Genomic DNA, 144,179 nt, shown 5'->3' with positions numbered 1-144,179 from the left:
ATAAATCCAAAGGCAAAGATAAACTCAAAATTAATTCTATAGTTAAGAAGGAGAAAGGAAAGATACAAGGGAACTCTGAAAGAGTCAAATGTTATGAATGCCAAGGATTTGGCCACTTTGCTCAAGAATGCCCCACTCATTTGAGGAAGAAGAAAGCCCCCACTATTACTTTGGATGATGAATCAGAATCTGATAAAGATGAAGTGACAACGAAGATCAAGGCGAAGAGGGACACAAACAATTCCTTGCTTTCATGGCGGCTTCCGAAACTGAAGGACAAATAGAGTATTCGTAGAGGCGGTTGAGAATGACACTGATGATGAATCTTCAACTAGTGATGATGAAGAGCTTCAGCAAGTTTATGAAAAATTGTATAAGGAATCTCTTAATTTATCCAAATTAAATGACAAACTCACTATGAAACTCAAAGCATGTGAAAGTGAGAATGTCAAACTAAAGGAAGAGATTTCCGAGGCTAGGAATGATGCCATCAATATATCTAATGATCGACAAGTCATTTGTGCAAAACTCTTGACTTGTGAGACAGAGAGAAATGAGCTACAACAAATCTATGCAACATATGAAGAAAAGATTGAAACTCTCGAGATGTCTCAAGGTGCTTTAAAAGAGCTAATCATCAAGAAAGAGGAAAAGCTCAAGTGTGCTATGGCAACCATTGATCTTTGGAATAAAGGATCAAAGACTTTGGACAATATCATTGGGTCTCAACAAATTTGTTCTGACAAGAGTGGCACTGGCTTTGGTGGCAAGAAAGAGCAAAAACAGAGTGCATCAACATCTCATGATATAAGAACTCAAGGGCAGGGGGAGCACAAGATTCAACGAAAGGAAAGACTTCTCAATCTTCCTAGAGTTGGTAAGGCCAAATAAAAGAAGGTACACCCTATTCACCCTGTTTTTATTTGTTATCATTGTGATATGCATAGTCATATTCACCTTTATTGTTATGAGTTGCATGGGAGAGTGTCTCATAGAGATGAAAGAAATTCTAACATCTCGTGGGGTAAGAGACACTTCATTGTTGGTAATGAGGTTAAGGGTCATATTAGACCTCTTTATTTTGATTTTCTTGAGACCAAACATGAACAGATGTTGTGTTTTCCTAGACCTAGGAAAAGGAAGCTGGAAACCATGTCAAGGTGGGTTCTCATTGAAGGGGAAGGAAACCACAATGTCAAGACACCATCCAAGAACTGCCATTCTCACAACTTTGTTCATACTAAAGCGGTTTGGGTGAAAAAACTTGACTTGTGTTAATTTGTTTTAGTTTTTGGGTTTCTGTTTTGTTTTTTTTCTTTTTGGGTCATTTAGGGTCTGTTTGATAATCATTTCGTTTTTAATTTTCAGTTTATATTTACAAAAATTTTAAAAACCTGTTATAAAAAATTGTTTGATAATTTTTTTGGTTTATAAATGGTTGTCTCAGTTTATAAATTTGAGGAAAAAACGTAAACTCAAAAAATGAGTTTACATTTTCAGTTTTCAATTAATTTTTTTTCAATTAATTTTTTTTCATTTAATTTTTTTTTCAATAATTTTTTTTATTAATTTTTTTGCAAATAATTTTTTTTCAATTATATTTTTTATTTTTTTTTCAATTATAATGTGTGTGATCTCATTGTCATAAATAATAAAAATAAATATAAATTTTTTAGGCCTGAAGAAACATATTTTTTAGTTTATGTTTTTAAATTTTTTTAAACATTTTGTTCAAACCAAACGCATTTATAATTTATGTTTTTCTACAATAAACAAAAGCCAGTTTATAAAATTTTTGTAAACATAAACCAAAAACGTAAACGTTACCAAACGCTACCTTAATGTGTGGTATCATTTAGTGTGTCCTTGTTCATTTTATGTCTTGCTTTATTTTAGAGATTTTTTTATTTTTTTTATTTTTTTAATATGGTTTTGCAAGCTTGAAATTTTTGAGAAGTCCTTGGTACATATTGGACTTGACGAGAATATCCATTACTTGCTAATATGTGTGTTCTTTATGTGGTCATTACTCATTTCGGAGTGTGTGTTCTTTGATTAGCATGTCTCATTCTGTACACACTCTTGGATTAGTAAATATCGGAGTCTTCCGCCTTAGTGATCATTTTTCTCTATGGACTTCTGGCATTGTATCTTTTGCTTTTCTAGAGGGATTGACCTATACCAGCACATCATGGGTGATGTTGTGTCTCTTAACCACCTTCCATCTTTTTGTATCTCCATGTCTTTCTCCTCTGTTCTTTGTAGTCCAGGCATGAGGAAAAGGCTACCTCAGAGTCACCAACCAGGCTATCTTTATTATATACATGCTTCTCTGGATCGGTTTCCATCCTCTTGAGCGTGTCAGCTGCCAATGAGTGTGCAGAAGAAAGAAAAAAACTGTGCAAAAGAAAGAAAAGAAAAAATGTGCAAAAGAAAGAGAAGTAAAAAATGTGAAAAAAAAGAAAGGATTCATTGATTGAGGGGGAGCCTCCTCTTTTACTCACCAAATACCCCTTGATTCCTAATGGTTTGACTTTCCGTAGTTGTGCTTAGATTCTCTTGCCAGAGGTCCAGCTATCAGGTCACTACTAGGATTTGAATCTAGTGTTTGTCGAACTCCATGAGCCACACACACTCTTTTATTATGGGATCTATGCTTTTCACATAATGCACCACTTTCTTTTATGAGGACTCTTATAGAGGCTGTGCACATTGTGTTTTCAAGTAATTGTGTTTTTTGGATAATCTTGTGTGTTTTAAGTTACAAATCTGAAATTCTTTGCTTGCTTCACCATATTATTTTTTTGTTGTTTTCTTCTTTTCATTGTTGTCGGTGTTTGTGGTTGCTTTGAGTGAGGGGGAGTTTGGTCTATCATTGCAAAGGGTTTTTTAGCATGAACTTCCATTAACTGGTTTGGTATGGGAGTTTGGCCTTAGTTGGTATGCATGTTGCTTTGCATTGCTTCTTTATTGTTTCCTTCTTGCATACTACTGCTCATTACATCATCTTGTCCTTGCTTGTGTGGTTTATGCTCTTGATTTCATTGATTGAGCTTCCTTTAACAATTCATGACAAAAAAGGGGGAGAACTTTGAGTCATAGTCAAAATGGGTTTTTGAGAGTGTTTGCATGTTTCATAGGGTTTTCATCTATTCATGCTAAATGTTCTTAAAATCATAGTCAAAATGGGTTTTTGAGCGCGTTTGCATGTTTCTTAGGGTTTTCATCTATTCATGCTACATGTTCTTAAAATCTCCAAGTCGCGTCTATTCATGTTTTCCATCTCATGCTTCAAGATAATCTAGTCATATGTCTATTGCTTTTTCATATACTCTTGTGGCACTAATAGTTGTTTTGGAGATTGTGGCACTAATAGTTATTTTGTAGATCATGACCTTGAGAAAGAAGTTTGCTTTTGTTGGCTGTAATGGGTTGGGGGTGTTTAGGATTTTATTTGTTAGGTGTGTTTTGTCACGGCATTGCCAAAAGGGGAGATTGTTAGGTTTTTATTCTTGGCAATCCTGTTTGACAAAACTCCTTTCAGTTGTACTTTTATTCTTTCTTTTATTTCAGTGAGGCTATAAGTTTTAGATGTGAATCCAACTTGAATTGTGCCTTACAGAGAAATTTCAGAAGATAATTCTTTCATGTTTGCCACTTCACTGACTATGTCGGGGATCGAGCTTCCTGATCAGCTCGCGGGGGTCCAGGGGGCAGCGCCTCTTGATGAGTTTGGGGCAGCGCCAAGGCGGGGTTGAGGGGCAGTGCCCCGAAGCAAAATGCAAAAATGCATTCGAAGTTGCTTGTCTGCTTGAGCAGACATTCCTCTGCTCGAACAGAGAATCCTTGGTTCCAGAAGTTTGATCGCCTACAAAAATACTGGGAGATGTTTTTTCCCGCTCGAGGGAAATTTCCTACGCTTGAGCGTCGATTCGCTCAAGTGGCCATTCTGGCGCTCGAGCGGAGATCGCGGAACAGATTGCTATAAATATATGTTTTAGTTAGATTTTAGGGTTACGCTTCCAGATCTTCTTCTTGGATATTAGGGTTTATATTCGGGGCTATTTTGCTAGTTTTCTTTGATGTTTGATTGAGTATTCAATTCATGGTTTAAGAAGTATACATCAAAGGATTGTTTGTTTATTCTATACAAAAGAGAGAGTTGTTCTTCAGTAAATTCTGGAGAATTCGAGCTTGAAGCTTTGGTGGATTCTGGAGTAGCTCATCGTCGTGATTCGACATCGGTGTTGTGGATTCAACGTTGGGCAAGACAATTCCGAGGTAAAGACAGGGCTGGAAGAGGCACATAGGGGTTGGTTCAATTTGGGCATGAATTCGCTAGGTAATTGAGAGTATACTTGTGTAATTCCTTTATGTCTTTTTAGTGGATTGTTTTGTGGTTTTTGCCCGTGATTTTTTTATCACAATTGGAGGTGCTCCAATTGTGGTTTTTCCACATAAAATCCTTGTGTTGATTTGTCTTTGATTGTTTGATTGAGATTTCTATTTACTAATTAAAATTGATACATAATCACAAATCAATATTTATGGGATTTTTAGATTTTTCAAACAGTTTCAAACTCGCACCTCACCTGCACACATACATGTATATATTGTCAAATTGTTAATTAATGTAGAATGAAACATGAAACGCTTTGTCCCCATAGACAAAGCCTTGTTCATATCAATTACAATAGATCTACTATGACAAAAGCTAGAAAATGTTTTGGATGACAAATGGATTCCCAGTAAACTATAGTTTGGCCATGGCAAGTGAGATTTTGTAAATCTTTTTCCTTGATATTTGGTTGATAATTATTATATTGATGAGGACTCTGATAATTAATTGTATGGACCGTCTAATATGGTTAATTGTAACCATGTCTTTTATTTTTAGTGATATGAAGTTTGAGAATGCTTCATCAATTTAATTTCATTGCTATAGCCTATGCTTTTCCTGATATGCTTTATTGCTTACATGACATTCATTTTTTCTTGCATTTCGTAAACACCAATAAAACACTTCTTTTTTATTTTTTAAAGTGAAACACCAATATTTTTGGTGTAAAATATTATAACCAGTAATACTTGTAAAATATTACTGGTTGCCTAAGATATGCATTTGAGTTTTCAAAATTTTTATTTAATATTTATTTGAGTATGCAAAAAATAATGATTAATTTGAAAAGATTACTTAATTTTGAGTTTTATATGTTTTTTTATAATTTTAAATTGGCCAATACTAATGATTATTATTATTTTTTTTGCAAATGGTTTTTGACGTACAATATAGTTTTTAGGGCGGTACAGATTAAATTTTTGGTGTGATACAGGTTTCCTTTTGGATATTAAATTTGGTTAATCCTCTATTAAATTTTTGGTATGGAATTAAATTGTTGAAGTTGGATTATACTTGGTTCATATGGAATTTGAATTACATTTAGAATTGGATGTTCAATATGAATTTTTTGGATGGTTGGAAGTGAAATGTGTGCACGTTGTCGAATGGTTGATAATATATTCAGTATTGATGGATTATATTGTTTATACAGGATACAGGTTGCACTAATAATGGATATAGGTAGTTCGGAAATTACAAAAAAATTAATATAGTATTTGGCAACTAAATATGTTGGTAGCCAAAAATGTAAACAAATGTTTTGGCAACTAATAATTTAGTAGCAACAAAGAACCAAATGGCTTTTTGTGACCAAATCGTTAGTAGCTAAAACAAATCAAAACAAATCAGAATGAGGGCAAGAAACTATTGTCGACTAAATATTTTAGTCATGAAAAACACGGCATCCTTTGGCGACTAAAATGTTTGGTGGTAAAAAATAATGAAATGAAAATTAAGAGGCTTTTGGCGACTAAAGTCTGTAGTCGGTAAAAGTAACAACGACCAAACTATTTTGTCGCTAAATGTATGTATTCTATTGGAAACTAAAACTTTAGTCTCTAATAGTTGAATTTAGTTTATGTTAGAACTTTCAACGACTAATATTTTAGTTGGCAAAAGATAACCTTTGCTGACTAATGAAAGTTTAGTAGCCAGACGTTTACTTTCGGCGACCAATAATTTAGTCGTCAAAAGATCACCTTTCCCGACTAACCAAAGTTTAGTAGCCAAACATTCACTTTCGGCGACTAATGTTTTAGTCGCCAAAAGATAACCTTTGCCGACTAACCAAAGTTTTAGTAGCCAAATGTTTCACTTTTGGCGACCAAAAATAGTTTAGTCGCTAATACTATCGCCGACAAGGTATAGGCGACGACCTTGGCGACAAAAAAATTTAGTTGCTAGTTAGTTTCGGCGACCAAAAATGGGACTTTTGGCAACCAATATTTTAGTCGCCAAAAGTGTCATTTCCTGTAGTGCTTTTTTGTTATATTCCTTTTTTCTTCTCTTGTAGATGTTCATGCCAATGGCAAAAAGCCAAAAAAGAATAATAATAATTTAAAACATATATAATGTTTTTTTACAAAATGCCATTTTAGCATGCTTCAAAAAAAAACATTTCACAAATTTCCATCCATCTGTAAATTATAAGAAAAGAGCATTTTGTTATAACAAAATTAGATAAAAAATAATGAAAAGAAAAGAAAATTGACTTTTGCTTATAAGAAAAGTGTTTTTTTTTTCAAATAAATAAAAAAGAAAACAACTTACATGACCAAAAATAGTAATGTTGTCCATAATTAGCGGTTGAAAGTCAATAGTGTCTCAACCTGAAAGGGTCTGGTTATGTAATTTGACAAAGATAACTGTAAGAAGGTAGAATGAGATTTAATAATTGCCATAAAGAAAAATTAATCACTTCAAAATTAACAACCTCCTAACATATTTTAGTCAAACATACTTTAAGAAGTTTGTCTGTACATGAATATCACAGATGGAGAAATTAAACTACTATAGGATAAAAGAAAAATTATAATTTTTTTTTGTCTTCAATATACATTAAAAAGGATAGAAGGAAAATTAAAGACTCTCATAGAAATCTTCATAATTTTTCTCTATTGGCCAAAATGTAGAACTATTGCAATACATGACTTTGTAGTTGATTCTATATAGTAATTTTGCATTGATAACGGTTAATTCTTATGGATTGTATTGCCCACTTTTCTTACTAACAACTAAGTAAATTATAAAAAAAATATAAATTGTACTACTTATGAATAAAATTTTAGCAAAACTTAATCGCAGAAATTTAATTTCTAATTTTGCATTTTAAAATGTGAAAAAAAAGAAGTAAAAAACTACAATAAAAATTTATAAAAGGGCTCATCACATTGTAATTGGATAATTACAAATGCCTTTTTCAATACACATCATAAAAAATTATACTACATAATAGCTTATTTACTCCAAGGAGTAACACTCTCATAAAAATCATAAAAAAATTATTAAAACAAAATTTTAAAATAAGTTTAAGTTTTTTCAAAAGTCTTGATAAACATCTAAAAAGTCTTTTTTTATTTTTTTGAAAAATTCCAAAAATAAAATTTAAAAAGCTAAATAAATTGGACTCTTTTTAGAGAGAGAGAAACCTAAACATTTTAAAATAGCAGTTTAATAAAAAATCAAATTAAAAACAGTTCACTAAAAGGAAAAAAAGAAAAAGAAAAAAGGGTGATTAAATAGAAAGAGTTAACTTTTTAATGTTCCATTTTTCTTTCAATCGACAAATTCCCTTCAAATCCTAAATCCAAATACAGCCTAAGAGAGATGGAGAAAAAAAAAAAAAAAGACCTATCATATTGCAAAATTAAACTGTAATAAAATCTTTGTAAAAAAAAAAAAAAAAAGAAGAAGGAATAGCTATTTAGGCCAAAAAGCTAGACCTACTTTATAGGTCCAGTGATATGCCAAGAAAAGGCCTAATTGATAATTAAACATTATCTAATTATCAACCAATCTTCTTCTTGACTTATCACTAGGTCTATAAAGTGGGTATAAAAAATGAACTTGCATATCATTATTAAAAAAAAAAAAGACATAAGTCTTCACATAATTTATCATACATTCCTACTATTTAAAAAAAAAAAAGTATTCTCTAGATATTTAACAGCTATATATATCAAGATATATAACTATACACACTATATTAGATTTCTTTCTAAACCAAACATTAAAAGCTTAACGTTTAATCTAATTATTGAAAATTCCAAGACCAAACATGAAAATTCCAGAGCATTAAAGAAATTTGAAAGTTCATTCATTAATCCAAAATATTAACCCACTACAATTCAAGAAAAAAAGCGAGGAACTAATAAAAAATTGCAAGGGAGAGACTTCCTAACCTGAGTATCTACTTTAGAAGCAAAATTAAAAAAATCTGAGACAGAAGGATAAAAAGAAAAACACAATTAGTTAGAGCATTCCTCAACACTAAAAATGTACACGGATCTATTTTCATGTTTGACGAATAAGAATATGACCATTGATGATTAATGAGAACCTTTGATTAAGACGAAATAAAAATGATTGTTGACATGAAATATAACTGTAAGAAGGTAGAATGAGATTTAATAATTGCCATAAAGAAAAATTAATTGACATAAAATTAACAATCTCATAACATATTTTAGTTAACAGCCTACTTTAAGAAGCTCGTCATTGCATGAATATCATAGATGGGAAAATTAAACTACTATAGGATAGAAGACAAATTATAATTTTTTAATGTTTTCAATATACATTAAAAAGGATAGAAGAAAAATTAAATACTCTCATAAAAATCTACATCATTTTTCTCTATTGGCCAAAATGTAGAACTATTGCAATACATGATTTTGCTGTTGATTCTATATAGTAATTTTGCATTGACAACAGTTAAATTCTTATGGATTGTATTGCCCATTTTTCCTATTAACAACTAATGAATAAAAAATATAAATTATACTACTTATGAATAAAATTTTAGCAAAACTTCAATATAGAAATTTAATTACTAATTTTGCATTTTAAAATGTGAAAAAAATAAGTAAAAACCTACAATAAAAATTTATAAAACGTTTCACCACACTGTAACTGGATCATTACAAATATATTTTGTCTTATCTATATGATTACAAATGCCTTTTTCAATACTCTCATAAAAATTATACTACATAGTAGCTTATTTACTCCCGTGAGTTATACTACACAGTAGCCTATTTAATCACAAATATCTTTCCTTAACACATTTTTTCATACTTGCCATTCAAAAGTTCTATTTATTTATTTATTTTTAATTATATGTTTTATAAGTAATGAAACGATGAAGAAAGTTAATACTTTCAATTTCCTTTTCCTTCTTTTTTCTCTCATACCAAACAACAATGCATAAGATTCAAACTTCATTTTTCTCTCTCTCTCAACAATCAACAGCCAAACTAAAGAGAGAGAGAGAGAGAGAGAGAGAGAGAGAGAGAGAGAGAGAATTCAAAAAACCAGAGATCGAAGTACTAACCAAAGCGCTGAGAAACAATTTGCAAGTAAGAACAAAACACAATTAGAAATCAAACAAAAATTTGAAAAAGAATAAAATAAAAATCACAAAAATAAAAAATTATGACAAAATATTATTTTGTCAACCCATATTTGGTGAGTAAAAATATGACCATTGATAATTAAAGAGAGTCTCCACCCATTTAACGAAGATGAAATAAAAATGATTCTTAATATGAAATCCATTTTTCCTTAACCCCCATTTGATAGAGAGAGAGAGAGAGAGAGAGAGAGAAAAGTGGGTGTTGAAACCCAATTGATTATTAAAAAAAAAACACAATACAAAATTTTATTTTGTTTAACATTTGATAATTTTTTTTAAATGTTTAACATTTTTGTTTTTGCTATTAAAGCTCATCCTCAACAGCAGCATTTAATAGATTATAGGAATTATTATTACCAAAAACAGGGTGCAAAATAAAATAGGCTTTTGATTATGCCTTTTTGATTTCTGTAAATAGTTCTCACAAACAGCCCTATAATGCAACAAAATCAAACCAAAAATAGAATGCTAATGTTTTAATCCCAAAATAGAAACCCATGTCATTAGCACCCGTTTACTCATAGAAATCTTATTCAATAATTTTCTGAAATCTTTATAGGTTTAGTTGATGAAACCCACAAATATGAACCCAAAATCGAAACTCATTTCATATAAATCCAAAATCGAAATATAAACCCATTTCAAAATACAAAACCAAAATACAATTTTATAGAAATCAAAGCCAAAATTGAAACCCATTATAATCATAGGTTAGTTGATAAAACCCTTCAATGAAATAGAAATATATAAACCCATCATATTTGCAACTAATTTCAAACGTACAAAAAGAAAATGTAAATTTTCAACCCATCATATTTTCTAAAATACATATAGAAACAGAAACCACTACAATGAAATCAAAATCCATCATATTTGTAACCCATTTCAATATTTACAGAAATAGAAACCCATTTCATAGGTTAGATGAGTGAAAGAGTAGAGAAGAATAGGAGTGTCACCTATGAAGAGTTGCTGGAGATTGTAGAACCGAAACTGAGAGAAAAATTTGAGCTAAAACCGGAGAGGAAAATGGAGAGTTGGTGGAGTATGTAAGAAGAGAGAGAGATGAATCTATCTCTTAACATGGGAAAGAGAGACAAAGTAAGTGAAAAGACACATTTTGGAGGGAAAAAGTTAAAACAAACAAATCATGTTGACCCATAGATGTTTGATAAGTATAATCTCAATCCTTCGTACATTTTGAGACATTTTCAAAAAACCTCAAGCCTTATTAGAGGAAGACACCCTTTAATGTTTCAATTTCAGTGTGGTCTGAATGTGAGACAAAATTTTTTGCTTCAAATTTTTTTTTTTTTTTTTCTGCTTCAGGAAAAAAATGGGTGAAGCCAGGGAAGAGCTAAATAAACCTAAGCCATTGTTTAGCATTCAAACTGAAGGTGGGGATGACAGGATGATAAAAAAAGAAAAGAAAAAACAAAGGTAAAAAATGAATGGAAAAACAAAAAGAAAGTGAGGAGAAAAGAGTGCCTTACCTGGTGATGGTAGAGAAGAGAGCTTTTGATTGGGCTTTGTTCTTCCTTCTTCAGAGCATTCTTCCTTATTCAAAGCTTTCTCAGAGCTTTGTTCATAGATACATATGATGTAAAGAGTGCCTTACCTGGTAAAGTGCAATGGGTTGGTGAGAGTTGATAGGTAAACAAATTTGGACTATTGAATTTTAGCCATTGATAAATCTAGACCATTGAAACTCTTTTCAATCTCAGTCACTGTTTTTAAATTAGACAAATCTAAACCATTAAGATAGTTTGTAAGAGAGATATTTTTAAAAATAAATATGAGCCATTGCTTTTTAAATTAGATAGATCTGAACTATTAATTTGAAAGACATTTTCAAATGAACCCTTCCATTGTTATATAGATTAGGATATAGAGATTTGGAGATAGAAGATCCTTAACTTAAGCCATAAGCGTATGTTGAAATGATGAATGACCACATATGATAAGACGCTCTTGAACATAGGCAGTTGGATTAAACATAGGTTGTTGGAATAGATCAATGTTGAAGTAAAACGACATTACAATCACACTCCTAAAATAGTGTACTTTCGCTTCAAGTTTAAAACATAAGTTGTTGGATGATCACAAGATCTGATCTTGTGGAGAGATCTATTGCAAAGAATCTTATGACATTAATATAATCTTGAGGAGAATGAGCCAATCGATAGTCCCAGAATCACCAACCTGATATTGATTACCAATAATATTAGAAATGTTAACTAGTGTACCAACAACCAAATCATTTAAGACACAGAATATGTATGTGAGATCTATCACTTGACATATGAATACTTAATATTGTGTCTAGTTTATATGTTTGTTCGTACATTAGTTAGATGCTTTATTAAATGAAATAGAGATTTTCATTTTATTTATAAATGGTGGTATTACATGTACCAATTAATATACGCACTAATATATTAGACTCAACTTATTATACAAATTATAAATATCTAAAACTTCTAAAATTATGCCACATCATCTGTTAGTATATTAGTTAGTACATTAATTGATACATATAGTATTATTCATTCATAAAATATAGAGGATGAAAATCTGACGGTTAATTGTATGGGTATGGACCCATTTAGTATCACTTATTAATTAGTTTTATAATTATATATATTTTTTGATTAGTAACTTTAAAGGTTTAACATAAATTATAAATATGTTTGTTGAAATGATATAGCCAAATGTATAATAGGTGAAATTATGACAGTAATTCTTGTACTTTGGTTCTTGTGTCATTTTGGTCCCTGTAATTTCAATTTACTCAATTTTGACTCAGAACTTATGATTTTGTTTCAATTTGATCCAATATTTATAACTCTTAGCAATTTTTTTTAATATTTTTTTTTATGAAAAATATGTATATAAGTAGTATGTGTTATATTTTTTAGAGAAAAATTATAAATTTACTAAACTCGGTGAATTAATTTCAACAAATTCAATTATTTTTGTTAAAAACACTAATGACATTACCAATTAGATTAAATTTGACTCGATTGGGAACCTTATCTCCACAACTCCATGCCCAAGACCAAAAACCTGAACTAATTCATAAACATGACTAGTTGCAACATTCAGATAAATATATACTAGTGGTAAATCCGTGCTATGCACGGGATTGGTTTAATAATGTGTAAATTTTTTAATAACGCATTAATTTCTAAATTTACTCATAAAATTATAATCATAATGCATAGAGATCATCTTTTCAAATTTCTTAAGTGAAGACAATATTTCAAAGCAAATATTCATAAAATATTTAAATCATCCAATTGAGTTGTTTTTCTTAAAACAATAAACTTGATTTCTAACTAATGAAATAATATATATTAACAATAAATAAGATGTTTCTCAATAAACTTAATGTCTAAAACATATATATGCTAAAAAAACTAATAATAAACTAAATGTCATAAATTAAATCTATCTATATTTGATAAATTAAAACTCAATAGATGTCGGTCATCATGTCCAAATGTTCCAAAAAGTACCTGTAAAATAAAAAAGTGTTAACATTTTTTTGTTATCATTTTTTACATACAAACAAACTTTAAAAAAAAAAAATAGATATATTACCTTATGAGGAGTGATGATTTAATTGTTCTCATTTTTGGGTTGTTGCTTCACTTCATTCTCTTCAACACAATTATTTTGTTGTTGTTGCTGCTGTTGTTCTTCCACTTTAATATTTTCATTACCAATGCGTTGCTCCACTTCATCCAATGCTTGTAAACAAATCATATCATTTTCAATTTCCTCCAACATAACTATCAATGCTCTCATGTCTGGAAAGTCCTTTTTAATTTTTTTATGAATTTCTTGAATAGGCCATGAGGTTGGAAGTGTGTTAACTATAGCATGAACTAATATTGCAATGTGGGTAGTGGGAGAGTGGGAGTGAAACTCTTTGAGATTTGTTTGGATAGGTTTTGTATTTTTTTTGTTGACAGTTTTTTATGGATAGGAGTTGTGGGTAGTGGGAGAGTGGGAGTGAAACTCTTTGAGGGAGCTTTTGTTGTTAAGAAAGTCTTTGAGAGGGAGTGAAAAGAGCTATCAACTTAAAAGAGAGGTGCCACGTATTTTATAGATTTATGAGAAATGTCAGTAAGTACCGTTATTTGTTGTAAGTACATAAAAAAATTTAAAAATCTATTATACAACATGGATCTACTCAGGAGCTAATGTAACTATTTGTAAAGAAATTATAACACAATAGTTTTGTAGTAAGCAAAGATAATGTAATCAAATTATTGTCATACATGGGGAAAAAAACACAAAGGAAAAAAAAAAGATTTATTTTGATTTATTGTTAGATTTTTTTTGAAGATTTTGAAAATTACAAAATAAACACAAAGCGATGTCTTTTTGTGGATGTGTATTTTTTTTATTAATTTATTTAATTGAGATTGGGATTTATTTAATTGATTTAAGTTATAGATATTACTAAATTTTATGTGATAGACATCTGATTCAGTGAATTGTGAGTGTTGGATATGCATGAGTATATTGTAGGAATAAAAATTATGGGTTTCTTTTTCTTTTTTTTATAAAAAAAATAACGTGATAGACATTGAATATTTTTAGTTTGTATATATGTTTTTAATTTATTTAAGTTACAGATATTTGAGCTCTTTTTTTTAAATAACGTGATAAACATTGAAAAAAATAGTTCATAAAGACAAAATAGATTAAAATAATTAATAAAGATTTTTTTTACATCTAATTCATAATCTTTTTTTTTTCTCCCTCATAACTCAAATCAACTATAAAAATTAAAAAAATTAAAAATTCAACTATCATTTCAAACATAAATTTTTTAATCAAATTAAAATAATTAAAAAATTAACTAAAATAATTTATTTCCAAAAAAAATACTGGGTGTTTTTTGACTTTTTAATATTAGGCAGAAAATTTAAGGGGTGTGGTTTTGGTAAAAGCATCCAGTTGTCCTTGCAATTTTCTCAATAAATATATATATATATATATACTATATATCCTTGTGAACTGTATATAAGAAAAAAAAGTAACAAAGTTGTTTGGATAGTTTTTTTTTTTTATTTTTTTCGTTGACAACTTGATTTGTTTGAGGTGGGAGGGTAAACAGATTTGTTTACAAAATCTCAAATGCTTGAGGAAAAAAATAAATTATTAAAACAAAAGAAAAAGAGAAATCAAGACTTGCCTTTAATGGCGGACTGTTGGGTTCACTGCTCATGAATGAAGTTGATGAAATAATGGTTTAAAAAATAGTGAATGAATAACAGCTACAACTATACAATATTCACCAATAACGAAAAGTACATGATTATATTGACATGCAAAAGAATCAAAAATTTAAAATAAACCATTGTTACCTTTTACAATGGACGAAGAAACTCTCTGTGACTAAAAGAATCTGTCACTATCCTACGTAATCCACACCTATCCTGAAACATGAAGGCTTTATAAAAATCAAAACAACAAAAACAAAGAAAAATAAGACAGAAAGAAAGTTCTGCAAAGAATGAAAAAGCAACGGTAACAAATTTTACCTTTTAAAAACAATGCAAATTATTAAAACAAAAGAAAAAGAGAAATCAAGACTTGCCTTCAATGGCGGACTGTTGGGTTCACTGCTCATGAATGAAGTTGATGAAATAATGGTTTAAGGGGATATGGATAGATGGGTGGTTTTTTTTTTTAATATATCAATCTGTTGTAGGATAGTGAGAGAGTGGGTGTTTGAGGATATGAGAGATTTGTTTGAGGTAGGAGAGTAATAGATTTGTTTGGATATTTTTATTTATTTTTTTTTTTTCCGTTGACAGCAATTCTCAACATTATCAATAGTCTCCTTCATAGCTTCTTCTTTTTTCTCATATCTATTTTCAAATAATAATAATAATAATAATAATAATAATAATAATACGGCAATTTAACTCCCGGAGTATGTGCAATCGGGATTTTGATTTTGTTTATTACATAGTTAGAGTGTACGTATATTCATTTTAATGTATAAAATTGTGCAATCGGAATTTTGATTTTGTTTATTACATAGTTAGAGTGTACGTATATTCATTTTAATGTATAAAATTGTAATATATTATTAGAATAATATATTATTAGAATTTAAAATTTATAGTTAATTTAAAATTTTTCATAACTACTTTTAAATTTAAAAACAAAAATAAAGTAATTGATTTGTTTGAGGTGGGAGAGTAATAGATTTGTTTGGATAGGTTTTGTATTTATTTTTTTTTGACAGTTTTTTATGGATAGGAGTTGTGGGTAGTGGGAGAGTGGGAGTGAAACTCTTTGAGATTTGTTTGGATAGGTTTTGTATTTTTTTTTGTTGCCAGTTTTTTATGGATAGGAGTTGTGGGTAGTGGGAGAGTGGGAGTGAAACTCTTTGAGGGAGCTTTTGTTGTTAAGAAAGTCTTTGAGAGGGAGTGAAAAGAGCTATCAACTTAAAAGAGAGGTGCCACGTATTTTATAGATTTATGAGAATTTTAGGATGACATTTTGAAGCCTTCTAAATAAAATTGTGCAATCGGAATTTTGATTTTGTTTATTACATAGTTAGAGTGTACGTATATTCATTTTAATGTATAAAATTGTAATATATTATTAGAATAATATATTATTAGAATTTAAAATTTATAGTTAATTTAAAATTTTTCATAACTACTTTTAAATTTAAAAACAAAAATAAAGTAATTGATTTGTTTGAGGTGGGAGAGTAATAGATTTGTTTGGATAGGTTTTGTATTTTTTTTTTTTGACAGTTTTTTATGGATAGGAGTTGTGGGTAGTGGGAGAGTGGGAGTGAAACTCTTTGAGATTTGTTTGGATAGGTTTTGTATTTTTTTTTGTTGCCAGTTTTTTATGGATAGGAGTTGTGGGTAGTGGGAGAGTGGGAGTGAAACTCTTTGAGGGAGCTTTTGTTGTTAAGAAAGTCTTTGAGAGGGAGTGAAAAGAGCTATCAACTTAAAAGAGAGTTGCCACGTATTTTATAGATTTATGAGAATTTTAGGATGACATTTTGAAGCCTTCTAAAACAGCACTACATTCTAATATATATATAGTATAGATATATATATATATATATGTTCATTTGTATTGTACCACAACAGTGAGAAGCAGTTCTTGCTTGGTTCCTCCTACACAACCTGGATATTACCCAATGTAAAGTTCCTCCTCCACAACCTGGATATTACTCAATGTAATGTGTTAGTCTGACTCTCAATCGAAATTCTCAAGATAAAGAATTAATTTTCTGTTTGCAACATTTTTTAAAAAAAATATTTTTTTGTCTTTCCCAAATTTTCTTAAAATTTAAGTCAATTTATTTATTTTATTTTAGGTCATCTAATTTAGAAGGATTTAAAAAATAAGCACTCTGTTTGGTTTTCATTTTTAGAATTCACTTTTTAAAAAATTTACTTTTTCATTTTTCATATTTTTTTTTTATTTTTACTGAATATTTTTAATATTTTAAGAATTTTTTTTAATTTTTAGACATACTTAACATAAATATACTTTAAAAGTATAACATTTGTGAATTTTTTTTAAAAAAAAATTCAGTAAATACAAAAAATATAAAAATATATTAAAATTTAATACATTTTTCGTATTTTTGTGTATTTATTAATTTTTTAAAATATTTTTTCACAAATATTTTATTATTTAGAAATGTCTAAATAAGGTACATTTAAAAATATAAAAAAAATTATTTAAAATTTTAAAATATTTACTAAAAATAAAAATACACAAAAAAACAAACAAATTAATTTATAAAAAATTAAATTCAAAAAATTAAAATCAAACACACTTAAAAGTATTGCAGGGCATTGATTTTCTTGGCTGGTTAAGAAAGGAATCACTTTAGTCTGCAATGTGTGTTAATCTTTATGAATAATGCTTGGGACCCCTTTTTGGGGGTCACCCCTTCACCCTCCATGTGGCGGGTGGTGATTGGAGGAACAGGAAAAAAAAGAAAAAGAAAAAGAAAATGTAACCAATGAGAGAGAGAGGGGGTCAAAGGGGGTAGGAGAAAATGGGGGATGAATCATTGTTGGATCTTTATACACTTCTTTTTTTTCATTTTTCCTTTTTTGTCCTTTTCTTTTTCTATTCCATCACTTCATATAAAAACGTGTATCATGTTTTTTTGAAGGCCTATTAACTATGGGTATGGAAACGTGTGTTGTGCTTGAAGGCCCATTAACTATTTGGTTTGGACATGTGTATACAAAAACACTAGTGGATCAGGCTCAAAATAAAGCGTGGTTTGTGATTGACTTTTTAAATAATTTTTTAAGTGTACTTTTTTATAAATTACTTTGGAATTTACATTTTTAGGTCTACTCACGGAGACAAACAGAATAAGTAAAAGTAAAAAGTAAAGAAAAAATTGAAAAAAAGTTCGCCAGCCAAAAAAAAAGAAAAAGATGAGAGAGAGCGAGAGAGGGCTAACCTTATCTATATTTCAATAGCTTCTATAAAGGCAAGGTTACCCCTCTCTCTCTCTCTCTCTCTTTCTCTCTTGAGGAATGCCCAAAATGCTTATACAAGAAAGTGTTGTCATATGGTAATCTAGACCCCATGTCATTTCAATAAACACACCTTAAATATTTCACATCAAAAACCCTCAATTTCTCCTTTATGAACTCTCCAAATTGCTCATCCCAAACCTAGGCTACCCAAAAGTGTACACTCCAACCAACCTCTCCAACAACCATGCCTCCTCATGTAACACTAGCACTGCCACAAATAGAATTGCTAATGCCCCTCCCAAGCTATGTTCTATTACTATAAACTTTGTTTTCTCATATTTCTTGTCTGTTAATATGTCTTTGAGCTTTTGTTTGATTGTATAGTATGTAAATGATGGTTGGCCCAGGCCCATATCTATCTCCTTGGGCCAGCCCGTTTTCTTCTATAGGCCCAGAGCTTTCATAAAGCCACTGTGTATCTTACCTACATTAGGAAGGCCAAACCATAAGAAGTCAACATCTTTCATTTGTGTAGCAAACAAACAGAGAAATTATATAATAATGAGAAGATACAAACTAGCAAATGGTACAATTGCATCACTGTCAAAACTAGACATCTCAACTAAGTTGGCACCTAAAGTGAGACTAATCATGTGCATCCCCAAAGCCACCGCTAAAAGTTAGAGAGGTTCCAACTCAATACACCTTAGTACAACCCAAAGGCAAACACAGATTACACATTACCACCTAAACAATCTCTAATCTGCAAGATGTTATAGAGAAAATTGTCACAACTCAAACCCGTCCCTAAAGGTTTAGCGTCTTAATCGACTAGTAATCCTAGGATTACCAAAGGCCTCTGAACAAATTAACACATGTTGAGGGGCCATGGAAGCAAATATATATTAAACATACATAGTTCATTGAGCTATGTATACAAACATGGGACACACTACGCCAAAACAGGGCATTAACGACGGTTTTTTTAACGGCGGTAACGAAAACCGCTAACGGCGGTTTCGTTACCGCCGTTAAAAAAACCGCCACTAAAAGTGTCTTTAACGACGGTAATGAAACCCACTTTTAACGGCGGTTTCGTTACCGCCGTTAATGCCCACTTTTAACGGTGGTAACAAAACTGCCGCTAATGCCCAATCATTACCGCCGTTAATGACGGCGGTCTTTGCCGGCGAAGCTCCGGCGAAACCATCTACAATAAAGTAAAAGTAATGTTTAAATATTTATTTAGGGAATATATTTCATGAAGAGTGGCTGTGGCAGAGTGGTTGGTGTTGGTGGATAAGAGGTCTTGGGTTCAAAACTTGGGGAGTGCAAGAAGAAAGAATTATTTTTTGAAAAATTTGAACCTATTTACGGCGGTAAAAAACCGCCGTTTTTGGTCGACTTTTAACGACGGTAATTTGCCTTTTTACGACGGTTTCACTTTTTCCGACACACGCATAAACGGCGGTAACGAAACCGCCGTTAATACCGCCGTTAAAGGCTTTAACGGCGGTTTTACAGCCTTTAACGGCGGTAAAAAACCGCCGCTAAAGCCCAATTTTGGCGTAGTGACATAAAGTTAAAACCTTATATACATAAACTTACATATGACGTCATGTATACATCCATCTTACATTGTCATTAAACATACAATACAAAAGAGCCGTTTACCTAACATAGACCAAAGTCTTAAACTTATAACTGATTTACAAAATTTCAACCACTTGATTCTTTTCGAAACCTTCTCGAGAGGCACAAAGGTTGGCCAACAAAACAGACTTTCCGGTAATCATCATTGAGCCTGGTCATGCATCTGGCCACCTCCATACATAAATAATAGAGTGAGCGAAAACCCAATGAATAATAACAAAGTAAAGATTTTGACGGATGATGTCCATATCAAATTCAGATTTCAAATCAAAAACATAATCATAACCATATTCGAATCATACGTGGTACATCCATTAGTATTAACATATCACGTTGGTCAAGTATATCAAGTTCCATAATGGAACCTTCAGTACCGGGTAACATATCTCATTCGTGGGCCACGGTATTATTTTTCCCGGGCGAGGGCCTGTGCTACGGTATTATTTCTCCTAGGTGAGGGCCTGGGCCACGGTATTGTTTCGCCCAGGTGAGGGCCCCATGACCATTAGCCACAATATTATTTCCCCTGGGGCGAAGGCTTCTGCTAAGGATACCACAAATACATCTCAAAGAATTAAATCATCATTCATTCATATAAAACATAAAATTTCAAAAAATAGATCGTTTCATATCGTCATAAAATAATTACAGTCAAAACATAACTTTACAGAGTTATTACTCACAGATAGCTTTGGTAGTAGAACAAATGGATCAAACCGCTTACAGCACGTGACCTACACAAACATATAATAGATACACTTATTTAAACACACACTCGGATAGTGCTTAACTTATTTCATTTCGTTCTTAGTGTGTTTCTAAGTCTTATCCTCATTATTGTGCCTCAATTATGTCTAAGAATGCCTAGGATGCAATGCAGATGCCAAAATGCACTTTGAAACACTTAGCAAAATTTGAAAAAATAGGGCACCTCGCTCAAGCGTCAATTCCTACACTCGAGCGAGCCCCTAGGTCTGCAAAAGTATTGGTTACATGAATTTTTTGCTCAATGGACGCTCGACGGTTGCTCAAGCGGAAGACTGAATAAACAGGGTCCTCGCTCGAGTGCAACTCTTGTCGCTCGAGCAATCTGCAAAATTTGCAAAACTTCTGGGAGCATGAATTTTATGCTCAAGCTTAGTCTTTTTTGCTCGAGCAGAAGCACAAAACAAAGGGTGGTCGCTCGAGTGCAACTTCGGTTGTTTGAGCGGAGATAAAGAATTTTGGAATTTTTAGATTGCTCTTCCAGCTTCAAAGCTCAAATCTAATCACACAAAACACATCCTTTTGGGCCCAAAACTTGAGAAAACAAGTCAAAACTTAGAAAACATTGAGAATTAAAGATCATTTCATTAATTCAAGGCCTAAAAGCATGCCACTTGATCAAAATCAAAATTGAAATATTGAAAACATAACATGCATGTAATGATATGAGTTCCTTGTTTTCAAAACATGTTCAAATGAGGTCCAATGGTGAGAAATGTTATGAATTCTTAAAACCATGCTAGAATTACCACATGCATGAGACAACTCTTTGAAAACAACTTCAAAAAAAAATCCATGAAATGCACATGCATGCATGAATTGATTCTCAATTCCAATTTTTAGCTTAATTCTTATGCTAATTCACTTATCTCACTTGATTTCATGTATTAGCCAACTAAATTATAAAACTAGAAGCTAAAAAAATTCTTACCTTAGAAACTTAATTGTGTTCTAGATGTCCAAATGTTTGAGTCACTAAGCTCACTACCTTGAATTCTCTACAATTCTTCTTCATCTCCTTGGATTCCAAGCTCTACACACTCTCTCTCTCTCTCTCTCTCTCTCTCTCTCTCTCTCACGTTTGAAGCACAAGAATGTTGAAATGAGAGTGTAAAGTGTATTCTAGAGATCTCACATGCCTTATATATGCTTAATTAAGGAGAATTAATTAAACTTAACTTAAGCTAATCAAATTGACACTAATTATCCTAATTAATTCGTTCTGATTAGAATTCTGATTGAACCTGCCATAAATTCCCAAAAATTCCAAATAACACATAAATCAAGTCAATCCCGTGATTGGATGTCGATAAGGCCGTCAATTCGCATTAAGAAACAGAAACACAGACAGATCTTCCAATAACAAACAGATATAAACACAATTAATGTAAAACACATGTAATTAATTCACAATTCCTTCTTAATTATTCATTAGGCATTCTTAGTCATATGTTCTAGGCTAATCACAAGTCGGGGTTGTTGCAAAATCATTAAAAGTAAACTGAAAATCCTTAGATGAAGCTTTCAGCCAAATAACTAATCTAATAATAATTGCCTCCTGTAACTCCTCCATATCTGGTTGAATATTATTAAACAAGTAATCATTCCTATGCTTCCAAATGGACCAAAGAGCAACTAAAGGAATTGTTTTCCAAATCCTACTTTTAGTTCTCATGAGGCAGTTTCCAGCCCACCAATGTAACAAACACTCGATGGAACCAGGAACAACCCATAACATTCTCCACCACTGCAATAGGCCAGTCCAAACCTTCCGAACCAGAGGTCAAGAAATGAGCACATGTACAACAGATTCTGCCTCTAATTCACAAAAAACACACATAGTGCAGTCATTCGCATCAAGAACTCCAATCCTTTGGAGGAAAATAGAAGTTTTGACTTTATGTTTCCAAGCTAGCCACCCAAAGAATTGAACTTTGGGTGGGAGATAATTAATCCACACCAGTATACTAGAACTCACACATTCACCAAAACCCAATTCACAATGCCTATAGAGAGATGTAACAAAGGACTGACCTATTTGGCATGCTAACCACCTTGGTTTATCTTTACACCCAAACATAATGTAGGGGCTACTCTTAACACTTCAGTGATCCTAGATAACTCCTCACCCTCCCACTGTAGCAAATGTCTTTTTAAACTGAGATCCCACACCTTAGAGCTTCATTTTTTATCAACAAAAACATGAGAGAACATTCTTAACAGTAGAGAGTGAATAAAGTCCAGGAAAATCCTCTTTTAGGCAAATGACACCACACCATTTATCATGCCAAAATCTCACTCTGCTCCCATTACCCACTTTAATTTGAAGATTGTTAACAAAAAATTGTAGAAGATTGTTTCTTTGCTCTGCCACTGCTAGGATGTCACACCATAACTTAGACCATCTTATGCCAAGATTCTGATTTGGAAGCCATGTTCCCTCTTCAATTTTATATTTATTGCATACCACCTTTTTCCACAGTGCTTCCTCTTCATTCGCAAATCTCCACCACCACTTCATTAATAGGCAAACATTTACCTCTCTAATTCTCCTAAATCCCAACCATCCTTGATTTATGCTCTTTGTCACCTCATTCCATTGCACTAGAAGAATCTTTCTCTTTAATTCTGTGCCTCTCCATAAGAAGGATGCTTGTAATCTATCAATTTCCTTAGCAACTCCTTCTGACATCTTGAAGAGTGATAGATAATACACAAGCAAACTAGACAACACATATTTGATTAAAGTCAGTCTGCCAGTGTCACGACCCAAACCCGCCCCTGTAGGTTTAACGCCGTAACCGGCCAGTAATCCTAGGATTACCCAAGGCCTCTTAACAGAATATGAAAAATATAAGGGGCTGCGGAAGCAATTATAAAAAATACAAGGTTCATAGAGCTGTGAAGACATACATAAGGCAAATAAGTTTTAAACTCATATAATATCAACTTCCATAAAACTTATATAACCATACATATAATGTCATGAGGGACTTAGCCCAGTATATAGATAAGCAAAACAAGGCAAAAACATCTGTAGCAAGGTTACAAAACTAAACATTTCAAAAGGGAATCTCCCCGGGAGGCATAGTGGCTGGCTGACCCAAAACTCCAGGCAGCAGCTTAGGCCTGGTCATGTGCTTGCTCACCTACATATATAATATAAATAGTGAGCAGAAGCCTAGTGATTAATAATAGAGTAAAAGGTTTAAATGAATGATATCCATAACAGAATCGAAAACCAGAGTTCATATCAGAAATAGATTTATATTCATTTTCTTGTTCAACTTCATACAGATATTAAAGTTCATGCTTCATTATACATGGTACATCCAATAGCGTTATTATGCTTGTTAGTTCCATAAGGAACCTTCGGTACCAGGAACTTGTAATATACTTGAGCCACAGTATTGTTTGTAACAACCTAGATATTTAATTATTCTTTAAAATTTATACTAATATTATTTAATCACAGTTGAAAAAATATACGATTTATTTTATATTATTATGTGTAATTGTGTAAAGTAATGTAATTATCTAGAAACTTAGGGGTCAAAGTGTAATTATAGAAAGTGGAATTGCCACCTCAAATTTGGAGAAGACATCTGGCTGCCAAATGTCTCTCACGCATAAGTTAGGCACCTATATATAGAGGTGCGACGTTGATATGAAGGAAAACAAATGAAGAGAGGAGAAGAAAACAGTGGAAGTTAAGAAGGTCCTTGATAGTGGAAAGAAAGAGTGAGGTACTACTTTTAAGGTGAGTCATATTACACCTTGAGTCACCATAATATATTTTACGTATGTTTTGAGTTACCATAATTTATTTTACGTAATCGTGTTTTAATTATGTTATTTATTTTAGGAACCCTATGTTATATAATATGGAAAACCTATGGATATAATTATTTATTAAAATGTGTTTTGAGTAATTATTTTATAAGTACTACTACGGAGGTCCCATGTCTTGGGGGACTTAAAAAACCATTGGCCCCTATTTAGCCACTTTGTGGTCCTCTATTTGTCATGGATCCATTGACCCCTGTTCTGATTGTCACTCTAGTGACCCCTGTTTTGTTTGGTTTCGTATCGTGGTTATAGTTGTTTACGTAATTTCTGTATTATCTATCAAATGATTTCCGTATTATATATTTTGTATTTTAATATCAAGCTCTGTTTAGCCCCATAATTATCCATGGTGAATTTCATGCCTTTATGCTCTTAGTATAATATTTCTCACTCTGCCATGTGCTTATAGTTGTTTACCACTTTCAGGTGACATGTCAGGGCCAGCGCGTGAGGTAGGCACAAAACACTTTGTAGACATAGTTCACCTCTGACAATTTAATTAACTAGAAGCTCCAATGATTATTTTGGTACCCTTACTTAAATATTATTTTTCTGCTCGCGTTTAGTAATTTGTTTAAGAATTGGCCGGAGGTAACTTCAGTTATTGGCCATCACGATACTTAACCCTTGGATACGGGGAGTAGGTCGTGACATTGTTACCCCCAGGCAAGGGCCATAAGACCATGACATTATTACCCCCGGACAAGGGCCTTGCTTATAAACCACGGTATTGTTACCCCCGGGCAAGGCCTTGTGCTAAGGATGCCACGAATACTTGCCAGAAATTGAACAATTATTCATTGGACAAAATACAACATTTCATAAGACAGAGCATTTCTTGTCATATCATATCATATAAGAAATTACTTAGACATAAACATAGCTTTACAAGGTTATTACTTACAGATGGCTTCACTTGCAGAACAGACAAATCAGATAACTTGTGGTGCGTGACCTATATACACATAATAGAAACACATAATGAAACACACACACTCATTGGGTACATAACTTCTTTCATCTCATTCTTAGTGTGTTTCTAGGTCTTAGCCTCTTATTGTGTCTTAATCATGGCCTAGGAATGCCTAGAATGCAATGTGAGTGTCAAAAATGCACTTTTGGAACTCTTAACAAAATTAGCTGAAAACAGGGATCCCACTCGAGCGTAATTCCCTTTGCTCAAGCAAACATGCAAATATGTGAGGGGGTGCTCGAGCGCAATTTCCTTTGCTCGAGCAGTCTGTAAACTTTGAAAAAGTACTGGTTGTGTGATTTTCACACTCGATGGACGCTCGAGCGTGAGACTCAGGACCTCGCTCGAGCACAACTCTTGTCATTCGAGCGGTCTGCAAAAACATGAAATTTCTAGGAGCTCGCATTTCACGCTCGAGTGGTCTTATGGTCACTCGAATAGAAGTGTAAGATCACAGAGTGGTCGCTCGAGCGGAAGTGCAGAGTCTAGAATTTCCAAATTGCACTCCCAAGCTCCAAACTCGAACTACACACTTCAAAACTCATCTTTTTGGGCCAAAACTCCAGAAGACTTTTAGAAACTTGCAAAATACCATAATTTGAAGATTATTTCACTAAATCAAGGCCCAAAAGCATGCTAATTAATCAAAACTCTAACTTGAAATTTATGAATATGCCATGAACATGACATGCATCAATTACTTTGAACTAAGGCTTTCCAAAACATGATCAATTAAGGTCAAATGGTAAGAAATGTGATGAATTCTCAAAACTAAGTCAAGATAAACACATGTATGTGACAATTCTTTAGAAATCAACTTAAAATGCCATGATATATGCATCCATACATGATTTGGGTTACAATTCTATAATCCTAGCTTCATTCTCATGTCATCCTAGCTTCAAAACTAATTCAATTCTATAAAGGTTGGATTTCTTACCTTAGATGCTTAACTATGCTCTCTAGAGTTAATTGATTGAAGTTCTTATCCAAATCTCCAAATTGTCAATCAATTCTTTTTTTTGAAGTCACTTCTCCCTAGTCTCTCTCTTTACACGTTTTTGGGCTCAAACAAGAGGAAATGAGAGTGCATAAGTCTATAAGAGATATTGAGGTGGCTTTAAATAGGCTTGATTAAAGAAATTAATTAATTAGCATACCACTAATCTAATGAGCATTAAATTATTCTAATTTAATTGTTTCGAACCGAATTTTAATTAAACCTACCATAAAGTTCCAAAATTTCAACTAATACGTAATTCAAGTCAATTTCGTGATCGGATGCCGATAAGGCCTTCAATTCAAAGTACAAAACAAAAACAGAGACAGAAACAGATATTCCTACAATAGATAGATAGAAACTCACATAACACATAACACATGCAATTAACTCAAGATTTCTTCTTGATTATGTATTAGGCATAATTAATCATGGCTAATCAGTTAATCACAGGTCAAAGTTGTTTCAGACTTCCCCCCTTAAAGAGTTTGGTCCTCTAAACTCAAAGTATCTTCATTTTGGAAGAACGTTGGGTCAAACGGAAACAAATCTGGATATCTTTTCATCATATCTTCTTTCGTTTCCCATGTAGCATAAGTTCCTCCATGATTTTGTCAATCAACTTTCACCAATGGAATTTCCTTGTTCTTCAATCTTTTGATCTGGCGGTTCACGATCTGAATTGGTCTTTCTTCGTACGTATAGTCATCTTTCAAAAGTACATGGGTCAACTCAATTACATGTAATCGGTCTCTCAAACGATCTTGAAGCATAGAGACATAAAAAACATTGTGCATATGTTCCATAAGTGGTGGCAAGGCTACCCGATATGTCACCGGGTTGATTTTCTCAAGGATCTCATACGGTCCGACATATCTTGGTACTAACTTGCCTTTTACTCCAAACCGCGTTTGGCCTTTCATCAGAGTTACTTTGATAAACACGTGATCCCCGACTTCATATTCTCTATCTCTTCTTCGGACATCAACATAACTCTTTTGGCGACTTTGTACAGTTTTCAATCTTTGTTGAATTAATTTCACATTTTCAGTCGTTTCTTACTCCAGTTCCAACCCTAACAAACTTCTATCACCTTTCTCGGCCTAACATATTAGAGATCGGCATTTTCTACCATACAAAGCTTCGTAAAGAGCCATACCGATACTTGAATGGTAGCTGTTATTATATACAAACTTGGCCAATGGTAAGTAGGTTTCCTAATTGCCTTGAAAGTCTAAGGCACACATTCGTAACAAGTCTTCCAATGTTTGAATGGTCCGTTCAGATTGGCTATCTGTCTGTGGATGATAAGCACTGCCTAGTCTTAATTTAGTCCCTAGAGCTTGCTGTAGACTCTGCCAAAATCTTGAAGTGAACTTAGGATCTTTATTAGATACAATAGATACTGGCACACCATGTAATCTCACAATCTCATTAACATATAAGTTAGCTTACTTATCCGCATTATATAAAGATTTGACAGGTAAGAAATGTGCGAATTTAGTCAAATGATCAACAATTACCCAGATAGAGTCCATATCTCAGGGAGAGCAAGGTAATCCCACAATGAAGTCCATCGTGACATGTTTCCATTTCCATTTCGGTATTGGAAGCGACTGTAGCGATCCGACAAGTCGTTAATGTTCAGCTTTAACTTGTTGGCAGTGCAAACATCTAGCCACAAAATCTACAATACACTTTTTCATTCCCGGCCATCAGAAATTCTGTTTCAAGTCATGATATATCTTTGTGTTTCATAGCAAATTTCGAATTGTGAGCTTCAGTCATGATGCCTTTCCTTAAGTCAAAACAATCTGGCATACAAAGACGATTCTAAAATTTCAACACATCATTTTCAAGCACAAATCCCAGTCTCAATTTTGAGTTAATTTCATCAACAATTTTCTTCCTGAATTCATCTTCATGTTGTTTTTTTTTTTAATCTCTTCAATGATTATAGGTTGAGCAGAAATGGCAACTAAGATCTTGCCTTGTCCACGTAGTACAATTTCAATTTCATTTTTTTCTAGTTCATATATTAACTTCTTCTGACCAGTTAGTAAACATGACAAATTACCCATGGATTTTCGGCTCAAGGCATCTGCAACGGTATTTGCCTTCCCCGAATGATACAAAATTTGTAAATCGTAGCCTTTGATTAATTCCAGCCATCTTCTGTGTCTCATGTTCAGTTCTTTTTTGGTGAAGAAATATTTGAGGCTTTTATGATCAGTGTACACTGCACAAGTCACACCGTATAGATAATTTTGCCAAATTTTCAAAGCAAATACCACAACTGCTAATTTAAGGTCATGGGTTGGATAGTTCTTTTCATGAGGGCAGAGTTGTCGAGAAGCATAAGCAATCACCTTTCCATTTTGCATCAACACACCCCAAACCTTTGTAGGAAGCATCACTATAAATTTGAAACCCATCAGTACCATTAGGCAAAGTCAAAATTGGCACAGTTACTAACCTGGTCTTTAACTCTTAGAAGGCAATGTCTCTTTGATCAGTCCAATCAAATAGTGTAGTTTTCTATGTCAATTGGGTGAGTGGCAAGGCAAGTTTGGAAAAATCTTTCACAAATCTGCGATAATAACTTGCAAGTCCCAGAAAACTTCAAACTTCTGATACATTTGTTGGTCTAGGCTAGTCTACAATAGCTTCAATTTTTGTGGGTCAATGGAGATACCATCCTTATTGATGACATGCCCTAAAAATGTCATATTGTCAAGCCAAAATTCACATTTGGAAAATTTTGCATATAACTTATTTTCCCTTAGGGTCTGTAAAGCAATTCTCAGATGATTTTCGTGTTCTTCCCTGCTTTTAGAATAAATCAATATATCATTTATGAACACAACAATAAGCTCATCAGGGAATTGTTTGAACACTCTATTCATTAAGTCCATGAATGTTGCAGGTGCATTTGTTACCCCAAATGACATGACTAAGAATTCATAATGTCCGTATCTAGTTTGGAAAGCGATCTTCTCAATGTCTTCTGCTTTCACCTTTAGCTGGTGATATCCGGACCTATGATCTATCTCAGAGAACACTTGTGCCTCCTGAAGTTGGTCAAATAGGTCATCTATTCAGGGTGGTGGGTACTTGTTCTTGATAGTTACTTTGTTCAACTCATGGTAGTCAATACATAGTCTCAAAGACTCGTCTTCCTTTTTGACAAATAACACAGGAGCACCCCAAGGTGAAGTGCTCAGACAAATGAATTTCTTGTCTAAGAGTTCTTGGATTTGGATTTTCAACTCTTTTAGTTCAAAAGTTGACATTCTATAAGGAGTCTTAGAAATTGGTTGTGTCTCGGGCACTATATCAATGGTGAATTCAATTTCTCTATCAATTAACCCTCCAAGTAGATCATTAGGAAATTCATGTACTACAGAGTTGTTCTCAACTGTAGAGTTATCAGAAGTCACAGTCAAAATGCAACATAATAACCCCGACATCCTTTCCTTAACAACTTTCTAGCTTTCATAAATGAAATCAAATATGGCGGAGGAACTACCCTATTTCCAGTGAAAACAAACTCAGGCATACCAGATGGTCTAAACAAGACAGATTTACTCACACAATCAATAGTGGCACAGTATTTAGTCAACCAATCCATACCCAGAATACAATCAAAATGATCAATGTTCAGGGACAACAAATCAACATACAATGTCATATCACCAATCGTAATATCACATGCCAGATAAACATAAGCACATATCATAGAACCCCCAGACGGTGTAGACATAGATAGTAAACAGTTCATAGGTTCTAATGGTCTAGTTAATTTTCGAGAAAAAGCATATAATACAAATGAATGTGTAGAACCAGAATCAATCAGCGCATAAGCATTCTAAGCATCAATCAGCGCATAAGCATGTAATACCTGACACCACTGATTCAGTATTCTGTACATTCCCAGGTACTAATGCAAAAACCTGACCTTGTTTCAAAGTTTCTCCCCTAATATTAGCTCTCACATTCGTTCTTGGTGCAAGAGTAGATCCGGCTAAACTTGCTGTAGAACGGGTAGTCGTGTCGAGTCTCATCGGGCAATCTCTAATCATGTGGCCTGTTTTGCCACATCGAAACAAGCACTAGATGCACACTGACACATGCCCCTATGTTTCCTTCCACATTCTGGACAAACTGGCATAGACCCACTGCTTTGGCTTGATTTATTTGACGATCTAGTATTTTGCTTCTTTGGAAATGACTGGCCCTTTTTGAAATTGAATCCAGCCCTCTTACCTCTCTATTTAGTTGTTGAAGTTATAGCTTGTTTCTTTGCTGCTAGTATGGCCTCTGTCATCAATGCCCTATCAAGCACTTCCACATAAGTAGGCAATTTCAAGACGCCTACTCGATCAAATACTTCTAGATCTAGTCCTCCCTCAAACTTTTATGCTTTCTTATAATCTATGTCTACCATATGAGGAGCAAATCTGGCCAACTCGGTGAACTTAGCCTCATATTCGGCTTCAAACATCTTCCCTTACTTAAGTTCTTGGAATTCATAAACTTTTCAATCTCTAAAGCATTGGGGAAAGTACTTGTTGTAGAAGATCTCATTAAATTGAGCCCAGATCATATTCCTATTACTATTTCGGATCAATAACCACCATCTCCGAGCTTCATCTTTAAGAGTGTAGGTGGCCAACAAAACCTTTTGAGTCTCAGTACAGGGGAACACTTCAAATAACTTCTCCATTTCAAGTAACCATGTCTCAGCTTTCAATGGTTCAAAACCACCCAAGAAAGTTGGCGGTTTCATCTTTATGAATTTCTGCGTTAGGTTGATGATGTCATTATTATCCAACACAACTTGGACTGGAGGAGGCGGATAAGGCATCGGTTGTTGACTTTGTTGCTATGTTATTGCTTCAGTTAAAGCGGTAATCATTTGTTCCATTCGGCTCATGCGAGCCTCTGAGGATTCACTTACATCATTATTTCTTACATTCTCTATTAGCTATAGGTAAACAAAAGAATAATAAACACAGGAAAATAGTTTTTTTCACAGTGTTTAGAACATTTATTCCCAGTTTATTCGTTTCAAGGTCACATGTTCATGTTCTGATACAGTTTTCTCATGTAGAGAAATTTATACGTATTTACATATCCAGATGGAATGCGTCTAACTCTTACTAGGACATCCTATAGCTCACATGGACTCATGTGTGCGGTATAATGCATGCTCTGATACCACTTTGTCATGACCCAAACCCACCCCTGTAGGTTTAACGTCATAACCGGCCAGTAATCTTGGGATTACCCAAGGCCTCTTAACAAAATAACAAAAATATAAGGGGCTGGGGACACAAGTATACAAAATACAAGATCCATAGAGCTGTGAAGACATACATAAGGCAAATAGGTTTTAAACTCATATAATATCAACTTCCATAAAACTTATATAACCATACATATAATGCCATAAAGGACTTAGCCCAGCGTACAGATAAGCAAAACATGGCAAAAACATCTGTAGCAAGGTTACAAAACTAAACATTTCAAAAGGGAACCTCCCCGAGAGGCATAGTGGCTGGCTGACCCAAAACTCCAGGCAGCAACTTAGGCCTAGTCATGCGCCGGCTCACCTACATATATAATATAAATAGTGAGCGGGAGTCTAGTGATTAATAACAGAGTAAAGTGTTTAAATAAATGATGTCCATAACAGAATTGGAAACCAGAGTTCATATCAAAAATAGAGTTATATTCATTTTCTTGTTCAACTTTATACATAAATTAAAGTTCATGCTTCATTATACATGGTACATCCAATAGCATTATCATGCTTGTTGGTTCCATAAGGAACCTCCGGTACTGGGAACTTGTAATATACTTGAGCCACGATATTGTTACCCTCTGACAAAAGCCATGAGACCACGGCATTATTAACCCTCGAGCAAGGGTCTTGTACTAAGGATGCCATGAATACTTGCCAGAAATTGAACAATTATTCATTGGACAGAATATAACATTTCATAAAACAGAGCATTTCTTGTCATATCATATTATATAAGAAATTACTTAGACGTAAACATAGCTTTACAAGGTTATTACTCATAGATGGTTTCACTTGCAGAACAGACAAATCAGATAACTTGTTGCGCGTGACCTATATACACATAATAGAAACACATAATGAAACGCATACACTCATTGGGTACATAACGTTTTTCGTCTCATTCTTAGTGTGTTTCTAGGTCTTAACCTCTTATTGTGTCTTAATCATGGTCTAGAAATGCCTAGGATGCAATGTGGGTGTCAAAAATGCACTTTGGAACTCTTAACAAATCTTGCTGAAAACAGGGGTCTCGCTCGAGTATAACTCCTTTTGCTCGAGCGAACATGCAAATATGTGAGGGGGCACTTGAGCGCAATTTCCTTTCCTCGTGCGGTTTGTAAACTTTGAAAAAGTACTAGTTGTGTGATTTTCACACTCGACGGTTGCTCGAGCGTGAGACTTAAGTCCTCGCTTGAGCGCAACTCTTGTGGCTCGAGCGGTCTGCAAAAACATGAAACTTTTGGGAGCTCACATTTCACGCTTGAGTGGTCTTATGGTCGCTCGAGTGGAAGTGTAAGATCACAGAGTGGTTGCTCGAGTGCATCTTCTGCTGCTCGAGTGGAAGTGCAGAATCTGGAATTTCTAGATTGCACTCCCAAGCTCTAAACTCGAACTACACACTTCAAAACTTATCTTTTTGGGCCAAAACTCCAGAAAACTTTTAGAAACTTGCAAAATACCATGATTTGAAGATTATTTCACTAAATCAAGGCCCAAAAGCATTTTAATTAATCAAAACTCCATCTTGAAATTTATGAATATGCCATGAACATAACATGTATGAATACTTTGAACTAAGGCTTTCCAAAATATGATCAATTAAGGTCAAATGGTAAGAAATGTGATGAATTCTCAAAATTAAGTTGAGATAAACACATGCATATGACAATTTTTTAGAAATCTACTCAAAATGCCATGATATATGCAGGCATGTGTGATTTGGGTTACAATTCTATAATCCTAGCTTCATTCTCATGTCATTCCACCTCTTTCACTAGAATTCTTCCAAAACTAATTCAATTACACAACTAAAGGTTGGATTTCTTACCTTAGATGCTCAACTATGCTCTCTAGAGTTAATTGATTGAAGTTCTTATCCAAGTCTCCAAATTCTCAAGCAATTCCATTGTTTGAAGTCACTTCTCCCTAGTCTCTCTCTCTTTACACGTTTTTGGGCTCAAACAAGAGGAAATGAGAGTGCAAAAGTCTATAAGAGATATTGAGGTGGCCTTAAATAAGCTTGATTAAAGAAATTAATTAATTAGCTTACCACTAATCTAATGAGCATTAAATTATTCTAATTTAATCATTCTGAACTGAATTTTAATTAAATCTACCATAAAGTTCCAAAATTTCAACTAACACGTAATTCAAGTCAATTTCACGATCGGACGCTGATAAGGCCTTCAATTCACAGTAAAAAACAAAAACAGATATTTTTACGATAGACAGATGGAAACTCATATAACACATAACACATGAAATTAAATCAGGATTTCTTTTTGATTATTTATTAGGCATAATTAATCATGGTTAATCAGTTAATCACAGGTCAGGGTTATTACAGCCAGCAAATGAGAGGAGCCTCATTTTCCACCTAGCAAGACTGAGTTTGATCTTATCAATGATAGGTTTCCAAAACTTCTTTTTGCTTGGAGAAGCACCCAATGGCAGGCCAAGGAATTTCAGTGGTAGACTCTGAGATTTACAATTAAGCAAAGTAGCAAAATCCTTGAGTAAAATTTTAGAAATTCCAATCCCACAAACCACACTCTTATGGAAATTAATCTTAAGCCCTGAGACTATTTTAAAGCACCTTAAGATTCTTTTCAGATTCATCACCTCTATCACATCAACTTCACAAAATAGTAGTGAATCATCGGCAAATTGTAAATGTGATACTACCACCCCATTGACTCCAATATGTATCGTTTTTATCAAATCTGTATCCCTTGCTCTGAGCAGTAGAATATTCAGACCTTCAGCTGGCAAATTAAACAGAAAATGTGATAATGGATCACCCTGTCTAAGCCCTTTTTGTGGACCAAACTCTTTAGTTAGTGACCCGTTCACAAGTACTGAAATTCTAGCAATTGAGATACACTCCTTCATCTGGGAAATCCATTTAGAACCAAACCCAAAATTTGATAACATGGAAAAAAAAAATTCCAATTGATGGAGTCATATGCTTTCTCAAAATCAAGTTTGAACAACAACCCCTTCTTCTTGGCTTTCTTCTACCCATTCACTATTTCATTTGCAATCAAAACCCCATCCAAGATGTTATTTCCACCTAAAAAAGCTAATTGAGTTTCACAAATTACTTCTGGAATAACTAACTTGAGTCTACTTGCAAAAACCTTAGAAAGAATCTTGTACATTGACCCAATCAAGCTTGTTGGCCTATAATCATTTAGATTGACTGCATTGACCTTCTTAGGAATAAGTGTGATAAAAGAGCTATTCATCCCATTAGCCAAACTACCCAAACTGTGGAACTCCTTCATGAAAAGAATCACCTCTTCTTTAAGCACCTTCCAATTCTTTTGAAAGCACATTAAGTTAAAACCATCTGGACCTGGTGCTTTGTTCCCATTGCACTCTTTTACTGCTGCCCATGTCTCCTCCTTCGAGAACTCTGCTTCCAACTGTTGAAAACAATCACTACTTTTGACACTCTTGAAATCACCAAGTAATACACGTCTGTTCCTCCAATCTTTTGTAAAGTGCCTTTTAAAATGTGTCCATATCTTCTGCTTCACATGCTTTGGATCCTCAACCACCACCTCTTCAACTAAAATAGAATTCAGTGCATTTCTATTCTACCTACTGCTTGCCATAACATGAAAAAATCTAGTGTTCCTGTCCTCTTTTAAGTTCCACTCCAACCTTGACTTTTGCAACCATGACCATTCCAACATTCTACTTAGCCTCCGCATTTCATTTCTTATCTCTCTTTTTAACTTCTACTCTGCTTCCACCAAGGGTCTATCTTCAGCCAATAGATCCAAAGAATGTAGCTAACTCTTAGCTTTTTTAAGTTTTTTTGAAACATTTCCAAACACTTCTTTGCTCCATTGCTTTAGTGCTAACTTCAATGCATGTAATTTTCTTTGCAATATGAAACTAGCTCTGCCATTTATTTGTGTCCCTTTCCAAGCTTTCTCCAGGAAGGAAGCAAAACTAGGGTGCAATAACCAAGCATTTGTGAACTTAAAAGGTTTGGGTCCCTAGTCCCTTTCATCCTCCAATAATACTAGAGGACAATGATCAGAAATGTTTCTAGGTAAACCCCAAAGTTTGAACTTGAATCTTTCAATCCACTTAGGACTAAGTATAAATCTATCGATTTTACTCCATTTATTTCTATCAAATGCATTACACCAGGTGAATTTCCTACCCAGTATCCGTAACTCAGTCAACTCACACCTATCTATGAAGTCATTGAAGTCTTTCATACCCTTTTCCCTTCTTGAACATCCCACTCTTTCACCCACATTTTTAATTTCATTAAAATCTCCACCTACACACCAAGGCTTAGGGAATATTGCTTTCAAGTTCAATAGAATCTCCCATAATTTACCTCTCTTCATAGTGTCATTAGGAGCATACACATTAGTAACAACACAATCAAAGGAGTTGAAAACAATACCTGAAAGTAGAATGAAACTTCTATTACTGTAACAATCTGAGAGCTGAAACACATTAGGGTCCCAAATGCAAAGCAATCCCCCTACCCCTCCCTCAGCATCAACAAACATGAACTCCATTTTGTCTCTAGGCCACAATCTTTTTACGTCCACACTTGAAATACTTGCTTCTTTTTTTTGGTTTCTTGAAATAAAGCCAAGCCAATTTTTCTATCTAATATGAGCTTCCTTATTTTTCTCATCTTCTCAGGCCTTCCAATCCATTTGATATTCCAACTTAACCACTTCATATCAACAAACTTATGCTCTTCAATATCACCCTGGAGGAACTGATTATGCTGCCTCATCAACCCCATCTCCAATCCTTTCTTTATCCAACTCCTCCATCTGAACAAGTTTTTGAAGCACTTCCTCATCTTGACCCTTGCAATCAATCCCCAAACTTTTTCCCAAAAGGAGTGTTATTTGTGCATCATGAAGTTTTCCTTTGACACAATGAGGATATGATTTACCTAAAGATGACTTCGACAAAGCAGCAACTGCAGATCTGACCACAACTCCTTTGTGGTTACTTGTACTTGATCCAGCCCCACCACGCCCTAATCACTAGCAAACCCAGAAAATCCACCTAATAACATGGAATTTCTAGCACCCACTTTTCTTTTCCCTTTATCATTTGTCTTGTCTTCATCTTGTTAGAAACAGATTCACTGATGGATACACTAATAGTATCACAATCACTAGACTTAGAGTCCAACACAATAGGCTCATCTGTCCGCCATCTATCAGCATAGAATGGCTGGATGCCTCTGGTTAGAATTTAATCTCTCTATTTATTTTATTTTTTTCATAAGAATTTGATCTCTTTGATAGGAACTATCTCTATTAAAAATTAAAATATTCCAAATAACCAGACATATAAACAAAAGAGACATTTTATTGATGGAAATTTCTTTATTACATACAAACCAATAAAAACTAATTTTACATACAATACAAGCCAATACTTTTGAAACAAACAGATTATTTTTAAATAAAGGGATACAATAATTTATTTTTATATTTATAATAGAGATAGATTGGATGGTGTGACAATCTCTCAGTCACATTTATAATGATGGTCATGAATTATGTCTTGGAAATTAGAGCAATTCTAACGTTACTCTTTATTTTATCTATCTATTAATACACACTGTTTAAAGAGTCTCTCAAAGCTCTCCAATTATAGCTAGTTTAAATTTTTTTGTTAAAATGATTAGTGTAGTAGTTAGTCCATTGAATGAGGTAAAATAAAACGAAACTAGCTATAATAGCCAGCATGCCTCTTTTAAAGAGCCTATTGGAGTTGCTCCTAGGAGGCGAGATTTCCAATCTGCTGATATTAACATAATCTTGAGGCGTATGAGCTGATAATCCTGGAAAATACAAACCCAGCAACCTTAGCGTTATCATAAGCCAGCCTTCCTTGTAGTCTCCACCGTACGCGTCGATGTGGTGGATAGCAAAACTCCTAATCAGCTCACAAATTGCGATCAAGTAACTTGGTATGAGCCACCTCAACGCAAAGTAGTTCTTATTGATTTCCTCACTTTCGACCTGTTTTTTTTTTTTCATCGGAATGCAAATTTTGCAAAGACAATCAATTAATCATCTTACTTGTTGAAAAGAGAAGGAGATAGCGAAAAAACATAGAAAACCAAAACATAATCAAACAAGTCTTTAAACGTTATGTTTAGTTGTTGTTGTTGGATTTGTGAAATTTAAGGAAAATGGAAGGAAATAATTTTTATAAAAATGAAAAAAGTAGATCCAGTGAAAAGTGTTACTTTCCTGAATGGGCTGTTCCATTGTTTGAAGTACATCCTTACTTAAATAAAGTAGAATAAAATAAATAGACATTTAAGAAAAATAACAGTTTTTTTTTTAATTATTTAGTTTACCTACAAAAAAATGGACAACTACAACGAATTAAATCCAAGATCCAATATTTGAAAAATTTTAAATTTTAGAAATAGGACACAAGAGTAGGGTAAAATCAATTAAATGAAAGATAACATTGATCAATAGACTCGGCCATCAAGGATTGAGTTTATACGTGAAGTCATGGTTAAAATTTATATTTTTCACTAATTCTTAAGATCGCCCCTAGGCTTAAGTTTGGTAGTTACATAATATATTAGCAGTTGATATACTTGATACGTCTCCAAGTTAAATAAATACAAATAAAATAAATTATTTATTATATATTGTGTACTAGTCCAGTAGGTCTTTTTCAACAAATTTATGGTCTAAGATTCAAATCTTACTTCTTCTATTTATCTAATTTATTTTTTAAATAGAAAAATAAGAGACACATGATATAAGGAGAAACAATCAAAGATTTCACCAAGTTCAGCCTTCACTTAGGCCTCGTTTGGGAACTGTCTATTTTAGCCTAAAAGTTAAAAAATTACTAAAAAAAATAAAAAAATTATAACCTATGCAAAATTAGAAACCCTTGTGAATGTGTTTTTATTATATTAAGGCTTGGCCTATCTTTCTGGATCCAATATCACAATGTAGACAGAAAATTTAATGTAGGACCTAAATCCATTTTAAGTGTGATGTAGATCACGTTTAGATGGCCATTTTAATTTGATTGGCATACCTGTGGAATAGGACATATTTTTACTCAACTCAACACTTATGTGAAGTAGCAGTGGATTATATTTTGATCACCTGTAACAAGGGGGAGGCAAGGGCGGGTATCGCCTCTTCCAATCCAAACCCATCCCCATATAATTAATGATGGGATACTTACACGCAAGTCCAAATTTATAAACTTATACTCCATTAAGTTTTAATTAAGATTTTTTAGACATTCAAATCTCATTAAATTTTTAATAGTTGAAATTATCCTTCAAATAAAAATTGTTCATCATTTAAGATTATCTATAAAGAAATATAATGATTTGACATTTATTTTGATTTTCAAAATTTTAAAATATCAACTTTAAAATTCTACTTTTTTATTTACTGTATTTTTTTGTTTTCAATGAATTATTTAATATTTTAAGCAATTTTTTTTAATTTTTAGACACACCTAACATAAATGCACTTAAAAAGTACAATATTTGTAAAAAAAAAAACTTTACCAAATTCACTAAATACCAAAAATACAAAAAAAAATGAAAATTCAGTACATTTTAAATATTTTTTGTGTATTTATTAATTTTTTAAATATTTTTTCATAAATATTTTACTATTTAGATACATCTAAGTAATGTGTATCTAAAAAAGTAAAAAAAATTACTTAAAATTTTTAAAATATTCACTAAAAACAAAAAATACGAAAAATAAAAAACTCAATTTCTAAAAAACTAAATTCAAAAATTTGAAACCAAACACACTGAATGTTTTTTTTTTTTTTGTTGAAAAAACTGAATTATTTTTTTTTGTGCAAAACTGAAAATTTTGTGTCTATAAAGGAGTATGATGATGTGCAAAACTGAAAAAAAAAATTAAAAATGAAAAACTAATAATGTTACCAGTTTTAAAACTGGAAAAAATTGATAATGTTCTCAGTTTTATTGGATAATTGAATCAAACCAAACGTTTGGTCTCATGCTTTGTTTTTGTCCATCAGTAAATGAAAAAATCATCTAGAACATTATTATACAAAATTGATAATGTTCTTAATTTTAAAAATTGAAAAAAATTGATAATATTCTCAGTTTTACTAAATAAGACTTATTGGTTCAAAAAATCTTAGATAGGACCTAAACTATCATAACATTTATAAACATGACTTTTAGATAATTAACTCATTAATAATATATAAATAAATAATATGTATGTATGTATATATATATATATATAATATAATTAGATATAAGAAATGAATACTAAAAATCTATGGTTTTGTTTAAATATAAATAAATAATAATTCTAAAAGTCTCATTCTTTTTGTATATGAAAACAAGAAAAATTATTTAGCGTGTTAAGGATTTAAATGATTCTCAATTTTTTTGGTTATTTGAAATATGGTCGGGTATCCGCAGATATCCATAGGGATGGGGATGGGATTGAAAAATTCCGACCACATTTCGATTGTTTGCATTTGTGTTTTTAAAAATAAGGGTAAATTACGTTATTAGTCCTTGTATTATGGTTTTTGTGTCATTTTGATTTTTATAATTTTAATTGACTCAATTGTAACCCTGAATTTGTAACTTTGTCTCAAATTAGTCTTATTGTTTATAATTGTTAGCATTTTCAAATAAAAAATATGCATATAAGGGACATGTATCATGCTTCTTAAGGAAAAATTATAAATTTGTTCAACTCAGTGAATTAAGTTTAACTAATTCAGTGAAAAACTTTCATTAAAAACACTAATGACTTTATCAATTGGATTAAATTGACACAAAATTTAAAATTAAGAGTCAAAATTAAGCTAATTAAAAATATAAGGACCAAAATGACACGAGGTAAAATATAAGGACTATAAGTATAATTTGCCTAAAAAATAGACAACAAATTCATTTTTAAAAATAGATTATTGATTTTTATTTATTTATTTATTTATTTTTGGTGACAAACACGATAAATTGAATAAATTAAGAGACCAACTAAATTTTTGTGTAAATGATATATACAAAAAAAAATTATAAAATAAATAATTTAAGTTATTAAAACAGAATTCGCAATAAATTATAACAACACTTTCTAATCCAAACGAGTTCAAATTATGAAAGCCAAATCCTATTTTTATTTTTTTGGTGGAAGTTTATTTTAGGTCCTACTCCACCTTAACAACTTAGGTTTCGTTTGGAATGTAAGTTGACTTTTTAATTTTTTGATATTTTAGTTATTTTAATTTGGAATTAAAATGTCTTGTTTGAAATAGATTTTTTAATTTTTTTAATTTTTGTAAGAAAAAAAATAAAATAATTATGAATTAAATATAATATTTTATTTTATTTGATTAAAATAATATATTTTGTCTTATATGAATTAACCGCAATGAACATCCTAAACAAAGTCTTAAAATGAGAGAGAGAGAAATTACCCGGCCTCGATAAAAGCAATCAAAGTAGATGTAGGTCTCCCCAAAGTGCTTATACGGGTAAATTTGAACATCAAATGGCACCCTGGTTACAACGTCATTGGAATAGACATACCTCAAATATTTCACACCGTATTTTTTTATAGTACTGTTCATGAAGTCTTTAAACTTGTCATCTCCAACCCTAGGTTGCCCAAATGTGTACACCCCTTCCATTTTTTCCAACAGCAACGTGTCCTCATGGTACCCCAACAAACCCACAAACAATATTGCCAATGCACCCCCCAAACTGTGTCCTGTCACTATAAACTTTGTCTTTCCTTCCTCGTCCTCCAATAATTGCTTTCTCAACCTCTCTCTTATCTCATAATACGCTGGATGTTGGCTTAAGTAATCTACATCGGTGATTTCCTCGGGCTTGGGCCAGCCTAAGTCCTTTTTTAGGCCCAGAGCTTTCATGAAGCCTAGGTGCGCCCTACCCTCCATTTTTTTGTGGCCTTTAATTTCGTACAATTCTGACTCTATATCTGTGATCAACGCCCCGGCATCTAACGAGTTGGTCCCTCTGAATGCCACCACGATCAGGTTCGCTTTTTTATCGTTGAACATGATTGCTTGTGTTTTCGACGTCTGGTTTTCTTCAGAAAGGAAAAAAAAAAAAAAATTATTGTTAGTATTGAAAAAACGTGTAAAAATATTTTGAAATATTTTACAAAATATATTGAAGTTATAAATATTTTAACATTTTGTAGACAACCTTTATTAAAACTGTCATTAACAAACCTTTATTAATTAGTCTAGGAACATTTTGAAAATTTAATGAACGATAACAATAAAAAGGCTATTGCATATTTTATTACCTATTATAAAATTGGTTATTTATTAAATAAAAGGCATAGCTTATCCACTTGATCTATTTCAAAATTATTGATAAATTGACTCATTACACCTTACTTCATTCAACTATGAGTAAGACTGCAAACGAGCCGAGCCGAGCTTTGCTGAGTTTGAACTCGGCTGGTTTACTTATCGAGCTCGTTTATTGAGCTCGAGCTCGACTCGATAAGGAACTGGGTTCGAACTCGGCTCGGCTCGTTAATTTTAATGAAACTCGAACTCGGCTCGGTTCGGCTCAATAAATTTTTTTTAATATTATTTATATTATTTAAATATAAATATTTAAATAAAAAATATTATTTATATTATTTAATATATAAAAAATGTATTTATATTATTATTTATATATATATTTATTATATAATTTAAATAAAGATAAACGAGCCGAGCTTAATGAGCAGAGCCTATGCGAGCTCGAGCTCAGCTCGTTTACTAAACGAGCCGAACCGAGCCAAGCTTATTCATAAACAGCTCGGTTCATTTATTAAATCTCCTCAACTTTAAAATCATCACATATTTAAAAGTTTCAAATTCATTATTAAAATCTAATTCTAATATCTATTTTATATTTTGAAGAAAATAGAGTTTCTAATGAGAGCATCATACTATTTTTCTAGAATTCTTATTTTTTAAATAATTAAAAAAAAATCTTATATTGTCTAATTTTTATTGAATCATTAAAAAAAAAAATCTTATTATACCTTCATCTATACATCCAAAAGGAAAGTTAATTAATCCATTTAAAAATTTGTATTTAAAAATTTGAAAAGAAAAGTTAACTAATTAGTTTTAAAATTTAAATTTTTGTACGACTAAGATATAGGAATTAATTTACATCTTTCATAGATTTTTCTCTTGATGTTTAATTTTTTTAAATAATTAAAAAATCTTCTATTGGCTAACTTCTATTGAATCATTAAAAAAAAAAAAATCTTATTATACCTTGATTTACACATTCCACAAAAAGAAAAAAAAGTTAATTAATCTATTTAAAAATTTAAATTTAGAAATTTGAAAATGATCATTTTTAAAATTTAAATTTTTATACCGCTAAAATAAAGGAATCAATTCACATCTTCCATATATTTTTGCTCTTAATATTTAATTTTTTAAATAATCAAAAAATCTTTTATTAGCTTACTTTTATTCCATTATAATGTGATTGATGATCCATTTTAAAAACTTGCTTCTCCCACCACCACAAGTTAATTCTAATCCATTTTCATAGAAAAGACAATTTACAATTTTGAGTAGACAATTTCTTAGGCTTTACAAAATAAGAAAAAATCAATACATTAACAAATGTAATTTACTACTGTCATATGATAAATTAAAATTATAAAACTTATAAAACAAAATGTATTTACATTTTATTGAAAATATAATTTTTTACCAATTAAATTATAATATATGCATTTTTTTTATTAAGAACTCAATTAGAACACTCAATTAATAACATCAAAATAAAAATCTTCTCTTATGTATAACTCTAATAAAAATGAATAAAATTTAATTGATTATAAATTATCTTTACATATTTTAAATAAAATTTATATTATTATTTTAAATTTAAAACTAATTTTTAATTATTTATTTATATTCGTACATAACACAAGTAATATGCTATTATTGTATTGAATTAAAAGATATATACTCCTTAAACGACTGATGAATCACTCATTTTAAATCCATAACCATAAATCCAAATATAATGTTATATAATTACAAAATTCCTAACACTATACATATATATATATATATATATGCAAATATAGAAAAAAAAAAAAAAAAAACTTTATGTATAATCTTTCTTACCCTTCCATAAACTGAGAACAAGCGGATTATCCATCTGCAAAACAAAAATAAAAAGAGAGGAAAAAAGCCATCATCATCGTCATCATCATCTAGAAATGTTTTCAATCATAATATTAGGGTTTTTTTTTTTAAAATTTTTTTGTTATTATATATATATATATATATAGTTGAAGAACAGGTTGTTGATGATTGAATTGTATATATACCTTCCAGTACTTGGTGAGTACAAATTTGACAACGTCTTTAAGCTCGTAGGACAATTTAGCAGCCATCATAGATAGTGATGCCGTATACTTCTTGTTGTCACTACTGATTCTTTTGTCTAACCGCATTCTCATGTCAACACGTCCTACTATCGTAATTTTCTTAGCTAGTCCTTCCGGCAACTCCGCTGAACACCCACCATATAACCCACAACCAAACAAATTATTTGCATATTTGTATGTAGAAAATTAATTCATAAAGAGCAAATTTCATAAATAATTGAGTGTTACAACCACTTTGTTTATACTATTTGTTGGCATCTTATATTGGTTTTTGAGCCAACAATGTTTAGGATGAATTTATAAGAGGATGCGTGCTGGAGGTGTTTTTTTTTTTATCGAAACTTAAGGTTTTATTTGGCTTATAAATTTAGAAAAAAAATTTAAAAAAGAAAAAAAAATATGTAAAATTAATTGAAATGTAAGTATATTTTAATAAATTATACAATTGATTAAATAACAACATAAACTTATACTAATCAATTGTACAATCAATTGTGATTATTCAATCTCCTTTCATTTACAATGGCTATTAATTGATTGTATAATCAATTGTGATCTTTCAACCCAATTGATTTTGTAAGCACTTATGATTTTCCTTTCACTCTTTCATGCCAATTGAATATACAATTGCTTGTGCTATAACGACAAAAATTAGGATAGTGTTATATGCTATACCAATTGACTACACAATCAATTGTATTTGAAATTTTAAAAATTATGATGTTTTGTGAATGTTGTTATGATTTTGAAAAAAAAGTAATAATCAACCTGTTGTACTAACAAAAGCTCAAAAAAAAAAAAAAAAAAAACCTGTTGTACTAACAGTTATTATCAATTAAATTAAACTGAGACAAAATTATAAATTTAAAATAAAAAATGCTCCAATTAAAATTATAAGGATCAAAATAATACAAAGACTAAAATATAAATATTATTTGTATAATTTGTCCATATAAATTTAAAAGTTCAATTTAATAATATTATAAATACTTATACTTAGGTACGTATCGCATCATATGACAAAAAATTGCATCGTGACGTTCAATGGAGCCAAAGTCTTAAAATATGACAAGTTGGCACTGCAGCGTAAACTAAAAAAATACATGACATTGACAGTATTAAAATAACATACTCTACTGGGATGATCTAAGAGATTGAATAAATTTTAAATATTATACTGCTAACGCAACTATATATATACATCATGCGAGAGCGAGAGCGGGTGTGGGTGTGGGTGTGGGTGTGTTATTAACTCTCTATTTTTATTCTTACATTTAATTAACTGAATTTTAATTATTTATTTAAGGTACCAGGTTGTGGTGGTTTTAATATACCTACAAAATAAAACAAACAAAAACGATGGAAGAGTTAAAAGCATTTAGAGAAAAAAATTGAAAGAAAAAGTGTGGGTAAATTTGAAACCTTCATTGTCGATCTCATTGAGGACTTTCATAAATTTGGAGTCTAGTTTATACATACACCCTTGCAGGTGAGAGAGGACCTTCACTATTGCTGGGATTGACACGTTTATGAGCAACCAGAAGCGGATCTTGTTCACAACATCTCTCACGCCGTAGAAGAAGAAGAAGATGAAGAAAATAATGATGAAGAACAAAAAGAAGATCAACCAATTCATTTTTTATTAATAAAAAAAAAAACACCAACTCTTCTCTCTCTGTGCTGATCTCTTTCTTTCTCGAATATAATATAATATAATAAATTAACCATGCAATGCATGACCACTTATATAGTGTTTGTATTTTGGCAAAAGATGCTTAACACTCTAACCCAAGTATCCTCGTCCGGTTTTTTTGATGCTTTTGTTGTCCTTACGATTGCTTTTGCTTTGGGAAAAAATATTTGTATTTTCACAATGATGCAAGTGTTTCTTGTGCATGGTACAAATTTTTCTTTTGTGTCATAGTCGCATCAACAAAGATTTTATTTATAATAGAATTATTTTTTTATTGTTTCACTGATTTGTAATTTTTTCTTTTGTTTTTGATTATGTTTTCAAAATCTTTTTTTTTAATATTTCAAAAAAAAAAAAAATAGTTTAGTGAAAAATGAAGAGAAAAGAGGTATTAATCCAAAAAGAAGAGAAAATAGGTAATTTTTTCATATGATTTTTTTTAGGCGAAAATATATTTTTGCTGTTTATTTTTGTTCAAAAAAAAGAGAAAATCAGACGAAAAAAAATTTATAAATAGATTTTGAAAATGAAACCGTGTTTTTTTGGATGCATGTTACCTATATGATTTATGCTAGTTCAACCAACACAAGCAAAAAATACAAAGATACCTAGTGTGTGTGGTAATGAAACAAATCTTCCTACTTTGCAAAAGTGTGAATCACATTATCGTGTTCCTATCTTGAAGTGTGAAAAAAAAACGAAAAACAATGACTTGAGAAGTCAGCAATATACAAAACCTTACTTGAGAATACCAAAAATATAGGGAATACTCAACTTTTTCTTTTTTTTTTCTTCAAGAAAACTGGCACAGGATTCTTTTGTCACAACCCTGTTTCAAAACATTACAACTATTGAATGAAATAGAGATTTTAGGGTGTGTTTGATTGGATGGATTGGATATGGGGAGATTAGAATCTATCGGACTTGAATCCTGAGACTGTGAATTTCCCGGACTATTTGGTCGGATTGGATATGTATCCTGTGTTTGTTTTTTCATGGGATTAGATGTTTTGAAAGAACTATTTTTAGTGAATCCAACGTTTGGTTGGACAGACTAGATAGGATAAATGAACAAAAGACTATTTTACCCTTTTCAATTGTTTACTAAGTAATAGCAATATTAAACATATCTTTAATATTTTAATTATTTTTAATTAAATAAATTTGTTTTTTTAAATTAAATAAATAAATAAATAAAATATCAATAAAATTTGTTTTAAATCATTACTGTATAACAAATCATTATTTTTTTTACATGCAAAACTTTACTGTGTTTGTTTATTTACACAATTAAATAAATTTATTTTTTTACACAATTAAATAAATAAATAACCACTAAATTTGATTTAATAAAATACTGTATAACCTGTATAAAAAATTTATATTATTTTTTTAATTAAAATTTTAAATAAAACACCTATTAAAATTTAAATAATGAAATTAAATAAATTATAAACAAAATTTTAAAATAAAACATCAATAAAATATCTATAAAAAATTATTTTAAAAAATTAAATAAATAAAACATCAATAAAAAGTTAAATAAATTTATTTTATTTTTAAATTGAGACATTTAAATTTTATTGAATTTTATTAAATATAATACATAATTAAATAGTAGAGGGTCAAAATGGTCATTTTCGCATCTAATCCCAACAGTGGATAGTCCCCCACATTCTATCTCACCCCCCCAGGACACAATAGTCCCCCATATGGGGGACATGGAGTTCGGCCGGACTCCATGTCCGGCGGACTAAAAAAAAATCAAACGGCGGATAAGGAACACTATTTGGATTGATATCCAAATAGTGGATAGTCCCCCCCCCAATCCCCCCAATCAAACACGCCCTTATTGCTTTGTCAAATGAATGGAATAGAGAGATGTGTCTGACTATGTTTTTAACTTGGAAAATGATATATAAACCCATTTTTTAAATTCATTTTTTTACACTCAGTGATATATCAAAAAGATGATTGGTTGATAATTAGAAAATATTTAATTACCCACAAATCATTTTCTTAACACATTATAGAGTTTGAAAAATGAGTATAATTTTTAGATTTGAACAACAATATTCTTTTAACATTATTGTTTTATTAAATGAAATAGAGATTTTCGTTCTATTTATGAAGAATAATGTTTGAGGGCCCGAAATTAGTGGCTCGAATTTGGCTCAAAACCCAAAACGACGTCGTTTTGGGTTTTGATTTTTTTTTTTTTTTTTTGTTCTTCTTCCTCAGTCTGATACGCAGTGAGGGAGGAGAGAAAGAGAAAGAGAAAGAGAAAGAGAAAGAGAAAGAGAAAGAGAGGGAGAGGGAGAGAAAGAGAGGGAGAGGCCGTCGCCGTCGTCGTCGCCGATAGCCGATCGCCGCGCCTCCGCCTTCGCCGCCTCGCTGCTCTGCTCTGATCGTCGCCGTCGCTGCTCTGATCGTCGCCTCTGCCCCTCGTCGGCTCTGCCCCGCTCGTCGCCTCCGCCGATCGTGTCGCCTCCGCCACCTCCTCCTCCATTTTTTAGGCCCCCTCCATTCCTTCCTCCCCCTCCCCCTCCTTCCCTTCTTTGTCTTCCTCCTTTCTCCTGCTGAAAAGAAAAAAAAAAATTAGGGAAATTTTTTTTGAGCCATTCGAGCCGCTGCCCATTCGGGCTTTGTAGCACCACTGATTTATGAAATAGAGAAGATGAAAATCCAATGTGTTATTGTGAGGTTGATTGAGTAAGTAGGTATGGGCCCATTTATTATCACTGATAAATTAGTTTTATAATTATAATTTTTTAAATTATTAATTTACAAGGTTTAAAATAAATTGAATATATTTTTGTCGAACGATGTAACCAAAATATGACACATAATAAGACGCTTCCAAATAATCTACTAAATTTGTTACCAAATCTCTTCCATGGATGCGAGAGACCCACATAAAAATATTACACTATCAAAACAAAATGTGCCAATTGGTAACACACACATATACATACACATATTATATATATATGTGTGTGTATGTATATGTGTGTGTGTGTGTGTGTGTAGATTATTGGAACAAACAATTTAGAATGAAATTATTAGATATTTGATGCAATACAAATGGACAGATCAGGATGTTGCAACTAGTCATCTTTACAATCCAGTTCAGGTTCTAGTTCTTGGACATATCCCAATCGAGTGGAATTGACATAATCTTGAGGAAACTGAGCAGAAAATCCAGGAATCGCAAACCCGATTAGCCTAAGCAACCTCAAAAGCCAGCCTTCTTTATAGACTGTTCCCTTTACGTATGGGATGATGAAACCCCTAATCATCTCCATCACTGCATTCAAGAACATGGGTATTGCCCACAACAGTGAGAAGTAGTTCTTGTTTGGCTCCTCCTCTACTACTTGGATATTACCCAATGTAATGTGTTAGTGTGACTCTCAATCAAAATTCTCAAGATAGAGAATTCATTTAGTCTTAGTTTTTTTGGGACAGGTTTTTCCTGGTTAAGAATCACTTTAGTCTGCAATGTGAGTTGATCCTTATACACTTTTTCCCTTATTTTTTTTTTTTTGGAAAATTACTATGTAGTCCTATGTAGGGGATCTATTTCCCTTCTAATCCCAATATATTTTCAATAGATTAATAGGTCCACAGTTTTTTAAGTTTTATACCCAGAGTTCCCGTTTTTTATTTTCGTATTTTGTAAATGACTGTATTACCCTTTGTTTGAGATGTATATATACGTGAAAAATCAAATATTTGCTCCGCTCAAAAAAGAAAATCGTATCTTCGCCTCTGCGATCTCGATTTCTCTTCGTTATGGCGATCTTATTATGCTGTGTGGTCGATCTCATTGTGCTGTGAGGTGGATCTGATTGTGCGATCTGAATTTCTGTGTACAGGCGATCTCTGCGTACGTTCTCTCTCTCTCTCTCTCTCTCTCTCTCTCTCTGTATCTGGTTTGTATCTATTGATACATACATATACATATATATATATATATATATATCTCTGTGTGTGTATGTGGTTTGTATCTGTCGATACATATATGTATGTATATATGGATAAGTAAATTTGCGTGATATCTGGTTTGTGTTTAGCAATGTTGTTTTAGTTCTTTGTTTTGTGATAAATTTTATTTGTTTGATACTTATTTATTTGATTTTTGTTTGTGATATAGTGTAATGATTTTGATTTTGTTGATTTTGTTTGTTGTATAGTGTAATGTGCTTTGAAGTTGTAGTTTGGAATTGTGAATTCTGGTGTTTTGATACTGATATGTTGTAAGTGTATAATTTTGCAGTTTGGAATTGTGAATTGTGCACTGTTGGTACTGATATGTTATAGCTATATAATTTTACAGTTTGGAATCTTTGAACAATTGTTTGTTGATTTGTGGAGAGTTGTTTCATTTTAATGTGCAAATACAGTAATTCTTGTACTGCTATTAAGATTAGTGAGGGATGTAGTTATCATGAAGTTGTTGAGAAAATATGTGCGAAGTTCAAGGAGTTGAGTGTTGGTAACTTTTGTTTGTTTTTCTCTATTCCTGGATATTCTAATTATATTGTTGAATGTGATGATGATTTGGGGAATATGCTGTCAATGGTAGGTGGTACTGGTTGTCGTGTTGTTGATGTTGTTGTGGGTGATAAGAGAATTGTAGAGGTTGATGATGATAATTCTTGTAGGATTGATTCTGTAATTTGTGAGAGTTCTTTGGTTAACGATTGTGATGATTTTAGTGGTTTGTTGCCTAGTTTTTATCTAGAACCAGAGAGAATTTTGTTGTCTGCTAATTGGAAGGGAATTATACATAGTGTTGGTCAAGAATTTGAAGGTGGAGTGCTGGCTTTCCGCATTGCGTTGGCTAAGTATGCAGTTGAGGGTGGTTTTGCAGTGAATTATTTGAAGAACGATGCAACAAGAGTAACTGCTGAATGTGTAATGAAGTCGTCTACGGGTTGTAAATGGTTTGTGCATGGAAGAGTGTTGTTGAATTCCGGTATTTTTTTTATAATGAAGTTGGATAATGTGCATACTTGTGGGGTTGTTGCTCGTAGATCTTGTAGCAAAATGGTTGGTTCTAGACTTGTGTCTGATATTGTGCAAAATGATATTAGTGATAATCCATTGACTAGTCCTATTGAAGTTAAAAAAAAGTTGAAGAAGCAATATGGTATAGATGTTTCTTTTCGGGTTGCATGATTAGGAGTTGATATGGCAAGATATGGATTGTTTGGTGATTTTGCAACTTCTTTTGACCAACTTCGACGCTACCTTAAGACAGCTATGAGAACGAATCCGGAAAGTGTGTTTGAATTAGATGTGGATGAAAGTAGTGGGTGTTTTCGGAAGTTGTTTGTGGCATTTCATGGATGTTTGTATGGCTTTCAATTTTGTCGTCCGTTGTTGTTTGTTGATATTACATTCTTGAAGGGGCGTTACAAGGGGCATTTGCTTGTAGCAACATCAAAGGATGGTAATCAAGGTATGTATTTATTTCCTGTTAGTATAGGTTTGGTTTGTCAGTGTGTTATTGTATTGTGAGTCTGTTAATTTTTGCAGTTTCATGTTATTTTGTTTGCAGGTCTGTTTCCTTTGGCTTTTGCGATTGTTGTCGCTGAAAATCAAGATAATTGGATGTGGTTCTTAAGTCAGTTGTTAAAAGTTGTTGGTTCAAGCCGAAGATTGACCTTTGTGTCGGACCGTCAACAAGGATTGCTAGATGCTCTTTCATCGGTTTTTCCCAATGCACATCATGCATATTGCTTGAATCATTTGAAGAGAAATTTGATTGACAAATTGGTGGGACTTCATACTAACTATAAGCTGAGTTTGATAAAAATATTAGTTAAATGTGCTTATGCGCCAACGGTTGCTTCTTTCCAACATTATATGGAGAAATTGAGGCGTATTGTTGGGAATGGTAGAGTTGATAGTATGTTGGATGGTTTGCAAAATGATAAGTGGGCGAATGCATTTTTTAGAGGGAAACGATATGGTGAGATGTCATCTAATGTTGCCGAGTCTTACAATAATTTGATTGGTGGGGCCCGTGAGTTGCCTATTACTTGTATGGTTGATATGATTAGGGTTCAAATCATGACTCAATTGTCGAATAAAAGAGCTGAATCTAAAATATGGCTTATGAAATTGTGTCCAGTTATGGAAAAGAAGTTGGTGGACTCTTTGAAGCTAGCTAAGTCTTGGGATGTGATTGTTGCTAGTGATACTGTACTTGAGGTTCATTCTTCTATTTTTTTTATGTTGATATTGGTAGACAGACTTGTTCTTGCCATGAATGGCAATTGAATGGTTTTCCTTGTTGTCATGTTGTGCATGCTTTGCATAGTAGTGGTAGAGATGTGTATGATTTCATTGATACCTTTTTTCGTGTAGATTGTTTTAGAGAGTCATACAAGGAATCTGTTTATCCAGTGCCTTCAAGTGAGAGATTTGACTTTGATGGTGCCGGTAGTTTGATTATCAAACCTTCTATAACGAAGAAACAGCCCGGGCGGAACAAGAAGAAGAGGATACCTTCTAAGGGTGAGAATGTGAAGCAGATCAAGTATGGGAGGTGCTTGAAATATGGAAATCACAATAAGAAGACGTGCAAGGCTGCTATTTGAGGCCACAGTCTATTCTTTTGGATTTGTATTTGAATTTGAGGAATTATGATAATAAAAAATGTGATACTTTGTATTATGGAAGTAATGAATAAAGTTGGTTGAATTATTTTTTGTTTTTTGATGTGTTCTTTTGTTATTGAAGTTGTTTTGTAACAGTCTTATTTTGTTTTTTATTTTTATGGAATGCTGAGAAGGTTGTTGAAAATTTCTTATTGAAACTGTATAATGTTGAAATGCAGTTTTACTACATGATTCATTTATTTCATATTTCATAGCGACAAAACTGTAAAATTTTGCAGTTTTAAGAATTATTAGAAACAACCTGATGAAATTGCATAATTTTGCAGTTTTAAGAATTATTAGAAACAACCTGATGAAACTGTATAATTTTGCAGTTTCAAGAATTATTAGAAACAAGCTTTACTGTATAAAAATAAATGCAACTACAAACAAGTACACAAACAGTCAGAAGAACAACCACAATAATAATAGCAAGAAGAAGAGCAACAACAACATCAATGACAATAATCATTTTCACCATAATAACCAGAAGAAGATCATTCCCAAAAGTATATAAAGTACTTGTCACATGTTAAAAAAAAAAAAAAGTACAAAGATATGTTCACTTGCATATTTGTATTATTAAGAAGTTTGTTCATTGTTTCTATGGTTTGGTATGTTTTGTCAACATTTGGTAGTGCTCGAGTTTCCAAGATGGGTTCTCATCATTGAGCAATTGACTGATGATTTCTGTTCGAAATTTGACCCACTCAGTTGGTCGAAGTGATTTCTGCACAGGTTGCCAGTTGATATATTGGTTGATAACATTGCAGACGACGATTGCATAATCATTCCTGCAAAGTTTTAGATGAAGTTAATTAGTTAGGTAAAACTGCAAAATTTAGCATATTGGAAGATTAGTTTATTGATTTTGTATCGTACGAGTGTGGGGTTTGTTGTGGGCATTCCTCAATTGATGCAATTACTGTCTCGCACTTTTGAGATGATGACATGTTTCCTTGATTGCTGAGTAATGCTTTATTCCATCTCAATTGATGTTGTTGCTACAAAGTAGTTAGTGGGTGTTTTTGTTAGTTATAGTGATGAGTTGAGATGTTTTTAAAGGAATGGAACTAAGTAGGAAATTTTATTTAACTTATAATTTCCTTTACAATTTCAAAGTGCTTGTTGTGGCAATCTTTTGCTGGTCTCAAAAAGTCATAGTGTCTCCATATCCCATCAGCATTGTCAAAGATCACAATTGCCCAATGGTTGTCGTGGTTGATTGGGAAATGGATATATCTGTTTTTCATTGCTTTTGGAAAATGGTTGTCCATCATTTTTTCTCTCAGTGCTTGATCTTGGTTTTGTGGTGGAGTCTGTAAGTTATATATATGTTTGAAATATGTTATAAAACTGTGGTAAGACATGTTAAGAAAGTAGAAAATTTTGCAGTTTGAATAATATTGAAAGGTATGTTAAGTTTTTCTTACATTGATGAGTATTGAGAAAACGTAAGATCTTCCCGCATATGAATTTCTTGCAAAGGCTAGATCATTCTTCTTAAATTCTTCAATGGTTGGTTGGAGTGCCAATTTCTTTTCTGAGAAGGCATCAATGACCTGAAACATGTTCTATATGAGAATGTGTTAGGTTTGTGAAATAGGTTATTGAATATGTATAAAATTGTGTAGTTGGAAACGTACACAATCTGCATATATCTGAAAAGTATACACAATTTTCATCTTCACTGCCAGACCAGACACAAGCACTTGATTGTGTGTTGTTGATGAGTTGAATTTGGTCTTGGTCTTTTTTGGATAGGCTATGCCAAACCTTGTTAGTTTTGCGGCATGAAATAGCGAGTGGCTTGTTTTTGATTGATTCTTCCTTGAAATCATCATCACTTTCCAATACTTGAAGTTGTGTCTTCTCTTGATTGACATCCTCTTTTGGGTTGGTTTCAGCAGTAACTACTTTCTGTTGGCCAATATCTTCTTGCATCTTTTCTTTCTGTTGTTGTTTTGCTTCATGAGCATCCTCTTTTTGCTCGGGTTCAGTAAAAGGTTCTATCTTTGCTTCGATTTCTTTTTTTTTTCTTTTCATTCTGTTTCTCTTTTCCTTCATCGGTACCCTCTGTTGGTTTGGGTACATCAGTAGCAATTTGTGTCTTGTTCCTTGCATCTTCTTTGGCTTTTGTCATTGGTTAGTGTTCAAAATCTGGGTCATGTGCTTGTTTTCTTAACTTTTGTTTGATTTTCTTGACCATTGATCTTTGTTGAGGACTACCAGTTTTTTTGGTGGACATTTCCTTCAATTGATCTTCTTTTTTACGCAATTCAGCCATGAATTTTTGTTCCATATTTTGCATTTGTGCTCTCATGGCTGATATGAGTTTGTCCTTGTCGTCCACTTTGGTTGGTGTTTGTGCTTGGACATAACCTATAAAAAAGTTAGATTGTGTTTTGGTTAGTTTAATTGGATTTTGCAGTTTGCTTTAGTAGTAGACAATAGTTTACCTTGTGCATGAAACATGTCAGATTTCTCTTGGAGTTCTTCTCATTGGTTTGTCAGTTCTTCTTCATTGACTTTTTGTTGTTGGTTTGTTTGTTATTCTTCTTGTTCTTGTTGTTGGTCTTCTTCTTCATCAGTGTCTTCTTGTTGATCACCTTTTGTTTCTTGTCTTTCTTCTGCTTCATCATTGTCTTGTTGTTCATCAGGTTCTTCTGGTTCTTCTTCTTCTTCTTCTTCTTCTTCTTCGTCAGTTTCTTCTTCATCAGCTTCTTTTTTATCAGTCACTTATTTTTTTCATCATCACTCTCTTCTTCTTGTTCATCACTTTCTGGTTCTTCTTGTGGTTTTTGCTTTCTTTTCTTTTTTTGTTGTTGTTCTTCTTGTTCTGATTTTGATTCTGATTGAGGTTCTTCTTCGAGAAAGTCCTTCTCATCATTGTCTAGAAGTCTTTTTTTTTTTGTTGCTTTTGTTTTTTTTTTTCCGCTTATTGTCCTTTTTGTGGTCATGTTCTTTGCTGAAAAGTCAGTTGATGTGCTTTGATTAATATGCAATAACTGTATTTCTTGTTTAGTTGGGGTTAAAGCACTTTGGTTAACCTGCATTGGAACAATATGGCATATATCAGTAATACTGTAAAATTGGTCAGTTTCATAAGATGAGTTATACTGTGAGTAATGTGTAGGGATGGCAATTTGAAACCGACCCGATGGGGACCCGACCCCCCCACCCCGAATGGGACGGTTTTTTCCCGAAAAAAACTCCCCACGGGCCGGGGATGGTATTAAAAAATAAACCCCCGATCATTTTCGGGCCGGGGACGGGGATAGATTTCCCAACCCCAGCCTCGCCCCGCCCCCGGCCCGAGTACACCCCGTATATATCCCCGAATATATATAGTATATGTGTTTAGGTTATTTCATTTCATTTCACTCCTCTCTTCCACTCACACTCTCTTCTCTAGGCGATGCTCTCCCTCTCTCTGCTGCGAATCTGCGATGCTCTCCCTCTCTCTACTGCGATGCTCACGGCGATGGTGCCGGCGTCGGCGTCGGTCGCTCCTCCTCTCTCCCTCACGGCGTCACTCCTCCCTCTCTTCTCTCGGCCTCTCTCCCTCTCTCTGCTGCGATGCTCACGGGTGTGTTTAAATCTGAAGATCTGGGTGTGTTTAGGTATTTGTTATTTGTTATTAAATCTGAAGATCTGAAGATCTGAAAATCTGAAGAAGAAGAAGAACAGATCTGTATATATATCTGATGAAGAAGAACAGATCTGATTGTTGCGTATATATATATATCTGTATATATATATCTATGATTAATTTTTTTTTATGATTGTTATATATATATATATATCTACGACATATTTTTTTTTGTTTTTTTTTTTTTGATCTTCTTAATGTTGCTTTTTGAGCTCACTGAGATGTTGATGTTGTTGTTTTGGCCGGGGATTTTCGGGGTCGGGGAAACCCGATCCCCGTAGGGGGTAGGAATGGGGGTCGTGGTGGGTTCCCCGTCGAGGATGGGGACGGGAACGGGGGGAAGTTCTGTCATTGGGGATCAGGCACGGGGAGGGTGATCCCCGGCCCCGTCCCGTCCCGTTGCCATTCCTAGTAATATGGGTTAAGTGTCAAAATATGTTTCTTGAAACTGAAAATTTTTACAGTTTCATAATATGAGTGATGTGAAATAGATTTGTGCGTTTAAACTGTAAACTTTTACAGTTTCATAACAGGAGTGATGTTAAATAAGTGTGTGCTTTGAAAGTGTAAACTTTTACAGTTTCATAATATGATTTGTACTGTGAATAATGTGAGTCAAGTGTTAAATATATGTTGTTTGAAACCGAAGAATTTGAAAGTTTCATAACATGATATTTACTATAATGACTGTGAAATGAGTGTTGAATAGATTTATGCTATGACAGTATAGAAGAGTTTGAATACCTTTTCAAAGTGAGCAAGGCTGATGTGTTTCCACTTGGAGTACATTTTGCCAAGGTTCCATTTTATAAACCTTGGGAAGCCTTCTTTGTTGGATGGTCGGAGGAGTTTACTGTGCTCACAGTACCAGTACTGTAAAAAAAAATTGAAATATGTTAGATAGTTAGAAATAGGTGGATGTCTGATATTTTTGTGTGAAGTAGTTGAGTAATGTGTTTACCAAGAGTAACATGACGCATACAGTGACATGTCTTGGGTTGTTGTTTGCATTTGTCATTGAATTCATCAATGTGTCTTTTATTGCCTCAACCCAATTGTACTTCTTGATGTTGTTGAGATTGTCAAATAGTTGAGGAAACTCCAACTGAGTGTATGGCCTGTTGTAGGCATGAGAAGTTTCAAGCATAAGTAAAGGGTGATGACCCTTGCAAGATCTTGACGATCATTGGTTGATTTTCCTTTTTTTGTTTGTTGAAACATTTTGGTCAAAGACTTGCCATCCAATCTCTTTACTGATTTGCATCTTCAGTTGTAAAATGGAAGCTCAAAATCCTTTGGCCTTGCATAGGATTTGGTAGTGATGTTGTCTTCTCCACAGTCGATACCAAAAATGAGCTTGGCATCACCATTTCTGAGTTTAATTTCCTTTTTGCCAAGTATAAATGCTCTTTTTCTTTTGTTGTAGAGTGTTGTCATTTCTGTTACAATGGAATTGTAGCATCTGCACCAAGAAGCCTTCAGTTGTGTTGAGGAGAGAGCATTTATAATGGGCCAAAAAGGGTTTTTTCCAGCTCTGTCTATTGAGCTTTTGTGAATTTGACCCCCTTCAATAGTTTGATTACTGTTCCGATGTTGGAATGGTAATTGAATTGTTGGACTCTCTTTGCAGGGACTGTTGTTTTTTTCCCTTTTGATGCCTTGGTTTTTGTTTTGGGAGTTGATTGGCTTTCTTAGAGCTTTCTTTTTTTGGTTAGAGGAGCTTTTTGTTTTTTTGTTAGCTTTCTTTTGTTTGTTTTTGTTGTGGTTGGAGGTGTGGTTGGTGCTTGTTGTGTGGGTGGGGTCTGTGGTGTAGTTCTTGGGCTTTTTCTTGTAGGTAGTGTGGTTGTTTTGTGGGTTTTTTGGTAGGGTCTATGGTGTTTGGTTGTTTTTGGTTGTGGTGCTTGGGTTTTTTTGTGGAGGGGGAGATGTTGGTGGCATTTCAGTGGATACAGGAGAAGGACTTTCAAAAGGGGAGATACTTAAATCCCTGATTGGATTTTTGGACATATGGGTTTGTTTTTTCTAATATCTTCCAACAGGGTATGAGTAATATAGTGACAAAACTGTATAATTTTGAAGTTTTATAAGCAGTTTAATATGAAGTTATATGTATTTGTTGGTAACAGTTACGAAACTGTATAATTTGACAGTTTGATTTGTGCCTTATAATAAGTTACCTATTTGTTTTGAGTAGTGATTAAACTGTGTAATTTTGCAGTTTCATTTGCAGTTTGAATAAATTTAGATATGTTACTGATAGAGTGATGAAATGAAACTGTATGATGTTGCAGTTTTTATAAACAGTATCAACAATAAGAACAGCCCATTGCATTTTGTAAACAGCAACAATAACAACGAGAAGATTAAGTATTCAACAATAACAATAAGAAAAGCCAATATTGAACAACAAGAATAAGAATAAGGTGTTGAATGTGTAAGAACATGGATTTATGTGTAAAAACACTGGATTAGAATGTTTTAAAATAGAGGAGTATAATGTTTTAAAACAAGGGATTATATATAAAAGAGGGTTTATACATTTTGAAGTATGTGAAATGTGTATATACGAAATATGAAAGAAGAATGTATAAATTTGAAAGAAAAATAATGAAGAATAGGTGAAGAGAGATGTTACTTTTTTTTCCCATTTCTGTGAATCGGAAGTCAGGAACTATGAAATTTCTTCAGAGTGGTGATGGTTCTTCGTGTTGTTGAGAGTCGCCGATTGGAGAATATGAACGGCTTGGTGTTGTGTTGAAGATGAACGGTTTCGTTTTGTGGTTAGGGTAGGGTTTCAAAGGGAATGGAGTCGAACGGAGGAGAGATGGAGGACTGAGAATGCGATTTCGAGCTGTGGAGATGTAATAGTGTACTGATTAGACTGAGATGGGTGATGAAGATGAACGGTTTCGTTTTGTGGTTAGGGTAGGGTTTCAGAGGGAATGGAGTCGAACGGAGGAGAGATAGAGGATTGAGAATTCGATTTCGAGCGGCAGAGATGTGATAGTGTACTGATCAGAATGAGTTGATCGTGGGTGATGGTTGCGTGCGTGTAAATTGGATGATATATTGTGGGTATTTTCATCTTATTGATAATTTGAGGACTTAATGGAGTATTAAATTTGTTTTGGGCCTAAATGGGGTATGATATGTTGGGCTTGGACCTTTGGATTAGTTCCCTTTTTTTTTTTTGGTCATTTTCTTTTTCTATTCCATCTTTTTTTGAAGGCCCATTAACTATGGGTATGGATATCCCATTAACTATTGGTTTGGATATGTGTAAATAAAAACACTAGTGGACCAAGCTCAAAATAGTAGGTGGTTTGAAATTGACTTTTTTGGTAATTTTTTTTAAGTGCACTCTAAAAAAAACTTATTTAAGAATATACATTTTCAGGTCTATACAATTAGACGAACAAAATAAGTAAAAATAAAAAATTTAAAAAAAGTCAACCCAAAAAAAAAGAAAAAGAAAAAAAAACAGAGAAAGAGAGATGACTAACCTTGCCTTTATAGCAGCTGGTAAAGTATAGACAAGGCCCAAAGTGCTTATACAAGAAAATGTTGTTGTCATATGGTAATCTAGGCACCATATCATTGCAATAAACATACCTCAAATATTTCACATCATAAACCCTCAATTTCTCCTTCATGAACTCTCCAAATTGTTCATCCCCAACCCTAGGCTGCCCAAAAGTGTACACCCCATCCAACCTCTCCAACAACCATGCCTCCTCATGTAACACTAGCACTGCCACAAACAGAATTGCTAATGCCCCTCCCAAACTATGTCCGGTCACTATAAACTTTGTTTTCTCATACTTCTTGTCCATTAATATGTCTTTGAGCTTTTGTCTAATTGTGTAGTATGCAAATGATGGTTGGCCCGGGCCCATATCTATCTTTTTGGGCCAGCCTGTTTTCTTTTGTAGACCCAGAGCTTTCATAAAGCCACCGTGTATCTTACCCACATCATGAAGGTCAAACCATGAGAAGTCGACATCTGTCCGCCATTTATCCGCATCGAATGGCTCTGTGTCTCTGAATGCGACCATAATTAGGTCAGGGTTCGAGGTTGTGTCATTGAACATCATGGCTTGTGTTGAGATTTGCTCTTCATAATCTGCAAAATAAATAAATAAAATTGGATTATAACAAGTTATTTTTCACCTATATGTACCCCAATAACTCTTTATTGACAAATATCAATTTTTAATATGTAAAAAAAATATATATATATATTGATAGCATAATGAGTAGTATGATTCAAGACAAATAAATTGTCAAAATTGAAATGTGACAAACACTTGTTGAAAAGTGGTTGTATGGTCATAATTAAGAGGGGAATCAAATTTTTTTATCTGGTAGAGGCGAATTCGTAACGGAATTATATACAAAATTTTGAATTTTTCTTACTAAGATTTTGAAAATTATAGATAAAAATATGATTTCCAAAAAATTGGTGGAGCAAGTGATCTACTACACCATGTCTATATATTATGTCGATTTGGGCTATTTATTTAGCCTTTTCATTATTTTTTTAGAATTATGCTAGAGATTCTAAATAATTTATCAATTATTTTACTAAATATTTCACATGGGTGTGAGACCCACATATGTAGATTTGTGTGAGTCTTACCCATGAAAGATGTGGGAAAGAAGTAATTATCCTACGTTTTTTGAAACATTATATTGTTTGTTACGTGCTTAATAGCATGAGATTAAAGACTGGTTTGGCATACCTCAAAAAATTTAAAAAGTTAAAAAGTTATCACTATTCACTAAAAAAAATATAAAAAATTAATTTGACACAAAATTGTTACAAACAACTCTGACATCTCTACAGACACAGAGCTAACTTTTTTGGAAAAATTGCACAGGTGGGGTGCATAAATAACACGGTGATGTTCGGTCTATGGGGGCCAATCACGGGTCCCGTTTTGATAATCTGAACCGTCAATGTGTAGAACTTGTCGAGTACTATATACATATAAAAAATCACGTTGATTGGATATCTCTAACTATATGATCAAATTGTTTTGTATAAAAAATAGATGGTGTTATAGTTAACGATTGAAAAAAAAACTAATCTGATCAGATAGCTATTGATATCCGATCAACGTGATTTTTACAAACATATAGTACTCGACGAGTTCTACACATTACACGGTTCCGATTAGTCAAATGGGACCCGTGGTGGGCTCCTACGGGCCGAACAACACGTTCAATTCAACATCTGAAAAGGAGAAAACCATCTCCTAGCTTATACGCTACCCACGCGGCCCCTTAGGACGTCCTGTCGTATTGCCTATTCTATCTTAATCTTCTCCTATATACTAATTTATACAATTTTTTAATACACAATTTTTCATAAAAAATCAAAAAGTTATCCTAAACAACTACATTTTTTTCTTTAACTTTTTAGTCTAAAAAGTCAAAAAGTATACTTATTTAGCACATCCCAAATAATTCCTTAGTACAGGTAATTAACGAGTCAAATAATTAACTTTTTAAATTCAAATTAAATTATATTTAAATTTAACTTATTTAACTATTGAGTTCAATTCGAATGAAATTTTAACAAGTTAAACATAAAATTTAAATTATGTAGTTCATTTAAAACAGAAATAAAATTTAAATTATGTAGTTCATTTAAAACAGAAAGTACGGATAGTAATTTGCAAACAACTGGAATTTCGGGGATTGAGATTTTTTGTGCTGTTTGGATGGGTATTTGATCCATGACAACTGCACAAGCATTCACCCAAAAAAAGACAACTGCACAACAACCCCCAACCAACACACACACACGCACACGCTCACACGCGCGCACACGCAAAATAAAAAAAAAAAGAAAAAAAAAAAAAGGCAGCCAGCTGCGAGTTTTTAGTTGTTATGATTTGGATATTGAAATTATTAGGCCTCGTTTGGCAAGAATTTCTTTTAGTTAAAAAATCAAAAAATTATTTAAAAAATTAAAAAATTAATAATTCATATTAAAAAGTTAAAGATTTCTTTTTCTCTTTACTTTTTATATATTTTTTCATAAAAAGTTAAAAAATCATCTCAAATATATTAATTTTTTTTACATCACATTTTAGTCAAAAAAACTAAAAAGTTACTAAAAAAGTCTGTTCCGAAACGAGACCTTACTTGTTATGATTTTGGCATTAGAATTTGATTAAAACTCTTTTATAATAAAATTTTAATGTATTAAAGATAAATATAAAAAAAAATTCTTCAAAAGTTCAACACATATTAATATTACTAAAATATTAAACTTTAAAATAATATAAATTTTGATGTAGATATTAGTTTTTAATAAAATTAGTATTTTTAAAATTCTCTCATCAAGATCTATCAAATAAAATTCATATTAACTATTGTGGTAGTCCAAAGAATATTAGCTTATTGGGGGTAACCCAAATAAGTCTTGACAATAGGCTTAGCCCAAACAAGGAAGCTCATGAGACAAATATCACACCCCCTATATATAAAAGGAGGGCATCCCAAGAAATAGAGGTATACATCATCTCTTTGCAACAGAGCACACACAATATCCTTCATTTATGCATCTTCTTTCCTTAATTCAAGTGACTAACTTTATCATCGGAGTGTTCCCAGCCAGCAATCCCAGTTTGACAGCACCGACCATGTTTATCTTTACAGATCTATAGGGATTTAACTCATTTTTCGTTGGATCTCAACAACAATCCATATGAGAGGATTATTGATCTCACAACTATGAAATTCTTCAAAAAAAAAAAATCATTATTACCGTCGAAATTGATGTAAACAGTAACAGTAACATATTACTTTGATTCACAGTAACATGTTATTATGTCAATATTTTTCAAAAAAAAAAAAGATATTTTATTTTATTCTTACTTAATTATATGTTTCCTCCTTAAGAGATTTATGAAATAAAATAAATTAGATTGTATTTTTTACTAAATAAGGGCCTAATAGAAATGTTTTGGTTAAATTTCCCTTTTGACATTGGATGTGCCGGAAACCATATTAATACGAAAGACATCTCATATCTACCCACATAATCTATCTTGTTCTAGAAAAATGATTTTTTCCCCACAAATTTGTCCCCCCGAACAGTCCGAAATTTAGAAGAGAAAGAGAAAGAGAGAGAGAAAGAGAAGAGAGGGGAAGAGAAGGAGATGGCAGCTGCGAGAGCCCTCCGCTCGTCGTCGCCTTTGCCCGATCGTCGCCCGCCGTCGCCTTGTCGCAACTTGTCGTAGCCCCGCCGTTGCCTCTGCCTCGCAGCCCCCGCCTCTGCCTCTGCCTCTGCCTCCGCCCCCTGCCTCTGCCTCCGCCCCCCAGCCCTGTCTCCACCCCGCCTCTGCCTCCAGCCCGATTTTGTTGACCCCTCCAGTCCTTCTTCTTCTTCTTTTTCTTCTTCCTCCTTCTCTTCTTCTTCTTCCTTCTTTTTCCTTCTCTTCTTCTGAAAAAAAAAAATCAAAACGACGAAACAATGTCGTTTTTGAATTCAGAGGGGGGGATTCGGGGGCCTTTCTTTCAAGCTACTAGTCACGTTTGCTTATTCTAAATTTAAATAAAGTGCAATGTGCAATATGTTTCAAGAATTTAATTTTTGGGACATTTTCTTTTAAGAGCACAGTATCATTGTTTAATTATGAGTAAAAAATACCTTATTCTTTTTCAAAATAGATACTTTTGGAAGACCAAAAAAAATAATTAAAAAAAATATACAGAATGTTATTTTTGAAAGTTGATTTAAAGTTAATTTTTTGATTTTTTTTTTAAAATATGTAAAAAAATAAAAAAATAATGTGATTAAAAATAGATTAAAAGTCAAAATTTATTTTTTAACCAAATTCCCAAATTAGGCCAGAATAGACAATGGTCCCGTTTGGTAGAGTTGTGGGAAAGTGTAACAGCTTATTATAACTATGAACATAAGCTGATTTTTGACTTATAAATTAAACTTCTCCTCCCCCACTCAAAGAATTAGTTGATTTTTGACTTCAAAAAAACTATAAACTGTATTATTAAGCTGAACCAAACACATCAAAATAACTTAAATTAAGCTAAAAACTAAAATAAACTGAAAATAAATCTTACCAAACAGGGCCAATAGCCTCACACATTCTATGGGAAATGATATCATAACAACCCTTATTCATCTTGTTACACTGTTGGTCAAGTCATAAAACATTTTAATTATGATCAAAAGTAAAAATTATTAAAAAATACTTTATAAGTTTTTAAAAATTATTTTTCACGAAAACATAAAATAATATAAAAATAATAGTGTCTTTAAAATTTTCATTAATTTTTTTTACGAAATTAGTTTTATCAAAACGAAGTCATCCCAAATCATCTACTTGAAATTTGTCATGTATATATAAATTAATCATAGAGAAAAATAAAGTTCAATAACATCTACTTGCGTATTATCAATATTATTGCTTAAGAAATTAATCAAAGTTCAATAAGGGTATAATTTTTATAAAAAAAAAAAAATTGAGAAAATGGAGTCGTTGGACACTCTATTCTCATCTACCTCAATGCCGCTCTTTGTCTCTTCAAGTCATAAATCACATAATTCTTCCAATCAATTTACGTGGCCTGCAGCAAAAATAATTTTAATAATTATATTTGGTTTCAGTTTTTTACATTTAGTCTTTTAAAAATTAATTTTTTAATTTTTAATTTTTAGTGGATATTTTAAAAATTTTAAATAAATTTTTTTTTTTAACTTTTTAGATGCACTTTACTTAAATGTATCTAAATAGTAAAATATTTATGAAAAAATATTTTAAAAAATTAATGAATACCCAAAATTCAAAAAATATACTGAATATTTATATTTTTTGTATTTAGTGAATTTTTTAAAAGATTTTTTCACAAAAATTATACGTTTTAAGTATATTTATGTTAGGTGTGTCTAAAAATTAAAAAAAAAAAGTTTAAAATATTACAAAAATTCAGTGAAACAAAATAATACAGAAAACGAAAAAATAGGACTAAGTTTGGTTGTGTTTTGAAAACGTGATTCTACAACTACATTTAAACATGATGTTTGGAACAAGTTTTGGAAACACGTTTCCAAAACTCTGCAGAGAACTCTGAGACAGGCGCGTTTTTTGGAATTTTTTTTGTGCAAATTTTGCCTAACCGATTGTCCCACCGGTTGACCGGAATAGTGATTTTTTTTTTTTTGCAATTGATATGTTAATTTTTATATATTCGAAAAAAATATTTTCTGAATTTTTTTAAAAAATTTATGTGCTTTAAAATAATTTTGAGTTGTATGTTTGGTTATAAGTTGCAAATTTTTGTATAAAATATCAAATATCACATCAACAATTCCCCACTCAATTCAAAACTCTTTTCAAAATTTTTTTCAAAACTCTTTACCAAACAAATTTTCCACATTCAAATCATAATTCCAAACCTCACAAACTCAAAATAAACTCATACTCTCAAATCATAGTTACAAAATTGTACCAAACGCAACCTAGAATTTTCTGAAAAGTAAATTCTGAAACTGAAACCAAACAAAATGAGACTATTTTGGTAAGTAGCTAAAATAATTTTAAAATAAAAAATTACTATAAAAAATCAATTATTCTCTTTATATTTTTTCACAAAAAATTTAAAAAATAATTAAAATAGTTACTTTCCAAACTAATCTTTAGTATCTATTTTTTATTATATTATATATATTATAATTTTTATCTAATGTGTTACTAGCTTATTGATAATACATATGGATAATGAAATTAATTAAAGGCATGGAAGGTGTTATCTGCGGCCTTAGGACTTACCACAAATCTCATTTAGATAATTCAAATAATTTATTCTGTGATTTTTTTTTTTTTTGTATGTATCAACTACACACCAAAAAAAAAAAAAAAACATATTTGGTAATCATAACATATTCAATTTATCGCATTAATCTCTAAAAAAAAGAATGATAACTATATTTTTAATAAATCATTCATTTTTTTTTTGTGACAAACGCTATATTTTAAAAAAAAAGTTATTATTATTGAATCGAATTATTTTTTAAAAAAAATAATATACACAAAATATTTTACAAAATAAATAATTCAGATTATCAAAAAAGAGAGAAAGAGAGGAGAAAGGCGCTCGGAGGGAGGTCGGAGCCCCCTTTTTCCTCCCAAATGGCATTTTCACTCAGTAACCCCTAGGAGAGAAAAACTTATCAAACAATATCACCTTAGAGTATCTCCAACGGTTCACCTAATATTGCACAAAATCTGAGTAAAAAAATGGTCATTTCCTCAATTTGATACTGAATGCTCCAACGGTTCACCTTCATCAAATCTCCTTCAGGACAACCGGATGGTCAATCGGCAGGTCGACCGGTTGGTCGATCGGTTAGGAGGAAATCTTTTTTTTTTTTTTTTTACTTTTTTGAACTGTTTGAACCTACCTCCGTGGGTCGACCGGTGGGTCGACCGGTAAAGCCAATTTTTATTTTTTTTTTACTTTTTTGAACTGTTTGAACCAGGCTAATTTCGCATGCACTGGTCAACCGGTTGGTCAACTGGGTGGTTGACCAAGGGGTCGATCAGGTGGTCATCCAAGTGGTCGACCCATGTGTAAAATTCTGAAGCTTTTCTGCTTCAACGGTCACACACAGTGTTTTGATGAAATATGTATTCTGTCCTCAGTTTGATGAATCGTTTGTTGAAATCTCAATTTAATATCGATTTGGTGCAACCGTTAGAGCACCAAACAGTAACTTTTTCACCAAATTTTAAATTTGATGTCAACTTTGATGAAGCGTTGGAGATGGTCTTACACACCAAAAATTTGGTGTATGATACACCGACAATTTGAATTTTTTTTATTGTTATTGTTGAAACAATAAATTACTATTCAAACTCGAGTTTTGAAGATTTATTGTAAAGAAATTAAAATATATTTTCAAAACATAAAATCATTTACAAAATCAAAAATCACTTGAATTTAGAAATTCTATTGTAATTGTACTATATGGTCAAAATCAGTGATTATTGAATAATCTTTGAATTTAGTTTGAATTTTCTGGATTAAGTTTTTTGAAAATTGAGTTTTTTGATTTTTGTATTCTTTTGTTTTTAGTGAATATTTTTTTAATTTTAAACATTTTTTTTTTACTTTTTTAGATGCACCTTAGTTAGATGTATCTAAAAAGTAAAAATTTTGTGAAAAAATATTTTAAAAAATTAATAAATACATAAAAATATAAAAAATGTACTGAATTCTTGTATTTTTTTTTGTATTTTTGGTATTTAGTGAATTTTTAAAAGATTTTTTTTATAATTTTTTTACTTTTTAGGTATATTTATGTTAGGTGTGTCTAAAAAGTAAAAAAATTACTTAAAATATTAAAAAAATTCAGTAAAAATGAAAAAACGCGGAAAATAAGAAAATAAAATTTTTTGAAAAATATTTTTTAAATAATGAAAATAAGCAAGCTGAATGTTATTCTACAATATATATATATATATATATATATATATATTTAACACAAGATAGTAATTTTTATTTTTTACTTTTTAACGGTTAATAGGTTAATTGTTAGACTATAACACAAGTCAACGTTTCTTTAGCCTCTGTTTGGCAAGTTGGTTCTTGGGCTTTTTTGGCTATTTTAGTCACAAAAGACAAAATAGGCTATTTTAGCCATAACAAACAAAATATCACATCCAACCCATAATCATTACATTCTTCTCTCACAAAAAAATTCAAAAAAGTCAAAAAGCCAAAAAGCCCTTCCCAAACCAAGCTTTTAAGCCCAGGCTAAAATAGCCAAAAAAGCCAAAAAACCAAAAAGCCAACCCACTTCCCAAACGGAGGCTTCTGTGTTTGGCAAGGGCTTTTTCAGGCTTTTTTGGCTATTTTAGCCACAAAAAATAAAATAGGCTATTTTAGCCATAACAAACAAAACATCACATCCAACCTATAATCATTACATTCTTCTCTCACAAAAAAAGTCAAAAAAGCCAAAAAGCCAAAAAGCCCTTCCCAAACCAAGCTTTTTAGCCCAGGCTAAAATAGCCAAAAAAGCCAAAAAGCCAAAAAACCAATCCACTTCCCAAACGGAGGCTTAATGACTTCAACTTTAAACCTCACTCATTTTGATAAATATATAGTGCTTTAGGAGTAGTTAATAATCTTCCTATTTGGACACATCCGTTTGGACAATTACATTGAACTATTCTACATTACTTAGGCGGTGTTTGGCGAGAAGGTTTGGGTGAGTTAGGGGTTAAAATAGTTACAAAAAATAAAATAGGCTATTTTAGTCACAAAAAAACAAAACATCAAATCTAACCCATAATCATTACAATTCTCTCTCACAAAAAAAGTCAAAAAATCATTTCCAAACCAAGCTAAAATAGTCAAAAAGTCAAAAAACCAACTCACTTCTCAAATGGAGGCTTATTACTTACACTTATTAAATTATTCATAAAAATCTTAATAAAAATTATTGAGCCTCACCATTTTAACCGATAAATGTTGATATAAATTCCAAGATTGCTATATTCATGCAAATTGCTCACGCACAATTAAAATTTTAACAGGTGAATATCTCCCACCAATCAAAGTCTCAATTATGTATTTTGGACGAAGTAAATTATGTGAATAAATTATTAATATATAAATTTATCTAATAGAATTATGTTAAAGATTTTTAATAATTTAATAAATTTTTTATTAAACTTTTCATATGAGTATAAAATTTATACTCCCTTCGTCTCAAAATATTAATTCCTTATTCCATTTTTCATTGTCCCAAAATATTAGTCCATCTTCAAAAATCAAGTATAAAAATAATATAAATTTCTTATTTTGTCATTCTTTTAAATTAATAAACAATATAAAAACTACAATTATCACATTGATATTCTCAAAAAATATACTATCAAAAGAATAATTTTGAAAAATTAAATTTTTTCAAATGCAATAATTGTACTACTAAAAAAAATTAAATTCTCTAAAAAAATTATTATTTTAAAACGGAGGGAGTACATATCTAAATTTAAGTATATAAATTCAACATCTATAGGAGAAGTTTATAAAAAATTTAATAAATTATTCTACCTAGTAAAGACCACGGTATAATTTCTAGGTTAAAAGATTCCACTGAAATCATTAGGGGTGTTGAAAGCTGGATACAGATTAATAACACCTAATGCGGAAAACAGTGGCGTCGGTCACACCCTTCTATTCGGGTGGTTATTCAATACTCTCGGAGTATGGACACGTGGTGCTCCATAATGTTTTGATTGGTGGAGAGATACAAGGACCCACGATTTATGTTGGAGATGAAGAGACAACAAGGGACTAACTAATTAGTGATTGATTTGGAGTATCAACACATGATATTCCGAAATTATTGAATAATTTCCCCTTCTATTCCCCAAAAATAAATAAATAAATAAAATCAGTCAAGAGGGCAGCCTTGCTCCGTACACATACCGGTTCATCTCTCGTCCCATCTACTCTTCCCCCCTCCTCACCGCACCAAAACGGGCAAAGCCCTCGGTTTCAGTCCAACTCCATTTTAGACTTAACAGCTGTCACAAACTTTGCCTCGAAACTATCTCATTCATGTGCATAACTGTCACGATTCCCTCTGGATTCACCACTCTCTCATTCACATGAACTCTTCTCCTCCTTCTTCAATATTAACTAGTACCAGTACAATCTTCCCTTTGATTTCTCAGATTTGACAGCGTAGCACCATCAGATCTGTTTTTTCTGTCAAGGTTCGGCATCGCCGGAACATGGACGGCGTTGGTGATGGAACGATCAAGTTGGGGACTCTCAGCACCAGACCCGATCGCCGTTTCAATTTGGACCCGCCCGAAGTCTCTGTTTTGTCTCCTGTCACTCGTCAGAAAGCCGCCGCTAAACAGTTCACCGAGAATCACTACTAGAACTACCTCCAAGGGTTACAGGATCGTAAAGAAAGGTCCAATTCACTTCTCTCTCTCTCTCTCTATATATGTATAAGTGCTTGTTGTATTGTTGATGTTTATGGAGATGTGTTTGTTTGGATTAGGCGGCGAGAAATGCAGAGGAAAGCGCAAGAAGCGAATGTGTCGAGTGAAGAAGAAGAGGAGATGATGAGGGAATTGAAACGCAAAGAGACGGAGTTGATGAGATTGCAGAGGCACAAAATGGGAATTGATGACTTTGAGCAATTGATTGCGATTGGTAAAGGTGCGTTTGCTGAGGTATGTATTTATGTACCTTTACATCATCATTGTAGTCAATGGTGAATTGCATTTTGTTGAATTGTCATCAAGTATAATGCAATGCTTAATGAAATTTAATAGTAGCCTCACTAATTATATGTTTTCTATTTTTCACCTGATTTTTGATTAGTTATGTTCTTAGTGGATGTGATGATTCAGAATTTTACCTACTCTTCATAGTCGAGGTGGCACAAGCTGTCTCGTACACCTAAGTTGTCAATATATATATATACATTCTCAAATGGCAATTTGTTAGACATGAGTTGAATTTGTTTCCCTGAACCTAACACTAGCAATGAAGTTTCTGAAATCAGAGCATTTGGTTTAATTCCTCAAAAAATGACTCGAGCATTTATTGGAATTTTTATAAGTCTTTTATTTTTCCTTAAGAAAGTATTTTTGTTAGTCCCTCGTTTTCAATATTTATCTAAGAACTCAATTTGGGGCATGTTCACCCTGTTCACATCTGAAGCTCCTTGATTTAGTTTTGGACTTTAGTATTGACTGAATCACTATCTCGTTGTTATCTCTTGATTTGAACAATGGTTTGCTTTGCTTGTGGACTTTACTTGAGTTTTTCTTTCTTTGTTGTTCTTTTTCTTGCTCTCAATTTGAACAATGATTTGCTTTCTCTCACTATTGATTAAGTGAAGGTGGTTACGGTCGCATCTTTTATAGGTGATTTGACTTATGATCCGACTAAGTAATGCAGGTTTGGCTATGCCGTGCCAAAAGTACAGGAGAGATTTTTGCAATGAAGAAATTGAAGAAATCAGATATGCTTAGCCGTGGACAGGTGACAACATGCAATTAAAGCAAAATTAACTTTTGCTAATGATGCTTTCCCTTGTAGTATTATTGAAGCCTTTTTTAGTATCTTTGTTCAGGCTTTATGTCTTCCATTATATTTTTAAAGATTGAGATTGGTTACTATAAAGAACATGACAAAATATGAGAGAGCTAGAGAGAGAGAGAAGTGCACATTTGTGTATAGTTAAAAAGGTCATAACATCTTGGTATAACTTAGGAGAGGTGAATATCCATGCTAACTGCCCAATTCACATATGCTTTCATTTTCATTTCAGCAATATAAATTATCTAGGATTTCTGCCTTTTTTTTTTTCCTTCTTTTTCCCATCCCCTGAATGTCACTTTCGAGACAACCAAATAACAATAAAATAAACTGGATATTTGTTCAAAGATATTCAAATGCATTATAGAAAGCAATTCTCGTGGTTTTTGCCCATTTCTTTGAAAGAAAAAGAAAAAATAAAATCAATAGAATTTTCAATTGTTTGTAAAAAATATTGTCTCTGAGCAATCTTGTTAATGTTTCTTTTCCTTTCTTTTCTTTTTGCTTTTTGCTTTTCGTTTTTCGTTTTGTTTTGTTTTGTTGTGTTTTTTTTTTTTTTTTTTCTTCCTCAGTTTTATCTCAATGAGTATATTGATAGAAGGATGAGTTCACATGACACTAATAGTTAATGCTTAAAAGATTATTCTGCTTCATCTTGTACCATGGCTTAGGAAGGTGTTATTCTTTATTATGTGAAAATACCCATTTCTGAGTCTGTTATTGAACTTTTGTTTATGCACTCAGAATTGAGTTATGCTGATATTTTCTGAAAGTTGATCTGAATTCTGAAGTCAACTGTGCTATTTTCATGCATCACAATTTGTAATTAAACTTTTTACTACATTTAGGTTGAGCATGTTCGATCAGAGAGGAATTTGCTAGCGGAGGTTGATAGCCGGTGCATTTGCGAAACTCTTCTATTCTTACCAAGATTCTAATTTTTTATACCTTATCATGGAGTACCTACCTGGTGGTGATATTATGACGTTACTGATGAGAGAGGATGTTCTTTCTGAAGATGTCGCACAATTTTATATAGCAGAAAGTGTTCTAGCTATTCATTCAATTCACCACCACAACTATGTGCATACTTATTGTAGTATTGCAATGGGTTTTGTTTTTTTGCATCTTTATTTTTTTTACCCAAACCATTCAAGTGAAATTCTATCTACTTTTTCCCTAAAAAGAGTGTCGAATTACTTTAGTGTCTATAAAGTTTTTTAGTTTTGCTTGATTTAGTAATTCGTGTCTTTAGAGTGCATCATTGAATGTAATTATGCAAATTTCAATTACATATTGTTATTTTTCAAACCTATTGCAAGCACCACCAAAAGTTGAAAATTTACGTATAATTCTTCACATGTTTTTTCCGCTGCTAAAAGGCAGTCTGGGTGCTGCATGATGTCCATAATGTCTTGGTAATCTTTCCTTATTTTTTTCTTTTTTTTCTTTTTAGTGAGAATTGTTTTCATTTTGTTGTGTCATCAGTTTCAAACTTGCCCATTTCTGGCACTTTAATTGGATGTTACAGAGGCTTTATGGCTCTTTGTTGACTTGTATGGTCTATAGTTTAGAGCTTATTATTTTTTCATTCATGCATTATGGACTGTACCTCTGAAGGAAGTTTCAGCTATACTTCTGGTGTAGATGTCTGTAGAAATCATGTGCGCATGTGGAAACATTTTAATATAATTTCTTTGCTTGCAGGGACATAAAACCAGATAACCTGATACTGGACAAAAATGGCCATTTAAAGCTCTCAGATTTTGGCTTGTGTAAGCCCCTAGATAATAAATATTTGACAATATTGTTGGAAGATGAAGATTTTTCAACCCAGGATACAATGAAGGGCATTCTAGCTGTGAGAGGCCTCCTTGGTTAATGCCAAAGGAACAATTACAACAGTGGAAACGCAATCGCCATGCATTGGTATTCTCTTTATTTTCTTTCTTCAGATGCTTATTTGTATCCAAGTACAAATAGCAGTGTGAAATTATATAATTTGACATTCTTTTAGGTTTTACTTGTTCTCATCTTCTCCTCCTGCTGTTGTTGTGAGTACTTGCTGTGTTCTGTGTTCTGCAGGCATATTCTACCGTTGGAACTCTCGATTATATGGCACCTGAAGTTTTTCGTAAAAAGGGATATGGAATGGAGTGTGACTGGTGGTCATTGGGGGCAATCATGTATGAGATGCTCAAAGGCTATCCACCCTTCTGTTTGGAAGATCAAAGGATGACATGTAAGAAGGTATCCTAATCCCTTGTAGTTCCTAGTGTTTGATTCTTGGAAGATAAAAGAAAATTTTTATGTTTTCAAGCAGGAAGATGAGAATGACATGAAAAAACATCTGGTGAAGCATTATCTAAATCTGCCATCAAGAAATTTTCTTGAAACTGGCTATTTTCTGGAAATGCTAAATTGACTAGTGAAACCAATTTTATTCAGAAAACTATGTAAAACCTCGATCTGAATTTCCCTTAGTTATTTTTATGCATATCCTTCATTTTGCAGGATGTATCATGTTTCTTTTTGTGTCAGATAATCAATTGGAAAGCATGCTTGAAATTTCCTGAGGAACCAAAAATATCAGATGAGGCCGAGGATCTAATCTGTCATTTGTTATGCGATGTTGAAACAAGGTTGGGAACCAATGGCGTGGAAGAAATAAAGGTAATTACCTAATGAAAAATTGGATTTTCCCCACACTCTACATGTCAGGTGAACTTGTTATTTCTGAAAATGTGAGCTAATGCTGTTCTGTTTTAACTAGGCACATCTATTGGTTCAATGGTTAAGATTTGGCCTAATAACCTTGAGGTTATTGGTTCAAGTCTTGGGACCACCACTTTGCACATTATGCCAAAGGTTTGATGTATACTCGATCTTTCCCCTCCCAAACACACAACAATGTGTTCTAATTGAGCGTGGTTTTTTTTTGTTTTTTGTGTGTGTCTAGGCACATCCATGGTTTAAATGCATTCAATGGGACATGCTATATGAAATGGAAGCAGCCTACAAACCTACTGTCAGTGGAGACTTGGACACTCAGAATTTTGAGAAGTTTCCTGAAGTAAGTACGTAGATCGTAATTGCATTAGATTTGTGGTTTCTTCTTTCCATTGTGCTGTGTTCAGTAAATCAATGCCTCACATGTTAACCCCCTAGTTGGATCATGCTTTTTTTAACACCTAGATCCCTGTTCTTGGTTTTCCCCCTTTCATTGTATCACTTCCAATTTGAGTATTGTGGTCAGTGGTAACACCCGCCCCCCAACACACACACACACACACACACAAAAAGGACAAAAACCAAACACTGTAGAAGAAAAAAAAAGAGGCAGAAGAAGAACCTCAGCCATTTCACAAGTATTATCCCTACACTTTACTATGTGAACTTGTCACAATCGCAATAATTTGCTTAAATTGCTTTCATTATTTTGTCTTGCCCCTCACCCATATCAACTATGGATTTATTACAAATTTTAAACCATGGTTTGGAAGTTTCTTATGGTTCCTGTTTATAATATAGTGGTTATTTATTTTTTTTCCTGTTTCCTCTCCCTTGAGTTTCTTAACATTTGCTGTTTGATAGGTAGGAGATCCACCTTCCATCCTACCTAGAGTGGGACCATGGCGAAAGGTAAATGAGTTTTTGATCACTTTAAATTATTGGATCAATTTGGATTGCTAACATTGAAAAAACATGTGAAAGTAGAGCATTCATAACAGCCCATCTACATGTTTTATTAAAAAAAATTTTCATTGCAACAAGTTAAATTTCCAAATAACTCATTAGAGATTATTGAGCTTGTAAGTTAACACTTTGTGCATATTAATGTTAGTTGAGCTTTATTAGCTATGTTGTGGTCTCTTAGTATTTATTTGAACAGTGTTATTGCAAGTATTTGCACAGATTGTAGTACATAAACTCAAAACTTTCCAAATATCGGTGTTTTGATGTACTTCTAAGGACGTGTGTATGTATATATATGTTTATACGTTGATAGGAGTTTCAAGAAAGAAAAATAAATTTTTTTACTCACCTTTAAAAATCTTGACCAACTAAGAAAAACTGGCTTGGTCTTCTGCATTGCGAACCAGAAACTAGACTAACAAAAGAATTACACGGTTCTGATTGAGAGTATAGAACAGGAGGATACTACGATATGTTGGTTTAAGTTATAAGGAAAGACATGGTTTTTAATCTTTTAACCAAATCAAGGATTTATGCAGCTTGCTCATAAGGCCTCGTGGAAATTCTATCTATCCCAAGTGTTTTAACTTTGTTGCATAAATTACGTTGAGATATTTAGTTGTTTAGCTCTGTTATGTTCATTGTGATAATTTATTATTCTAGTGTAAATTTGTTTCTTTTTAAGTTATTATCATATATTTTGAAGTATGTTTTGCATGTCCAATTTTGCAGATGTTGACATCAAAAGATTCTAATTTCATAGGGTATACTTTCAAGAAATCTGACATCCCACAATCAGTTAAAACTTCAGGTGAGCTGCTTAAGTAGTTGAATTGATACTATTAATGCACGTTTTAGTGTATCTAACTCTTCCATGATGAAGCTTCTTGATCTGTATCCAAAAGTGAAACTTGCAGATCCAGATTAAATGAAAAGCACTTGCAATAAGGTAATACATGCCAAAGGCCAAGGAACTGAAATTGTGCGTAGATCGGACTAGGACCTGTGTGGTCACCTCTTAATAATCTGATTCTAGCATTGAATGTTATCCCAAAATAATCTGCCCTAGTCCACTGTTTTCCTACCCTCAAAAGTTATCCCTCTGTCCGTTAGGGCACTAAACCCAACCCAATAAAGGGTTTCATTGTAGTTATTTGTTTTTTCATGAATTTGATGATTCACTGGCTAGGAACTTTCGATGGATGTTTTAGGGGATATATTCTCTTAAGAGTTCTCCTTTATAATGCTTGCGTTATTTGGGTTTAGTTGTTAGATTTGAGGATGTTTTGATGAGGAAACATTTTTTAAAAAAGTGATTAATGAAAGTTAAAAACAGTTGTGTCATGTTATATGTCCTTGTTCTTATATACAGCTGTGTTTTACTTGCAGATGATACTTTAAAAACTGCTATTCATCATCAATTATGGCCGTGCCACTATTATTTTTTTCTTTTTTGGTGGATCTAATGCTAGTTATAGAAGCATCATATGTTCAATTTATATTCACTAGTTTCTGTGCAGGTACAGACATGAGATCAAATGGGTCTTCAAAGGTGCCATCTTTAACGACCTTGTTTGGTATGTTAGAAAATTTTCTAAATACAGGTGTTTGTATATGTATCAGCAATTATTTATACTTAAAACACAAATTGCTATGATAAATATTTTAAATTACATTGATCGAGTTGCAATGCCCTATTCTTATTAGGTTCGCATTATCCTCTTTTCTTGTAACATTTGGATTTTATATATGATGGCAACCGCTTGTGTCTAAATGAAAGGCTTTGGATTAGTACAAGCGTTTTCACACCATCCATGATCCGGATTTTAAACGATAGAAACTGGTGATTGATAAGTGATGGTTTTTCTTCTTGTTACTGGCCAGATTCGCCTGGAAGAAAATGTCTTGATGGAGGGTGATGAAAAGGAGGGAACTTGATCATCAACATTCAGTTGGCTTTATACCAGAGCTAGCATTCTAAATTCTTCACAAGAGTGATCTGAAAAGTAGTAGCTATTATAGAAGACTGAACTTGGTACAGATTTCTGTAGAAAACATGAATAAAAAAAGGTCAACTTTCGAGTTGATATGATTTTGATCACATTTTTTTGTTCTTCCCACCTCAATTCTGTAATGTATAAGTGCCAATGTACAGCCAAAAGTATGTTTAGTTCATTCGAAGTATGATCTCTCTCTCTCATTTGTTGGCAACATATGTCTGGTTGAAGAACAAAAACATTCTAGTATCAAATTTCTTGTTCAAATATCTGATGTTGGCGAAAGTATTCATTCATAATTGATATTTTGTTTTGATGCAAATAAATTTTGTTGGGATAGGATTTTTGTAGTTTTATTTACATTTACCTTTTCAGTTGGTAGGTATGTAGGATCATGGTGTTTGCCATTATGATCTTTTATGGCTGTAACTTGTCTGAATTACAAAGGCTAGAGGCTGACTCTTTTAGTGATTTTTTTATTTTTTTAATTAAAATATGAGATGAAAAAAATTATTATGTTTGGATTAACTTCTAATTTTTATGAAAAAGATACGTAAAATGCACAGTAAATGAAAATAAAATTTTAACTTTTTAATATTTATTAATTTTTAAATTTTTTAATAACTTTTTGACTTTTAAGCAAAAATGTGAACTTGTTAAATAAGACCTAATGTTTCATTGCTCAAGTAGCGTTTGACAATCTATTAGTCCAGTGTCAGTTTTTCCATTTCAGACACAGTTTTATCAAGTCTATTAATGCATCTATCTAAACATTGAACTGTGCGATCCCTGAAACTCCATGAAATACAATAAGCTTGCATGCCATTACAAATATTAGAGTGAGACGCTGATAAAAAAGCAAAATCATCTGCCTTTATGCCATTAATGTAGATATTTGTGTGCTTCTTGTGAATATCATAATTAACTCTACAAAAATAGGACGAAACAGAATTGTGCTCATGTCATCATGCACATTGGCAAACAAGGAAATCTCACCTCCTTTTCTCTCTCTCTCTCTCTCTCTCTCTCTCTCTCTCAGTACCTTCTCCCCCCAGGGAGGTATTTTAAAGCATCCCTTGCATAGAACATTGCAACTGCAATGCCAACACAATTACATTTTAAGAGAAGCCATATGCTATCAAGCATCAACTCCAAGTATGAAAGGCAGCACATAAACCATATTGACTGGTACTAAAAGGAATGAGCCAAATTGTATTACTGACTGTGCTTGTTTTCCTTCCACTTAAGTCTGGTCTGAGGCTTGTGAAGCCTTCTCCATGTTGCATTTTGGCACTTCAATGCTAGCAGGCTCCTTCAAAATAGTTGCCTCTGTTGGTTTTCCTCCCAAGAAAGTTTGTTCAACCGTGAAAGCTTCGAACATGTCTTCTTCAGTCAATACCTTCTTCTAGCCTAATTCACCATCTTCATCTGTTTCATTCTCACTCTCCATTAAAGCATTTTTGAGGCCTGTTAGGCTAGCTCTCTCTTTGGCCCTTAATTCAGCATGAACCTTGGCTAATTTCTCTCTGCTGGCACTTCTCTTGATCTGAGAGGCCAATTTTGGACTTTCTTTTTCTTCTGCTTGGGCCAATGAAGAGTTCTCTCCACTTTTCTTCATATCATTTTGATACTGAGCGTACCTTCTTTGAATCTTTCTCCTCCGAGTCTTGATGGAGGTTACTTGAACCATACCTAGTCCCTCAAACTTGTTCTGCCAGACAAACCAATTTGGAACCCCAGGCACACATGAACTCAAAAGCCCTCTCAGCCATTTATAGCTTAACTTGCACCTGCAACACATCCTTCGCATGACAGCTGTCTCTAAAGAATCATCATCCAATGCTTCCTCACTAAAATCATCCTTCTGGGCTACAAAGCTCTGTCCATTTGTTGTCGAACTTCTGGTGCTATAGTTATTGGCTGGCTGATTCCAATCATTTGGGAGCTCTCTTAACCATATGTAGCATGACCTGCATCTAGGATGCATCATTTGCCCGACAGTTGTCTCCAAAGATATATCATCCAGTGCTTCCTCACTAGAATCATCTTTTTGGGTTGCAAAGCTCTGTCCATTTGCTGGCGAACTTCTGGTTTCTTTCTGGGAGGCAATCTGGTTAGCACCATATGCACTGCAATGATGCCCTCTCCTAATTACAAATCATAACAGAACTAACGAGAAGATACTCTTAAAAATTGATAATTTCTAGCTAATTTCAATGACAAGTCTGCTCACATCTTTGAAGGTTTGGGGAAAATGACAGGTGTGAATTTCTGTGCGGCACTTAGACTGCCCTCAACGTTCATTGCAAACCTGCATCCATCCCAAAAATAGTTTTGAGTGACTGAATTCAATGAAATAGAACACTTTTCACAGAACAATGAGAAGAATAGAAAAAAAAAAAAAAAGAAAAAAAAAAGCCCTTAAATATAGCAGCACCAGCACCTCATGAAAGCAATTAGCGGATGCATCTGCCAAGAGGCAATCTTGAAAAAATCTTCATCTGTGAAAGAAAATATTGCATCGGGCTTCTCATCCTCATATGGCCCCAAAACCCCAAAATCACCAATCAAATAAATAATCACAGATTAACAGCATTTGATTCAATTCTTCATTTCTCCAATATTAATTATAAGATCAAGAAAAATTCAAGATTTTTGGAAATTCTGTCATTGGGTCCATCCGAATTTAACAATCATCAATTGCTACGTATATACCCAATGAAAAAACAAATGAATTTGGGGTGGGGGGAAAAAACTAAAACCCTAACCTTTCCTGACCTCTCCTTTTTTGAGATCAACAACATAAATGTCCTCATTGAATCCAATTTTCTGTGATTGAACAAACGAAAGGGTTAGTATTAAGATCAACAAACATATAGGCCATGTTTGTTTGGGCGGACTGAATTAGCATTCCCATGACTAATAGTCCTAGGATTACGAATCCGTTGGATTATGTATCCTATCTTAACTAATAGTCAAGTTTAAAATAATTAGTCCGTACTTCAATTGTTTAACCAAATATCGGATTAATAATTTTATTGGACTATTAGTCCAATCCCAGACTCATGTCCATCCAAACAAACATGGCCATAGGGTACATACAAATATGTAAAAGATATGAGAGAGAGAGAGAGAGAGAGAGAGAGACCTTGGGAGCTATGTTGAATTGATAAACGAGGCCGATCTTCTTGGTGAGATGTTTGCCAGCGTCGGAGGAGAGGTGGAGCTTCATTTGCTCCAGTAACTCGGACTTCAGCTCAGACGACTTCGCCATTTTTGCTGCTTTTGATATCATGCACATAAACTTGATTATGATACTTTAAAATGATTTAAAAAATAAAATAAAATAAAATTGGACGGCTGATAGGGATTGATATCTAACCTAATGCCTCTATTTAAGGGGACATATTATCTTTTCTTGCTCTATGATATATATTTTTGGGTTGCAATTTTTAATTTTTATATGCAAAAATGCTTTGTATCCAATTTACACCTCCCAAAACCCAATCCCATGTGGACTAAACAATGCAATCCAGACCTAAACAGATGCTGCAAATGCTGTGAAACAAGGCCAATGGTCTGTAATGGGCCCTAGAAGGGTAATAGAGAGAAGAACAGTCTCTAAAATAGCTATTTAAATTTAAAAAAGATTGCATTACTTCAACTGCGCACCAACTTATGTAGACCTAATTCTAGGATACTTACATTGCATGTTTACTAAATCACCACTTTAATTAACATTGCATGTTTTGATTCTAAGGCCAATGGTCTCTAAAGTTTACTAATTGTAGGATACAACAGGCACATTGCATATTTGATTCCAAGGTTTACGTATCAAAGTCATATAAGACTATTACTTAAGCACAAAATTCAAAGACTATTACTTAAGCACAAAATTCAAACAAAGACTCAGATAGATGGTCCAAAAACACAAATAATTTCAGATTTTGAATGTGCAGGAAAAATAGGCAAAAATTGGCTGCATTACTAAACTAGGCGAAAAAGCAATGGAATTTGCACTCCACGAATTGTTACACAGGAAGAAAAGTCTGTGCCATAAGATTGAAAAAGAGGGCCCCATTTGATAAAACAGGGCAGTTTAACCCAAAGACAAAAATCACAGTAAAACTGACATTTGTATGTTGAATATTTCAATCATGAAAGTTATACTATTTATCTTAAAAGTCACTAGCAGGGAAAAAAAAAAAAAAATAACTTGAACAAACTTTTAACATCAAAGAATGAATAAATTTCCCCAAATTTTTATTACTATGATTTGTTTAATAGAAATATCACAGTAAAATTTTTAACTCCTACACAAACAGAGAATTAATAAACCAACTCCTACACAAACTTTTAACATCAAAATAAATTTCTCCAAAATTTTCCTAAACCCTAACTATTCTTATTTTTCCCAATTTGAACAAATTTGAAATACATACATACATATATATATATATATATATTTGAAATACATGCTGAACAAATTTAAAATCAAAAATAACCAAAACAATGAGATCGACAATGAAGGTTTCAAATTTACCCACACTTTTTCTTTCAATTTTTTTCTTTAAATGTTTTTAACTCTTCCATCGTTTTTGTTTATTTTATTTTGCAGGTATATTAAAACCACCACAACCTTGTACCTTAAATAACTAATTAAAATTAAGTTAATTAAATATAAGAAGAAAAACAGAGAGTTAATAACACACCCACACCCGCTCTCGCTCTCACTCTCACTCTCACTCTCACATGATGTATACATATAGTTGCGTTCGCAGTATAATATTTAAAATTTATTCAATCTCTTAGATCATCCCAGTAGAGTATGTTATTTTAATACTGTCAATGTCTAATATTTTTTAGTTTAGGCTGTAGTGCCAACTTGTCGCATTTTAAGACTTTGGCTCCACTGAACGTCACGATGCAATTTTTTTATCATATGATGTGAGGGCGCGAATCGATTGCGGCCACGAAACCTCTAATCCGCCATTCGTCTGCCAGATTGGCGGATTGGAAAAAATACGAATGCGCATTTGGCGGATTGGCGGATGGATACGAATCGGTTTAACGGTTTGAAATTTTACAAATTTTCAACATAAAAAAAACAATGCAATATTTGTTCATTCTTCACATCTATGAAACAACCTGGACAGTAATGATGGCATTATATTGGAATTTTTTCCCAAATGGAATATTGACAGTGTGTTTCAACCCTGTTGTTGTCCAACATAATGCCAATATAATTCCAATACTCTATGCACAATATAGGATGGCCTTGTGACATTTAGAAAAAGTGCCAATAATGCTGGACCTTACATACTTAAGTCCCCATATAATATAAAGTGCAAAAAAGTTGATGGACAATCTGTTTAGTATAAAGGGTGATGTTATTGGGCTGCAGTTAAGAATAAACAATGCAATATTGGCATTATATTGGAATTTTTTCCCAAATGGAGGTTGTCCAGAGAGTAACAGTCAGCTCAGTGTGTTTCAACCCTGTTTGTCTGTTTATTGCCCGCAAGAAAGCTCATCACTTTCAGCCCTTTTCACATCATAAATATTTCCACACTACATCAGTCAACCATAACATACATAATTCCAAGCATATCCAATAAAAGATAACAAGATAGAAAATGGCATACAGTGGAGTGGAGTGCCTCACCACCAACATACAAAAGTATGAAACCACAATCACTCTAAAAAAGTATGATACCACAATCAACCATAACATACCACAATCAACAATCAATCTATTAATCACTACCACTAGATAAAATCAATCTATTTTGTCCACAGCACTCCATGTGTATGATACCACAAATTTTACTAAATCATAAACCATGTAAACAGACCCATTTTTTATGGTTAACTAAACAAAAAAATAATTCACAGACCCATTAACTAAACAAAACAAATCAATTTTCTGGTTAACTAAACAAAAAAATAATTCATAGACCCCTTATCAGTATTTATGCAAGGCCTTATCATATTCATTTTTTATGGTTAACTAAACAAAAATAACAACAGAGATTCATTTTTTTTTTGTTGTTCACAGACCCATTAATTTTCTACTTATATTTCTAACCCAACCAAACAAAACAAATCAATTAATTTTCTGCTTATATTTCTAACCCAACCAAAAAAATAATTTTTTTTTGTTGTTCACAGACCCATTAATTCCTTTTCTTTTCACAAAGCCAAAATCCAAACGCATCTAAAGTTCCAAAACATAGCAAAAATGAGAAGGGAAAGGAGAAATCTATCCTAATATATACAGTAAAGGTTGCTGGTGTTGCTGGCACTTATATATAAATTATTAGAGCATATATATATATATATATAATATTAACTTCTGTTTAATGCAAATCGATCGATCGTCGTTCGATTAACTTCTATTTAATCGATCGATCGTCTAGAGAGAGAGAGAGAGAGAGAAAGAGACCTCACTGTAGATCGATCGTCGTTCAATGCAAATCGATCGCCGTTCAGAAGTGTAGATCGTCGGTCAGAGGTTCAGTGTGTAGATCGTCGCTCATTACTGTGTAGATCGTCGGATGTGTTGGGTTCACTGTGTAGATCGTTGGATGGTAGGGTAGAGAGAGAGAGAGAGAGAGGTCTCTGCGTGTGTGTTGTTGGGCTTGTTTGTTGGGCTTGTTTGTTGGGTCTGTCAATAAATTAGGGCAAAATCTAAAGAAAAGGGGCTGAGGCAGTGACGCGTACGGAAAAATTTGGGGGGGAAAAAAAAACAAGAGAGAGTCACGGGCGGGTCGGGTCTACTGACTAAAATACCGTCACTCGACTCGAACCCGAGAAAACTGAAAAATCAGGCCCGCACCTGCCCGTCAGGGGTCATGCATCCGTTCATTAGGTGTCGGGTCGGGCGGATTTGACGGGTCAATGATCCGTTGCACAGCCTATGTACCTAATTATAAGTATTTACAATATTATTAAATTGAACTTTTAAATTTATATGGATAAATTATACAAATAATTTTTATATTTTAGTCTTTGTATTATTTTAATCCTTATAATTTTAATTGGAGCATTTTTTATTTTAAATTTATAAATTTCTCTCAGTTTAATTTAATTGATAATAACTGTTAGTACAACACATTGATTATTACTTTTTCTTCAAAATCATAACAACATTCACAAAATATCATAATTTTAAAAATTTCAAATACAATTGATTGTGTAGTCAATTGGTATAGCATATAACACTGTCTTAATTTTTGTCGTTACAGCACAAGCAATTGTATATTCAATTGGCATGAAAGAGTGAATGGAAAATCATAAATGATTGCAAAATCGATTGGGTTGAAAGATCATAATTGATTGTACAATCAATTAATAGCCATTGTAAATGAGAGGAGAGAATAATCACAATTTATTGTACAATTGATTAGTATAAGTTTATACTTTTTTTTTTCAAATTTTTTTCTAAATTTATAAGCCAAATATAACTTTAACCTTCGATAAAAATAAAATAAAATAAAATAAAACACTTCCGGCATGCATCCTCTTATAAATTCATCCTAAACATTGTTGGCTCAAAAACCAATATAAGATGCCAACAAATAGTATAAACAAAAGTGGCTGTGACACTCAATTATTTATGAAATTTGCTCTTTATGAATTAATTTTCTACATACAAATATGCAAATAATTTGTTTGGTTGTGGGTTATATGGTGGGTGTTCAGAGGAGTTGGGGGAAGAACTAGCTAAGAAAATTACAATAGTGGGACATGTATTATTGTGTTCCTATCTTGAAGTGTGAAAAAAAACAAAAAACAATGACTTGAGAAGTCAGCAATATACAAAACCTTACTTGAGAATACAAAAAATATAGGGAATACTCAACTTTTTTTTTTTTTTTTTTTTCTTCAAGAAAACTGGCACAGGATTCTTTTGTCACAACCCTGTTTCAAAACACTACAACTATTGAATGAAATAGAGATCTTATTGCTTTGTCAAATGAATGGAATAGAGAGATGTGTCTGACTATGTTTTCAACTTGGAAAATGATATATAAATTCATTTTTTAAATTCATTTTTTTACACTCAGTGATATATCAAAAAGATGATTGGTTGATAATTAAAAAATATTTAATTACCCACAAATCATTTTCTTAACACATTATTGAGTTTGAAAAATGAGTATAATTTTTAGATTTGAACAACAATATTCTTTTAACATTATTGTTTTATTAAATGAAATAGAGATTTTCGTTCTATTTATGAAATAGAGAAGATGAAAATCCAATGTGTTATTGTGAGGTTGATTGAGTAAGTAGGTATGGGCCCATTTATTATCACTGATAAATTAGTTTTATAATTAAAATTTTTTAAATTATTAATTTACAAGGTTTAAAATAAATTGAATATATTTTTGTCAAATGATGTAACCAAAATATGACATATAATAAGACACTTCCAAATAATCTACCAAATTTGTTACCAAATCTCTCCTATGATGCGAGAGACCCACATAAAAATATTACACTATCAAAACAAAATGTGCCAATTGGTAACACACACATATACATACATATATGTATGTGTGTGTGTATGTAGATTATTGGAACAAACAATTTTGAATGAAATTATTAGATATTTGATGCAATACAAATGAATAGATCAGGATGTTGCAACTAGTCATCTTTACAATCCAGTTCAGGTTCTAGTTCTTGGACATATCCCAATCGAGTGGAATTGACATAATCTTGAGGAAAATGAGCAGAAAATCCAGGAATCGCGAACCCGATTAGCCTAAGCAACCTCAAAAGCCAGCCTTCTTTATAGACTGTTCCCTTTATGTATGGGATGATGAAACCCCTAATCATCTCCATCACTGCATTCAAGAACATAGGTATTGCCCACAACAGTGAGAAGTAGTTCTTGTTTGGTTCCTCCTCTACTACCTGGATATTACCCAATGTAATGTGTTAGTCTGACTCTCAATCAAAATTCTCGAGATAGAGAATTAATTTAGTCTGAGTTTTTTTGGGACAGGGTTTTCTTGGCTGGTTAAGAATCACTTTAGTCGGCAATGTGAGTTGATCTTTATACACTTTTTCCCTCATATTTTTTTTTTCTTTTTTGTCATTTTCTTTTTCTATTCCATCTTTTTTTGAAGGCCCATTAACTATGGGTATGGATATCCCATTAACTATTGGTTTGGATATGTGTAAATAAAAACACTAGTGGACCAGGCTCAAAATAGTAGGTGGTTTGAAATTGATTTTTTTGGTAATTTTTTTTAAGTGTACTCTAAAAAAAACCTTATTTAAGAATATACATTTTCAGGTCTATACAATTAGACGAACAAAATAAGTAAAAATAAAAAATTTAAAAAAAGTCCACCCAAAAAAAAAAAAAAAAAAACAAAGAAAGAAAGAGAGATGACTAACCTTGCCTTTATAGCAGCTGGTGAAGTATAGACAAGGCCCAAAGTGCTTATACAAGAAAATGTTGTTGTCATATGGTAATCTAGGCACCATATCATTGCAATAAACATACCTCAAATATTTCACATCATAAACCCTCAATTTCTCCTTCATGAACTCTCCAAATTGTTCATCCCCAACCCTAGGCTGCCCAAAAGTGTACACCCCATCCAACCTCTCCAACAACCATGCCTCCTCATGTAACACTAGCACTGCCACAAACAGAATTGCTAATGCCCCTCCCAAACTATGTCCGGTCACTATAAACTTTGTTTTCTCATATTTCTTGTCCATTAATATGTCTTTGAGCTTTTGTCTAATTGTGTAGTATGCAAATGATGGTTGGCCAGGGCCCATATCTATCTCTTTGGGCCAGCCTGTTTTCTTTTGTAGGCCTAGAGCTTTCATAAAGCCACCGTGTATCTTACCCACATCATGAAGGTCAAACCATGAGAAGTCAACATCTGTCCGCCATTTATCCGCATCGAATGGCTCTGTGCCTCTGAATGCGACCATAATTAGGTCAAGGTTAGAGGTTGTGTCGTTGAACATCATGGCTTGTGTTGAGATTTGCTCTTCATAATCTGCAAAATAAATAAATAAAATTGGATTATAACAAGTTATTTTTCACCTATATGTACCCCCAATAACTCTTTATTGACAAATATCAATTTTAATATGTAAATACAAAAAAAAAAATAAATTGATAGCATAATTAGGAGTGATGAGTAGTATGATTCAAGACAAATAAATTGTCAAAATTGAAATGTGACAAACACTTGTTGAAAAGTGGTTGTATGGTCATAATTAAGAGGGGAATCAAATTTTTTTATCTAGTAGAGGCGAATTCGTAATGAAATTATATACAAAATTTTGAAATTTTCTTACTAAGATTTTGAAAATTATAGATAAAAATATGATTTTCCAAAAAATTGGTGGAGCAAGTGATCTACTACACCATGTCTATATATTATGTTGGTTTGGGCTATTTATTTAGCATCTTCATAATTTTTTTTAAAGTTATGCTAGAAATTCTAAATATTTTATCAAATATTTTACTAAATTTTTCACATGGGTGTGAGACACGCACATGTAGATTGGTATAAGTCTTACTCATGTGAAAAATTTGATAAAATATTTAAGATGTATAATATATATATATACATATATATATTTTTTATTTTTATAATGTACTTATCTTTTTGATAACTGATGTTTTGGTTGTTAGTTAGCAAGATATCCAAAACATAATTTAAGTGATCTTCTTTTGAGATGAGATTTTGAAAGTCGCATCATCTATTAAATTATATATTGAAAAATTTTAATCTTTAACCCCAGATTCGGACGGTCCAGCACATGATTTTCAAAAAAACATAATCTTAATGTCCTCCCTTTTATTTTAATCAGAGATTATTTAAAAATATATAAACAAATTTTTTATATATTATAAATTCAACAATTGCCTATGTCAGAAAACTTCAATAATGACAACATTAATTCAATGAGTAGGGCTTCTCTCATGGGTTTGACGGTCCATTTACTTTATGTTGGTGACTCTTAGTCATTACAATGTGCCTCTATTTGGGAAGAGGTTTTTTGAGTTTTTTGGTTAAAATAGTTACAAAAGATAAAATAGGTTATTTTAGTCACAATAAATAAAATATCACATCTAATTTATAATCATTACACTCTTCTCTCACAAAAAAAGTTAAAAAAGTTAAAAAGTCCTTTCCAAACCAAGCTTTTTAGCCCAGGCTAAAATAGTAAAAAAAGTCAAAAAGTCAACTCACTTCTCAAACGAAGCCTATATAAAAATTTTAGAAACTAAATATTTTAACTTTTAAATGTGAAAATTTTGTTACGAAAGGCATTTAGGGATCAATTTTCATCGTCATGAGAATAATCGTTAAAAGATCGTCCTGAAAAGTAAAAAATAAAGCTTCTAAAAATAAAATTTTGAAAATGTCACTAATAAATAGACTTTTAGAAACAAAATAATTTGGTTTCAAAATAATTTATTTTTTGAAACAAAAAATTTGGTCCAAAAAATATAATAATTCATTACTAATGTCTAATTTTTGTTACTAAAAATATAATGATACTTTTCGTAATAAAATTATTTGGTCTCTAAAAAATAATTTTATTTCTAAATTTTAGTCTCTAAAACCTTAATTTTTTTGTAGTGAGTGCAATTTGGTAATTTGAATTGTTCATTTTATAGCACTTGCATAGTAAATCATCCATGAAAAAAATTAAGTTGATCAAATATTGATAGCCATATCATCGGATCACAAAGACATATACAAAAATAGATGATTCACTTTCAAAACCATACTTAATTATTATTATTATTTGTTTGCATGATTTTGTAATCCCATTATGTGAAATATTAATATTTGATCAATTTAATTTTTTTACATAAATGATTTAAGATGAACAACTTGATCGTTCAGGTGGCCCTATTGTGTACATATAATAAAAAGGAAATAAATATTTTAAAAAAATACTTGAGCTTTAGCTTTACAATAATCTGTTCGGTGACCTCTTAATTGAGAGTACAGAAATGTGATCCGCAAAGCTAGTTCAATTAGTTGACAAATATATTTAAAAAGTAAATTAAGTATTGTTGGATTTTAATCCAAGTTGTCACTTGATATATACTCGGCTGCTTCCATCAATTAATATAGAATAAATCAAAGACAAGAGATTATAAGCATCTTACCTATGCAACTAGTTCACATGAGAAGATGTAATTAATGAAAGGATGCTGTTAAAATGTTGGGCACATACATAATTTAGAATAATGCTAGGGATCATAAAAAAAATATCATGAAGATGATCATGAAAGATTCTCTACCTTTGGATTACACATGTAATAAAATACCACACACTAATCAATAAATAAAAAATCTTTATGATGCATTTTATGATATTTTTTTTTATGATCCTTAACATTACTCCATAATTTATTACACTACAAATTTAAGACAAAACTTCTTACCATTCCAGAAGTTGAAGAACCCCAAGAATTCCATCTGCCAAAAAGAAGCCAATTGTTCATCATTTTGAAGAGACGGTCACATTATTCTGTATAATTTTTTTTTATTTATATATTATTTAATTTTTTTTATTTTTAATTTAAAAAAAAAATTATTTGGCATGCTAACGTTGGCAGAATTGTACTTACACGATATCATGCTGAATACAATGCTATCGCATAGCATTTTATATATTTATTTATACTATTATTAAAGTAAAGGTCTAAATTGATTTAGTGAAACTTTTTTTTCCTCAAAAACTTATTATACATAGCGTAAGTAAATTTTGAACTCAAGACTTTAAATTTTATTAAGAACATATTTATTACTTAAATAATATATATATTATAATATTAAATTTTTTTATTGTTAATTATTTAAATTGTACATATATTACATGTGTCACCCGTTAATATTTATTATATTGTGGTGGAGTTGGTGAAAATTACCTTCCAGTGATCGGTGACTATGGTTTGGACAAAGGCTTCATTCTCATAGGACAATTTAGAAGCCATGATAGAAAGTGATGCACCATACTTGCTGCTTTCATTAGTAGTGATGCTTTTGTCTAATTCCACACGTGCGTCCAGATTTGCCAACACTGATGTGAACGTTGCCGATGACCTACCTGGCGGCTTCACCACCGATCCTACACGATAATCAAAACACAACAACCTCATCATCATCATCAACTGCTACCATCAACTAAACAAATTAATCACTACTATTTTCGTGTGTACATATGTTTTTGTTTGTAAAATTGTTAATTATTAACTCATTTAAAAGTTCTAATTGTAATGCCTCTCCTTTATAAATGAGTCAAATACATATATATGTCAGGTAGAAGAAAGAAAAGTATTCTTAGTTTCTCCACCATCAAACTGTCTCAGATTTTGAACTGTGGAACTTCAAAGAAGGTTTTGTAGTGTTTATTTGGACAAGTTTGTTTTCTACTTACATGCGTAAAACAACACAATTTCTGTAGATATTTAGCATAAGAGATATACCCATAATCACCTTATTTATTTTTGTTTAACGTATATAATATTTTCATTATTGGAGAGATGGTGAGGTTTAAAAATTTATTTTTAACTCTAGCTCTAACTATGGGCAGCCCAACCCTCTTCTAAGTAGAATTTTTAATGTGAGGTCTTTTGATTTTAAAATATTATTTTCACTAAATATTTATACATGTTTTACGTCTTTTTAATTTTTTTTTTTTTTGGGATGCAAGATTATTAACTATACTGTTATAATCAAGTTTTTTTTTTTATTTTTTTATATTTTTTTTAACATATCTTTCAAAAGACATAGTTTGACTGGGAAGAGAGAGCAATATTTAGTATTGTATTGAAAAGGGAGAGGCTTTTTTCCGGTTCAAATCGGACCGGAGAGAATTGTCGGGTCTCTATGGGTTCACCACGAAACTAGTATCAATAATTTAGACTATTTAATGTGTAGAACTCATCTAGTATTTTATTTTTATAAAAAATCACGTTGATCGGATATCGATTGTCCCTTGATCAGATTACATTTCTATCAACGGTAAATATAATTTTTTAAAAAAATTGTTAACAGAAATGTAATCTTATTAAGTGACAATCGATATCCGATCAACGTGAATTTTTTATAGAGATGAAGTATTCGATGAATTCTACATATTGTATGGTTTGAATTATCGATATGGCCTCCGTGGTCGGCCCACGGAGGCCTAACAGCGAGAGAACCCAATCCCAATCAGGGTTTTGTGATGCTCATCCATTATGGGCCCTTCTTTGATTGAAAACTGTCTTCACTTATTGTTATAATATAATTGTGAAAAAAAAAAAAGCAATTTTTATTTAGAGGTAATATAGATGAAACAAAAACATTTTAAATATAGAAAAATATAGATGAAACAAATATAAAAATATATATTTATATATAGAAAAATATTTTAAAATGTGAGCCCTCCCCATTTGGAGCCTTAGCCAATGACCTAATATATATTTATTGTACAATTTTCTCCATTTTTTATGATGACTAAAATTCTAATGTTTGGCAATTTTCTTTGAAGCCATGGGAGAGACATTATGTTGTTTCTCATAGAAGATTCATAGTTTAATGCACATTTGGGTACTACCCATACACATGAAATTAGATTAAAACAAACAAGTATGCACGCATGCTTGTTTTCATCATGCACTACTCATTCATCTGAAAACTTTAATTCCTACGGGCATATATATGGTTTCAATAATATGAAGAAAAAAAAAAAAGAAGCAAAAGCTAACCTTTGAGGAGATTTAACAGAAGCATGCAAAACCCTCCATTGCTTGACAGGAGATTTAGCCACAGCTCGAGCACATTCCCTGTCCGAGCCATGGGATTTTTGAAGTAGAGCAATAGTTTCTGGGCAAGGATGGAGATGAAAATAAGCCATCGGGGCTCAGAATCTCTCAGATGATGAGCTAGTTTGGGGGTCTCCACAAACCTTCTCAAATTTTCTATGTCAGATGAAAATAAGATGCGAACAAGATCGAGTAAGCTTGCATGTTTTGGCTTCAACAACAAATAGTCTCTACAGAAATCTGCTTCATAAGCCATGGCTTTGAAGCAATGAAATGAAGAAGATGAAGATGAAGATTAGTTTCTATGTCAACGTCTCAACAAATGTAATTTTGCACAATGGGCTTCGTTTTTCTTTGTATTTATATTAGGAAGGCATACAAAATATATATTTAATATTCTCATCTTAAATTAAAACACTCATATTCTATTTTGTTTTTGATTCTATATTAGTTTTTGTGTTTAAATGTCGCTGTTATTCTGGTTGAATTTGTTTGTTTAAATTTTCTTTATTTATTTATTTATTTTTTGGGTATGAAAATCATGTTTATAAATTATTTTTCTTCGGGGAATAGGGATGCTTAGTTAAGCCCTCAAAATAGAATTATTCAATTATGACTGGTTAATGTTTGTTGTTGGTAGGTTCAAATTGGACTTAGCAATAGGCTAATCTAAAATCCAACGTTGCTTTAAGTTGAAGACTTTGAAGTAGCTTAGAGGAGATGGTTAGAAGGGTTTCTACTTAATCCTGTGCTTCCAAGTTTCCTCTGGGATTTTAGTAGCACATTTATACATAAATAAAAATAAAATGCACTTTTTTTTTTTTTTTGATAACTCAATGTGTCCGGGTCAGCTTTCGCGCACCTTGACTAATCTCTGGAGGACCAATCCCACCGTCCACTAGCGGGGCCCATTTAAAGCCAGAGCAAAACTCTGTATGGACTGGCCCAATACAAGAATTGATAGCACCTAAGAGGTTTTGAACTTGAGACATAGAGAGGAGCAAACTCCTAAGTCCCAAACCTATACCACTAGGCCAAAAATAATGCACTTGTGTTTGGTTTTGAGTTTTCAAAAATATTTTTTGATTTTTTTTAAGTAAATGTTTTTAAAATTTTAATCAAATAATTAATTTTTTTAAATGCATCTAATCAACATATACTTAAAAAATAAAATATTTATAAAAAAATGTTTTAAAAAATTTAATAAACAGAAAAAAAATGTAATAAATTTATGTATTTTTAGTAATTATTTTTTTAAATTTTTTTTTTACAAATTTTGTAATTTTTAAATATATCTAGATTAATGCTCTATTTGTTTGGACAAAAAAAATATTTTTTAGAAAATATTTTATGTATTTTTTGGTATTTGGTATAACGAAAAATGAAAGTCAACGGAAAACATTTTTCATGATCAGCAGAAAACAAACTTGTATGAGCAGAAAATATTTTTCACTTTTAAAAGACGAAAAACGTTTTTTGAATTATAGTCTTACCAATGTCACTACACTACCACTACTACCCTCACCTTCACTACCACACCACCATCACCATTGCTATCACTGCCATTTCCGTCCCACTACCATGCCATTACCGCCCCACTACCATGCCATTACCGCCACCTTCATCTTCCTTTCACCACCACCACCACCACAAAACATAGAAAAATATTTTCTCCAGAAAATATTTTCCACCCAACAAACTTAGCATAAGTGAATTTAAAGGCTAAAAAAATTAGTTAAAATATTAAAAAAAAAATACATTGTAAAAATTCTAAAATTATTTTTAAAAATTTCAAACACTTCATTATGCCTTTCCATCGCATCCAATTTCATTTTGATTTTTATTAAAAATCTTGGTGAGATTTTTCTAGGCAGATAGAAATTACTCTCTCCTCAAACTTTAGGTGGCATGAAATGCAGTCTCCTCCCTAAGCTTCCCCATTGGAGGAAGAAATCTTGGCTACGTGGGGTTCCTTAAATGGCGCAAACTCTATTATACTGAGCAAGGATTCTCTAGAGTGATTTTTTTCTAAAGTTTCCTACAGTGCTACATTGTGTGGTTGAGATTTACTGGTAAGTCACATCAATTTTTCTGATGTGATTTATCAATAAATCTGAATCACACAATATAGCACTCTAGGAAACTTTATGAAAATTTCACTCTAGAAGATCCTTGGTGTATACTGATGATAAGATAGGGTTAAGGCTATACAAGGTTGGTTTGGGAGGTATTGACTTTTTTGTTTTTTTATTTTTTTTGGGTTAATTTAACCAATCTAAATTAGTTTTGTTTGGAATTTATTTTTAAAATTTTTTTGACTTTTGAACTTTTTTTTTATTTTTCAAAAAAAAAAAGAAAAATAATTATGATTTAAATATAATATTTTGTTATATTGACTTATTTAATTTAATTAATTAATTTATTTATATTTTTTTAGTTTCAATTAGAGGTGGGCGCGGGTCGGTTACAGTCACGGAACCTCTAATTCGCCATTCATCCGCCAGATTGATGGATTAGAGAAAATCAATCCGCATCTGTCTGCCAATCCAGCGGATGTGGATTAATTGGCGGATTGACAGATGGATGCAAATCGGTTTGACAGTTTAAAATTTTATAAATTTTCAACATAATTCAACTTGTACATTTCCTAAATAAAAAAAAATATTACAGTCAATGACTTAAAAAATATTACATTCATTGCATACTTCATCCCAAAAAAAAAAAAAAAAATTGAAATTTTAAAATATTACAATCATTGCATGCCTCATCTACATATTACAATACATATTTCATCCATATAAAGTATTACAATATATGGTCATTAAAATATAAAATAATTCAAACAACCAAACCATGAACAGAGCAGTAGTATAGATTGTATGTTTCTGTATTGTTACATCTATATCTGTTTTTGAAAACAAAAACCAATCAGCATATATCATCTTTTTTATTTATTATGTTTAGAGTTAGATTTAAAAATAAAAAAATATAGATAAATAATAAATTTATTTTTTTCAATTCAAAAAACATATTTAGGTTGAAAACTCTTTTTCAACAGAATATATTCAATAGAATATTTAAACTCTTTTCAATTGAAAATATAAATAGAATATCTAAACAAATTGAAAATACAAAGTCTTACAAATTACTAAGGGTGCTTGCGGTTTGGCAGTTTAGTTGCGGCCAAATGAATCTCAAATTCGTCATCTGTCCAAAACTAAACGAATTGAAAAAAATTAATCTGCAACCGTCCATTCATTATTACGCATCTATTCAAAATATGACAAATCAATTTGATTCGATAAATTTAAACAGATCAATATATCCGCTACTAGCTCCTATTTTCAACTCACTTGTCGGCAGCATAATCTTGTGGAGGTTGGGATGGGTTTTTACAATAGTAAAATAATAATTGGTTGAACCTATTTTCAAACATATGGGAAATGCAAGTCAACACGTCACTCATGAGCTGTCTTTGTGTTTCATGTAGATCATTAAAGTGAAGACTAAAATTCACGAATATTACGTCGGGTAAAGTTTTTTTTTGTTTTTATTTTTATTTTTATTTTTTGGTATTACATGTATCAATTAATATATTACTAATATATATTATAATATTATTATTGATCTCACTTATTAAACAAATTACAAATATTTAAAACTTCTAAAATTATATCATATCATTTGTTAATATACTTATTAATATACCAATTGGTATATATAAGTTTTTTTTTGGGGAGGTAAATCTACACCCATTCAAATATTGAAAAATTATCAAAAATAAAAAAATTTAAAAAATAAAAACCAATGGAGAAAATCCATAACACCAGCATAAAGAACCAACAAAGAAAATCAGCCCAAAACAATGGATTACAAATTGAAAAAGACTGAGCCTCAGTCCGAAGGAATGGGCCTCTTCGTAGACTTGTTTGAAGGCCCAATAACCTGACCACATCTATTGTTAAATGAAGCCCATATACTGTGGCTAAAAATAAAGCCCATTTATCGGGGCTGGATCAAGCACAAGCAGTAAGAGCATCTTTATCAAAGTAGCTAAATGTTTAGTCAAATTGTAGTTAAAAACCTACTTTTCTATTTTAGCTAACCTTATTTTTCTTGTCATGCTCCAACAAGCTCTCCATTTCTTTCTCCATTCAATTTAAATATTCCTTATTTATTATTTATTTATTTTTTCAAAAAAATTATATTTTTCAAATGAACACTTAACGGTCATATTTTTCAAATAGAAACTTTTGTAACAGTCATATTTTCAAATGGATACTTTTGCAACAACCATATTTTTTAAATAGAAACTTCTAGAATGGTCATATTTTCAAATGAATATTTTTGCAACGGTTATATTTTTGAAATAGATATTTTTGTAATGGTCATATTTTTTCAATATAAATAAGATCATTCCTCTTTAATTTTCATCCACCTCATCCATTTTTCTTTAACATTAAATCTTTATTTTCTCACTATGCGTCGCAATTCTGTATACAATATGATTCTCAATGAGTCTGACTCTGATGATGAGTAGCGTCGTGTGTTCATTAGGCGTAATACTTTACAAGGCCACCAAAGGCTTTTTCTCGATTATTTTACGGAATCACCAATATATCTCCCCAATGTATTTCGAAAAAGGTTTCGAATGAATCGTTCTCTTTTTCTCCGTATTCATTCTACACTAAAAGCTCATGTACCGTATTTTGTTAAAGCGGTGGTGAGAGGGTGATTTATGCTCCGGCGTTGGGCCGAGGTATAAACCGAACAGGTTGGGGGCCCAGCAGAGCAGTGGGCCGAGATGATCGACTGTTCACCCGGAGATGGGCTACCAGAACTTGGGCCGGGCAGAGTTTGGACTATGTGCTGCCCCGAACCGTGCAGAAGGTGCTCGGCCAGGAAGTGACCGGTCAGACCAGGATGCTCGGTCCGAGGATTGTCGAGATCAGACAGACCGAGAGGCCGGCGCTCGGAAAGGCGCGGTCAGCCGAGGTAGTTGACTGACCGGCGAGAAGACCGACCAAAGGAGGATCCCGGGCTAAGCTTTGCCGAGATGCCGCCTAGCCCGGTCCTTCATTCGGTTATCCGGTCGGGCGCTTAAGGTATGAAGCATGGTATGACCGAGGTAGGGCAGCTCGGCTGCCGAGCTCCAGCTATGCTGGCAGGCAGTTGAGAGCAGGTGATTAACGGCATGGTTTAAGCTGACAGATGGGATAGCAGAGCCACGTGTCAGGAGATGACAGGGAGTGGATATGGGGCACAGAAGGTATATAAGCCTGTCTGCGCCCCCCATACGCGACACACGAACACTCTGTAAGGAATTTCTTACACTCAAACACTCTCTCCCTCCTCTCTATTCCCTCTAAGGTGTGTGCTAATTTGACCGTCGGAGGGTGTTTCCGGCCACACACCGCCGGGTAGCTCACCGTTATTTGCTCGCAGGTGATCGGATATCGACGGAGCTCGGAAGAAAGGAATACGGGCACGCCGGAATATTTGCTCCCCGTACAGGTGGTTACAATTTTTTCTGATGAGTATTTGAGATCACCAAACAAAAATGACATTGCTAGATTGCTAACAATTGGCCAAAGTCGAGGATTCCCTGGGATGTTGGGGAGCATTGATTGTGTGCATTGGAAATGGAAGAATTGTCCAACTGCGTGGAAAGGTATGTATTCTGGTCATATTCATGAACCTATAATTATTTTAGAAGCAGTAGCATCATATGATCTTTGGATATGACATGCATTTTTTGGGTTACCGGGGTCTCATAATGACATCAACGTGCTAGAATGATCTTCTGTATTTACCAAGCTTGCTGAAGGGCGTATTCCTTCTGTCAATTACTCAATCAATGGTAATGATTATACAATGGGATACTATCTAGCAGATGGTATATACCCACAGTGGTCAACATTTGTTAAAACAATTCCATCTCTGCAAGGAAATAAGAGAAAGCATTTTGCTGCAACTCAAGAGTCGGCAAGGAAAGATGTAGAACGTGCTTTTGGAGTTCTTCAAGCACGATTTGCAATTGTACGTGGACCTGCACGTTCTTGGGAACGTAAAACACTAAAGAACATTATGAAGGCATGCATAATACTGCATAACATGATTGTTGAGGATGAGTGAGATGTTAATGAAGCAGAAGACTACGACTATGAACAAATTGAAGAAAATTCCAATGTATCTGTTTCACATGAGCATACAACTGAACTAATGGAATTCATTCGATGCCATCATTGCATTAGAGATAGAGAAACTCATTCTCAACTACAATCGGATCTCGTCAAGCACTTGTGGCAACTACATAGTGAATCATAGCAACTTGTAATTTTAAATTTCATGGTCACATGATGAAAACTCATTAGCCTTCATTGTAATTTGAAATTTTCCAAGCATTAATAACTACATAATTTTTCTCTCAGGATACTTTAGAATTTTTACAGGACTTACATATAAAAAAATTTCTCTTCTAACATTTAGCTAATACATATAGCATTAATAAATATCCTAAGTTTGTAGTTATGTAATCATGCTGCTGTTTATGTGGTTTAATGTTTGTAAATACACTTGGATGTTTGTACATCACACCCGAGTCCATGACAGACCAAAATATTAGCCAACATATCAAACAGAACAAAATAGACCAACAGACCAGACCACTAATTTTTTCTGATGTTGTGTGCTGCTCGGCTGGGGTTTTTGCTCTAGTTTTTGCTGATTTTGCTGTTGATGTGTGCTGTGCTGCTGGATTTTTTGCTGATTTTTGCTGTGTTGTATGCTGTTCTTACAGGTACTGCTGTCTGGTTGGTTGCTACTATCATAACATGATTTGGGCTGCTGTTGTGTTCTGTTTACTGGGTTTTTTTTGCTCTGTTATATTGATTATGCTGCTGCTGGTGTGGTGGTTGGTGGATCATTCTGCCTTGAGTTGCTGTTGTTGTTGTTGAATTGTTTGTTGCTGTGGTTGCTGGGATTTGACTTCAAGAATCGAAGAATTCAATTTCAAAGCAAAATCACATATGCGAGAATTGGCTGTTGCGAACATTAAGAATTATCAGTATGAAGAAGTGCTGAGTGAATTGGAATATGTAAAGCAAGAACTGAGTAAACTCAAGGTCGACATGGCTTCTGCTTTGGAAGAGAAAAATCATGCTGAAAAGGAAATTGAAGTGTTGAATTCAAGACTGACATCATATTCAAGCTCTGGAGAAGCGCTTAAAAAAGAGATCGAGGAGGTTAATGAAGAACAAGTGATGGTAGAATTGGCTCGGGTTGAGGCTGTGAAAGAGTTAGGAGTCATTCAAGCTCAAAGAAAAGAGGAAGAAATGAAAACATGTTAGAGAATGAACTAAAGATTGCTAAGGAAATAGGCAAAAGTTTTCAAAGAAATGAAAGATTAGTCATGGAAGAATTGGAGGCAACCAAGTAAGAATTGGCAACGATTTGAGAAGAGGCTTCCCAATTTGCAGCCTTCATGGATTTTATTAAAGCTGCGCTCAAGCGGCTATATGAAGAAACATATAAAATGAAGCAAGTTGAGAAAAAAGCAGATGTTGTTAATGTTCGAACTCTCAATTCGAAGCTCCTCAGGGCAAAAAGTATACTTGATGCTGTATCTGTAGCCGAAATACAAGCTCAAACAATCGCATCCAATCTATACTTCACACGAACAATTAAAAACAGAAGCAGAGGCTGCCAAAAAGGAGAGGAAACTAAAATGTGATTCTGTACTCCTGAATTAATTGTTCATTGTAAATGTTTGTGAAGTTCTTCATAAAGAACTATTGTTTTGCTCTTAAAAGGTCATATTCGTGTTTGGGTTGTTATATTCTTGTACTCACAGAAAATAGAGCTTAGTTCACATCAATGGATTGATTAGCCTCAGGGGCAATCAACTCATATAGGACAAATTTTGCCTAGTTTTAAACCTTTGACTAAGATGTCATTCCTATTTCGTAGAGTCTAACTCTTTTATATATTATACTAAAAAATTTTGAAATTAGATTTGTAAATTTTCTCCCACTCTCACAAACAAAACTGTTGGACTGATTCATCTCACTTGGATTAAGATTCTAAAGGTAAGAGTTGACATGCAATTATTTAGCAGAACATGTTTGATGGCCTAGCTACCACTTCCTTTAACCAGGGGTTAGTAACAAATCTGATTAGTTTTGAAATGTTCCATCATTGCATGATTAATTAGGAGTAGGGCTGAGCAAAAAAATGAAAAATTGCTGGTAGAAAGGTTGCAGCAGCTCAGGCATGGATTGAGGCTTTGAAAGCAATTAAAAAGGATAGAAAACAGAATTCACAAGGTTGTAATAAAAAACAGACCACTACCTAACCAAGCATTCCAGCAGAATTCACTCAACTTAATATATAGCAGCATTCACTCAACTCAATAAATAGCATCAAACTAGCATTCACTTTGTAACAAGAGCAAAGTACTAGCCTCACCAAATGGTTTGCCTCGCCAAACATTGAAGGAAGATCACAGGGCTGGACTCAACTCCCTTGCCTAAAATAACACTAAACCAAATACCTAGAGGAGCCACCACAACTGAGCAAAGCTGACCAACAAAATAGAAATATATTCCAACAAAAACTAACTATTTATCTAGACAACAAACATACACATTCTAAACATGGGTACACCAAGATACTTATAATCCATAATATAGATGCCCCTAAGTAGTCATTTATTCATTTTCATAGCAATGTAAATCAATACTTAACAAAGAAAGTGCACTGAATCATGGCATTGTTCAACAAAAACATGAAATGTTTTCATATAAAAATTATATTCCAATAAAAACTAACTATTTAGTACTCCTTTGACTTTCAAGAATTTCCATTTGACGGTGAAGATAATATTCTTGTTACATTGAAGACAAACCACTTGTATCCATCATTATAATTCTCTCATCTTGATTTAATTGTTCTGCTCGAATCTTTTCTTGTTTAATACGAAATCGCTCTTGGATTTTCTCTTTCATAATTCGAATTCTCTCTTGCTCAAGCTCTTGGTTAATACGATTCTGCTCTTGCTCTTGAAGACACGCTTTCTCAAGGATTTCCATTTTCTTGTCATTTGCTTTCTTTTTCTCTTCCATTATCTCATTTAATAGCCCTGCATAATTTGAACCAGCCGAATCTTTACTCTTTCGTTTATTCAACCGCTCTTTTTTAGCCTTCCTGCCTAGTGGCCTCTCCAAGTCTACATAAGCATCATATGAGACATCATCCTCTTCTAGATTTATCGCCTCTAGAGCAAAAGGAGAAGATGTTGCTGAAGTTTTTTTTTTTTTTTGGTTTTTTCTTCTCACATTCCTCTAACCATTTTGGTTGGTACCTCAACACATTCCAACAATGTTCAAATGGAAATTATGCTTTTTGGAATTCCTGATACATAAGTTTGGCCTTGCCAATCTGAAAAATTAAATGAATAAAGACTAATTAGCATCTTTAAACAAAATGACAATTACATCTAATTTAGATATGTACACAATATATACCTAGTCTTGCTCATTTACTCCACTTTGATGCATTAATTCAATTTGAGCAAAGAACCCACAAAACTTATTGGTTCCAAGTTGAATAGTTGACCACCGATTCATTAAAGAATTCTGATTACGTTCAGAATTAAAAGTCTTGTACTTGTGGAAATACTCCCAAACTCTATTCCAATATGTCTTGTGCTTTTGCTCATTTCCGTGTCCTGCATCCAAACTTGTATTGAGCCATGCCGATACAAAGAGATTGTCTTCTTCGGTAGTGAAGTTGCCGCCACGTTGTGATTTCTTTGTGGTGGATTCTATTTGGGGTGACAATGGAGACTCTTGCCCGGCCACTTCACCATGTTGGCTTGAACATTGACCCATTTGATTTGGAGATTTCATCATAAATTCACCTAAAAGGTTGGATTCCCCTTGTAATAGATTGGTGAAGTATGCATCTGTTGGTGTCTGAGAATCCATCCTATAAAATGATCATTCCATTGCAATGGTGAATGATGATTCAATTTCTAATGTATTCTCATTATTTTTTAATCAACCAAACATGAGAATGGACATTTTGATAAAATGATAATTCTATCTGTTTCATTCCAAACACTACCTAAGAAGTGGTGAAATTTTAAAGTTATTGTGGCCTATCATTAGCTAGATAAGACTTAAAAAATAAAAAAAAAAACAAGAAGAAGAAGAAGAAGAAGAAGTCCCAATCTACCTTATCAAGGTTACTCCTATGACAATAACATTTTAAAACTCATTATCACATTTAAGACCAAACTGTAAACAATTCAGGTATGCAGATACCTTTGAAGAATAAATGTTTGAAAATTAATGAAGTACTCTGTATCTACTTAATGACCTTGACATATAAAAGTTGATAGGAAAAGTAATTGAGTTTAATATCAAAAACTGTTGACCAACATAGACATGCTCCACCTTTGGTCATTGTTATTTTCAAAAACAATACTTTACAATAAACTATCCAAAAGCATTTTTTAGTGAAGTGTAAAATCTACCCAAAGTAATATGTATAAAGTTTAAATTCCAATCCTACACAGCAGCAGATTCATTGCGGCAATTCAACGAGCACCATGCAAGCAATTAATAAAATTCATAACTCCTTTAAATTCAAAGCAATATTGCAGAAAGTTTGAAACTGAATCCTGCATAGCAACATATTCATTGTGGTAATTCAACAAGCACCATGCAAGCAATTAAGAAAAAGTCATAACTATTGAAACTGTACATTCAATATTGAGTACAAACCCTTCAAATGTTCACTCAACATTCAAAATCTAGTTCAAACTCTTGATCCAACAATCAAATCATTGAAACATTGATTCAATATTAACTTTGATCATGTGCCCTCATATGCTCATCAATCATTTTCAGTCTAATGATCGATCATGTGCCGAATCAATGTTGAATCAATGTTCATCAATCTAGTTGAATCAATGTTAAGAGATCAATAAAAAAAAAAAAAAGAAGAAAAGAGGAGGACGAGAGAGAGAGATTGTACCGTTGCTCTGTAGTTTCCAATTTCAGTCCAATAGCCGAGTTTTTGTTGCTGGTTATTTGTAGCGAGGGATTTCGGTTTGATAGAAAATGCCGATTGCGTTGCCGAGTTTGATGGAGCAACAATTTTATGCCTTTTTTGATTTTTGGGTATAAAATAGCTAACAGACAGTTTTGAAGAGTATGATAATGATGCTCTAACGACATGTAAAGCTTTTGGACTGTACATAAGACCCAATCTTTACATCCACCGGCACCAATTGTAGTAATCACCCAAGGCCAAGACCCCAAAACGCCAATGGCAAAGAGAAGCAAAATTTAAAAAAAAATAAATAATAATAATAATAATAATAATAATTTAGAGAAGCTAACATGAATTAATATGTTTATGTATTCAGTTAAATTTACAAAGACCACAATACAGTAAAGTGTTGGAAATGGTTATAAAATTCTGGATAAAACCAGAATTTTTTCCTAAGTTCGGTCTATTTTTTAGGTGGGCCCCGAGTGTCGATTTACTCGGGTCAAAGTGGTAACGCGTTCTATGCCGCGTTGTGATTCACGTGGTATATTTGGTTGCTCAAAACCATTACCGAGTGAATGGGAAATTGAAGCCAAAGTGTGCTCCATGGAAATGGAGTTTTGGTGGAAATTCCTTAAGGTTGTAAATTGGCTTGTCCCACATTGATTTGGTGGGAAGTTTTGAAAGGGTTTATAAGGCTTAGGGTGAGATACTTGGGGTGTGCCCCAAGGGGTACCCAAGTGTTTTAGAGGGAGAGGTTATGGGCAAAATGGGCTAGACCCATTGGACCCAAAAATCACCACGCGCGCCGCCACCGTCCGGTCGGGCGGGCTAGGCTGGGCTTGGGCGCGTGGTGTGTGGTGTGGCTTCTAATCTTTTTGGGCCAAAAACATTTGAATTTAATTTTATTTTTTATTAAAATAAAATCCATAATTCAAATTAAATTGGTTTGGATTTTTTGTTCATCCAAACAGGGCCCTTCCCGTTTTCAAACAGAATTAAACTGATTTGGATTTATTGCTCATCCAAACAGAGCCCTTCCCGTTTTCAAACAGAATTAAACTGATTTGGATTTATTGCTCATCCAAACAGAGCCCTTCCCGTTTTGCTATCTGTTTGAATTCAAAACCAACAGGTATCATACCTGTTCAATTCAAAACCAAGAGCCACATACCTGTTCAATTCAAAACCAAGAGCCACCTTCACATCTATAAATAGGACCACCCTCATTTGATGTTTTCGATTCAAAAATTTCGTATTTCACTTCTGCTAATTATATTCTTCATCTTGCTGCATTTTATTTCCGAAAGAAAGAGTGTAAACACTTAGTGTGTTCGTAAGGCAAACAATTGGTAGTGCTGCTATTGTTTGCAGTAAGATCATTTTATCCTGGGAGATAGACATCCAAATTCTGAAAGCACCATGGAGAGGACGAATCTGTCTTAAGGACACAGTGTCAAACACTGGACTTGATCAGAAAATAATTCGAAGAAATTAAATCAAGTAAGTTATTTAATTTATTTTCAGTGTTGTTTTTATTTATTTAAATCAGATTTTAATTTTGTTTTTGTAACAAAATAAAATCTGTTTTTATTTATTTATTTTTATTTCGAGTTTGATTTTGTAATCAAACAAATTCTCTCCTTTTCTTTATTTATTTAAATTCTATTTGTTGTTGTGTACACAATAGAATTAAATCTTTTAAATACAGTGAAGATTGTCCAACAATCTTAAGACAGATTCCTTTTTGGGTATCTTCATTGTATTTAATTTTCTGTGTTTTCAAATTAATATTCTGGTTGGAAAAACAAATAGTGATTTATGCTATTTGACAGATAGTAGTAATATACTGTCTCTTTTCTTTGATAACAACTAGTAGTACGATACTGGTGTCATTAACAATTCAGAATATTATTTGGTATTACAGAAAATTCTTGTGATATTTTATTTTTCTAGTTTTAGTAAGAAGGAAAATAAAATTATTTTATTGTTATAATTTATTTTCTGGTTTTAGTAACTAGAAAATTAATTTGTGTTTTAATTTTTTCTGATTTTTGTAATCAGAGATTATGGCTACAACAACTGAAACTGCATCTGGCAGTGGTACTCCTATTGTTACACCTACATCGGTCCCTATTCAGAACCATGTTCATGTACCAATCAATTATGAAGAAAAACGGGAAAAATTTAACGGTACTGAGTTTAAGAGATGGCAGCAGAAGATGCTGTTCTATCTTACAACTCTTAATTTGGCCCGGTTTCTCCATGAAGAGGCTCCAGCACTTAAAGAGGGTGAAAGTGATCGGCAAGTTGTTGCCGCTGTAGATGCTTGGAAACATTCAGATTTCCTGTGCAGAAACTACATCCTAAATGGCCTTGACAATATGCTGTATAATGTATACAGTCCTCTGAAAATAACAAAAGAATTATGGGATTCTTTGGAGAAGAAATACAAGACAGAAGATGCCGGCACGAAGAAATTTGTCGTCGGTAAATTTCTGGACTTTGTTATGGTAGACTCCCAAACGGTAATATCTCAAGTTCAAAGTTTTCAAATAATTTTGCATGATATTCATTCAGAATGTATGTCTCTTAGCGAGTCATTCCAAGTCGCTGCTTTAGTGGAAAAGTTACCACCGGCTTGGAAAGATTTCAAAAATTATTTAAAACATAAACGCAAAGAGATGACTATGGATAAATTGATTGTAAGATTAAGAATTGAAGAAGATAACCGAAAGGCTGAAAAGAGGAATGGGAAAAATCCTATTGAGTCCAAGGCTAATGTGGTTGAACAAGTTCATAAACCACATAACAAAAAGAGGAAGTTTACTGGAGATGGTCCTAAACAAGGCGATAGTAGCACGAAGTTCAAAGGAAAATGCTATAACTGTGGCAAAACTGGACATCGAGCTTCTGACTGCCGCCGCCCTAAGAAGAATCATGGAAGTACAAGTAAGAAGACCACCAATCAGGCCAATGTAACAGAATTGGATTACATCTCTGACGGAGTGAATGACATCAACCTTTCTGCTGTGGTGTCTGAGGCTAACTTGGTGGGAAATCCCAAAGAGTGGTGGGTTGACACTGGAGCAACTCGTCACATATGTGCGGACAAGAAGATGTTCACTACCTACAATGAGGCTGCAAATGGTGAACAACTTTTCATGGGAAATTCTTCTACTTCTACTGTGGCTGGACAAGGGAAAGTGATCTTGAAGATGACATCAGGGAAAGAACTGACCCTCAACAACGTACTGCATGTACTTGACATCCGGAAGAATTTAGTTTCTGGGTCTTTGTTAAGTAAAAATGGTTTTAGGCTTGTATTTGAGTCTGATAAATTTGTATTAACAAAGAGTGGTATGTATGTTGGTAAGGGATACATGAGTGATGGTCTCTTTAAGTTGAATGTAATGACAGTTGTACCGAAAGTTGCTGTGAATAAGAATAACACATCTTTTGTTTATATTCTTGAGTCAAATTTATGGCATGGTAGATTAGAACATGTGAATTTTGATGCTTTGCGTAGATTAATTGGTTTAGATCATATACCAAAGTTTGAAATTACTCCTAATCATAAATGTGAAATTTGTGTAGAAGCGAAACTAACTAAGGCTCCATTTAAATTGGTTGAAAGAAAAACTGAACCTCTAGAATTAATTCACACTGATGTATGTGATTTAAAATTTATTCAAACTAGAGGTGGCAAAAAGTATTTCATAACATTTATCGATGATTGCACAAGATATTGCTATGTTTATTTACTTAGAAGTAAAGATGAAACCTTAGACATGTTTAAACTCTACAAAACAGAAGTTGAAAATCAACTTGGTAAAACCATTAAAATGGTTAGAAGTGATAGGGGTGGTGAATATGATGCACCATTAAATGAATTTTGTGCACAACATGGCATTATTCATCAAACTACAGCCCCTTATTCTCCACAGCAAAATGGAATTGCTGAAAGGAAGAATAGAACCTTAAAAGAAATGATGAATGCCATGTTACTAAGTTCAGGCTTACCACAGAACTTGTGGGGGGAAGCAATATTGTCTGCTAATTATGTTCTTAATAGAATACCCCACAAGAAAACCAACAGCACTCCTTATGAATTGTGGAAAAGTCGATCGCCTTCCTACAAATATTTAAAAGTGTGGGGGTGTTTGGCAAAAGTTGAAGTTCCTGTTCCTAAAAAGACTAAGATTGGACCAAAAATAATAGACTGTGTGTTTATTGGTTATGCTCAGAATAGTAGTGCATATCGGTTTCTGACTTATAAATCAGAAATACCTGATATAAATGTGAACACTATTATAGAGTCAAGGAATGCTGTGTTTTTTGAACATGTCTTTCCTTATAAGAAAGGACAGGAATTAAGTTCACAGAAAAGAACTTATGATTGTACACAAAGTCAAGAAACTAATGACAATCAAACACAAGAGACTAGTAATAGTCTCGACCAACAGGATTTAACTACTGATGAACCTAGGCGAAGTAAGAGAGCAAGAACATCAAAATCCTTTGGTCCAGATTTTCTGACATACTTGTTAGAAAATGAACCTCAAAGCTTTAAGGCAGCAATGACAGGTCCTGAAGCACCTTTGTGGAAAGAGGCTGTTAATAATGAAATTGAATCCATTATGCAAAATCATACTTGGGAATTGGTGGATCTTCCACCAGGTTCTAAACCTCTTGGATATAAATGGATATTCAAGAGAAAAATGAAGGCAGATGGTTCAATTGACAAGTATAAAGCAAGACTTGTTGTTAAAGGTTACAGACAAAAGGAAGGTCTGGACTATTTTGACACATATTCCCCTGTGACAAGAATAATATCCATTCGCATGCTTATTTCTATAGCAGCGTTGTTTAATTTAAAAATACATCAAATGGATGTTAAGACAGCTTTCTTAAACGGTGATCTAAATGAAGAGATCTATATGGAACAACCCGAAGGGTTTGTAGTATCAGGGCAAGAAAAGAAAGTTTGTCGACTTGTAAAATCCCTTTATGGATTAAAACAAGCACCTAAGCAATGGCATGAAAAATTTGATCATGCAATGCTTACTAATGGGTTTAAGATAAACGAATGTGACAAATGCGTCTATGTTAAAAACACTGACCAAGGATATGTCATAGTTTGTCTTTATGTGGATGACATGCTTATCATCGGAAGCAGTCAAAACATGATCAAATCAACTAAGCAGATGCTTAACAAAAGATTTGATATGAAAGATATGGGGGTCGCAGATGTTATATTAAGAATGAAAATTACTAAAACATCTGACGGATATGCTGTAACAACCCCCATACTGTTTACCGACTTATGACTGATTGATTACCGATAACCATCGATTATCGTTAAACTGAATTGATTATGACTGATAATTGAACTGATTAAAGTACTGAACTGACTGACTGAAATTGGAAACCGAATTGATTGAGTATATGTTAGTTAAATTGCATTCTATCTGTTTGACTGTATGATTATCTGTTCATGCTTATATGTTTAAACTGCTAATTGAAGGCCTTATCGGCGGCCGAATTAGAAATTGATCGGTGTTTTATGATCAACATAATTTATGTAATTTTATGGAATATTTACCTGAAAACTGATTAGGTATGATTAAATTAGATTAAAATAAGCTAATAAAAGAGTTGGACTTATTTACCATTTTGCCACATGAGTGGCCCACTACTTGAGTCATCTTTGATTCTCATTACACTTACATAACACATTTTCATCAGTCCTTGTGTTGCCTCTAACCGACCTAGAAGAGAGTTAGAGAGAGAGAGAATTGTTCTTGTTGATTTAGCTTGAGAATCTTGAAGAATTGAAGGAGTTTTTGTACATTTGAGCTTCCCTATCCTAAATACAAGACTAAAGGTAGCTCCATTGTCTTCTTGTTCATGTTTTGAGTTGATTCTTGCATGGTTTAGAGCTAAGTTGAAGTCTAGAGCCACCCTATGGCTCAAATTGCTATGTTGAAGCTTAATTGTTGCATGCATGTACATATATTGAAGTTTTGAGGTTGTAGTTCATAATACCTCACATGCATGTCCATCTTTTGGTCATACTCCCTGAGTTCATCATGTTTTGAAAAGAATTGACTCTTTAGAGCATCAAATCGAAGCTTTGAAATGGTTTGAATTCATGCATGTTTGCATGTTCATCTTGTGCTTGAAAAATGGTTTAAATTGAGTTTGAATTAAACACCCTTGGGCTTTGATTTCTTAAAATTGAGCTTTGAAACATGATATTCTATGTGTTTATAAATGTTTTTCAGAAAATGGGCCCAAGAGGATTGGTTTTGATGCTTTTGAGCTTGGTTTTGAACCTGGAGCTCGAATATGGGATTTCCAGATTTCAGTAGTCCGCTCGAGCGGGGGAAGTGCCGCTCGAGCGGGAAAATCGAGCTTCCAGCATCTTGCACTGTTTTACAGTCCGCTCAAGCGGAGGATTGGGCGCTCGAGCGGAGTCATGTCTCAAGCTCGAGCGGGCGTCGAGCGGGGATTTCACCCATCCAGTACTTTTACAGTACGCTCGAGCGGGAAAGTTTACGCTCGAGCGTGTACCTTTGTTTGCCTGTACGCTCGAGCGGGGAAACCTGCGCTCGAGCGGGACTCTGTTTCTCTGAAAATCCTGAAAATGCTTTTAAATGTGCATTTTTGCATCCTCATCTCATCCTAGGCATTCTTAGGCCTAGTTTAAGACATCTTATTGAGGATATCGTTGTAGAACACACCAAGGCAAATTAGGGATTAAGTTATGATATTTCCCAACTGTGTAGCTTAGTGTGTGTTCAACCTGTGAACTGTGTAGGGTTGGCAACTGGGGAGACACGCTCTAGCATACTGTAGCGCAGAACTCTGTGAGTAACAATTGTGTAAAGATATGTTCAACTGATATCTTTTGAATACTGAACTGAACTGTTTACTGAACTGGTATTATTTACTGAATGAATGTATGTCCTTTATTTCTGAACTGTACTGTGGCATCCTTAGTACTTACTGTTTACTGTTACTGTTACTGCGACAGAATCCTCTGTCGGTTCTCTCGTGGAACCACTACTGTTTACTGACTGATGGCCATCATTACTGTTCGGTCTGTTAAGACCTACTGTTACTGTTATGCTAATGGATGTACCACATATGACTGTTTACTGTACTGAACAACTGAAATACTGATTGAATTGAACTGTTTTCATTACTGTAAGGACATTCATTCTAAACCCCTTTACGCTTTATGTTATTCACTGGGCTTTAGCTCACTGCTCATATATATATGTAGGTGTACAGGCACCAGATCGGAGCTAGGAGCGTCAGGGTTAGACTCCAGTTTTGTCAAGCCAGCCTTTGTGCCTCACTGCGAGGTTACGAGTTGCCATGCTATGGCTTGGGGGTGTTTTGTTTGTTTTCCCCCGCCTGTCTTCCCACCTGTCTTCATACTGTCTAACTGTTCTGTATAGACTGAATGTTTACCGTACTGTTATCAAGGGATTAGGTCCCTGTACTGTGTGACTGTAAATTTTGTATAGACTGTACTGTTTGTATATATATGAATGCATGAAAAATCTTTTTGGCATACAGACTGTCACAGCTCATTGGACATTGTTTAATTACTGTATTGGCTTCCGCCAGGCCCTGTACTCTATTTTACTGTACTACTGTTAAGCAGGCCTTCGGTAATCTCGGATTACTGGCCGGTTACGGTGCTAAACCCATAGGGCCGGGTTTGGGTCGTGACATATGCATTATCTCAATCTCATTATATTGAGAAAATTCTTGATAAATTTATCAAGGATGATTTGAATTTAGCTAGAACACCTGTAGACATCAGTCTTTATTTATCAAAAAATAAAGGAGATGCAGTGTCTCAGTTAAAATACTCCCAAATCATTGGAAGCCTAATGTACCTAATGAATTGTACTCGTCCTGATATAGCTTATGCTATCAGTAAATTGAGTAGGTACACTAGTAATCCTGGAGAAGACCATTGGAAAGCGATCATTCGGGTTCTTAGATATCTAAGATTTACTCGTGATCATGGTTTGAACTTTACTCGATATCCAGCAGTACTCGAAGGTTATTGTGATGCCAATTGGATATCGGATACTAAAGATTCAAAATCCACTAGTGGATATGTCTTTACTCTAGGAGGCGCTGCTGTTTCTTGGAAGTCCACGAAACAAACTTGCATCGCACGATCCACAATGGAATCCGAGTTCATTGCTTTAGACAAAGCAGGTGAAGAAGCAGAATGGCTTCGTCACTTCTTAGAAGACATTCCAATGTGGCCAAAACATGTGCCAGCTATTTGCATTCATTGTGATAGTCAATCTGCAATAGGCAGGGCACAGAATCATATGTATAATGGTAAGTCACGACATATTCGTCGTCGACATAATACCGTAAGGCAATTGTTGTCAAACGGAATAATCTCAATAGATTATATAAAATCTACAGAGAATATTGCGGATCCGTTAACAAAAGGTTTGACAAAAGAGCTAGTGTATAGTTCATCAAAGGGGATGGGATTAAAGCCTATTACATAAGAGTCGTCATAATGGTAACCCTACTTATATGACTGGAGATCCCAAGAACTAAGTTCAAAGGGACAACTAAGTTATGTATGGCTCACCAGAAATCACCAGGGGATTAAAAATTCCCTACCCATTCCTATGGTGAGAGTGATATCTGCAACATATGTTGTATGCAGGGGTATAAGGATAAGCTTTGCTTTTAATGATTACTTATATCTTGATTAAGGCATAAAATCAAGATGAGTATAAGGAGATACTCACAATAAGAATCACCTATATGAGTGTTGAACTGGGGCCGGTTCTATGAGAATGAAAAGGCTAAATTCTCTAGAAACACTTATGAAAACCAGGCGCGTTCAAGGCCAAAATGAACACAACAGTGAGAACCACGATGTGTTAGAAGATATTTTGTGTGAAATCTATTGTCTTGGCTTACATAAATGGCTGAACAATTCAAGGCATCGCGTCCATTGGTTAGCCAGTAAGTCCGATAGGTTATCACTAGGGAAGGTTCAAAGCCGAAAACTACCTATCCTGATGCAAGATATTTTCGACTTATACTCTTTCGTTAAAGTCTGCATATTGTTGCATTTCCGTTGTCATCAAATTCCATTCATGTGGGGGATTGTTGGAAATGGTTATAAAATTCTGAATAAAACCAGAATTTTTTCCTAAGTTCGGTCTATTTTTTAGGTGGGCCCCGAGTGTCGATTTACTCTGGTCAAAGTGGTAACGCGTTCTATGCCGCGTTGTGATTCACGTGGTATATCTGGTTGCTCAAAACCATTACTGAGTGAATGGGAAATTGAAGCCAAAGTGTGCTCCATGGAAATGGAGTTTTGGTGGAAATTCCTTAAGGTTGTAAATTGGCTTGTCCCACATTGATTTAGTGGGAAGTTTTGAAAGGGTTTATAAGGCTTAGGGTGAGATACTTGGGGTGTGCCCCAAGGGGTACCCAAGTGTTTTAGAGGGAGAGGTTATGGGCAAAATGGGCTAGACCCATTGGACCCAAAAATCACCACACACGCGCGCGCGCCGCCGTCCGGGCGGGCTGGGCTGGGCCTGGGCTTGGGCGCGGGTGCGTGGTGTGTCTTCTAATCTTTTTGGGCCAAAAACATTTGAATTTAATTTTATTTTTTATTAAAATAAAATCCAGAATTCAAATTAAATTGGTTTGGATTTTTTGTTCATCCAAACAGGGCCCTTTCCGTTTTCAAAAAGAATTAAACTGATTTGGATTTATTGCTCATCCAAACAGAGCCCTTCTCGTTTTCAAACAGAATTAAACTGATTTGGATTTATTGCTCATCCAAACAGAGCCCTTCCCGTTTTGCTATTTGTTTGAATTCAAAACCAACAGGTATCATACCTGTTCAATTCAAAACCAAGAGCCACATACCTGTTCAATTCAAAACCAAGAGCCACCTTCACATCTATAAATAGGACCACCCTCATTTGATGTTTTCGATTCAGAAATTTCGTATTTCACTTCTGCTAATTATATTCTTCATCTTGCTGCATTTTATTTCCGAAAGAAAGAGTGTAAACACATAGTGTGTTCGTAAGGCAAACAATTAGTAGTGCTGTTATTGTTTGCAGTAAGATCATTTCATCTTGGGAGATAGACGCCCAAATTCTGAAAGTACCGTGGAGAGGACGAATCTGTCTTAAGGACACAGTGTCAAACACTGGACTTGATCAGAAAATAATTCGAAGAAATTAAATCAAGTAAGTTATTTAATTTATTTTCAGTGTTGTTTTTATTTATTTAAATCAGATTTTAATTTTGTTTTTGTAACAAAATAAAATCTATTTTTATTTATTTATTTTTATTTCGAGTTTGATTTTTGTAATCAAACAAATTCTCTCCTTTTCTTTATTTCTTTAAATTCTATTTGTTGTTGTGTACACAATAGAATTAAATCTTTTAAATACAGTGAAAATTGTCCAACATAAAGAGAGATTGCTTTCAAGAGAAAATATTCCCAATTTTTCCTTTATGTCTTAAACATTTCTTTCTCTAATAATTGGAAGGAGACCCACGAACTATATGTACTTTGAAACATATATCATTTAAACTACCATAACACAATTTAAATTTTGAAAAAATTAATGAAGTCATGACCCCACAGTCTCTTTTATTTCGGTCACTGATTATCTGTTTGGCATTCTCAATAAATAAATAAATTATGAGCTAAAATATTCTTGAATTGTGCTCACAAATAAAATTTTTATTTTCCTATGATACAATCTTACTTGATGCATAAAAACGGAGTAATGTAATACTAATCATATTTTTAGACCACTTTTAATGTAAATAGATGTAAGTGGTGAAGCTCATTACACCAGTAATGTATTGACACACAAAGTGGTACATTAAGATGGTCAAATTGAGAAAAATATAAATCAAATATAAATTATTATTTATTTATTTATTTAATTTTCCATTTCTCTCTGTATTCACAATCTAGAGACAATATAAAAATAATATAAAAAAGTGATTAATGTAGTATCACTATAAAAAAACAAGGTCTTCATTCACAACAGTTTTGGGAGATCAATTATTATTGATGTTACAACGTGTCACATGATGCTAGCTGAACATTATTATTGACGTTTAGTTAGTTTTATTTTCATTTTTTTTTCTAGAAGCAACAATCAGACAAGGTTTCCATGAGCATGAACATCGATTGGTATATCCTAGTGCTAACTGCGAAGAATAACATCCCACCTAGCACAAATAGACAAAGTGAAATGAAAATCTTAGCTCAAGAGATTAGATTGTGTCCTATTTATATATTTTCTCATGGAAAGAGGAACATCCAAAATCCAACTCAGCAGAGCAGACCAACTCATTTTGTTTTTGTTGTTTTGTTTTGTATTATGGATATGCTTCATATTTTTAAAACATTATTCATAAATTTATATATTAGTTATTGATTTGTTTAAAAATTAATCAATTAAAATCTAATTCTCTTGTCATGCAAAATGGCAAGATTGACGATTGGTCCAATTATATGTTGTTTTATCATCAATGACCATTAATATACTATATTTGAAGTTTTCACTATCTATGATTAGATGTTACATTATGGGTAATTTATATAAGAAAATTATTAAGATCTCTAAAATATTAATTTTAAATTTATCCTAAATAATACTAAATATTGCCTATCAATTGTTAATTTGTTTAGATATCAACCAACTAAGATTTAATCTCATGCCACGTCAGTGTAAGTAAAAAATTCAAGCAATTTAATGAATAACAACATTTCAAGGTACCCAAACAGAAGTTGCTAATAGGATGCATACATACTTTTGCCACAAATTCCATGTCTTACTTTCCTTTTTTTCTTAGGTCATCAAGATAATTCAAATTTCTCCTTTAAAATGATACCTACATTATGATTGAACTTCTTTAAATAATAAGTTGTACATAATTCTCAATTTGTCACCTTCTAATGCAATAGAGTTATGAAATGTACAACAATAATACATACTTATAAGAATATTAAAAAAAAAAAATAATTGAAAATATGTGAGTCAAGTTTATTTTAAGTATGGCCTATACCATACCTAATTTAAATCTATACTATAAATTGAAATTTTGAATATTTTTTTATTGTTTATTTTGCGTAGCAAATGGCACTCTTAAAAGGTTCTACGCCCTAAATTCATAGGACAAGGGGGTACCCCCTTCCCAATTGAAAAGAACCATCAATATGAGGATGTTGGGACCTTAGTGGGAAGTCTCACATGGGGTATCTCATAAATTTGGTTGACTACCTCTGATGGATTTTTTAAAATCTCTCTCAACCATTAGATCTTGGTTTCTATATCTCCTAGATTGGATTGGATCTGATCGGGATTTGCATGGGAGGAATAAATGGACTTTAGTGCAACATGATCCTTGAGACATAAGCACTACTCTCCTTGGATCCTGCTTTGGGAGGTAACCTACCCTTAATCTCTCTCTCTCTCAAATTGACCCATTTTGAAAAGTTTGAAGCACCACCCTACCTTTAGTTTTAATAAGTATGCAAGAGATAATGTTTATTTTCACCACTAGTAGGCACTTTCTAGGCACTTTGCAAGCCAAAATTTGGTATTTGCACTTTTATTTATTTATTTTCTTTCTTTCTTTGAAATTAAGTTTACTTTATGAAGAGCAAAAACCCAACAAAAAAAAGTTTTCATAAACAAATTTTCTTATGAAAAATCATCCTTGTTGTAAGAGTCTTTTAATAATATGTTTTACTCGTTTTTCCGTTACTTTAAATGTACACACACGTGTATATATATTATGACGAAATTTAAAAAAAAAATTATAATGAAACAATTTTTGAAATGAGATATAAAAGCATAATATATAAAATAGCATTATTTGAAATTTAAATATTGGACTTGGAATATAACTCATAAAGTGGGAGAGAAGACAAATTAATAAATAAGTCATACTACTAATTTTCCAGTAAAGTGTTAAGAGTTTTAATTAACTTGATTAACTCAGTTATCATAAATATAAAACAGTAGTATCTAGCAGTGGCAAACGAGTATGGATTTAAAATAGTCCAATCAAAACTAGTCCTATCAATAAACAAGCCAAAATAACCCGATCAATAATAAATAGGTTAGGCATGTCAAAAAAGCACTTGCAATGATCACGTGAGGTTAAGATGCTTAGACAATATACATGTTTTGATTAATTAGGCATGTCAAAAATAATGTGGCTAAGATGCTTAGACAATATTCATATTTTGATTAATTATAAGTTGTAGTGAACTCAAAAAAAAAAAAAAAAATGATACGAGTAGTGCTATATAAAACTAAAATTCATACAATTAGTTTATTTAAAATGATGTGGCAGTTTTAAATCCTTTCATTTCAAAATAAAAAATTCATCAGAAGCCTTGTATTTTAAAGAAAAATGATTTGCACCCCCAATTTTGAAGACCCCCAGTGACCCCCAGCTGATGTGGCAGCACGTGATTGGTTGAATTTTTTTTTTTTTTTTTTTTGATTTTTACTTGGTCCACAGCCTCCCACGTGGAGTGGGGGTGCTGGGGTCACCCCCAACTGGGGGTCCCCAGCACGGCTGTATTTTAAAAATCCCGTTCTAACAAATTCTATATAGCATTTATGTTTTTACATCATTTTCCTGGTGATATTCTCATTTGGCCCTATTTGGTAGGGCTTATTTTCAACTTATTTCAGCTTTTAACTTAATTTAAGCTATTTTGATGTGTTTGGTTTATCTTAACAATACAGCTTATAACTTTTTGTAAGTCAAAAATCAACTTCTTCTTTGAGTAGGGGAGGAAAAGCTTAATTTATAAATCAAAAATCAGTTTATATTTACAGTTATAAATTATAAACTGTTAGATTATAAGTTATAATCACTTTTCCACAACTTTACCAAACGATCAGTTCTGATTTCCAAGTTTGAATGTTCTGATTTCCAAGTTTGAATGTAAAGTCTATTATGTTTAATGGGTCATATGAAGTTGACTAAGCGAGTAGAATGGGCCCAGGTTTCCACTTTTTCATAGGATTAAGTAAGAAATTTGTGAAATTTGTAATTGGATTCAGTCTAATTTAATTCAGTAGATTTGAATTGGTTTTTTGAATCTGTAATTTGGTTCTGGATTGAAAAATTAAAAATTCGTAGTTCACGGATTGGTTCTAGATTGAATCCCACGGTTCCGGATTGAAACCGATTCGGACCGTATACAAATAGTCTATATTTTTATTATACACCCTCTTACATAGTATCTTCTCTTATTTTATATAAAACTTAAATCCAAACCTAAACTCACATAGTATATTCTTTTATTATTTTTGTTTGCTAGTTTTTAATGTTAATTTGTAATGGTCTAAATACTTATGGTGGAACCAGTTTTTTTTATAGTTATTTAAATTCTAGAATAGTATGTCGTTATTATGAAAAGACATATTGTTATTGTGAAACTAATATGGTGTTATGATTATATTTTTATGAAATTAAAGTGTTATATATATTTTTTTGTTATTTAATTATGTAAATCCGTGGTCCTAAACCGATTCAATCCGTATTTAAATGGGTTGGTTCGGATTGGTTCCACGATTTAAACGGATTGGGTTGGTTCTAATTTTTCAAGAACCGTAGATAGCGGATTGATCCAGATTTTATCCCAATCCAGACCATACTCACCACTACTTTTTCATATACTTGTACAGGCAGACTAGCCCACTCTCGAGGCCCATGGTACAAGTAAGAACATAAAACAGAGGTTTAGCATGGCCCAAAAAGAAAATAAGTTTAGCATAAAAATATTTAAACGAAAATGTTTTATATAAACCACATACAAATATGCTTTTGTGAGCATTTTTTTAAAAATTGAAATGTTTTTAAAAATTAAAATTAGACAAGTCGATAGGAAATAAACAAGCATTGAAACTTTGGATTTGTTAAGAGTCGTGATCCATTTTTAAAAAAAATAAAAATAAATTATTCGATATTATATGTTTATTAATTAGGTCATGACACGTAGCTGGTAATTTTAAATGATTTTTAAAAAATTTCAACAACATTAGAAAAGAAAGACTTTTTCTATGGAACACGTAGAATTTTCCAATTGTTAAATTAAGTGGCCATTTGAGAAGAAAGTAAGAAGTTGCATTTTGTAGCATCAGAAAAAAGCCAATAACAGTAACAAATGCAAACAACAACCATTTGGGAAGTGATAAAAATGTAGGTTGTGAAATTACGTGATTACCCTACATGTTAAAATTTTGAGGGCTAGGGAAAAACACTTAGCTCATTTCCTTCTTCTCGTCGTTGCTCTCATTTCCTCCTTCTTGCCGCTGCTCTCTTGTGGAACTCCCTCCAACAACTCACGACGAAACCGTTGGCTGCCAATGCTGCCTCCAGAATCCTCGTCTACGTCCTCTTCGTCGCTGGATCTGCAGTATCAGGTAAGCAAGGAACCCTCCTCTCTTGTTGTCTGGTTACAGTTATTTTGAAAACAATTTTCATGGAAAATTGGATCAAATGTTGCACATCTGCTATTGTGTAACACTTATATGCTGTAATACAACTCGATATTGGTTTCTACTTGTGAGATCCTGCCATCTTTTCTAACTTTGGTCTTCGGTGTTCTGTGAACACAGAACAACAATCCATCTCTATTCTACTATTTCCTTCTCTCACCGTTGCTATTGGGGGCTATATATCGTTTACTATATGGAATTTTTTTTTTCTCCCAAAAACAGAGGATGGCTACTTGTGTTGTAAAAATGTACACTAGTTTAAAAAGCTTGATTGTTAAAGGTTATGTAGGGTTCTTGTTTGTTTGCTGAATTTTTTTCATCATTAATCTAGTTGTTATAGGGATTTCAATGCTTTATAGCCATGGAGGTACTTATATTTATGCATCTTAGCTCTTTATCTATTATTGAGCATAAAAAATTTAGAGAAACTCAACCATTTTCAAAACTAACCTAGATTTACATTCCATTTAATTTTTAACATCTGCTTCTCACTATCATCTACTTGTAGTTTTTCAACAATGTTTTGAAGATAGATAAATTGGGACTACATTAGAAACCAAGAAACAAAACTACACATATACACTACAACAAAACTGACTTTTTACAGCACCACATAAACGGCATACAATAAATGCATGCCGTACTTTTTCACTTTTACGACTTGTTTTTTTTGCACATCATAAATACTTTTCCAACCACGGCGTGTCTATTGCGTAGGCCGTGAATGGTAATAACGATGATTTTTTTACAGCTTGCAATGCACGCCGTAAATAATAAAAGTTTCTACGACATGCATATGGCGTGCCGTTAATACATCAATTACATACGACGCACATACACCAGTCGTGAAAAGTGAATACTTTTCACGGCGTACTGTAGACACCCCATTTTTGACCGTTCTCGAGACTTGGTTGTGCTTGCAGGTACACCCAACAACTAGTTCGATTGCTCGCTGAGTACTTGACTGTCGCGGCGGAACGTCACGGTTCGAGCTTCCCGGACCCTGTATCCTTTCTGCCCTTTTTTTGGACCTTGACTAGGTCCTTTCAAAGTGACCTTCTTGGTGCACTGTCGGCCATGGCATGGCACTGTCGACCATTTCCTTGTGTTTGTCGGCCACTGATGAAGCCCTGCCGGCCATCAGTGAGCCACTGCCGGCCATTACTGATGGCCGGCACCCCCCCTGTCTCAGCTGGTTTTCCTCTAGATCTTTTGAGCCAGCTGGTTTTTTGTTTTCTGTCCTCCATACACGTGTATGGAGGGATGAAGCTCTTAAAAAAGCTTCTTGAAGAAGCTTCTTCTTGCTCTCTTCTATATAAGCAAGAGGGCTCCCTCTATATCAGAGGTTCAGCACTTTGACAAGAGAGATAGCTCTCTCTCTCTATATTTCTTGTTCTCTCTCTATATTATTGTTGTTTTAGTCCCTTTTCCTTGCACTTTTGCACTACACCTCCTAGCACAACACCTCCACCACCCATTCCATCACCTTGGAACTGATTTGCAGCGGTTGAAGACTCACTTCCTTGGTCCAGAAGTTGCTGCATTGCTGTGCTACAAGGGTAAATCCTCATTTTCCTCTTTTTTGCATTATTTTGCTCTATACCTTAGCTCTATTTGAAAGGATTTTCGAGTTTTGGCATGAACTGAAAAGTGTCTTATTTTGATCCCCTCTTGAAGTTTGATTAAGGATACTTTTCTGTTTGAGGTCATCTACCTCCTTGTATGCTCCATCTCTCTTTTAAGGCTTATTTTGCATCGTATCTTAGCCTTACTTGCAAGCATTTTCGAGCTTTATCATAAATTGAGAAAAGCCTTATTTTGAACTCCTCTTGAAGTTTGTTTAAGGTCTCTTTTCTGTTGGGGGTCATCTCCCCCCTTGTATGCTTGTTTGCATCTTGTTTTGAGCCTTGCTCCTAGGCCTTTATTTCATGCTTTGTTTGGCCTTCTAGCCACTGAAATCCAGTGGATTTTCAGTGGCTAGCATATTGTTTTGAGATCCAAAATTAGAGGGGGGTGACCTCCTCTCTCCTTGTCTTGTTTGTTGGCCTTTTTGGCCTTCCAAAGGGGCTCTATTTTGCATATATTGGATTCATGTTTCAGGCCTTATTTTGTGAGTTTTAAGGTCTACCTAAGCTCTGTCAAGAGCCCATTTTACCATATTTTGTGTCCCCCCTTGTATGCTTGTTTGCATCTTGTTTTGAGCCTTGCTCCTAGGCCTTTATTTCATGCTTTGTTTGGCCTTCTAGCCACTGAAAACCAGTGGATTTTCAGTGGCTAGCATACTGTTTTGAGAGCCAAAATTAGAGGGGGGTGACCTCCTCTCTCCTTGTCTTGTTTGTTGGCCTTTTTGGCCTTCCAAAGGGGCTCTATTTTGCATATATTGGATTCATGTTTCAGGCCTTATTTTGTGAGTTTTAAGGTCTACCTAAGCTCTGTCAAGAGCCCATTTTACCATATTTTGTGTCCCCCATGCATGTTTAGAGCAACCATCTTCAAGGCCTTTCGAAGGGACCTTTCATTGCATGTTTCATTGACTCCTTTCAGGCTCTTTTTTGGTGGGTTTTAGGACCCTCATAAGTCATTTCCAGAGTTGGTTTTGCCATGTTAAGTGTCCTTGTTGCATGTGTAGAGTAACCTCTCTTGTTGCCTTTCAAAGGAACTCATCATTCTTGCATGTGTGGACTTCATTTCAGTGGGTTTTTGGGGTTTATTTGACATGCCATGTTTCTGTTTTGGGCTGATTTGGTGACCTCCCTTGTGCTTCATATACATGTAGTGAAAACCATGCTTACTAGCCTATGTTGCATATTGTTTTAGCTCTTCATGTTAGCACTTTTTGGCCATGCTTGGAACTGATTTGGTGCATGTTTAGGACTGCCTTGGCTCTGTTTTCATGCTTCATGTCCAAGTAATGCTTGTTTTGTATGATTATAGTTCAATGCATTTGCCTAGTTTTGAGTTTCGGGGCCTATTTCATGCATTGGGTGACATATTTCCATGATTCGGGACCATTGAGCATCATATCTCAGAGCTGGAAATTGCATGTTTGTATGCCATCTTTTATTCCTTGCCATGGTTTGGTAGAGTGGCATTTGATGCCTTAGGATCGGTCCCTTGCATCGTGCATGTTTGCATGTGTCTCGGTTGTCTCTTTTCCATCATATGGCCACTGATTTGAGTGTGGCTGAGGTCCGCTCATATTGGTGTAAGCCTATCGTGCATTGTGTATGCCAGTTTAGTCCATTGCATTGCGTATGCTAGGTTGTTAGTCGCATTGTGTATGCCATATAGTTTATAGCATTGTGTATGCTAGTAGTACGTTGCGTCTCATCCTTGCATGTTTGCATGGTTAGGTCGCATTGCATTAGGATTGCATGCTAGTTGCATTTGTGCATGTCATGCATATTGCATTGTGTTTGGATTTAGGGTTAGTCCAAACACGGGAAACGAGGGACGTTTCATACTCCGAGTGATGGAACGTGTCTCAATTCTCGGTCGCCGAAGATCTTGATGATTCATGATAGAGTTCTAGGCTTTACTTGTTGTATTTGTGCATTCATTTTCATATTGATTTGCACAAGTCGGATCTTTGGCCATCATGCATCGGGATGCGTGATTGATGGTCGTGGATCCAACTATACCTCTCCCTTGATGTTTTGAGGTGATTTAGAGTGGCATAGTGCATATACACCCTTGGGAGACCCTCTCATTTCTCTATTTTGTGCTTTGTTGCAGCTTGGTGTCACAGCACACTAGTGGCCGGCAGTGCACCATTGATGGCCGGCAGGCTCTCATCCTTGGCTGGCAGTGCCCTATTGTTGGCCGACAGTGCCTCTTTCATGGCCGGCAGGCCACTGGTGAACCCTCCAGCAGTGTTTTGGTAAGTTTCAGCAACAAACACTGGAAGACACCCTGCAAACAGAGCCTCTAAAGAGCAACCGGAAGGCGTTCCGAGGCGAGGAACCAAAGCAAGCATGCATACCTTCCTTCTTCGAACAGAGCTGGAGCATCTTCATTTGTTGCTCTTCATTTGTTGTTTATTAGTTAATTTGTTAATTAATTAAAGTTGTGTAAATAATTAGTTGTAGCTAGTTATTCATTTGATTTTGTAATTAGTTAGCTTGTTAGTTAGTTAATTAGGCGGCCTGTATTATTTATTCGGACCCTCCGAGAGAGGGCCAATTGTAATAAGTGTGCGTGTGTGTGATGTATGTCTTCCAACCCCATGTCTTTCTCCCTTTTATTTACCAACTTACGATGGTTAGATTAGGGCATGTTTCAATTAGCATCCTTATGCTATGCATGTTTGCATCATTCATATGTCTTGCATGCACCAGGCTCGGCGCATCATACTAACTGCATTGTATTTCAATTTCAAGTTGAATACGTGTTAGTTGTAGCATCTCATATGCTATCTTAGAACCGCCGAGCCTATTTTAGTTGCATTCCTGCATCTGTTGCATTAACCATCTTAACATGAACTAGGATCATGCATGTGATTACTAACTAGTTTCTGTTTTGGTTCGGAGTACTCGGTAAGTGTTTATGCTTTAGCATCCTTGCATGTGTGTGAGTAACTGCCATGGTAGCATGCTTACCATGAGGCTAACTGCTTATGTGATATACCTGCCTGAATGCTTGTGGGTGAAGGTTGGATTATCTGAGTTGGAATAATGCATTGATTGTGAGTTTTAAGCCCACTTGAGAGTGGCAAATCATCTTGTTTTCTAAGCCCACCCGAGGGTGGCAAATCCACATCTTAGCCTACTTACGAGTAGCACCATCAAACTATTTTCAAATAAACAAACATGAGATGTTTTGTTCCAATTCAGGTGATCCAGTCTATACTTGTATGCTGTGCGCATCACATAGTAAATCTAGGCTAATAACTGGAATAAGAACGCATAATGTTTTCAAAACTCGATATCATGGTTAGTTGAGGCCGATCTTTGATCGGGCGAGCGGGGGTGCTCACAAAGTGACCTTCCCCAATCGTAGCCAAGTTCCCGAGCCGAGGCAACTTTGGTGATGACGGACACGTGGCCTTAGGCACGAGTCAGGGTTTCCTAAATTTCTCCCAAAATAAAATATTTAGGTGGCGACTCTGTATCTGGCAAAGCAGTCCATGTTTGGCACTTCTTTCAAAAAAATCTGTTTTCAAAAACGATTTGCCAGATTTGGACTCTTTGACGATTCATCGGTCTTGCATTGTACTCTGCGAGATTAGATACAAGACCGTGACTTTGAGTCCTGAACTGTAGTGAGCCTCAAATGAACAAAACGGGATTTCCCTCCCGGGACGTTCGGGGACGTCTACACGTACACAATGCCCGCAGTTAAAAGTATTGTACTTTTTACAATGCACAATGCATGTCGTGAATTGTATGATAAAAAAAAAAATAGCGCCAAAATAAAATTTGGGGCACCAATCACCAATAAATAAATAAATAAATAAATAAAAAATATTAGTATTTTTTTCCCCCAAAATAACTATTATGACTTCCTTTAATCAGAATAGAACATCACAATGGTTTCAATCTCTCTTTCTGATGATGATGAAGACCGAATCAATTGCTAGGGTTACCAAGATCATCTCATCTCTTCTCTTCAGTTGTATATCTAAAATCAAAGGTATCTATCGTCGTCTCATGTTTCTATTCTCTTTTTGGTTGTGTATCTGAAATCCCTAATTCATTTTCACTCCCAGCCCAGTCCTGCCCTAATCTCTTTCATTTTTCTCTCTCTTGCAACGGCCGCAATACCGTGTGCAGTACCCCATATTCGACGCACAAAAAAAAAATCAATATACACAACTATTTGGGTTCTAATGACCTCTAATCATAAAGGAACATAGAAATGGTGAAGAGAGACAGTTCGAAAAGAGACGATTCGAAGTCAACAAGAAAGGGAGAAGAGAGAGGGTTCGAAGATAGATTTTGGGCATTTTGATCAGGAAGGGTTTCAATCTCTCTTTGGAGACTTCAAACTGGTTCGGAGGTGGCAACAATCGGTACAATCTCTTCTTTTCTTTTCTTTTCTCTTCTCTTCTCTTTGCATTTCGTTGCTTTTGGTTGGTCGTCTTCGACCTGATTATGCAACCCTCCAGTCTTCGACCACTTTTCCATCACCAAAAAACAAAAACCTACTTCATCTCCATCGATTTCAAGCACACCCATTTTAAAAAAAATGTTTTCAAAATCGTCAAATCAGATATCCATCTCTTGTCCTCTTATGTTCTGCTTCTGGGCATTGAAAAGATCAATCTTTTCTTCATTTTGTTTTCAAAATTATTGAATCAACTATGAATCTCTGGTTCTGGGCATTAAAAAGATCAATGTTTTGATTTTGTTTTGTGTGATTTTGAACTCAGATTTGTGTAAATTGAGTTATTTTTTCATTGATTGAACATAAAACAACTTGCTCTCTAGAGTTTCGAGAAGTTTATCTCATTACCTGGAGATAGATTCTTATCTAGACTGATTCACGTTTATAGAACGATTCTGAAATTTGATTTCTGTAGCCCATGATTATACATAACTAGTTTAATTATAGTAAGGAAAATCATCTACAAATAGAGAGTTTTTATACCAAACTCTTGTTCAGAATGATGCGGGACTGACATTCTAAAAAAAAAAAAAAATTATAAACCACAATAATGGGCATTTTAGCTTGAAGTGAAAGGAAAACATGACACATCATTCTTTTCCCTTAGAGATAGTGTTTGGTTTACTTGATTGAAAATGGAATGAAACCATTGCATATTTGATCCCTTAATTTGTCACTGGTATCAGAGGCTTTCAAGATATCTGAAAGGATTTTTTTTTGTAAACAAATCAAACCATTACATATTTGATCCCTTGACTTGTCATTGGCATCAGAACCCAACATCTTCTATGCTTCATGTTCCAGTTTTAATATGAGAGATTATTTTATTAATTAATGCTTCTCTTAAAAAAATAAATTGAATAATAGTTTATTGCATTGTACAGTGATTAACAATTTAACAGTTTAACAATTTTAATTGCGAACCTCAATTCAAAACTTCCACCAAATGGGTTTATTGGGGTTCTCTCTCTCACAGGTCATTTGTTTATTAAACCTTATTAGTTTTTGAACTGGTTTCTCTATACTTCCAAAGGTTTATTACTTCCCTGTGTGCTTCAGTTTACGATTTCTAAAGCCTACTTATGTGTTCCAGTCATAACCACATCATTGTTGAACCTGCCTACCACCGTTCAATCAACACAACCACCAGGTAATTTGATTTCTCCCTTTCTCTATTTGTTTTTGTGTCTCCTTTGTGGAATAGCTCTCTTTCTATAAACAACTTTTCCTATCGGTTAATAGATTTTCATGTGTTCATTTAAGAATTTTTTTCTTTCTTGTGACTTCACTCCCTACTTTTTTTACAGGTATGGAGGTCATATTTTGAACAACAAAACTCTATTTCTTATGGAGTCAATTCTCATAATAAGGAGAACATTAGGGAGGTATAACTCTTTCATAATGCATTTAATAACATGGCATTGGACCACCCGTTGAAATGAAATTATTTCATTGTGTTATAGAATATATCATTTGAGTAAAGTTCATTAAAGATGGCATTTGCAATGAGCCCGTTTTGTTCTTACTTAGTAGTGAGTCACTGTGCAGTCAAATACATTGGTGCACTAACAAATGTAATTACCTCTTGAACAGTTCTAAACAAGGATTGTAGAAACTTATTTAAGATTTGTTTCTCTTTTCTTTTGTTTGAACTTTGGGTTTACTTGGTAAGGATTACTTTTGGTCATTATTTATAGGTGACTCTAGTTTGAACTTCATGTCCATAACGAAAGTCCCATAATAGCTTCATCTATGAGAAGGCAATAAAGCTCATTGTTCTGTAGTTGATTCTCTTAATTCAACCTTGGTTTATCAAATTTAGTAGCATTTGATTGGAGTTCGCATTTTACAGTTCCTGAACTTCTTACAAGCCCAAGTTAGAGAATTGAAGAAGACTGATCATGCTAATCATACCATAACAGTGCTGCCAGTTGGGATTCCCAATGTTGGCAAGTCAGCCCTAGCCAACTCCTTGCATCATATTGGACAGATTAGTGCTGCGGGTACTTCAACCTTATTAAATCCTATTATCCATTATTAATTTTCTAATTAAAAAGTTTGATTTAGAAGAACTAATTTTAAAGATTCTTTTTTTCGTAAAAAAAAAAAAGTGTATTTATGGTCATTAATTTGGTGGCATATTTTTATTTTTAAGAGAAAGGAAAGTTGAAACATGCAATAGTGAGTCCGTTGCCAGGGGAGACAAAAGATATTAGCATCTTGAAAGTGTGTAATATTTTTTTCATCTATGCCTAATTGCTAGAATTGTTTGGGTTGGGAATTATAGCTAATGCATTCCAAATTCTCTTGTTATTTCATCTTCTCTAAAAAAATGGTCATAAGAGAAGACCTTTGTTGTTATGCTGAGGTTTTTCAACATGTCTCTTTTCTTTCAGCTTCCTTTATCTGTATGTGTTTATCATGTAATAGCTAAGGTTTTTGCCTCCAGAGATTCCTAATGCTGAGGTGCGTTCAAAACTTGCTTTAACAGGTATGGTTAACAAAAAATTCTCTCTTTTATGATCTAATAGGGTGAAAAATAATGTGCTAGAGTTACTCTCTTAAGCCATACAAAATTCTCTCCCATTTGGGATTGGTTAGATAATTGAGATCTTTAGATTTTTCAGCCATTCTGCTTTGATACATGCTTTAAATTTGAAATGCAGGAGCTATTAATGACTGTTTAATTGGGGAAGCAAAACTAGCTCAATAGTTTTTGGCTATCCTCAACTTGAGTGATGAATACAAGTAATGGTCAAAATTGTTTACCACTGAGAGTGAAAAATTATCAGATGACAAAGTCGAAACTTCAGTTAACTCCGAGTTGGACAAGAGACGGAAGCAGTATGCCATAGATCACACACAGGTACAAACATTTCAGTGATCAACTTATCATGTAATATGAACAATTTATATTACTGAATAGGGAAAATAAGTAAATCTTTACAATGTTTCTTTTTTTCCCATATAAAATCATTTTTAGTAGGAAAATAGAAAAATAAAATTATCTTCTAAAATCTAAAGTTGGTAAATGAATGATATGACTCTCTTCAGTATATAAATATGGTAAAACAACTTCAACCCAATTCTTAATAAACAATAAACAAGAGATCAACTTTTTTGTGGGTATGGGAATATCTTTCTACCATCTGGAGCAATATTCCCGTCTTTGAATTATTTTATTCAATTTCAGTTTTTATGTTAGTGGGTGTAGACACCCCATTTTTGACCGACCTTAAGACTCAGACGTCACTGATTGAGCACTTGGTGATGTTGCATATCGTGCTCGTCCAGAGGTTTCAGAGTCTCGGCTGCGAGCCTCGCCTCCGGACTTCCGGACTCTTTCATGCTTTGCCTCGGTTTGCGAACCAGGCTCTATTTTCTCTGTTTTCTCTTTCCGAAGGGAGAGAAGTCTCGCAGATCATCTCACAGTGGCCGTAGGCTGCGTTTCATGGTCGTAGGCCATTTTGCCCGTTTGGAGTCCGGTTTCCAGTTTTTCGGAGCCGTTGGCCGAGTGCCTCGGTTCGAGACCGCTTAACCACCTCCGTTTGCTCCGGTTTTTGGCATGCACCTTATTTGCTCCCTTTTGAGGGACACTGGGGTCTGAGAGACCAACTTCGTGGTCGAACACCACTTCCGGTGCCTAACAGTCAGTTTTCAGGGCCTCGGGCTGCGCGTTTTGGCCCCCGAACCTCCATTTTGCATCGGTTTGAGTTCATTTTTGGCAGGGACCTCTGTTTCATTGTTAAGAAGGTCGTAGAAGGGTGGAAGGCCAGTAATTGTTCTGACAACCAGTTTTATTCCTCCATCGCCCTCCGTCGCCCGTTTTTCTCACTTGAAAGCCAATGTTGACCACCCTAAGGCCACTTTTTCCAACCCTAAACCACATATTTGTGTTGTACACACCTGGGAGGCCACCAATATCATATGGCCGGCCAGTAATTGTGTGTGACCCTTTTGACCCTCTCCTAAAAGTGGGCTTTTCTCTCTCCTGATTTACTTTCTCCAGTTTTGACCACATGGTTGTGTTGTGCACACATGGGAGGCCACCAATCTGGGGTGGCCGGCCACTAATACTTCTTGAGCCTTGTGACCCTTGGCCGGCCGACCATGGGGAGGGCCGGCCAGCCGACCACCTGCAACTTAAATACCCGGCCGGCCATGATCCCCACCTCTAGTACATTACAAATCTGTATTCTGTTTCTCCCCAGATTGTGTATTCGGGGGGCAGCACTTTTGGGGGAAAAGTTGAATTCCATTCCCCCCTTTTTTCCCCCCTCTTTTGCCTATATATCCAGGCCCCCCAGCTGTGTTTTAGAGGGTTACAAAATTTGCTTTAAGGCTCTTGCATTGTATCTCTCTCTCTCTACACTCCAACCCTCAAAACCTCTCAAATCCTACATCCATTCTACTCCATCTCCAAGCCAACCAATCCACACTTCATTCAGCAGCTTCAAGGCCATTCCCAGAGGTCAAGGGCTCCCAAACTTGGTCCAAGAGTTGTTGAAGCATTTGTCTTCAAGGGTAAGTCTTCTATCCCTCTCTTTGGTCCTATTTTTGCTCAATATATTAGCTCCTCTTGCTTGCATATTTGGGCTCCGACCCTAACTGAAAATAGTATTATTTTGAGCTCCTTTTCATGTTTGTTTAAGGGCCTCTCCTTGTTTGAGGCTTCCTTTTTACACTTGCTTCTTTACCTCTCTTGTATGCCTCTTTCTTGCATAGTATTTTAGGCCTATTTGTAAACTGTTTTGAGCTTGGTTATAAACTGTAAAGTGGCTTATTTTGAGCCCTTATTCAACATTGTTGAAGGGCTCTTCACTGTTTGAGGCTTCCTTTTGTCACTTGCCTCTTTATCCCTCTTTTGGCCTTATTGTTGCATGTTTTGTTAGTCCCTTGTGCTTGTATTTTTGGGCTCTAGTCCAAACTGAAAATAGCCTTATTTTGACCCCCTCTTCATGTTTTATCAAGAGACTTTTTCTTTTTGAGGCTCTCTTCTTGCTCTTTGTGTTTAAACCTCTTTTTAGGCCTTATATTGCATAGTATTTTAAGCTTGCATGTGCACTGTTTTGGGTTTGGTCACTAACTGTAAAATACCATATTTTGATCCCCTATTCAACTCTATTGAAGGGCCCTCCTCTATTTGAGGCCAGAAACCATCACTTGCTTCTTTGTCTGCCTTTTGACCCATTTCTTGCACAATAGTTTAGCCATACTTGTGTTTGTTTTCATGGATTGTTGTAAACTGTAAAGTGCTTCATTTTGAGCCCCTCTTCAACTTTGTTGAAGGGCTCTTGGCCATTTAGGGCCAGAAGATGCTACTTGCTTCATTATCTCTCTTACGGGGTCATTTTTGTATGCTAACTTTGCCCTATTTGTGTTCACTTTTTGGCCTTGCTTAAAACTAGAAATATGCATGTTTTGGGACTTCCTTGATTCTTTCCTTACACTTCATTTTCAAATAATGCATGCTTTGTATAGCTATAGGCCATTGCGAGTGCCTAGTTTTGCATTTCGGGTCTCATTTCATGCATCTGGTACCATATTGCCATGTTTCGGGGCTGTTTTGCATCATATTTTAGTACTGAAATTTTCATGCTTGTACGCCATATTTCATGCCCTGCCATGTCTTGTTAGAGTGGTATTTGGTGCCTTAGGATCGGTCATCGGTTTGCGTGCATGTGTGCATGCATTTCGACTGTCTCATTTTTCATCTTATGGCTTCCTATGTGAGTGCGGCTGAGGTCCACTCACGTTGGTGTAAGCCCATATTGCATTGTATATGCCATTTCATTTCATAGCATTGTGTATGCTAGGCCGTATGTTAGCGCATTGTGTATGCCATGTTATCTCGTGCATCGTGTATGCCATTTCCTAGCATTGTGCATGATAGGTTGTATCTTAGTTGCATTTCATGCATGTCATACATATTGCATCGTGTTGGGGATAGGAGTTAGCCCGAGCACGGGAAACGAGGGGCGTTTCGTACTCCGAGTGACGGAACGTGTCTCAATTCCTCGGTCGCCGACACTCCGGATTATCCATGATGGAGTCTAGGCCTTGTTGTGTCCATATGTGCATTCATTTCATATTGAATCGTGCAAATCGACTCCTCGGCCATCATGCATCGAGATGCGTGATTGGTGGCACAAGGACCGAGGACTACACTCCCTGAAGGGTAGTCATGCATACATATGTGAAAATACTTTGCCATGCCCCTTTCTTGCTCTCTGTTACAGCAAATCAAGAGTCAGCAGCCTTCCGGAGCTTGGCACGCATCCCAAGAACAATTGCAAACAGAGGCTAATTGGGGCATCGCAATGGATTTCCGCGCAAGGCAACCCGAGCATGCATCATTCATCATCCGAAGCAGATTTGAGGCAGTCCTTGGCTTGCATGCTAATTTATTGCTTTCCTAATTTAATTTGTTAATTAATTAGGGTTTTGTACATATTTGGACTGTAATTATTTGGGACTGTATATTATTTATTCGGACCCTCCGCGCGAGGGCAATGTTGTAATAAGTGTGCGTGTGTGTGATGTATGTCTTCCAACCCCACGTCTTTCTCCCTTTTATTTACCCGCTTATGATGGTTAGATTAGGACATGTTTCAATTAGCATACAGTATGATAGCATGTTTCCATTCATTCATCTGTTTTGCATGCACCGAGATGCACCGGGCTCGGCGCATCATACTAACTGCATTGTATTTTCAATTCCAAGTTGAATACATGTTAGTTGTAGCATTTCATATGCCATGTTTAGAATAGCCGAGCCTGCTATAGTTGCATTTTTGCATGTGTTGCATTAGGCATTTCCGTATTATTAGGATCATGCATGGATTTCTAATTAGCTTCTGTTTTGGCTTGGAGTACTCGGTAAGTTTTATGCTTTAGCATCCTTGCATGCGTGTGAGTGACTGCCATGAATAGCATGCTTACCATGAGGCTATATGCTTATGTGATATAACTGCCTGAATGCCTATGGGTGAAGGTTGGGTTATTTGAATTGGAACAATTCATCAAATGTGTGTTTTTTAAGCCCACTAGATAGTGGCAAAATCATGTTTTTCTAAGCCCACCCGAGGGTGGCAAATCCACGTCTTAGCCTACTTGCGGGTAGCACCATCAAACCATTTTCAAATAAACAAACATGAAATGTTTTGTTCCAATTCAGACGATCCAGTTTATACTTGCATGCTGTGCGCATCACATAGTAAATCTAGGCTAATAACCGGAATAAGAACGCATAAAGTTTTCAAAACTAGATATCATGTTTAGTAGAGGCCGATCTTTGATCGGGCGAGCGAGGGTGCTCACGAAGTGACCTTCCCCAATCGTACACAACTTCCCGAGCCGAGGCAACTTTGGTGATGACGGACACGTGGCCTTAGGCAAACGAGTCAGGATTTCCTAAATTTCCCCAAAATAAAACATTTAGGTGGCGACTCTGTATCTGGCAAAGCAGTCCATGTTTGGCACTTCTTTCAAAATCTGTTTTCTCAAAACGATTTGCCGGATTTGGACTCTTTAGTTCAGATTTAGAACCGTGACAATTTGAGAGTCTGAACTGTAGTGAACCCCAAATGAACAGAACGGGGGACTCAACCCTCCTGGGGCGTTCGGGGACGTCTACAGTGGGTTTTGTGCATTTTGCTTTGAGTTCTGTTAATGGCCATCAGTTTTTGTGGCTCTGTTCTTCTATGGCTTCATTGTTTGAAACTTTTTGAAGACTTTGAAGGTTGTGTTAAAGTTCTTTGCTTTGAATTTTTAATGGGTTTTTATTGAACTTCATCAAATTGTGTAATAGGCCATTAAGATTAAAGAGAACTATATACAATTTGATGTAGTATATGGGTTTTTCTTGAACCTCACCATATTTGTGTAAAGACACCATTGGGTATTTTTCATTTAGTGAAGGAAAAAAAAAAGGAAATCAAAGTAAAATCTTGCAATATAACCTATTATGGGTTCAATTAAAATAAGTACTATGTGATAATGGATGAGTGAGATTGTGCTTGTCTATGCTTGTTGGTATTTAATTTAGTTTGAATGAACTTGCAATGCAAGTTCTGTTTCAACCCAATACATTTTGAATGTTGCCATGTTTGCCTATGATTTGATTAAATCAAATATTTGAGTTTTTATTTTTTTTATTTTTTATTTTTATGTTTTTATCTTTGTAATTCTTTATTGCAAGAAAGCTCATAAATTGTTTTTTTGATATTGTTTTAGGTGTTGGGGAGGGAGTCTGTGCTCTCTAAGGCGGTTGAGAAGAAGCAAGACTCTGCAAATCAGGTTTGGAGCAACAAACCTGGAGCCCAAGGCTAAACCTGTGTTTTTTTTTTAATATCGTGTCATTTTGATGATTGATAGTGCTTTTGTAGAGATCTATTTGGTTCGGTTCATCTTTATGAATGATCTATTATTTTCTAAACTATAATAATCTTGCAATAGATTATATAGCCTTTATGAAGATCAACTTTCATTACCGATTTTCTTAATTAGGCAGATTTAGAATGTTTAACTCAAGCACCCTTATTTGTGAAGGTAGTTCACTCCATTTGAAAAAAATTTAAACTTAACAAAGTAGTTTCTTTCTTTCTTCTTTCTTTTTTATTTATAAACATGAAGACAAAATTATTCCTATTAACCCATTTAATAAAAGGATTCCAAATTCTACTCTGGATTAATTTAAAATAGTTGGTGAAACTGTTTGTTTCTTGATCAATTAGTCTAGGTTGTAACCTTGATTGAGATCTGTTTCTTCTGTAAATTTTTTAAAATTTGGTTTATTGGTATTGTTTTTGGGTTTTCTGTGGTTAGAATTTTTGCTAATTCTTCTTTTTTTTAGGCACTATACCTCGAAGCGATGAAGGTGAAAATCAAAACAAACTGTGTGCGTCAATTTCCGACCACACTGCCAATCAAGCACTTAGCTGGAGAACACTGGCAGAATAGATTAAGCCCAAACAACCTGTCACAGAAAGATAAGAATCCCGCGGTGGTTCGTCCACGCGGGGGTACTCCGACGATCAAGTCAGTAAAATATCTCTTAAAGATAACCAATAGTGCTTAACTCACTAGACAAAGCATAAAAGACATCCCTTAAACCAATGGGGGTGCCTCCCTTTTATAGCCAAACAATCCTTGTCCCAATAGAAGCCTAGCTCTAATGGACTTAGGATTACTGTTAATCTTGGACTCCCAGTAGGATTAGGATAAACTCTCTAAGCGTAAGCGTCTTTATTCAAACTGAAGTCTTCTCTCATTCTAGGACTCTTGTCCCTTATCCGTTTATCCCGGATTCCAGTATTCTCGTAGATAACCTCGGCCTAGCCGAGATTACCTCGGCATCATGACCAGGACACGTGGCACCTCGGCTGTCACATCGGTGACACCTCGGCCACGTGTTGTCACTCTAAAAAATTATGTCCCCATAACTGCCCCTAGGTTCTATTACCTCGGCATCTTGAGGTGATGGAACCTATATAATTCCTTCCTTTAATCATGACCCCGGTTTAACTTTAACTTGTAAATTTTTCATAAATTTCAACAAATGTTAAACATGACGTCAGTTTAATTTCAACTTGTAAATTTTTAAAATTTCAACAAGTGTTAAACATGTCATCGGTTTAACTTCTACTTGTAAATTTTTAAAATTTCAACAAGTGTCAAACATGTCATCAGTTTAACTTCAACTTGTAAATTTTTAAAATTTCAACAAGTGTTAAACATATCCTCGGTTTAACTTCAACTTGCAAATTTTTAAAATTTCAACAAGTGTTAAACATGTCATCGGTTTAACTTCAACTTGTAAATTTTTAAAATTTCAACAAGTGTTAAACATGTCCTTAGTTTAACTTCAACTTGTAAATTTTCCTTAAAATTTCAACAAGTGTTAAACATGACCTCGGTTTAACTTCAACTTGTAAATTGTTAAAATTTCAACAAGTGTTAAACATGACATCGGTTTAACTTCAACTTATAAATTTTTAAAATTTCAACAAGTGTTAAACCAACCTTAGCTTGTAAATTCCAACTCCCAAGCATCATTCTCTAGCCCTCTTTGATTCTCCATGCCCGACCTCCCGTGAAGGGCGGTGAGAATGCCCCTTTGCCCTGTCATGCTGAGGGATTGCAAGAACTATGTTCTGCTCCCCTTTCTAGGCATCTTTCTTGGCCGTTGGAATCGGCGTATCTTGTAGCAGGAACGGTGGCTGCATGATGTTGTTCTGTATTAGGAAATTGACGACTGTTTACAAGTCCGCCAATTTGTCCGCCATTCCTTTCGTCTCGCCGTCCCTTCATAGGCATCTATCTTTCCATACCTGGAGGTCGTCTTCGTTATAGTACCCGCCTCGGTCCGATTTCTTTGGCACGTCACCCTCCTGGCCAACATTCTTTTCTCTGTGATTCTTATCACGAGTCTTTTTGTTGCAGTTGTCTTCTTCGATGTCAAGGTCTACATGTTTCCCACTTCCAGTAGGGATGTCATTCCCAACCTTCTCTTTTTGTCCGTTGCTGGCCATCTATTCTCCTTTCTTTCCCACAAACGGCGCCAAATTGTGTGTGTCAATTTCCGACCACACTGCCAATCAATCACTCAACTGGAGAACACTGGCAGAATAGATTAAGCCTGAACAACCTGTCACAGAAAGATAAGAATCCCGCGGTGGTTTGTCCACCCGGGGGTACTCCGACGATCAAGTCAGTAAAATATCCCTCAAAGATAACCAATAGTGCTTAATTCACTAGACAAAGCATAAAAGACATACCTTAAACCAATGAGGGTGCCTCCCTTTTATAGCCAAACAATCCTTGTCCCAATAGAAGCCTAGCTCTAATAGACTTAGGATTACAGCTAATCTTGGACTCCCAGTAGGATTAGGATAAACTCTCTAAAAGTCTTATCTTTATTCAAACTAAAGTCTTCTCTCATTCCAGGACTCTTGTCCCTTATCCGCTTATCCCGGATTCCAGTATTCTCGCAGATAACCTCGGTCTAGCTGAGATTACCTCGACATCATGACCAGGACATGTGGCACCTTGGCTGGCACTTCGGTGACACCTCGGCCACGTGTTGTCACTCTAAAAAATTATGTCCCCATAACTGTCCCCTAGGTTCTAGTACCTCGGCATCCTGAGGTGATGGAACCTATATCATTCCTTCCTTTAATCATGACCCTGGTTTAACTTCAACTTGTAAATTTTTCATAAATTTCAACAAGTGTTAAACATGACGTCAATTTAATTTCAACTTGTAAATTTTTAAAATTTCAACAAGTGTTAAAAATGTCATCGGTTTAACTTCAACTTGTAAATTTTTAAAATTTCAATAAGTGTCAAACATGCCATCAGTTTAACTTTAACTTGTAAAATTTTAAAATTTTAACAAGTATTAAACATGTCTTCGGTTTAACTTCAACTTGTAAATTTTTAAAATTTCAACAAGTGTTAAACATAACATCGGTTTAACTTCAACTTGTAAATTTTTAAAATTTCAACAAGTGTTAAACATGACCTCAGTCTCTTGTTTGTTGGATCCATTGTTACCTCGGCCTCGCTTCGGCGAGCCGTTTCTCATCTCTTGTTTTGTCGCCTTCGTCCCCGGCGTGCTGAGGGACTGTAGGAACCGTTTTCTGCCCCCCTTTCTGGGCACCCTTCTTGGCCGCTGGAATTGGCGTATCTTGTAACGGGAACGGTAGTTGCATGATGTTGTTCTGCATCATAAAATTGACGACTGTTTACAAGTCCGCCAATTTGTCCGCCATTCCTTTCGTCTCGCCGTCCCTTCGTAGGCATCTATCTTTCCATACCTGGAGGTCGTCTTCATTATAGTACCCGCCTCGGTCCGATTTCTTTGGCACATCGCCCTCCTGGCCAATGTTCTTTTCTCCGTGATTCTTATCACGAGTCTTTTCGTTGCAGTTGTCTTCTTCGATGTCAAGGTCTACATGTTTCCCATTTCTAGTAGGGATGTCGTTTACAACCTTCTCTTTATGTCCGTTGTTGGCCATCTATTCTCCTTTCTTTCCCACAAACGGTGCCAAATTGTGTGTGTCAATTTTCGACCACACTGCTAATTAATCACTCAGTTGGAGAACACTGGCAGAATAGATTAAGCCTGAACAACCTGTCACAGAAAGATAAGAATCCCGCGGTGGTTCGTCCACCCGGGGGCACTCTGACGATCAAGTCAATAAAATATCTCTCAAAGATAACCAATAGTGCTTAACTCACTAGACAAAGCATAAAAGACATACTTTAAACCAATGGGGTGCCTCCCTTTTATAGCCAAACAATCCTTGTCCCAATAGAAGCCTAGCTCTAATGGACTTAGGATTACTGCTAATCTTGGACTCCCAGTAGGATTAGGATAAACCCTCTAAGAGTCTTATCTTTATTCAAACTGAAGTCTTCTCTCATTCCAGGACTCTTGTCCCTTATCCGCTTATCCCGGATTCTAGTATTCTCGCAGATAACCTTGGCCTAGCCGAGATTATCTCGGCATCATGACCAGGACACGTGGCACCTCGGCTGGCACTTCGATGACACCTCGGCCACATGTTGTCACTCTAAAAAATTATGTCCCCATACATACCTAACAGGGACATGAGTCCTTTTTATCAAGAACAAAGAGTACAATTGTGTGACCTCAGCTCATCGATATATTATGGCAGTCAAGACATCTATTCTCAACCTCAGACTACCCAAGGTTCTGGGTTGTCAACGGTGAGTGTATGCTATGAAACCCAAGAAGCACGATAATTTTGCTAATATTCAATTTACGACATCTCGAAAATTGAACGAGAAATAATTGCTATCTATCCAAAATGCTCTTTTTTGAAGAATTATGTGCCTTGCTGGGCTAGATGGGATTTGCACGGGAATATCACTTATAGAGTGTACTATCACAATATAGATCCATTGATGAGTCTTCAAAAATATGAAAATATGCTAAAATGTTTTCTCATTTCCTCAGTTCACTCAAGATGGGGTAGAAGATGATTCGGGCAGTGCTTCAAGAGGAAATTGGTGGCAAGGTAGGATCTTATGTCTGTTTCAAATGTGCATGGAAAGTGGTATTAGAATTCCTTGAAACTATATAGTTCTTCCATGCAAATGTTTTATTGTTCATTTACTTTCTTTCTTCTTAAAGTCATAAGTCACACGAATGTCTTAGTTAAGATAATTAGAAATCAAAGGCTTTACCTTTGTTTAAATTCTAAGGTTGAACTGCTGTTATGAAGAATGTAAATTCATATGATTTGTTTCCAATTACCAAAGAAATAGAAAAAGGTTTTCATTAAAGAATTACTATATACGCCATCTTCCTCCTCATCCCTCTCTCTCTCTCTCTCTCTCACACACACACACACACACACACACACACACACACACATATACATGTAAAAAAAATAGCTTTAGATTAGTAGTAGGAATAATTTAGATTGTTAAGAGGTATGAACTTAGACACTTCCAACATGCATACAAGCACAAAAAAGTAGCTTTAGATTAGTAGTAGGAATAATTTAGATTCTCTTTATGTTTTCTTCTACTCATTCTTCAATTATTGTTTCACTTAGATCTCTACTTTTGCTCTTTATTTATTTTTTATTTTTTGTTTTGATAAATGTAGGTTTGAAGCAATGTGGTAAGAGTTGCAAGCTTAGATAGTTGAATTATCTTAGATCAGACATCAAAAGAAGTAATAATATATCCTCACTACAACAAAAAAAAACATTTTTAATAACATTTTTTAATATCATTCTTCTTAAAATGTTATCAAATATAATTCATTTGGCATCAGATGACATGAATGTTTTTTTCCTAATAAATTCATATTTTATTGGCAACAGGGCTAGTTACGCTAGCTATTGTCGCATGTTTAGGTGCCTTAGCACATACATTGGGCATCCTCGTTCCTGTGATAGGAGCAAGTGAGTTTGCTACAGCTGCAACTGCTATAGGAACTGTTGCCAATAGCTTTAGATAATCTCTGAATAGTTTTGGATATGCTTATATGCATAGTTTTGGATTGTTTAAAATTTTTGGACAGTTTAGAACTTAAGGATATAGTTTGTAAATGTTTGGAATGTATAGACAATTGTTGAATGTTTATAATTTATGGATATAGTTTCTTTTTGATGTTTCAGACAATATTTTGTTGGTTGATTGATATTTTGTGAGACTTATTTGTAATATTTGTTAGATTGTACAGGATTAGTCAAATAAAATCTGCTGAATTTAAAAATAAAAACAAAAATTGCATATTCTACGGTAGGCATAATAAGTCGTTGTGTTACATATTTTATGGCGCACAATCAGCGTCGTTATTTGTCTCACCAATTAACAGCGTGCAAAAGTAATTGTAGAAAAAGTAACGACGACGCGCAAAGCCATTAAATAGTTTTTAATGGCGTACTATAGCATGTCGTAGAAAAAATAACAACGACGCACAAAATCTGCCGTTAAATAGTTTTTAACGGCGTATGAAGTATGTCGTTAAAAGTGAATGACTTTCCATGACTGGTCATAATATGACACGCGCTGCACGTCGTAGAAGGGTTTTTACGACGTGCATTACGCGCCATAAAAACCCTTTTTTGTTGTAGTGATAACAGTTGTGTCACAAGTAGTGAAGGTGATGGGGAAAAAATATTATATCTAAAACTAAAATAGCTTATTTGAAAACAATAGGAAATCCAAAAGAAAATGGCTTCTTATTTTCTTTGTATTGTAATTTTTTTGTTTTTTTGGCTTTGTTTTTGTTTTTGTTTTGTACCCAAGACAGCACAATCAAATTGTTGGTATAACTTATAAAACCCAAGAAACACAAGAAATGCAACTAACGAATGTGAATGTCATAAATATAATAAAATAAGCAAACCAATGACAAAACATCCACGACCATACCGTAGATTCTGTTTTGTAGCTTAAAACAGATTGATAACTCTTCAACCAAAAAAAAAAAAAAAAAATTATAAAGATGGTGTCATCCATATCAACTGCCACTTCGTCATAGCCACCAAAGATGTGTGCATATGGCTTTGGACATTACATTGTCATGATTTCCAGATCTGCTAAAAACTCGGGTCGTGCGTACTATATTGGCCTTAGTCCTACAGTGCGTTTGTGTTACCCCTCTCTTATGCAGTTAGTCATGTTGTTGTTCATTTGTCGTTATGTCACATATCATGCAGTCTAACTATCTATTTCGCTTTTGTACGACAACGATGTGTTGTGTAGGTTGGTTAGTGTGAGTAGTTTCGCAGCGAAAGATTTGTTGTTGACCACCCACCTAATGTTGTCGATAAGGGGTTATGTGCAGATGTTGTTCGCATAGATTAGAGCCTACGTATACCTAGGTAGGACTGTCGTCGATGTTTTGTGCGTTGTTGTCTTTGTGTTGTTGTTTTGTATGTGATGCATTGTCATTTCCGTTGTTACATGTACGTTTGGTTTTGTATCACCTACCACTGTTATATGTAGTTATTGTTAGTAATGCATTGGGTACTGTATCACATAATATTTCTGCTAATTGCGTGATGAACTGTCTTTGTCTTTTGGTGTTTTGTACAGGTATGTAGAACTACATTAATTATTTGTGGACTTGGTTTTCGGTTGTGGACATGAAAAAAATTTACTCAAACTTTATTAAACTGCTACATCATTAACTTTACATATTTGTTGGATTGCATTTCTCATCACTCAACTACACCAATATTACAAATCATGGCAACGAACCGTTTGTCACCCCGTACCCTTTCGCGAAATCGAGGTAAGGCTGTTACACCAACCCAACAACAACCAGTCCACAAGTGTCAGTTCGACAGTGACAACACAAAGCTATATCTACAACTTGTCATTACAGAAATAGACCCGAGTAATTGACAACCGTGCGGATTGTCGATGACTAGATATAAGAATGTTCCCAAGAAGTTTTTGGACAAAATCGGCCCTCTACATTTGGCCAAACAAATGAAAAACAAATATGACAACTTGAGGAAAGATTGGATTGCGTGGAAGAAGCTGGAGAATGCCAACCAAGGCTTGACAAGGCTTGGGTACGACCAAGATATGGGGTTTGTTAATAGCACTTGACCGTTGGTGAGCCAAAATGCAAGCAGTATGTAGTGTAATATTTTTTGTTTCCATATTCTTGTACTACTATTTGTGATTTGTAATGAAATATTTTGTTTACATTACTACTTTCTAAATTCAAAGGAATTCTTGAATATATTGAAATTATCCTATAGATAATTGTGCCAAGTTTGAAGAGCTCATAGCTTTTTATATCTCTCCAATCTAACCTGAAAATAAATGAACAACTTTGGTGTAGTAATGTTTTCATTATTAATTGCTAGATTTTTAAAATTCTTTCTTGTAAACCGCACAACTTTCCATATTTACAATTATTTGTATAGTTAGAATTATTGTTTCTGAATTGTTACTGAAACTGATTATTATTGGAATTCAATTGCCTTGCCGGTGCACTTTTATCCTGCAAAAAAATTGCTACAATTATTTTACATTGTCAATGATGTAAAATATTATTAGTAATTACATAACCCCTTCAAATAATTTGGTAGAATTGATTGGTGTATATTTTCAATTATGATTACAGTAACTTTACATTTTTACTTATGTAATTCTGTATTATTGGCTTTCATTATCATTGTTGCTTGACTTTTAGCCCTGCAAATAAATTGCTATAATTGTTTACATATGTGTCTTGTTGTGTCTCAGATGAACAACTGATGTGTCAAGTTTAAGATGAAGCCTCTGGAGCATTTAGAGGTAATGGAATGGGTGTACTCCGACGTTGCTACGATGGGGAAACATGCATGGACTCCAAACTGAACTCTGTGACGATGATGCTGCCGCAACCAATGCCTACGATGATAGCGGCATGGGACCTTTGAGTGCCGGCATACCACCATATTTGGGCCATGATACTGTTGGGGAGAACATGGTGGATAGTTCGTTGTTCGACGATGCTCTCCCGTAGTCAGTCGCTGACGGATCAACCAACGCAAAACGTCGCAAGCGACTAACCCCTGGCACTGTCCCTAGTATCATGGACAACCTTGTGGAGGCAGTCAGCAAACAAAGCCAGGAACTGAAAATTACGCAATATGTTGTCATAGGGAAGGGTGAGAACACTGTGGGGAATTGTCTTACGAGGCTAATGAACACGCCTAGATTGGAGCCCAGCGATCAATTGTTCTTATTCACATGCAGCATAATGGATTCACCCGATAATCACAACCTCATGATGGACCTCCCCTTGGATTACATTGTTGCATGGTTGAAAGAGAAGCGGGCCTACACGCCACAAAATGTTGGCAGGGAGCGTCAGCAGGACGTACGTCTGTTCGGGAGCAATGGTGTGGTTGATATGGATTAATCTTCTGCTCTGTCATTGTCTTTTTTACTACTGCTATGCTATTGTAGTTGAACTGTTATGGACTTTATGCTCTGGACCTTGTTGTTGTTGATTGTTGATTTTTTTTTTTTTTTCGAAATTTGTTTTAAGAAAGAAAGATATGTTTAACAATAGTGTAGCCGTTAAATTTTTTCGGAGTTTATGCTATTTTAGTTTCCTTTCTGTGCAATACAATAACATTTAATTTCACTTGTGTTGGGTGCATTTACTTAAGTTTGCGGTAGGGCGAACTATATATATATATTTTTTGTTTGTTGTTGTTGTTGTTGTTGTTGGGAAATTTGCTATTAACTTTTTTTATTTTTATTTTTCGTTGTGTAAATTGCTACAAGGTGAAAGATATTTTTTCTTTGATGTTGGTAGATGGGAAGAGTAGGTTTTCACCCTCACTTATGACGTGAGTAATGTCCAACAAGTGTACATGCCACTATATGCAACTGTTGTGTCACATGTTGCTAATGCTATGGATGCATGGCAATGGAATCTTATGTACTTTGTGAGCTACATGCACGATATATTACATTTTCCTTAAGTATGCTGCAATGTGTAAGAAATTTATTTATCTATTTATTTATTTTTTTGTGAAAATTGGTATTAAACTAAATGTTTGTATTTATTTATTTTGGTTTTATAAATTGTTGTAGGGTAAAAGATTTTTTTTTTTTTTTTGGATGTTGGTAGATGGCAGGAGTAGGTTTTAATCCTCACTTATGATGTGGGTAATGTCCAACAAGTGTACATGCAACATGAAACTGTTGTTTACTTTGTTGCTAATGCAATGGATGCATGACACTAGAATATGTTAGCCACATACACCATGTACTAGCTATCACAGGGAAGTGTCACATCTCTGTTTTTCAGGCATCACATGCAAATAGTTGTATGTAATTGAACTTGTCACACAAGTGTTATATATCGACACGGTATGTTCGTATGGAAACAACATGTTGGTGACTCATTATCAATTCATCTGTTGTTGTGCTCCTAATTTCACTAATGTGGAACAAGTTCTGCATTTCTCATTTTTTGTTCACTTCACATTAATATAACCCCACCGAAGGTGTGATAAGTGGTTAACATTAATATATATTGGTATTTGCTATTAATCTATTTGTTGGAACACAATTTCTGGCAAGAAAGTGTTGTAAGCTGTACAAAGTGGTTGTTGTGGACTAACGTATCATATGGATCAAATATTTTCAGTATTGTTGGTTACAAACTTTTTTTTGATTCGTCTGCAAATTTTGTATTTCTTTCTTCTGTAGTGTGCAACGTCCATGTATCCGCAAGAGGGTACTAGCTCACGAGTCGTACGCAATGGACAAATAAATGTATGGATACGAGAGACAATTAGAGAAATGGAATCGACGACATCAATGATATGGGTGGAAATTGACACATTGCCAATGAATACGCATATGTTGACAAAACTCCATTTCATACATCATCGTTGACTGGCCGCTTGTGGATGGAGAAGATACTTCAAGGTTAAAACGAAGCATTTTAGCAAAATTTTAGAATGCCAAAGGATGTGTTCTTATTATTGTGCAAGACATTAGTTGAGGATTTCAGCCTCCCACTGCTACAGCGTCCCCATGGTGTGGATATAGTTAATAGTGTTTTTCCGAATTGGGATATTGAAGACCGTTTCCAACACTCGGGGGAAATAGTATGGCATCATGTAATGTGTGTTCTTAAAGTAATGAAGTTGTTTACATGTGTACACTATCGACTTATGAGGTCACAATACAGCAAACATCCGTACTTAGAGTCCCGACGAAAATATTACGTAATTAGCGAACACTGTGATTAGTAACCATATTCAGTAGTCAAAGGATTACATTTTTTAGGCTAATGTGTTTGTCCTTGTCACTTACGCAACTGCTTTATGTGCTTGCCTAGGACTGTATTGGCGCCCTAAATGGCACATACATGGAGACACATTTCTTGTCGATGGAGGCGGAGCCATATTTTCGCCGTAAAGGACGGCACAAGCAAAACATACTCACGGTGTGTGATTTTGACTTGTGTTTTACTTTTATCTCTTGCGGATGGGAGGGTAGTATGCATGACGGTAGTTTTTAATGAAGTAACACAGGACCCGACAAAACAATTCCCTACCTAGAGGAAGGTTAGATACATAAGGGGTGTTCAATGTTGTTCTTAGTTGTGTGCATTTGATTAATGAATGAGGTTACTAATGCAAAATGATCTTACTACAAGCAGGAAAATATTCCCTCGTTGATGCAGGGTACAAGAACCAAAAAAGCTTTTTGGCGTCGTTTAAAGGATGTCAATACCACCAAAAAGAGTTTCG

At 33.8% G+C, this 144,179-nt stretch overlaps 5 protein-coding genes, 1 long non-coding RNA gene and 2 pseudogenes across 9 annotated transcripts in view; 3 read left to right on the top strand and 5 right to left on the bottom strand.

Moving 5' to 3' along the window:
- LOC114289961 (uncharacterized) overlaps positions 1–4,411 on the top strand; it is a 9,580-nt gene extending 5,169 nt beyond the window's left edge. Inside the window, exon 4 of the long non-coding RNA XR_014365147.1 lies at positions 3,623–4,411. This is a non-coding gene — a long non-coding RNA (uncharacterized LOC114289961). The remainder of the gene's footprint in view (positions 1–3,622) is intronic.
- Positions 4,412–28,931: 24,520 nt separating this feature from the next.
- On the bottom strand, positions 28,932–31,141 carry LOC145822182 (uncharacterized). Its single transcript, XM_082918780.1, has 4 exons — positions 30,892–31,141; positions 30,176–30,361; positions 29,607–29,692; positions 28,932–29,345 (listed from the first exon to the last, which is right to left on the bottom strand). The coding sequence occupies exons 1-4, from the start codon at positions 31,139–31,141 to the stop codon at positions 28,932–28,934; spliced, it is 936 nt and encodes a 311-aa protein (XP_082774906.1).
- A 5,790-nt stretch (positions 31,142–36,931) lies between these two features.
- LOC114258292 (triacylglycerol lipase OBL1) lies at positions 36,932–45,753 on the bottom strand. The gene is made up of 5 exons (XM_082922019.1): positions 45,460–45,753; positions 43,978–44,162; positions 43,772–43,805; positions 41,063–41,697; positions 36,932–37,608 (listed from the first exon to the last, which is right to left on the bottom strand). The coding sequence occupies exons 1-5, from the start codon at positions 45,671–45,673 to the stop codon at positions 37,246–37,248; spliced, it is 1,431 nt and encodes a 476-aa protein (XP_082778145.1). The 5' UTR covers positions 45,674–45,753; the 3' UTR covers positions 36,932–37,245.
- Positions 45,754–48,764: 3,011 nt separating this feature from the next.
- Positions 48,765–60,189, bottom strand: LOC114258323 (triacylglycerol lipase OBL1 pseudogene; annotated as a pseudogene). The gene is made up of 2 exons (XR_014365146.1): positions 59,553–60,189; positions 48,765–49,103 (listed from the first exon to the last, which is right to left on the bottom strand). The product of XR_014365146.1 is annotated as a triacylglycerol lipase OBL1 pseudogene (transcript).
- A 9,304-nt stretch (positions 60,190–69,493) lies between these two features.
- LOC114258293 (uncharacterized) lies at positions 69,494–77,124 on the top strand. Its single transcript, XM_082922015.1, is given in 13 exon segments — positions 69,494–70,025; positions 70,116–70,290; positions 71,024–71,107; positions 72,013–72,062; positions 72,872–73,002; positions 73,005–73,093; positions 73,250–73,414; positions 73,706–73,837; positions 74,124–74,237; positions 74,759–74,806; positions 75,593–75,671; positions 76,381–76,437; positions 76,745–77,124. Coding segments are annotated over 13 exon segments (1,347 nt in total). The 5' UTR covers positions 69,494–69,837; the 3' UTR covers positions 76,780–77,124.
- Positions 77,125–77,708: 584 nt separating this feature from the next.
- LOC114258294 (uncharacterized) lies at positions 77,709–83,485 on the bottom strand. Of its 3 annotated transcripts, none has more exons than XM_082922017.1 (6): positions 83,303–83,485; positions 80,006–80,139; positions 79,627–79,686; positions 79,301–79,404; positions 79,091–79,168; positions 77,709–79,004 (listed from the first exon to the last, which is right to left on the bottom strand). In XM_082922017.1, the coding sequence occupies exons 2-6, from the start codon at positions 80,129–80,131 to the stop codon at positions 78,263–78,265; spliced, it is 1,110 nt and encodes a 369-aa protein (XP_082778143.1). In that variant the 5' UTR covers positions 80,132–80,139; positions 83,303–83,485; the 3' UTR covers positions 77,709–78,262. The 3 variants fall into 3 exon arrangements, with proteins under 3 accessions (XP_082778143.1, XP_082778142.1, XP_082778144.1); XM_082922016.1 differs by having other exon boundaries at positions 80,006–80,136; XM_082922018.1 differs by having other exon boundaries at positions 77,709–78,986; positions 80,006–80,136.
- A 1,807-nt stretch (positions 83,486–85,292) lies between these two features.
- LOC114302183 (triacylglycerol lipase OBL1) lies at positions 85,293–92,093 on the bottom strand. Its single transcript, XM_082922014.1, has 5 exons — positions 91,619–92,093; positions 89,795–89,994; positions 89,309–89,342; positions 86,272–86,891; positions 85,293–85,782 (listed from the first exon to the last, which is right to left on the bottom strand). Exons 1-5 carry the CDS (start codon positions 91,929–91,931, stop codon positions 85,513–85,515), a joined length of 1,437 nt encoding a protein of 478 aa, XP_082778140.1. The 5' UTR covers positions 91,932–92,093; the 3' UTR covers positions 85,293–85,512.
- Positions 92,094–98,703: 6,610 nt separating this feature from the next.
- Positions 98,704–99,426, top strand: LOC145822181 (protein PLASTID MOVEMENT IMPAIRED 2-like; annotated as a pseudogene).
- The last annotated feature ends 44,753 nt before the right edge of the window (positions 99,427–144,179 follow it).

The sequence above is a fragment of the Camellia sinensis genome, chromosome 3 (assembly GCF_055761805.1).
Source record: "Camellia sinensis isolate YWXY chromosome 3, ASM5576180v1, whole genome shotgun sequence".
NCBI classification, from domain to species: domain Eukaryota; kingdom Viridiplantae; phylum Streptophyta; class Magnoliopsida; order Ericales; family Theaceae; genus Camellia; species Camellia sinensis.
This window is presented reverse-complemented; position numbering and strand designations above follow the sequence as displayed.

Bases quoted from the DNA above. Each gene is read 5' to 3' on its own strand.
- LOC114258294 (XM_082922017.1), bottom strand. From the start codon at position 80,131: ATGGCGAAGTCGTCTGAGCTGAAGTCCGAGTTACTGGAGCAAATGAAG. The intron at 79,687-80,005 runs GTCTCTCTCTCT...GTTCAATCACAG, and splicing joins AATTCAACATAGCTCCCAAG to AAAATTGGATTCAATGAGGA. The intron at 79,005-79,090 runs GTGAGCAGACTT...ATTTGTAATTAG, and splicing joins TTCCCCAAACCTTCAAAGAT to GAGAGGGCATCATTGCAGTG.
- LOC145822182 (XM_082918780.1), bottom strand. From the start codon at position 31,141: ATGCCTTATCCGCCTCCTCCAGTCCAAGTTGTGTTGGATAATAATGAC. The intron at 30,362-30,891 runs GTAATAGGAATA...GTGGCAAAACAG, and splicing joins GTGGTTATTGATCCGAAATA to GCCACATGATTAGAGATTGC. The intron at 29,693-30,175 runs GTATTACATGCT...ATAACTCTACAG, and splicing joins TACTGAATCAGTGGTGTCAG to TTGAGAACAACTCTGTAGTA.
- LOC114302183 (XM_082922014.1), bottom strand. From the start codon at position 91,931: ATGGCTTATGAAGCAGATTTCTGTAGAGACTATTTGTTGTTGAAGCCA. The intron at 89,995-91,618 runs GTTAGCTTTTGC...ATTATCGTGTAG, and splicing joins TCTGTTAAATCTCCTCAAAG to GATCGGTGGTGAAGCCGCCA. The intron at 89,343-89,794 runs GTAATTTTCACC...TCTTTTTGGCAG, and splicing joins TAGTCACCGATCACTGGAAG to ATGGAATTCTTGGGGTTCTT.
- LOC114258292 (XM_082922019.1), bottom strand. From the start codon at position 45,673: ATGAATTGGTTGATCTTCTTTTTGTTCTTCATCATTATTTTCTTCATC. The intron at 44,163-45,459 runs GTTTCAAATTTA...GTGGGTGTTCAG, and splicing joins CAATGAGATCGACAATGAAG to CGGAGTTGCCGGAAGGACTA. The intron at 37,609-41,062 runs GTAATTTCTCTC...AAAAAAAAACAG, and splicing joins ATTGCTTTTATCGAGGCCGG to GTCGAAAGTGAGGAAATCAA.